Genomic DNA, 127253 nt, shown 5'->3' on the forward strand with positions numbered 1-127253 from the left:
TGAATGTTTACTTTGAATTTGAGGTGGTGTGGGCAGACACCATTAAAAAAGAATAAAGAACAATATAAAGAAAAGGCATCATTGTTTAACGAGTAGTAATAGTGTGCCCAGAATCCCAGAGTCTGCAGGTGGTGAAGCCAGAGATCCAGCCCAGGTCTGTCTGACACCACAGCCCTATTCTCCACCCCCACTGGATATGACTTGGATGGGCCATTCGGGAGAAGGACAAAAACAACCGTGGCATGTGCAGCATTCCTCCAACAAATCAAGAGAGCTTTGCTGGCAGGTGGAGCATGTGGGATCCCTTAAAGCACTTCGTCTTTAGATTTTTAGATTTATCTAGACTATCAGATCCATCACTTTTAGATTTTTGTTTATCTTGGGGTGTCTGGGTGGCTCAGTCAGTTGAGCGACCAATTTCGGCTCGGGTCATGATCTCGTGGTCTGTGAGTTCGAGCCCTGCGTTGGGCTCTGCGCTGACAGCTCAGAGCCTGGAGCCTGCTTCGGATTCTGTGTCTCCCTCTCTCTGCCCCTCCCTGACTCATGCTCTGTCTCTCTCTGTCTCAGAAATAAATAAACATTAAAAGAAAAAAAAAGATTTTTGTTTATCTTTGGACAAGACCCAAATGTCACTCAGACATTCAACGTCTAAGTCGAAGGTAAAAAAGACATTCTAAAACATAGGTGCTTCAAGTAATTGGGCTGAACCTGAATTAAAAAATGTCCCAGTGTTGAAATACACTATTGCTTTCATGGTTAGACTTTCAATGGCCTGAACAATTGACATTATTATTCCATGTGTGGCGATTCCCTTCCCCAGCACACGTAAGAGGTGTCTCTTTTGGGTCCTTTGAGACGTGCCAAGGTGATTATACTTTTGCACAGCTGGAGACTAGACATGAGTAGGTATTGTCCACTGAGACCCAGTGTGTTCCTGTTATCAACATTCAGGAGCTTCTTCCACAGAGAGAAGAGAGAAGGAAGCCAAAGTCTTCATGTTGTTGTCTCTTTTTCATGAAGTTGCCTTGGATTACGACCACTGATTCTTTTATGGCACAAGAGTAATTGTTTGTGGTCATGTCTATAGGTTGAAAAATAACGGACACCTTCTAAAATATGAGCTAGGATAGTTTTAATAATTTCCATAGCCAATGTGAACCACAGTACACGTGATGACAATAGTTTGATACATATTTTTTTAATTAACGAATGGACAGTATGATGGATTAAAGCATGTAAAAACACTGGAAAAGTCGAAATGACCTGGAAGGGCAAATATGGTAACAGACATGACAAGAGTCCCATCGGAATGCCATCTTCTAAGGGACGGAAACAAGATTTTGCTTTAGCGAAGGCATCTAAAACCATGTGTTTTGGATAATCTCCTTAGACACAATCGCTATTTGTATGTTAAGTCCTTGAATGATTCTCAAGGACTTCATTCTGGCAAGAAGAGACGTTGTTTATAATAGATTAGATGCGTGTCTCAGTGCTTTGTGTTCTGTACTTTTATCCTGAAATCCCAAGATTCCTCACCAGAGACCCTTTCCCTGTAGTCTTGAGAAGGTTGTAACAGTGTGGGATTAAAGAACAGACTCTTCCAATGGTGTGTAACCGCTGCTACCAGAGACCCCGCAGATTTTCCTTGTGACTTACACCCACAGGATCACCGCGTGCATGTTACTCCATGTGGGTTGTCAATCCACAGGAATTGAGAAACGATGATTATCAAATAACGTTGGATTTAACTCAGCCCTTTTCTCCTTCCACTTTTATCTCCTCTGAACACATTCAGGGATGCCTTCCATGACTGACAAGACCACGTGTGCAAGGTGGATTCATCTAGGTCAACGGCATGAGAAAAACACCCAAGAGGTACACAATTACAATGTAATCATTGTAGTCATAACGTATTCAAACTGTTATGATCGTTTTACAACAGCTAAATGGAATTTGAACAGCGCAACTAATCTTCCTTTCATGTCATTCCTATTATGCACTACCCCACTGACCATCTGGCAATTGATTTCAGGGAATTATTAAACATTATTTTATAGCCTGCCCTGAGACCAGCATGGGAATTTGACAAAAATGGAAATATAATGACTCATTCGTGGGCCTAACATCCATAGATTTCTGAGATTTTTTTTTTTTTTTTTTTGAGAAAGAGAGAAGACAGAGCACAAGCAAGGGAGCGGGGCAGAGGGAGGGGAAAAAGAGAGAGAGAATCTTAGCATGGAGCCTGATAGCCTGATGTGGGGGCTCGATCCCATGACCCTGGGATCATGACTTGAACTAAAATTAAGAGTCAGACATTCAACCGACTGAGCCACTCAGGTGCCCCAGATTCCTAAGACTTTTAAAAATTATTCTTCCATGCAGCACACATTTACTCAGTTGCTATGTTCCCTGCACGGGGCAATAAATCAGACATCAAAAGATGAATAAGGCATACTCCTCAAGAAACACACTGTGGAACCAAAAGAGAGACAGTGTACAATGACCTATAGCCCAATGCTGACTGTTCATTATGATAGCCCAGCAAACATCACTATGAGCGCTTGCAATATATATCTGGCTCAGGTTATATTTCCATTGGACTACACTGATACAGTGTATGGGCTACAGGTGTGGTATGTATAGAAAAACACTTGCGCACAGAGAAAAAGGCAATAGATTCTGCTGGGCAGAGATTTTGTAATTGAATGTTAGTGTTTAAAGGATTACTTTAAAAGAAGTTTGAAGAGAAAACCAAAATGGAAGCCTTTCGGGCAGAGTCACAGAGGCCTTAATATACTTGGGGGGGTCTATGAAACAGCAACTAGACCCGTGTGGGAGACGAAGGGAAGCTGGTAACCAAGGACAAGGCCAGAAAGCATATGGAGACCCACACAGGTAGGGTCTTCCTTGTCTTAACACAGAGTCCAGCTTGATCCATTGAACCAAGGAGCATCGGCAAAGGTCTTTAGCAGGTGATCGACATAAAGAGGTCTTGCTTATTCTAGAAGCAGACAGAAGAGGGTGAAAAGGGGAGAAACCAGGAGAAGAGAGACCATTAGGAAATCCTACCAGGAATGATGAGATCTTGAGTAAGAGTAACGATAGTAAGAGCAAACGTGAGTGAGACATGATAGATAATTCTCAAAGCACCAAAGGATACAGGCACTTACCGTGAAGTCAGAAGGACAGATTTTACCCTCCAAGCTTCCGTTTATTTTCTGTCTGCTAAAGGCACCTATTCTCATTGTCAACCAATGAGAGAGGACAAAATTTGTTGAGAATCATATTGATTTTCAGACAGATTCTCTTGAATTTGTACCATCTCGAGGTTCTTTAGGGCTTTCTTCTCATTCATCCTGAGTCTACGGAGGACTATAACAGCAACTTCCTGCTCAGCCATTCCACATGGGGCACTTCCTCTTGAGACAGGCCCTCCTTTTTTCTCATGCCGTGCTATTGTTGCAAAAGGCTAGTCTGCGGGGCCAGCCCTGGACTTGAATCGCTGTCCTTCCACTTTCCTTTTGCACAAAGGCCGCTGAAATCTGTTCTTTCATTCCTCTCCTGTTTACATAACAGCTACTTCAGTCTTCTGTCGTGTTTCCATTTTCCCTTGGGGAGAAAAATGTGACTCTCCCCGGGATTCATGAGAAAAAACGAGGAGTACAGTTCAATTAGCACTCATCAGCAGCAAACGTTGGAGTGTTCCAAGTAAGTAGCAAGAGATAAAGCTAGCAGAAAAGTTAGTAGAAGCTGAGAAAGGAAGGTGAAGGGCACATTACAGCAATAGTTGAGCCTGGTAAAGAGAGCTGGAAAGAGAAAGTGAAATATTTAATTTGATTGGGAAAGAAATGTGATTAAAATACACACACATGTGCATACCCCCCCCCCCAGACACACACACACGACAGCCACTGGATATAGCCATAAAAATAAGAACCTTCATGTTTTTAATCAATATGTGTCTCTGTTCTCAAGAGTATGGAATGATTGGTATTATTTTCAAATCTTCACAGCGGCTTTCTGAATGGAACCCCTTAGAGAGTCACGTGTAACAAAACGTGAAACTGACTCATAAAGTGAAACATTGGATTTCCAGACATCCCAGTCTATGACTCAAGTGGCGAGACCACATGATCCGTTCATAAGAAAGTGTAGGGCATTCCATTCTCTAAAGTAAACACTCAAAAGTATTTTTTTTTAAGTATTTATTTATTTATTTATTTATTTATTGAGAGAGAGACAGCAAGCGTGGTACGGGGCAGAGAGGGGAGAGAGCAAATTCCAAGCAGGCTCTGCACGGTCAGTGGAGAGCCCAACGTGGGGCTTCAACTCACAAACCGTGAGATCATGACCTGAACTGAAATCAAGAGTCGGCCGCTTAACCGACTGAGCCACCCAGGCGCCCCTCAAAACTATTCTGTACTCAGTGACTGATCATCCTACTCAGCGACTGAATATCCTGAATATTTAGGATATTTAAGATATCCTGAAACACTGGTGGGGGCTGGCAAGATGGAAGCTGTCTAAATCAGAGTTTGTCGGTTGCAAGCAACAGAAACTGACTCTGGCTACATTAAGTAAAAAAAAAAAAAAAAAAAAAAAAAAGAAGGAAAATACTGAAAGTCTACTGAATAACTCACAGAAATGAAGGAAAAGCAGAGAGATCTAGTTTCAGAAGAGCTGGAAATCTGGGAAGCTCTGGATAACTAGGCAGCGGGAACCAAAGGACCATCTGTTCAGGGTGCTGACATCAAGATCCATCAGTTCAACCCATAATCCTCCACATTCCTTTATGTGATATCCGCATTCTAGGGGAGAAGCTTTGTATCAGCGTAGCTTGAACCGCCCACCCACTTCCTGTCGAGGGAAGACAAGGTTCCTTGATAGGCAGTCATCCAAGCCTGAAAGCAAGACAGAAAGTGTAGTTGAGTCCTGTGGAAGTCAGAAGAAGGGATGCTCTGTTTTGATAGGTGCCCACGCCACCCCTGTTGATAAATATTTCTAATATCACCCTGGTTCTAAGGACAATATAAAGATGGGCAGGCCTTGTCTTTAAAGAACTTGCAGGGAGAGTACTACTGGCAGTAAAAAGGAACAGAGTGAATGAATCTTAAAAACATTATGTTGAGGGGCACCGGGGTGGTTCAGTCGGTTGATCGTCTGGCTCTTGGTTTCGGCTCAGGTCATGATCTCACGGTCTGTGAGTTCGAGCCCCGCGTCGGGCTCTGTGCTGACAGCCCGGAGCCTGGAGCCTGCTTCGGATTCTGTGTCTCCCTCTCTCTCTGCCCTTCCCCTGCTCATGCTCTGTCTCTCTCTGTCTCAAAAGTAAATAAAAACATTAAAAATATTTTTTTAAAAAACAGCTTCAGGTCCACTAAGGAAGATAACACCTCCAAAAATTCGTGTAATATTTGCTAGAAAGCCTAAGTCCCACAAGAGGCAAAGCTAGAACCTACATAGATGAGCATTACAACCATTTTCTCTTGGGTTGCACAATGCTGTCTAGATTTAAATCTTGTTCGGTGTGACCTGCTGGCAGGTTACTTAGGTCCCTCAGTTTTCTCATCTGCAAAATGGGGACAATAATAGCAACTATCTAGCAGCTGTTGTGAGAGTCAGATGAGTTACCCACTGAAAGCATTTAGGATATTCGGCACATGGCCGGTACACAATAAATGTTCATGATTAATAAGGTAATTCTTGGACTCCAGAGGAAGAAATGGTGTGCAGCTGGGAGAGCACTGAGGAAGGAGCACTGTGGCTGAGATGTGAAGAATTGTTAATAAAGCGTGGCCATGGGGAGAAGGGAGGACTGTGTGTGTGTGTGTGTGTGTGTGTGTGCGCGCGCGCTCATCCTGCCCTTCCAATCCAAGCATCCTTTGTAGTGTCACTTTCTGGCTTGAGGATCATCCCTTTAGCCATGTTACTGCCCTCTCTACATGCTCTCTTGTACAGCACTTACTACACTTAACCAAAAAAATTAATCAACTAATATTAGGATTTATTTCATATTTATCAGTCTTTTCTGGTAGACCAGAAGCTGCAGGTAACCAAGAGGCTAGCTTCTATACCCCCAGGCCCTAGCACAGAAACTTGCAGAAATTATCATTAGTAGATGCATAAATAATAAATACATCCTTTATCTTCTCTGAGTCAAGTTATAATTTTACTCCATTCAAGTCAATTCAGAGTATGTGCGTGGGAAGAGCTGGTGGGTCAGGGTTCCTTTGTGGGCTTCAGTGCTAGTTCTACTGCTTTCTCCAGATGAACTTGAGCAAGTTAAGTTCTTTGTACGTCAGTTTCCTCACACATAGACTAGAGTAGTAAAAGTTCATCTATGCGGATTTCCTGTCACAAACAAGGGAATGTTTGTAAAGCATTTTTCACTGTGCCTATCACACAGTAGGTGCTCAGAAAATGGCAGCGTCATTATCATTCCTTTTGCCCAACCTGGAGAGCTATGTGACTCCACCCAAGATGCCTTTGTGCCAAAAATATCAAAATGTATTAAAACCTTCCCAACGATACGCATCCTTCTATCCTTCTTCTCAAACACCTCCCCCAAATGCCAACTGGCAGAGTGTGGAATAAGGCTGATACGCTTTGTCTTCATTGCTTGTGGCTTGCCCAAGAATGTGTTGCAAAGAAATTTACTCCAATACCAACCATTTGGCTCCTTGGACTTGAATGAAGTCCATTCACCGGGAAATAAACATCATTGGAGAAACTCCCACCTTGAAGAAGTGGTGAAACAGCCCGTCGCATTAGTAGAGAAAATAAAAGCCCCAGATGCGACAGACCCAGAGTGGACTAGCGCAGATGATCCGACCATCTGCTGGGCTCTGCTTCCATTGCTTTTTTTCTGCATCAAATTATATTTGGCGTTAATGTGGTAATGTCATTTTCTTTTCTAATCCTTTGTTAATTATCTCCTTGGGTCAAAAAGTATAAGAGCGTGTTTTACATGTATACGTATTCAAGTGTAATGGTAAGGGTTCTTTTTCTTTGGGGCACCTGAGTGGCTCAGTTGGTTAAGCATCTGACACGTTGGCTCCGGTCATGACCTCACAGTTTGTGGGTTCGAGCCCCGCATCGGGCTCTGTACTGACAGCTCAGAGCCTGGAGCCTGCTTTGGGTTCTGTGTCTCCGTCTCCGCCCCTCCGCCTCTCGACTCTATCTCTCTGTCAAAAATAAATAAATATTTTTTTAAAATTTTAGGAGTTCTTTTCACCTTAATAAAGATACTAAGTTCTTAAGTGAGGAAATCAATGTGAAACCTAGCACTCTTCAAGGCACATATGGCCACTCAATAAATGCTTAACTAACCTGGAATCTGCTGAAATGTCTTTCCAGGGGCCTTTGAGGGTCTCACAACATGGCACCATGTCTCCTAACCCTACCTTGGTACTAAATATACCCACGATGCAGAGCTCTTTCAAAGCCCTAGTCCCTTGCCTATGGATTTCTGACACATCAAAATACCATTAAGTCGAGTTTCCAAGTCAAAACAATCAGACTACTTTCCACCACAAACCCTGGAGAAATAAAACTGCAAATAACTCATGAGAAAGGTTGAGGAAAAGCCATCTTGAGGGCTGTCCAAAATACTATATCACTATTTAACCTTTTCTCTAGGATGCTTTCTCTCTAAATATTGCAAGAAAAAAAATAGCGGTCCTACACCTGGATGTGTGTAAGGCCATAGGCTCAAATTTCACACACAGAAGCACTGACAAGGTCCCTCTCGGAAAAAGAAGGCGGACCCGACCGATGCCTCCTCATTTGCATTTTCCCTCTCTGAGCTGCCATGAGTAAATGCCATGATTTTCAAATGAAGCCTGGGCTTTTTTTTCCCCCATATCTAAAATGTCTTCATTTGCACCTTGGAAATGCTGACGTCAACTGCCTTACAAAGCCGGGGGAAAAGAATGCCAGTTAATTGAAGTCGACAGAGAGAGGGTAGCATCTCTAATAATGGTAGGCACAGAGCTTGTCAGCAGGGTGTCCGTTGCCATAGTTACGTGTAAGGTAAGACAACAAATGGAACTCCAGAAATTAATGTGTCACAGAAAGGAGAGTGACTGCATATCACTTAGCTAAATGATCCCACATGGCGCCTTAGCTGATTATCAGAGAAGGATCTATATTCCTTCAGGTGGAGCTAACGTTCGAGTGAAATGACCTCTGTGAGACTGAGTTTTCTCAGGGCTTTTTCTTCTAGGTCCCAACAGACCGGTAAAATGATCCCTTAATAATTCTTGAGAGCAATTTTTCAACCTTCGCTTTTTGAACAGTTTAGAGAAGGAACGTCACGATAATTGACCACGTGAATCACCTTAGACTGTGTAATACCAGCTGCAGACACGGCCAGAGAGGGAAGAGCAGAGTTCATCAACGACTTGTCCTATCTGCACGATGACAAGCAACAGAATTAATCTCCTCCCTTCAATGGTTGAATTCCAAAACGATTGTGGAGGGAATCAAAGTGTATATTTTCTTACCTACGTGTATATTTTACCAACGTAAATCAAACAAATTGATGAATCTGTTTAAGCCATTTATCCATGTAAATGTGTCCACAATTTAAAGATTCTTGGTAGTGTTTACGGAGCCCCAAAGCCACCTTCCATCGAAGGAGAAAATGGGAGTCACAAATAATCTCCAGAAGGTTGGTCCAGCTTGTTTGAGATGGCTCACAGAGCCGTTCTCAGCTCCTTGGGGGCTTTTGTAAGGTACAGAGGCACAAGAATCAAATCTCTTTAGAGAAATAACATTAACTCTATTATATAGCAAGCAGAGAAGGAGTTAAAGTCTCTCTAAACAAAAAATGAGCTACGGGGTAGCTCAGTCTTTTAAGCGTCCAACTCTTGATTTGGGCTCAGGTCATGATCTCGAAGTTCATGAGTTCAAGCCCCACATCAGGCTCTGCGCTGACAGTGTGGAGCCTGCTTGGGATTCTCTCTCTGGCCTTCCCACACTCACTCTCTCTCTCTCAAATAAATAAACCTAAAAACATAAAAATTAAAAATAAAAAGAGTTATTTACTTAAGTAATCTCCATACCCAACATGGGGCTCAAACCCACAACCCCAAGATCAAGAGTCATATGCTCTCCCAACTGAGCCAGCCAGGCACCCCAAAGTCTTAATGATAGAAATAATGTTCTCCCTAGAGAAAACTAGACTGTGTTGTTAAAAAGAAACACACACACTTTCTGTGATGGAATATACTAGAAGGCAATGAAACGCACTAGAAAGTTGGAGTATAGTGCTCCAACCAACATGTGCAGTGCTACCCTAATCCCGCCACAACGTCCGAGAGAAAGGGTCCCTCCAAAAATTGGAATATCAAAGATGGAAGGCCCACATTCCCCACTAAACCCTGCCCCAAAAATGTTTGGCAGAAAAGCCCTTTTTCGGCCAAGAGCTGTGTTTCTGCTTTTTATGTAAAACAAAACAAAAACAAAGATAATGCAAAGGGACTATTATTCTTTCCTATCTGATGCCACCTTTGGGGGAGAAAAATGCCCATTCGCAAGCATACACACAAACCTACCCGTGCGCAATATATTCAGAAGCATTCGTATACCGCTGCGATTCGGGTCCCAGGATTTAGTGAGCCTAATATTTTTGTTTCTGTGAATATTTCTCAGCTGCCTGGGATAACCTGAAAGTTCCTAGCCTCTTTTCCCTAGTGGTTCGGTGTCAGAGAAAATATCGGAAAAGGAAACCAAAAGCCCTAATTGCATCAGCTGCCACTGGAGGGGACAGCCGCGGATCACAGGCCAAGGCTGGCCGCCGGCCCCTTTTCTCGCAGAGGAAAATTACCAGAGCTGTCTGCAGAGGGCTGAGTGTACCTCCTGGTGTTCTCCTCTCCACGTGAGACCGAGCTGACCGGGCTTGATAAACAAGACAGCGGAGAGAAGCCCGGATTCCACCCGGAGGCCAAGCACAACACCTCTGGGCAGGTGGTCTCCCCATGGAGACTGGACAGACGGCGTGAGATACTCCCGGGCAAAAGCCCTGCAGATGTTCCCTAGAACAGCTGTCACACTGGAAGTCAACAGAGAGGCCCTCGTGGCGTGGGTGGGCGCTGACTTGTTCATAACAGAGTTGTGGAAATCGGCGTCCCCAGGAAACCTGGTGGCTTAGCCAGTTGACATGAGACAGTGTCGAGGTGTTACGATCCCTGACACGTCTCCTCTGGAATCATACAGCTGCTGGCACCCACGGGACTCGCCATGACCGAGATAAGAGGAAAAATAAAAGTCCATTGAAATAGTGTCCTCCAGGGACGCCTGGGTGGCTCAGTCGGTAGAGCGTCCGACTTCGGCTCAGGTCATGATCTCACAGTTTATAAGTTCGAGTCCCACAGCCGCTTCTGTGCTGCCAGCTCAGAGCGTGGAGCCTGCTTCGGATTCTGTGTCTCCCTCTCTTTCTGCCCCTCCCTAACTCGTTCTCTCTCTCTTTCTCTGTCTCTCTCAAAAATAAATAAGCTTAAAAAAAGAAATAGCGTACTCCCGAGATCATAGAGATCTCATTCTATTGTCTGATATTACATTAGTTATTAGCCTTATGCTGGTAAAGACCCTCTGACTTATCCCCTACTATATTTTAGCTCCAATTAGAGAATCTGGCTCATAAATGTGTCCAAAATATATTATGTAAATGAATGAATAAACAAATGAATGAATGAGGCATTGCCTACTTTTCCACCATAATGAAACAAACCCAAATCATAAAAAAGCTGAATGTGCATGCATGTGGGGTGTGTGTGTGTGTGTGTTAAAGCCTGGAGGAAAAAGTATGATCTTTGTCTACACATCACTCATTGGACCATGAGCTTAGACTACGATCTGATGAAAACGTTCTACTAATTGGGAATTTTTGAGTCTATCAACTCCATGAATAGGTCATACATTTGAATACTTTACTATTTAATTCTTACCTTCCCTTTGTGGGTAGGACCCGGAGCCACCCCTAGGAAAGGGAAAATATGACAAATGGCACCCAGATCCACACTCTGGGGGGTGGAATCTTAAGGCACAATGGAATGAGGGAAGCAGGCAATGATCAGCTACTTGGTGAAATAGACCCAGTTTTTGTCCATATTCCAATTTCAGGAACTTCAAGCGCTTTGGGTCTATGGCCCTGAAAGGAGGGCAATGAGAGCGGTTATTCCAGGAGAAGAGGAACCACTGTCCGTCTTTAGCCCCTTCCCAAGCAGAACCTACTGGGAGTGGGGTACCTTCTACTTTCAGAGCTAAACCCAGTGGCACAGCTTCCTGGAAAGACCTTTGTCAATCTATGGGCAATCTACCGGCTTCACGCACCCCTGCCTCCACTGCGACCTTCTCTTTTTCATGACGTACAGTGTTCCAAGAATTCCTTTTCCAGACTGTGTTCACACATAAAAGGCAAAGGGACACAGAGCGAAAGATTCTCCACCTAAACCTGCTTCCCCAGTTTCGGCAGATTGGCTGTGCTGACCCCCTTTCACCCACGTGGATGGCCACCCAGTCCTTCCACTCGAGAAGCCAGTATATTTCCATATGGCTATTGAGCTCAGCCAAGGCATAGGACACTTTGTTCTCAGGCAAAATGAGTCGTCAGTGGAAGACAATTAAATCCTAGCTCTTGGATTGGGAGTAATGGAAGGCTGAATGGGCCCCAAAGGCCCTTCGCGTTGCTAAGGTTATGTTTTCCAGCAATCTTCAGCGGAACAGGCCGAAAGGGAAGGTTCCTAAGTGCTGGGAGGGAGTTTGAAAAGGAAAATAAACAGAATGGAGAGACAGCTGGAGTGTGGACGCCCGAGTTCCTTCTGAACTTTGTACAGGGAGACCTCACAAGTTCTCTTCCCTCGGAAGAGGGGACAGATGGACACATGGCCCTGACTGCGGCCAGACTGCGGACCCCAGCTTTCTTCTTGGAAATCCATGGAGATTCTTCTCTCTGGTCCTGAACCTGATACACTAATCAAGACGGATGGCCTTGTTTTCCCTTCCCTTCTGTCTCAATTGTCACTCTCTACACTTGCATTTCGTCTAATTCCCTCCCTCTCTCTAGTTTTCATAGCTCTGCCTAGCCCTCCATCCCATTAGCACCAAAGATGGGAAAAGAATTCTCAGGAGGGAAAAAAGTATAACTTTCTCATCACAAAAATAAACTTTTGGTGTCTATCCTTAGGTCTTATCTTAAATAACATATGTGTTTTTACTCCCTCAAAAAGCATTAAATACCAATGTTGTACCCAGCTCTGTGAGGCAGACATCAAGGTGAACAGAGCACAGCTCCTGCTATCTTTGGAATCCCAGTGTTATAATAATTTGTTTCTGCGCCTTAACGTTTTCATACAGATAGGAGCAAGGCATTGTGGGAATAAGTGAAATAAACGCCTAATTGTCCCCAGAATATCGAGGACATTTTCCTAGAAGAGGTGACATTTGAGCTGGTTCTTTAGGGATGAATAGTAATACTCTATGTAGTCGCAAAAAGAAAGAGCTTATGAGGCTAATGTAAAATCATCCTAAAACAAGAGAAGATGAAAAATAACTTGTGTATTCCAGACACTGCTTTCAATAGCAGTATAAGAGATGAGACCTCTATTCAGAGGTTTGGACACTGTCTCGTGGAAATTAGGGAAACGGAAGTTTTGAGGTTAGAAAGCAGCTTGATCAAACTTGCATTTTAAAAAGATCCCTCTCTAGGGGCGCCTGGGTGGCGCAGTCGGTTAAGCGTCCGACTTCAGCCAGGTCACGATCTCGCGGTCTGTGAGTTCGAGCCCCGCGTCGGGCTCTGGGCTGATGGCTCGGAGCCTGGAGCCTGTTTCCGATTCTGTGTCTCCCTCTCTCTCTGCCCCTCCCCGGTTCATGCTCTGTCTCTCTCTGTCCCAAAAATAAATAAACGTTGAAAAAAAAAAAATCCCTCTCGGGGGCTCAGTCAATCTGACTTTGGCTCAGGTCATGGTCTAGTGGGTTTGTGAGTTCGAGCCCCCATCAGGCTCTCTGCTGTCAGCTAGGAGTCTGCTTCAGACCCTCAGTTCCCATCTCTTTCTGCCCCTCCCCCATCTCAAAAATAAACATTAAAAATAATTTTTTTTATAGAAGATCCCTCTCTTGGGGTGCCTGGGTGGCCCGGTCGGTTAAGCATCTGGCTTCGGCTCAGTCACGATCTCACAGTTCTTGAGTTCGAGCCCCGCGTTGGGCTCTGTGCTGACAGCTCAGAGCCTGGAGCCTGCTTCGAATTCTGTGTCTCCCTGTCTGCCCCTCCCCTGCTCACAGTCTGTCCCTCTCTGTCTCTCAAAAATGAATAAACATTAAAAAATAATAATAAATTTACAAAAAGATCTGTCTCTGGCTATGGTGCTGGGTAGAATGCGGTCAAGACAAGACCAGAGGCGGGGAAACTAGTGAGGTCCAGGCCAGAGATAGTGAGGGTCTGCAAGGCAGTGGCGTGAGTCTGGAGAAAAGGGCTTCATATTTTTTTTGCCGCTCAGTTCCCAAGGTAACTTTTTTCCCTAATATTGTAATGTAGAATGGAGAGTACCTACATCCTAAGTCAAGGACTGTGTGTTTCCTTTGCTTACCTTTATTAAAAATTGTCTTGTCCGCAGCCTGAACGAAGCTCTTCCACACCAAGCGAGTGGTGGTGGTGGTGGTTTGTCATCGCTGCTGCGGATGGTGATGATGGTGATGACGAGGGTGATGGTGACGATGATAGCGACCATCCATGCAGGACAGGAGATCGAACTTCAAAGCATCCTGAATCAAGCTCGCACACCAGTTAGCCTCTCGAAAGGTTTTGTTATGCCCAGAATTCGTGATCCCCAAAGACCACCGGGGAGCCGAGTCCGATGCAAAAGCAAAAGAGCCTTTATTCGAGCTAGCTCGAGCTCAATCCCCTACCTGCACCGACACGCGGTGAGATACCGGAGAGAGAGAGCAAGTTTCAAAAGCACAAAGGTTTTATAGGGATCATGGCCTCAGCCGATTGGCTGGGGAAGGGTCGTGGACTCAGCCGATTGGCTGGGGAAGGATAGAACAATGGCTGCCAAGGTGTGGTCCCAGATCAGCAATTTTCAGCGTCACCTGCAACTTGTTAAAAATTGCAAATGTTGGGCCTGGTGGTCACAGACCTACTGAATCAGAAACTCCGGGGGTGGGGCTCAGCAATCTGAGTTTGAACAAGTCTTCCAGGAGATTCTGATGCACCTGAAGTTTAAGAACCACTGTGTCTGAGGATCTCTAACATGTTTGGCCTCAGTGTATACAGAACGTTTCTCACTGGTCACCTATTAACCATTGGCTGTCAGCCTTGCTGTGCTATATAAATACCTAGCACCAAACACCATCCCCAGAGACTCTGATGAATTGGTTTGGGGAGGGGTAAAATGCTCCCAGGTCATTCTAAGCCCGGACAGGGTTGAGGGCTCCTGCCTCTGGCCCCTACCTGAGAGAAGGCCTCCCTCTTCTACTCACACTTTCCAGGCCTCTCACACTCCCCTTCCTCCCACCTCAGACTTCAGAAGAATGCATCAATCGGTAGCTTGCTTTCTTAGAAAACATAAGTTACTCAAGGGGAGGAGGTGTGGTCTGAGGTTGGAGCGGGAACCTCTTTCTGCAGCCATGTTGGGGACATAGTCACTAGTCAGCCGGCCTAGGTCTGCTCTTTCAGTTTGAGGTTATATCTTCAGAGATAAAGTCACCGTTACTGGTTGAGGCTATTCTCGCTTTCAATTAAGATGTCCTGCAGATGGACACAAGAAGGACAGAGCCACAAGCCCCGATGTGGACCTGATACAGCAAGAAGGAGATTTGGCAGTGATAACACTACGCCTCTCTCAGATGGCCTGGGAGTTTGCAGACTTAACTGGTTTCTGTCAATACAATTGAATCTCCCTCTACGTCTGTTTTGAGTACCAGCTAACACCTTTGACCATTCCCGACATGTCACAAACTACGTTAGGCTCTTCATATGCCCTATCTCATAGGATCTTTTTGATGATCTATGAGTAGTAGATTCTGTGACAACCCCCATTTTGCAGAGGTGGATGCTGAGACACAGAGTCATTCATTAACTTGCTCAAGGCCACACAGCTAGTAATCCGTGTTTCCCTGCAAGCCTGTCGACCCCGGAGCTCTCCCTCTTTTCCTCAATATGAATACCACTTCTCCTCCGGGGGGACAGAAGTAGGAACTGAACCTTTACACACATCCGTAGTCAGACGATGAAGCTGTAGGATGGCCAGCCAAGTAACGATGCGTAACGAGGAAAGTTCAAGGTTGCAGAAAGTCAGAGGCACACGTTAGCTTCACAAGAGAAGGTCAGTGTTACGGGGTGGAGGTTCTCTTGGCCACACAGAAATGGCTCCCAGGCTGGGATGCACGGGGGCTGGAGCCGTGTGAGAAAGTCTGCTATTTAAAGCACTTTGCTGATGGGGTGCCTGGGTGGCTCAGTCGGTTAAGCATCCGACTTCGGCTCAGGTCACGGTCTCACGGTTCATGAGTTCGAGCCCCACATGGGGCTCTGGGCTGACAGCTCAGAGCCTGGAGCCTGCTTTGGATTCTGTGTCTCCCTTCCCTGCTCTCTCTGTCTCTCTCTCTCTCAAAAATAAACATTAAAAAAAAATTCTATAGCGCTTTGCAGAGGGAGGGAAAATCAAAGCTCCTCAAGCGAGGCACTCAGAGCTAATGGACATCCCAAAAGAGTCATGACTGACATGAGTATTTCTTCACCTCTGTTCTTTCCCCTTAAAAGGACACGGGGCAAGGTCAAGTCACTAAGGGAGCAGGTAGAGAAAGAAGCAAGCGGTGGGGACAATGACTAACAAGAAAGCAGTATAAAAGGTCAGCTGGGAAGATGGTAAGGCTCGCTAAGAGCAACAAAAGGCTCTGGGAAAACTGAGGTCGCCGTGGGAAGGTGAGCGACCCAGCACTCATCATATGTGCTTCTTGAGATCAGAAGATGTCTACTGACTGTCACAGTTTTTACACTGGAGCCCTAGTAGATAAACAAGGCTACAAAATCTTAAGATCTTCCCTCTAGTCCAAATACAGCCCGATTCCTTCGAAGGCCGTCGAGTCAGGGCTTCGAGGCTCCTTCGCTCTCCTGGACTTCAAAGCACAGATGTCAGGTCTCCAAACAGGCCAGTCTACTCTCGAAGAGGAGAAGAAAAAGCAAGAGACGGGAAACACAGGCGTTGTGTTGCAGCGGAGGTTGTTCGTGTGAGGCACGGGGCCGCGCTCGGTTCTCCTGGCTCGCGTGTGAAAGTCAAAGTGATCGCTCCCCGTGCAAGAGGCTCACGTGCCCTCCACCGGCCCAACAGGCGGCCTCTGGATTCCCCGGTGCCCTCGGCCTCGCGGCAGGAACAGGACTTCAAAAGACAAGAGTTTTCTGAAGCCGTTCCATCTCAGACCCCGGGGTCGACGTCACAGCCGATGGGAGAAAGCTGGTTGGCAATGTTGCTTTCTTTAATCTGAGTTTTTTATTTTACTTTACGTGGGAAATGCTCTTTAATCTGACAACAAAGAGATTTCTTTTTAATCTTTTGAAAATCCCTTAAATTAATATTTGAGCCATAGGACCCGAAATAGAAACATGCCCCGTTCGAGAAATGATCGTGGATTTGCCTCGTGTTGTCTTGTCTTGTTTTCTTTTGCTTGTTTTGGCTTTGTGTTCCCCTCCCCCCCCTTCCAAATCTCTTTCCAGGCAACTTTGATTTGCAATCTGTTTAGTGAAAGATGAAAGCAGCCCACTTCTATACAGATGAGGCTGAGAGAAGATTCTTTTCCTCCAGGAAGAGTGTGTCCTCGCTCTCTGAACACACGCTGAGCCGACCTGAATACCAAAGGGAGGGGGTAACTGATGTCATAATTTACACCTTTTCATAATTGTCTTTCCGTGAACCAATTTTGAAATCAGAGATGTTCTTAACGCGTTGTCTTCTAACTTTTACACTAAAATTGACATACAACTATTACACTGGTATCATATTTTGCATCTGTCTTTATATTTACCTTTATAAAGTGGGTTTGACACCTCCGAACACATATCTCCAATCACATCGAATTGCATGCCTTGAATCCGTGTAATTTCTTGTTTACCAATAAAGCTATGAGAAAATAATCGTTACTGTGAAAAAGAGAAGGGGGTGTAGGGGGCTCAGGCCACCTCACCACACCCTTAGGCACCCAAGGAGGAAGGGGACAGAAAGGAGAGAGACAAGAGAGAGAGTGGGCACCCTTACTACTCCAGGTGGGACCCAGCATGCTCTTCGGGGCTCAGTTAGGCAGGGTTGAGCTGCCTCTGCACAAATGAACCTCCAAGTGTCTCAAATCACATCACTAAAAAGCAATCACACCATTCTAGTGAAAGCATTGCATTTGCTCCTAAGTTCTAACTTCTACACTATGACAAAATGGTGCCATCTTGTTTTCAGTGTAAAGTCTACAATCTTCAGTGGCTTATTGGAGACTTTGGTGTCCAAAGGAGAAAGCTTCATGACAAAGACCCAGACATATAATGGGGTAGGGGGTGTTCTCCAGGAACTACTCTCCACGCAGAACCTTAGGGGTAAAATCTAGACCTTTCTGGGAGTCCTGAGACCTGGCGTCTTGGGCAGTTTCTCCACCAGGTGCCACCAGACTTTAGTTCAGCCACTGCCTGTCCTGGGGGCAGCACCTCCTCATCTGTCCAACATCCAAAGGCACATCTGGAGCCTTAACCATTTTCCAGGTTCAACAGGACAAGATGGCTTCCAACCTTTTCAGGCATAAAAGATCATCTCGCTTAACACCAGAAAATTTTCAAAACGCTTCGACATGAATGTCACTGTACATTTCCTAGTGCTTCATTTTTAAAGCTAAGTGGTAGAAAGCAATGGGCTCAAAAGTACTCTTAGGATGTATATTTACTGGAGTGCCTGGGTAAGCATCTGACTTCAGCTCAGGTCATGATCTCGCAGTTCACCAGTTCGAGCCCCACGTCGGGCTCTGTGCTGACAGCTCGGAGCCTGGAGCTTGCTTCGGATCCTGTGTCTCCCTCGCTCTGTGCTCCTCCCCCACTCGTTCTCTCTCTGTCTCTGTCTCTGTCTCTCTCTCTCTCAAAAATAAATAAAAACATCTTTTAAAAAAGATGTATATTGGGGCGCTCCAGTGGCTTAGTTGGTTGAGTGTCCGACTTTGGCTCAGGTCATGATCTCATGGTTCGTGAGTTTGAGCCCCACATCCGGCTCTGTGCTGACAGCTCAGAGCCTGGAACCTGCTTCAGATTCTGTGTCTCCCTCTCTCTCTGTTCCTCCCTTGCTCACACTCTGTCTCTCTCTCTCTCTCTCTCTCTCTCAAAGATAAATAAAGATTTAAAAAATATTTTTTAAAAAGATGTATATTTACCAACTAGAAGATCATCTACATAGACCAGGAAAGTAAACACATCTGCAAGATGCAGTATTCATGAGTCTAGTGCCTGGTACACAGACTGACCTGTTTCCTCGCAGGGATTTGAAGTTCCCAGGACCATAAGGTCCAAGCTCTGCTCAAAACATGCTCTGTCGGTCCAGACATCCAACAGCTTAGCCATATCACACCAAAGCACTGGAGAGCCTGACACTGTGACAGGGACACTGTCCCTCCCCCAGGAGGCACTCTCCCCAATGTCGAAACACCACTGGACTCAAAGGGCCATCTGGCTGGAAACAGTCCTGGACTCTATTTTAACCCCCAAAGACTCATCACTACCTGAGATAGTCTTAAAATCTTTAAAATATCTTGGAATTCCCCAGCCGTAAGAGTCAGCAAATTTGGTGTTATTTTTATTTCTAGCTGAGTGCAATTGGCCCGCAACTTCTCTCCTCCCCTCTGTTGCAGACCTCGCGCTCATGAGACACGGCCATGTGTGGGCCATTGTTTCTGCAATTTTCTATCTAGCTTTAATGTTCCCCCCCACCTCTCCCTTTCCCCTCTCCCTGACACCTTGTCTCCTTTCCACCTGCCCTCCAAGTCTCTCCAGCCACACCGCCGTCTCCCTATTCTCACGCCCCCCCCTTTGCCATTCTTCCAGGCCCTGAATCTGCTGATAGCACCACAACCACGGCGCACAGGGTCTCACATTCAGGATCAAAGGCTTCTGACCCCTACAGAAGGCTAGAGATTTTTCTCCCTGTATAGTTTCCAACAGCAATGCAAGCTTCTTGGTAATAGAAATAAATAACCCCAACTGTAGAACCAGACAGAGCTGAGCACAATATATTGCTTTGTTCATGTCATCACCCTTCTATGTTTTCAAAAGTATTTGTTGAGCAATTTTTACACACCACACCTTGTTTTAAGCGGTGAGGGCACAACCGGGGGGCAACACGGACTCCCTCCAAACCCTCCGGAAGTTTCTGGTGGGATTGAGGAGGCAGATCTACCAAAGAATCTTACAAATAATTGTTGAAACTTGCGATAAATAGCATGAAGATTACATACAGGTGGGATAAGAACATTTAACAGAAAGATTTAACATAGTCAGGGGAGGGGGGAGGGGGGAGGGGACGGGGTAAAGTGTAAGTTGAGACCCCGAGGGTGAGGGGTGAGTACAAGCTGGCTGGATAACAAGAGCAGAAAAAAACTGGTTGTTTAGGGAAAGAGCCTAAATAGTAGAATGAACCAGAGAGAACAGAAGAGGCAAAGGCCCTGAGGCAGGGAAGAATATGGAGGAGGGACAGAGGAGACAGAGAGGGTGAGTGGTACAAGGCCAGGCTGAAGTCAGGTCATGGGCAGTGCCTGCGTGCCATCATTTTGGTGATTTGGGATTTTACTTAAAAAGCAACGGGACACTCAGGGGTGCCGGGGTGGCTCAGTTGATTAAGCGTCGGACTTCAGCTCGGGTCATGATCTCACAGTTCGTGAGTTCGAGCCCCGCATCGGGCTCCGTGCTGACAGCTCGGAGCCTGGAGCCTGCTTCAGATTGTGTCTCCCCCTCTCTCTCTGTTCCTCCCCTGCTTGCACTCTGTCTCTCTCTCTCCCCCAAATAAATAAATATTTAAAAGAATAAACTAGAGGCACCTGGGTGGCTCAGTCGGTTAAGCATCCAACTTTGGCTCAGGTCATGATCTCACAGCTCGTGAATTCGAGCCCCGCATCAGGCTCTGTGCCGACAGCTCGGAGCCTGGAGCTGCTTCGGATTCTGTGTCTCCCTCTCTCTCTGCCTCCTACCCCCACTCACGCTCTAGCTCTCTCTCTCTCTCTCTCTCTCAAAAATAAACATTAAAAAAAATTTTTTTTAAAGCAACAAGACACTCATATCCAAAATACATATTAAAAAAATACAACTCCAAAAGAAAATAAGAGGCAACTGGAATTCTCTTACGCACCAGGTAGGTGTGTAAATTTGCACAATCACTTTGGAAAAACACGTGGCAATCCTTCACAGGGCTAAATGTGTACACCCTGTGACCTACTGCTGAACACACACCCAAGGATGCTCGGGTCCCCCAAAGGAATGTTCCGGGCAGAATGGACCCAAACACAGAACCACCTAAATGCCCATCCACCCTAGAGTGGATAAATAAATTTTGAAATATTGTTAGAATAGAATTGTACACCTTAATGGACAGAACAAGCTGATGATACAACGTGGTTAAATCTCACAGGCGCAATGTTGGGTCAAATAAATGTTGAGTCAAACAGAAAAGAGAATGTACTGTGTGATCTCATCCACATGAAGTTCAAACACAAGCAAAGCTAATCGGTGGTGATAGAGGTCAGGACAGAGGCTCCCCTGTGGGGCACGGACGGAAGGAAGGGCTCAGGCGGGAGCTTTGCTGGGGCCTGGGAGCGCGTTCACGCCGGAGTTAACAGTTCATCGCACTGCAGAGCAAAGATGTGCGCAATTCCAGGCCAGTAAAGTACCCCTCAGTCCCTACAAATGAGGAGAATGGATCCGGTGGCTCAAAGGGACAGGTGGGTTCAAAGACAGAAGTAGGGAGGGAGTCTAGGACCGAGTCCTGTGACGCCGGCACTTAGGGATGGGGGTGGGGGGCAGATGGGGTGACCCACGAAGGAGAGTGGGTGCGAAAAACAACAGGGTGGGGGTGGGGGGAGCAAGCAATATGGGGAGAGGGGGCGGGGAGAGACCAGCTGTAGCTCCTAACGACTTTCGCTGAAGAGGGATGACCACAGGACAAGGGGGAAAGAACCCTCCAGCCCCACCAGGGGATGTAACCTTCAAAGTCAGGTCTCCTCCTGGGGGTTAGAAGGTACGCAGGAGATCTAAAACCGGCTGGAGAAGCACCGAGTCTCCACGGAGCGCGCCCAGCAGCCAGGGCGAGCTGGGGACTGCTTCTTCCAGGCCCTTCGGGAACAGCCACCCAAGGCCCCGTTTCCGCCTGGCCGTGTGGTCCCCTGACCCCGACAACGTGGGCGGGGGGCCTTCAGGGGCACCGGGGCAACACGCAGAGAAGAAAGTTGCTGAACGGAGGGAAAGGAATACCGAAAATGAAATTAAGTTAAGGGAAATGGCTGAGTTCTCAACCGTCCATCCCTCCTAGCCAAGAATTGCAGGCGGGTTTTCAGGGCCAGTGGCCTACAGCTTCCTCTTCCTCCATGTTGCACCGTAAGCTCCCTGCGGACAGAAACCAGGCCTGGTAGCCTTGTCCGTGCCCCCGCACCCGCCGGGTGGCTGCGCCCACCCGGACATCCCGAGCCCGGGGATGCAGCAGGTGTCACGGGACCCCCAGCGGCGCCTCTGCGGCAGGACGCCCCCTGGCGGAGACACCGCCTCGCGGACACCCGGGGCCGACTCGCGGTCTGGAGCCTGAGGCATCGCTGCCTCTCCCGGGGAAGCAAAACTAAAGTGTTTGAAATTCAAGGGGACACCTCCGCAAAGCGGAGACTCGGTGCAGACAGCCCTCGTGGCGATGTAAATTGCAGACAGCGAAGGACGGAGACGGAGCGCGAAAGGAGAGAGCGGCAAGGTCGCCTTGCCCTTGGGTCTCATTAGTGGAAATAAAACGTCCCGGAAAAGTAACGTCTTTTAAAGACGTTTGGAAGTTTCCTGGGTGATCCTGAAAGCGCTGATGGCAGTGTGAGGTTTTCAGTGTACCCAGAGGCCTCCCACAGAGCGACTGGAATGGTAGGACGATGTGGGGTCATGGAGCTTTCTTCCCTTCTTTAGCTGCTAATTAACAAATCTGCTACGTGTCAGGGGCGCCAGTTGCCTAATGGGCGGAAGCCGTTGATGGCGATGACTAATAACACTGGTGTATTCTCTGGGCTTAATCTTTAACTTGGTTTCCTGAGGGGATTAAACTAGACACGAGCAGAGAAAACGGGCATGTTATTCTTGGTAGAGCCTTTATATGGGTACACAGAGGACACAGTTGAGCGAGAGGAATAATTCTCCCTCCACGCCGGCCCAACAGTCACCATTTGAGGTCAGCAGTCTCCACATACGGATGGGTATTCTCGGTAAGATGTGCAGGAATCACAGAGCCAGGCTGCCTGTGGACCCAGCGCCTTTACTGTCACGATCATGTCGAAAGTTCATACAGTGCAGTGTAGCAAAGATGTTTTGAGAATGCAAATTTTAGAGTCTGGGAGGATAAGTGCGAATGGAAGTAATGTGCTTTTTATTGTTCTCTGAAAATGTCCTGTAAGTTCACCCTCTTTCCTTACACAGCATAAACCACTTTGAAGTCATTACATCATCCGTGGAGAAAAAAAAGGGATCTCTGCTTATGGAGGAAACTACAAATGAGATGGTCGTATGTACAGATTTCTACCTTCAAGCTTAGACGACAACTCTTTGATGAAGGTTACTTAGGATTTCACAGGGAGTCTTTGAGGCCCTACACAGAATACATTCTCTAGATATTGCACACCATCTGGGAATGCAAGCTGGTGCAGCCACTCTGGAAAACAGGATGGAGGTTCCTCAAAAAACTGAAAATAGAACTACCCTGCAACCCAGCAATTGCGTTGCTAGGCATTTACCCAAGGGATACAGGTGTGCTGTTTCGAAGGGACACATGCACCCCCATGTTTGTAGCAGCACTAGCAACAATAGCCAGAGTATGGAAAGAGCCCAAATGTCCATCAACAGATGAATGGATAAAGAAGATGTGGTCTATATATACAATGGAGTATTACTCGGCAATCAAAAAGAATGAAATCTTGCCATTTGCAACTACGTGGATGGAACTGGAGGGTATTATGCTAAGGGAAATTAGTCAGAGAAAGACAAAAATCATATGACTTCACACCTATGAGGACTTTAAGAGACAAAACAGATGAACATAAGGGAAGGGAAACAAAAAGAATATAAAAACAGGGAGGGGGACAAAACAGAAGAGACTCATAAATATGGAGCACAAACCGAGGGTTACGGGAGGGGCTGTGGGAGAGGGGATGGGCTAAATGGGTCAGGGGCACTAAGGAATCCACTCCTGAAATCACTGTTGCCCTAGATGCTAACTAATTTGGATGTAAATTTTAAAAAATCAGAAATTGGGGCGCCTGGGTGGCGCAGTCGGTTAAGCGTCCGACTTCAGCCAGGTCACGATCTCACGGTCCGCGAGTTCGAGCCCCGCGTCGGGCTCTGGGCTGATGGCTCAGAGCCTGGAGCCTGTTTCCGATTCTGTATCTCCCTCTCTCTCTGCCCCTCCCCCGTTCATGCTCTGTCTCTCTCTGTCCCAAAAATAAATAAACGTTGAAAAAAAAAATTTTTTTTAAAAATCAGAAATAAAATTAAAAAATAAATACTGCACACCATCGTATGTTTATAGCTCCAAAGTAAACCAAGATCTTTGAAGAGTGGTCTTCCATAAGTCTTGTTCCTTCTACTGCTAATGGAGAAGAATCTCTCAGACTGGTGCTGGCATGTTGCCATAAAAGTAGATAACAGCAGACACAAGGCGATCAAGGAACACCCTCCAAGCTAAGTGGGATTTACAAAGCTCACATAACCGTTAATGAAAATGCTATGGAGCGGCAGTGGCCATCCATGGGGAAACTCTTGGTTCTTCCCATCCCTGATGAATGGAGTTATCTAGCCCTGCTTACCAGGGACACTCTGAAAGGTACGATATGAGAGATGGACATTTCTTTGAAGCAGATAGACCTCAAAAGACAGAAGGCATGAAGTCACATCACTTCAGGTGAATGACAGATGCACAATATATATAAACACTTCGGTAAGCCAAGTCCCAGTGACTGGTTCTGACCTAGACGCCAGCGTCATCTGACAGAGAATCACGGACCAAAGCACAAATACTGCTAGACGCCTAGTGTTCACGGCCAAGATAAAGTGTAAAAATAAAAAAAAAGAGGAAGGCAAAAGTTCGCCACACGCTCAACAGAAGTCATGTCAGCTTAAAACAAAAAGTCCGGGGGTGCCGGGGTGGCTCAGTCGGTTGAGTGCCCAACTTCACCTCAGGACATGATCTCGAGGCTCACAAGTTCAAGCGCCGCGTTGGGCTCAGTGCTGACAGCTCAGAGCCTGGAGCCTGCTTTGGATTCTGTGTCTCCGTCTCTCTCTGCCTCTCCCCTGCTCGCACTCTGTCTCTGTCTCTCTCAAAAATAAATAAACATTAAAAAAATTAAAAACAAAAATCCCCCAAATCATTTTTCTCAGCGGTGTATCTGCTCCCATGTTATCATCTTCATTTAGAAACCAATTCGTTGATGTAAATAAAAATAAATAATAATAATAATAATAATAATTAAAAAAGGAGAAGTCCTGATCACCAAGTCATAGAACCTCTTCCTTGTCTGAGGCCTAGAATTCCTTCAGTTCTATTAAAATTGGACACATAATTCCCAGATGCCCAGTGGAATCCGAGGCTGGTCAGAATCACCTGGGGAACATTTACAAATTACAGATGCTAGGAGATTATCCCATGTAGACTGATCTAGAAGCCTAGGGGTTGGCCCATTGATTTCAGCACGTGGTGACTGTGATGGGTGACCAACCTTGCGAATCCCTGGAAAAGGCCATTTCCATGCCGAGCTTTACAGAGTCTACACCTGAACACCATCTCCTCGTGAATGGTCGTCCTTATAATCCGCCATGGGAAGCTTGCCCAGCGTGTTCCAGAAGATAATGTAACACCAATAGCCAGTCACTTCTACTTATCCAGAGGTTCTCCCGCTCCCCTGCTGCAAAAAGTCCCTTCCAACAGTCAACAAAACTAGAAGGCAGCCTACAGAATGGGAAAAGGTATTTCCAAATGACATATCTGCTAAAGAGTTAGTATCCAAAGTATATAAAGAACTTAAAAACGCAACACCCCAAAACAAATAATCCAACTAAAAAACAGGTAGGAGGCATGAATAGACATTTTTCCGAAGAAGACATCCAGCTGGCCAACAGACACATGAAAAGATGCGGAAAATCACTCATCACCAGGGAAATGCAAATCAAACCTACAGTGAGATACCACCTTATACCTGTCACAATGGCTAAAATCAACACCACAAGAAACAACAGGTGTTGGTGAGGATGTAGAGATAAAGGAACCCTCTTGCCCTGTTGGTGGGAATGCAAACTGGTGCGGTCATTCTGGAAAGCAGTAGGGAGGTTCCTCAGAAAGTTAAAAATAGAACCACCCTACCACCCAGCAATTGCAGTACTGGGTACTTACCCCCAAAATACAAAAATACTAAATCAAAGGGACACATGCACCCTGATGTTTATAGCATCGTTATCTGCCACAGCCAAAGTATGGAAACAGTCCAAGTGTCCATGAATGGATAAAGAAGATGTGGTGTACACACACACACACACACACACACACACACACACACTGGAATATTACTGAGCCATCAAAAAGAATGAAATCTTGCCATTTGCAATGATGTGGATAGAACTTACACCAAGTGAAAGAAGTCAATCGGAGAAAGACAAATACCAAATGATTTGACTCACATGTGGAACTTGAGAAACAAAACAAAGGAGCAAAGAGAGAAAAGAGAGAGAGAGAGAAGCCAAGAAATAGACTCTTAAGTATAGAGAACAAACTGATGGTTCCCAGCAGGGAGATGGGGTGGTGGGATGGGTTTAAATAGGTGGTGGGGCAGGGCACCTGGGTGGCTCAGTTGGTTAGGCTGTCGACTCTTGATTTTGGGTCAGGTAATGATCACACGGTTTGGGAGATTGAGCCGCACGTTAGGCTCTGCGCTGACAGCACAGAGCCTGCTTGGGATTCTCTCTCTCCCTCTCACTCTGCCCCTCCCCCCCAAAAGTAAATAAATAAACATTTTTTTAAAAAAATAAATAAACAAGTGACGGGGACTAAGGAGTGCATTTCTTGTGATGAGCACCGGGTAAAGTGTGGAAGTGTTGAGTCACTATATTGCACACAAGAACATAATATTACACTGTATGTGAACTAAGTAGAATTTAAATAAAAACTTTTTTTAAAAAAAGCCCTTCCCAAAGTCCTAACACCTCCCACTCAAACTGTCTTTTACCTTGAACTGTATCTGGACTCCCCCCCCCCTCAAAGTGGAATCCAATTATCCCTTCTCATGATGAACATTTTTCCCGTTGAGATTCCTGTAAGTGCAACATTGCATTTGTCTTCTGAACATAGTGGCTAAATGTCCAGAAAAAGAATCACTCCCATCAGTGCTCAGCAAAATTCCTAATGAGCCCGTGAAGTATTGCTTTAAAAAAAAAAACAAAAACAAATAGCGAGTGCTATATTTCAACTCTGTGAGTGTGTGTGTGTGTGTGTGTGTGTATCTGTGTGTTGTAGGGGAGGAGAGATTTTGAGTCCGATTTACGCAAAGCAATAAATTAATCTTTTATTCCAACAGGGGAAAAACATTCTGACCTTGTATCTGGAAGCCGGGGGGAAAGACGAGCTTCTCTTTTATCATTTTGGAAAGATGCCAGAGGTGGGGAGGCAGGAGAGGTGAGGAGGGCAGAGGGGTACTTTTTCTTTTTTAATCACGGTTTTTAAAATGGTGTACTATGTATTGTCATACCTAAACCTCTAGAAATCATTTTTCAGGGGAAAAAAAAATCCTGTAATCTCCAGTCTTCCTTTGTGGGGAAGAAAGATGTCATGGAAACTGTGACCATGTGCCTAAAACAAGACGTGGTGAAAATGATATATAACTGTTTCCATGACTCCAAAAGGAGATGTTGGTCTCTACACAGAGGCATTTTATCAAGCATCAGGAACTTTCCCCTGGCTCACATGCCCATGCCCATTCTGCCCCGGTCCCTCTGTGTTATTCTACCCGAGCTTCCAAGTCAAATTCTCCAGAAGCTTTCTCTCCCCTCTGCTAGAAGACCTCTTTCTTCTCCCGAACGTTAGCTCTTCAGACCTTGAACCACAGTTCTCCACAGAGCGGTGGCACTTTCGGCACAAATGAGAGGGAGGTACTTCTGGCATTTGGTAGGTAGGGGCCACGGGTGCTGCTACACATCCTGCAGTGTACCGGGTGACCCCCACAAAAACGAGATTACCCAGTCCCACACATCTGCAGCACTGAGGTTGAGAAACCACGTTTGGCAGTGATGTGCATGCTGGCCCAGCAGCAGCAGTCGATGCCCCAGCCGCAGACACCGTCGATGTCCCTCCTCCTTGGCCGTTTTCCTCCTTGGCTTCCAGGACGCCATACTCTCCAAGTTTCCTCCAAACTCAGGTCCGTTCTCTCGTTACTTCTCATCCCCCCAACTTCTGAATGGTAGCGTGTGCCTGGGCTTGGTCCTTGGACTCCATTCTCGCTCCAATCCCCGCCCTTAAATACCTGTAGATCCACAGGCCCCCTCCCCTGAATTTATATCTCTGCCCGGACCCCTTTCCTGAATTCCACTTGGACATCACCAGGGCATCTCAAAGTCAGCAAATCCAGAACTGAGTTCCTCATCTTCCCCCAAGACACCTGCTCTCCCAACTCATCGCTGTTAATGCCTAGTTGCGCAGGGAAATAACCTTGTCGTCATCCTTGACACCTCTCTCTCTCTCTCTCTGTCTCAAACACTCATCCAATCTACCATCAGATCCTGTTGACTCAAAACACGTCCAAATGTGACCACTTCTCGGCACTCCCACCGCTGTCACCACTGGTGGCCCAAGCTGCCATCGTCTCTCGCCTGGAACCTCACACCAGTCCCCTCCCTGGTCTCCCTGCTTCCACCTCTATCTAGTACCTTCCACCTTCTCAGTACAGGAGCCGGCGTGATCCTTTCAAAATGCGAGTCAGACCATGTCACTTCTGTACTTAGAATTCCCCAACGGCTCCTACCAATCCCAGGGTGAAGGCCAAAGTTCTTACAACGCCTTTCAAGGGTCTATAAAATCCGTCTGCTTCCAAATCCCCAACGGTGTCTCTGCAGTTCACATCCTACCACTCTCCCCCTTCCCTCGGCATCTACACTGGCTTCTTGCTCTCCCTTGAGTTTTCCAGACACAGTCCCACCTCTGGACCTGCTCCTTCGCTGTGCCCTCTGCCTAAAATGATCTTCCCCCCAAGATCCCCGTAACTTGCCCCGTCAACCCTTCAGGTCTTACTGAGATGTCACCTTCTCAGAGGGGCCTCGCGTGGCCACGCCATTGAACCTCGCAGCCCACCCCCCGTCTCCACGTATTGATTTTAATATTTTTTCCACAGTGTGTGACACCGTCTGGCACGCGATTTCTTTTTCTTAGCTAACTCGTTATCTGATTCTCCCAACACGATGCAAGGTGGCTGGCCGAGGGCTGGGATTATTTTCACTGCTGTCTCCACAGCACGCAGGGTAGTGCCGTCCGTAGCAAATGCCCAAAGGGGTGAACGAGCGAGTCCCTGGCTCCTCATAAAGATTCTCTGGCAACGGGGGCGCCTTGCATCTCCCTGCACAATGTCGTGGTCACGCCTCCTTTTTCTTCTCCGACACCCCCGTGCATAGGCCAGGCCCTGGACGAGGAGCTTTTGTACAAATGGAATGAAATTGCTAATTGCCTGCAATGTATCAGGAACTCACTCTATCTTGAATCAGATTTTCAGTCTGAATGCTGCAAATGTCAAAAGGCATCTTCACCACGGTGAAGGCTTCCTCGTGCCTTCCTCGCCAGTTTACCAATCCACCCAGAGCCTGGCAGAGGCTGCAAATCGCCCAGGACGGGCAGTGAGCAGACTTTGTGCACCATCTTGTGGACAGTCTGGGAACTGCACCTACCGAAAGCGCCCTGTGTCCATGTGCGCGAACCGCCTCTGTTTACCCGTCTCCTCCCAGCCCCAAAGCAAGACCGTGTTGTCTCCACTCCTCCCCCGTCCTGGACTTTCCAAACTCTCTTTGGTTTGGGAGTGCCTTGGGTTGGTGATTCCCACTCTTTTTCAGGAAAAAAAAAAAGAAAAGTGAATTTCCTTGTGGCCCAAAAAGCAGAGAACTGGAGGCTGCTCGGGGTTTTGACGCCTCCCAAATTGTTTTTAATCAGCAGCTTTATCCGATTCAAGTCCCTCTGTCCGGAAACACTGTGGGTGACATCAGTCGCTACTCTCCAAAGTGACTGAACGACGAGGCGGGATCTCAGGGGCATGATGGGAGGTCGTCCCACCTTTGGCTCCCAAAATTCGGCTGTTGGCAGTTCTAACGGGTGCTTTTTATTCTGGTTTTAGGTATAAAGAGCCCCGGGAGAAGTAACAGCTTGGTTTCCAACCTAAATTAGTGGTAGCCAACCTACAGACAGGTGTTGAAAGGTTGGGGGGGGAAGAAAAAGGCCATTTGCCACCCTCCCCCCCCCACCAAGTAAGGGCTAAATATGGACACCAAGCAGCAAGGCCTGTGACAAAGAAAGCCAACGAAGCCTCTAAATTCCACTCCACACACTTTCCTCCCATACGTGCCTACACCTTCCATGATGTCACTGCTTCCATTCTGGGTATTTGGGATTAGAGAGGGGAAAGGGGGCAGATCTATCATCACTGGGGAAAACTCTACGTTAAATAATCTATAGAGCAATTCAATTACGCTCAAGAACCCCAAACAGTATCTTTTTAAGTTTATTTATTTTGAGAGAGAGAGAGCACGAGAGTGTGAGCAGGGGAGGGACAAAGGGAATCCCAAGCAGGTTCCACGCAGTCAGAGCAGAGTATGATGTGGGGCCCGATCTCACAAACCAAAAGGGTGAGATCATGACCTCAGCTGAGATCAAAGGCAGGGCACAAACCGTGAGATCCTGACCTGGGCTGAGATCAAAGGCAGGATGCTTAACGGACTGAGCCACCCAGGTGCCCCAGAACCCCAAACACTATTATTTTTTTTAATTTTTTTTTCAATATATGAAATTTATTGTCAGATTGGTTTCCATACAACACCCAGTGCTCATCCCAACAGGTGCCCTCCTCAATGCCCATCACCCACCCTCCCCTCCCTCCCACCCCCCATCAACCCTCAGTTTGTTCTCAGTTTTGAAGAGTCTCTTATGCTTTGGCTGTCTCCCATTCTAACCTCTTTTTCTTTTTTTTTCCTTCCCCTCCCCCATGGGTTTCTGTTAAGTTTCTCAGGATCCACTAACGACAGCCATCAGAGTCTGCCAGGGAAAAGACTGTCGACAAAGAACAATGATTTGAATGAAATCAGCACGTGCGTTGTTTGAAAGGGGCTTTGCACTTCTGAGGTCTGAAAAGGCTCTTGAATCCCTTTGGCCAAGATTAGGGGGATTGTTTGTTTTCCTGATATCAATAAAGAAACGAAAGAAAGAGTGGGGGGGGGGGTTCAAATACAGTTAGACCTGAATTACCATCAGAAGGAGAAAGGAAGAGATCAAACATCATTAAGAGCCTATTTATGGAAAGCACTATCCGGGCACATTACAGACACGTTCAGCTAAATTCGGCCGCCAGCTCTGTGAGCTTGGGCTAGTCACTTAACCTCTCTGAGCCTAAGTCTTCTCATCTGTAAAATGGCGCTGATGCCGTGAAAAACAGTTTGACTTTGACGGTTCCTCAAAAAGTTAAATACAAAATTATCACAGATCCAGCAATTCCACCTCTGGGAATGCACGCAAAAGAAGTGAAAGCAGGAACTCACAGAGACATTTGTCCACCGATGTGCAAAGCAGCATTATTCACCATAACAAAACAGGGGAAACAACCCAAATTCTCATCAAGAGCTGACTGAAGAAACAAAACGTGGTATAAACGTAAAATGGATTCTTATTCAGCCTTAAAGGGGAATGGAATTCTGATACAAAGCTACAGAATGGTGAACCTTGAAAGCGTGATGCTGAGTGAAATAAGGCAGACGCAGAAGGGCAAATATATATGATCCGGTTTAAATGAGGTACTGAGAGCAGGCAAATTCGAGGCATTGAGACCAAAGATAGAAGAGAGGTTGCTAGGAGCTGGGGGAGGGAAGATGGGGAGTTAGTGTTCAACAGGGACAGAGTTTAGTTTGGGAAGATGCAAGCCTTCTGGAAACGGGTGGCGGTGAAGGTGGACCATTGGGAACACGCTTCGTGCCACCGAACCGCACACGTAAAAGTGGTTAACATGCTAAATTTGATGTGTATTTTACCACAGTAAGAGATGGACAGAAAATGGTGCTGAGCTACTATTCAAAGCCGAGACCTTCTCAGCCCCCCCCCCAAATCGACGTCTTTTCCACTGTGCTGTCTCATTCCAAATGCGTTGAATGGTGGGTTAAGTGACGGTCTCTGCAAAAGGTGGGAATTGCTGTTGTAAATTAACGGGGTCGTTTTACTGGTCACGGAAGCACAAAGGGGCAAAATATTGCAGTGAATTTTCCCAAGTATGAAACATCACTTCCAGCTTTCCTCCTGAGCTGATTCCATCCTGGACCAGCTGTCTCCCCCTGGGGGCGGGAGGTGGGAGGGCAGGGCAGGCCATTTCTCTTCCTCTACAGCCTTGATGAGAAAAAGTCTCCATGATGTACTTTAAAACTCTTTGCGATGTAGAAGAAAGACTGTTTTGCCTCCAATGTTAATTAAGCTGGAACATTCCAAGACCGAGAGAATGGCATGCATTAGATGATGCGTAAGCTGGACATCATGGGAATGATGGTTGCAGGACACGGCTCTTTGCCAGAAACATGACCTGTGGGATTTAAGGACCATATCACGCTACTCCGCTTGATGGTCTTTGTTTGGATGAGATTAAACCACCAATTTAGTTTTCTTTTGAGCGGAAAAATGTCCAGAGCAAGCCAGGGCGCGTGGAGGGGACACACTCGTTCACAGCCATGCGGAAGGAGGGAAGGGTGCCCCCCCCAACTCAGAAAACTCTGGAACTTGTGGAGGAAATAACCTACTGTCCCCAGTAACAAAACAAGAGCGAGAGATTAAGGGATAACTAGATGCTTTTCCCTGGAAGGAAAGTAAGCTAAGAGGACGATAACTTTGAAGACATGTTACAGAATATGAATCTTATCACTTTCAAAGCTAGCAGAAGAGCAGAGTCAAGACTAAAAATATAAAAGGCCATAAAAGGGAGATCCAAATGGCTCCCCAGATCTGTGAGTCCATTCTATGCGAAATTACACTAGTAAGGACAGATAAAAATGTGAAACAGGCAGAAAATTGGCAGGTTTCCATGTTAAAGCTGACGCGATCGATAAATACATGTTGAGCACATATCACATAAAACATACTGGGCTAGGCTCCACGAAATAAAGAATCAAACATGATCCCTCCCCAATTCTGTTTTTTTTTTTAAGTTTATTCGAGAGAGGGAGGGAGAGAGAGAGAGAGAGACAATTCCAAGCAGGCTCTGCACTGTCAGCCCAGAGTCCCATGTGGGGCTTGAACTCATGGACCATGAGATCGTGACCTGAGCCGGAACCAAGAGCCAGATGCTTAAGCCACTGAGCCACCCAGGCGCCCCTCCCCATTCTAGATTATAATCCAGTTTTACATTTTTAGAAATTGAGTCCCACAAAGAGAAAACTATCCTGATTTGAATAGTTAATTAAATAGCGAGGAGAGAAAGTAGGAATTCCCATCTCGATGGAGGATTGAATATGTGTGTTTAATGCCTCCCTCTCCTGAGTTCCCATTCAATGGTAGCAAGAGAATTTTAAAGAACATAAGCCCACGACAGTAAAGAAAATACAAGAAGGGCTATTGTTGAGATGAATTCAACAAATGTCTGGAAAACAGAGGCTGGATGGGGGTGCTGTTAAAATGAATATCAAAGGAAATCACAACCTAGAGTCTATGTGGAATACATTCCAGAAAAACAGCCAAACCCTCTGATGTGGTTCAGGACTCAGACACAGCAAGGATGATGAGGTAGTGAAATGAAGGTGCGTACAAGGAACAGCTGGTCTGCCCACTGTGCTCACTCCGAACCTCCGAACATAGCCCCCACCCTCCCCATGCCCCAACTTAATCATTAGAGGGGACTCCTCAAAACAAACCAAATGGCACCACTAGAAACATATCTGCATTCCAGCATTTAAGATGCCTTCAACCTTGCAGAGGCAAGCCCCTCCAGTTGACGGGTCCTGCCCACATACAGGACCTTTTTATTGCCTCACACTCCAATCTGAATGGGCACAAGGATGACATTTCAGGATAAAGACAACTTTATTTTAAGACCTTTTTTTAATTATTATTATTTTTCAGTTCTCTCTACCCCTAACGTGGGGCTTGAACCCATACCCTGAGATCAAGAGTCACATGCTCCACCAACTAAGCCGGCCAGGTGCCCCCGGAGACCATTTTTTAAATGACTCCCACCGCTGTAAAGAAAAATTGGGTTAGAGACAAGAACTCAAAAAACGAAAACTCTAATTAGCAACCGTACCCAGAAAACAAAAATAGGATGCTATGTGAAGAAAGAAGAAAATCATAGACCAAAATAAGAGCTATCGACAACTTGTAAACGATTGCAAACAGAAAGTTCATTACGACGGTTCGGAAAAGAAAATCCACAGGACTTCCCAAAAGTCAGGTCCCAAACTCAAGAGATTAAAAGCAAAACGAAACAAAAAAGACAGAAAAGAGACGAGAACAGGTCTCATCCACGGATCCAGGAGCAGGTAATAGGACTTTTGGCAAAAGAGAAATGGGAAGAGAAAAAAGGGTCAAAGAAGGAGGACAAGCCGGTGAGAAGGCAGAGGTGGGAACGAAGGTTCGGGGAGTGAGTAGAGTTTTCAATTCCGCCTTGGAAGATGTGTAGGATTCTGACCAATGGGGAGAGAAGCAAGGCTCTAGGACAGAATCCAGTCCGGAAGAGGGCCGTGCGAACTGCATAGATTCAGGTCCAACTACCGTGTCTCTAGCACGGATGTCTTCCAGACGCTGCTAGAAGTCCCTCTATGTGGTACCTGATGGAGTCCTCACAAGCAGTGGTCTGCTCTTAGTATGTCCAGGAAAGTCAGCCTGGGAGAGAGAAGCCATGTATCACACGGCTGGTTGGTGCTGGGGCCCAGTTCGTTCACAGCGCCCTTGGTCCCCGAATCCATCACTCCCTCATCCCCCTGGGGCTGAGGGTCCTCACGAAGAGAGGGAGGAACCTGGCAAGCCGTCGCTAGACTGTCCCCCGAGACGAGGTGGCCGGTGCCCTGATACCTCACCAGCACCCCCACTCAGCAGCGGAGTGGCAAAGCACTCCAGGGACACTGCGACCTGAAGAGGGACAACGGGAAGATGACAATACCACCTCTTGAGTCAGGAGAAGCCATGGAAGCAACCCCACCTACCACCGTTACCCCCGGCGGAGATGGGCAGGGTGGGGAGGTCTGGGCTAACTGTGGGTCCGGGGAAGGCTGCCAGGAGTAGCTGAGGACATGCCGGCTCTCTTCTCCTCCCCCAGGATCTCCCCATCGAGGTGGAAAGGCCTCACAGAGAGGCCAGGGAGAGAGGGTGGTATTCCCGCTGGGGCTATGGCGGGGGTCCTTGTTCCCATAGGAGCCCCCGTATTGGAGGCTGTGGACGAGGCTGTCAGGGGAGTGGCTGCAGGTGTCTGAGGGTCCCCTGGGGGAGCCGACATCAATCAGAAGCCACCTGCTTAGGAGAACCAACATCTGGGCCCCAAGCAGATATGTCACACACCCCGGCTAGAGCTAACAGAGAAAGAAGTCCCCGGGGGTCCACAGGGAAAATTCTCCTCCCTCCCTGGGAAATCGTTTAAAAGTACAGAGCAGAGGGCAGGAGGGGGCAAGAGGAACCCCCAGAGTGATTTTTCAATGGACCTGAGGCACCCTTGGGGGGGTAAAGGAAATGTTCGAGAACTGGACTGTGGCTGGCGATGGTTGCCCAACTCTATGAAGTCACTAAAAATCACTAAATCACACACTTAACATAAGTGAATTCTCTGGTGTATAAATGATACTTCAATAAAGCTATTTTTTAAAAGGAAAAAGGAGGGGCGCCTGGGTGGCTCAGTCGGTTGAGCGGCCGACTCCGGCTCAGGTCACGATCTCGCAGTCCGTGAGTTCGAGCCCCGCGTCGGGCTCTGTGCTGACGGCCCAGAGCCTGGAGCCCGTTTCGGATTCTGTGTCTCCCTCTCTCTCTGCCCCTCCCCCGTTCATGCTCTGTCTCTCTCTGTCTCAAAAATAAACAAACATTAAAAAAAAATTTTTTTTTTTAAAAGAAAGAGAAAAAGCAAACTGTTGGATGGAAAATAGGGTCGTAATTTTCACACGCAAAGGGAAAGAGAAATTAATGGCACGACTTCCATGTCAGGAACAGGATACCTAGGTTGCCTACTCTCAGCCAGAGTTAACAAAACTCTGTCCGAGGCATATGGCAATGTCCCTGCTGTTACACATCCAGCGTGGTCATTTCCACCCGGGCACGTATAAAGCACCCGGTACAGAGCCAGGCGCGCAGTAAGCCATCCGCTGAGTTGTCCTCACTTCACTGACTGTCCAGAGCAGACGGTCAGTGCTATGCTCGGACTCCAGCCCAGACTCAGACAGGCGAGGGTGGGAGCCCAGGTGAGCCGCAGGAGCCACTAAGGTAGTGGGGCAGGGAGGGATGAGAGGTTGGGGTAAGGATAGCCGGTCGACAAGGCAGGACCAGCAGGACAGCTCGGAACGACCCTGCAGGCACACACCAAGCGAGTCTGGCGTCCAGGAGATGGGAATCGACACACCAGTTTGCGCTGTGCCTCAGACCGCCTGGGTTCCTGACGCACGTCTGTCGCTCATTTAACCGGTGGAAGCCTCAGCTTCGTCATCTGTCGAGCGGGACGGCTAGGGACACCCGTCTTTGTGGCACTGTCATGGGGAGTCGTGGAGGTAACGTGCACCCCACACGTGGCAAGTTCTCAGTGTTAACTAATAGGAGAATTATTTTTCCAGGACTCACAAGCGTGAGAATCGTTAGCGTCTTCCAGAGCATGGTTTCTCAAGAGGTGTTTCTAATAAAAAGGGACATCGTGTTCCTGTATCTTTAAAGCAGAAGAAATAAAGAGGAAGGACTTGGCGGGGGGGGGGGGGGGGGGGTAAGAGGAGACCCATCAGGAAATTCAAAAAAGCAATTCTCGTTCCCACTATTGACCTCCAAAAGCCATCTTCTTCTTCCCACATCCATAGTCAATTTTGACATCAAGGGCGCACCAGTGACCGTTGTCCGTGGGTATCTTGTTGCGGTGAGTCTGGGTCCGTCACTTCCTCCACCTGTGAACATAGCATGTCCTGATCGACCAGGTTCCCAGGGTTCTTTAGGAGAAAGGCTCCATCGTCACTTTGGGAAGACAGGAAGCCGCGGGGCTGGGGCGCGTCAGCATACACGGTGGACAGCATCACAGGGCTGGTGATTCACAGGAGGGGAATGGGTGGCAGACCATTGTCGCAGAAACGGCATCAGTTACCCCCCCCACAGCCCCTGCTGCTTCCTGTCAACGCCGCGGAGGAGGCAGGCAAGATCCACAAAGGCAAGGCTGCCGTGAGGCCCCCAGCAAACGCCTGCACGTCTGTTTGATAAATGGGACTGTTTTCATTTTTATTTCGTTCATTATTAATGTATCCCTGGGAAAGGACAGAGCAAAAGAATTTCACAAGTGACTCAAGAGGCATATGAAATTATTATTTATAAACAAGGAGAAAAGGGAGGGAGGGAGGGAGGGAACGTGTGACCCAAATCCCAACAGATTGCATTGCACGCCATCTTTCTCCTTGTTCCCTGCATTTTAACCTGGACTCAAGGCTAATTCGTGAAAATGATACTATAGCCAACACTTAGAACCTCCTAGAAGAAAGAATAGTATGCTAGACCTGTGGAATATAAGAATTGCCAAAGCCCCCTGTGTCCTCGGGAACTGAAATTTACCCCAGGAGTCCAGATAGATACGTTCAAAACAAAGTAACAGTTGGATAGCTTGCAAAACTTCCAAGGTTTGCTCTAGCGGGTTCCACGTATGCCCAAAATTGTGACTAAGGGCTCTTTGTGGTCACACTGAATCTAGTGGCAAACACTGGAGTAACGTAGATGCCTTGTAATGAAAGCATGATGAAGTACATTGACACGATTAATACAACCATACTACGGAAAACTGTGTAGCCATTAAAAAGATCAGTTTTTTTAGGTCAATTTCTGCATTCTGACACAGGAAGATACCCAATGTATCAATGAAAAAAAAGGCGAGTTACACAATAGACACCATGGTCCAACTTTGTTGTGTATTGTCTGCTAGGACTGTTATAACACATACCACACACTGGGACCCTTACACAATAAAAATCCATTTTGTCTCAATTCTGGAGGCTGGAAGGCTGAGATTTTTTTTTTTAATGTTTATTTATTTTTGAGAGAGAGAGAGAGACAGAGCATGAGCAGGGGAGGGGCAGAGAGAGAGGACACAGAATCCGAAGCAGGCTCCAGGCTCTGAGCTGTCAGCACAGAGCCCAACGCGGGGCTCGAACTCACAGACGGTGAGATCATGACCTGAGCGGAAGTCGGACGCTTAACTGACTGAGCCGCCCAGGTGCCCCTGGAAGGCTGAGATGAATGTGTTGGCCGCGTTAGTTTCTCCTTCTGCTTGTCTTGTCACGGTGTGCTTTGTGCATCTCGGTCCCAACCCCTTTCTTACAAGGGCAACTAATCCATTTTGGGTTAGTGCTCCCTCTAAGGGCCTTGTTTTCATTGAATTACATTTTTATTTATTTATTTTTTTAATTTTTTTAAATGTTTATTTTAGACAGAGTGTGAGTGGGGGAAGGGCAGAGAGAGAGGGGGACACAGAATCCGAAGCAGGCTCCAGGCTCCGAGCTGTCGGCACAGAGCCCGACGCGGGGCTTGAACTCACGAGCCACAAGATCCATGACCTGAGCCAAAGTCGGATGCTCAACCGACTGACCCACCAGGTGCCCCTCACTGAATTACAGCTTTAAAAGCCCTGTCTCCAAATACCTGTCTCTGAGGTCCTGAGGTCAGTTCAGGGCTTCTGTGCATGGATTGTGGGCAGTTGTAACTCAGCCCATAAGCTCCCTAAAAACTCTGTATAAGAAGGATTTTCATTTTTAGTGTATTTTTCTGAATTGCTAGAAATTTTATTTTATTTTTTTAATTTTTTTTTTCAACGTTTATTTATTTTTTTTGGAACAGAGAGAGACAGAGCATGAACGGGGGAGGGGCAGAGAGAGAGGGAGACACAGAATCGGAAACAGGCTCCAGGCTCCGAGCCATCAGCCCAGAGCCCGACGCGGGGCTCGAACTCACGGACCGCGAGATCGTGACCTGGCTGAAGTCGGACGCTTAACCGACTGCGCCACCCAGGCGCCCCAGGATTGCTAGAAATTTTATAACGAGCACCCATTCCCTATGTTAACTAAGCAATCCTTTAACACCTAGGATATCAATCTTTATGACTGAAGTTGCTTCCAAATACAAGTTTTGTTTTGGTTTTTAAAGCGTGTGCCAACAGGGACAGAGCCACAGGCCACGTCTCTAAAGGACATTGGTGCAATCCTCCCATAGGGATGACACTGCCTTGAAGCAGAGAGGAGGGGTGACAGGCATGGCACCCCGTGGCAAGAACCAGAATCAGGAAATCGTCCAAAAACAACACAAAAAGGCAAAGATAAACTGAGCAGCTTTCAGGAAGAAGATCAGAGGAAAAGGGGTGCCTGGGTGGCTCAGCGGGTCATGATCTCATGGTTCGTGAGTTCGAGCCCCACCTCAGGCTCTGTGCTGACAGCACGGAGCCTGCTTTAGATTCTCTCTCCCTCCCTCTCACTGCCTCTCCCCTGCTTGCTCTCTCTCTCTCTCTCAAAATAAATAAAAATAACTTAAAAAAAAAAAAGATCAGAGGCAAGCGCCTCTCTGAATTTTCCATTTTTCAAGAAAGCTGTTTCAAAAGATTGGTCAATTATTTACATTTTTGTAAATGAGTGGTCTGAAAAAATGTATACCATCTGACCGGATACTGATAAAGTGCTACATTAAAAAGGGGACACATCTATTAAATATACGTAAAAATGTTTGAAAAGAGCTGTATGGAAACAAAAGTTCCACATAAATAGGCAAATTCAAATTGAATATTAAAGCAGTCACCGAGAGGATGGATAATGTGGAAATAAAGCTACAAAACAGGGAAGGAAAGACTTTTGATGCAAGAAGATAAAGCGATACTCAAATAGGGTATTATAAAGATAGAACAAAGAGAACAAATTTGATAAGCAAGAGTATAATTTGAAGAACGCTTTCAAAAAAATGGGTTATGAGTTGAATTGGGTCCTCCCCCCGCAAAAATAAATAAATACATAAATAAATAATAAATAAATAAATATAAATAAATAAATAAATAAATAAATAAATAAATAAAACCTATCTTGAAGTCCTAACTCCTCGCAGCTCAGAATGGGACCTTATTTGGAGGGAGGGTTTTTGCAGATGATCAGGTTAAGATAAGGTCACTCGGGTGGGCCCGAATCTGACCGTGTCCTTACAGACAGGAGACGTTTGGACGTACAGATGCACACAGAAGGAGGACGGTGTGAAGACAGACAAAATGACATGTGCACGTTTGGAGAGATGAATCTACACGCCAGAGAAGGCCAAACGTCATGGCCAGCCACCAGCGGCTGGAAAGAGGCAAGGAAGAGTTCTCTGACAGGTTCCAGAAGGAACATGGCCAGGCTAGCATAACTTGGCTTCAGAGTTCTGGCCTCCAGAACCGGGAAGGAACAGATTCTCTTGTCGTAAGTCACCCACTTTGTGGTCTTCTGTGACGGCGGCCCCAGGAAACCGGTACGCTGATATAGATACAATGAGATTACAAAATAAAGAAGTTTCTGGTTTTTGCCAAAACATGAGACAATTTCAAGACATTTTTTTCTGAAAAATCATTGATTTGGGGGGTTCCTTAGGTGGCTCAATGGGTTGAGCGTCTGACTCTTTGATTTTGGCTCAGGTCATGTGATCCCAGGGTCATGGGATGGAACCCTGAGTCCATGCAGAGCATGGAGTCTACTTGGGTTCTCTCTCTCTCTCTCTCTCTCTCTGCCCCTCTCCCAAACGCTCTAAATTAAAAAAAATTATATATAGGGGCACCTGGGTGGCTCAGTTGGTTCAGTATCTGACTCTTGATTTCAGCTCAGGTCACGATCTCACAATCATGGGATCGAGCCCCACATCAGGCTCAGCACTGACAGTGCGGAGCCTACTTGGGATTTTCTCTCTTTCTCAAAATAAACTTAAAAGTAATTACAATAAAAAGCTTTAAAAATTATTGATTTTGCTGGGATAAGAAAAAATAAAGAAGGTTTAAACTCTTCGCACAAATTTGGAATTTTTTATGATAGTAGTAATGCCATTGTAAAAAAAAATTAGTGAAGAAACACATAAGGAAAAAAACAAGTTAGCTGCAATTTCACAACCACCGAGTTGGCGCATTTCTTGCACACACACACACACACACACACACACACACACAATTTTGACCTGAAGTGCCTCTTAATTTTGATTCCAACTTTCTTCCCCCAAATAATTCATAATAGGAAATAATCCTCATGATATAAGAAGTTGCCTGTATGATCAATCAAATGCGTGTTCCATGGTATTTAGCTGCTTAGAATTAGGGCAGTCAGGGTGCTTCCAATTGATGGTTACTATAAACAACTTCAGTCTTTGTCCAACCCAGCCTGAGTGCCCATCCCCTGATCCCCACCAGACCTCCTGTTAAAGCCATCCACTCATCTCCTCTGACCTTCAGTCTTCGTTTCAGACACTGGGTCCTTCTGAGGGCTGACAACATCCAGAATACGGCCATGAGAGTAAACAAAGCGTTAAGGGCATTGGAACTATAGGCTTTTATAAATAAAATTTGGAAATCCGGGGCATCAAATGATTTGGGCCACATAGTGGTAGGTTTTTTCATTCCTGCGTTGATGAAGGCCAGGGAACTGTGTGGTATCCCAGAGCAAATATTTCACAGCTACGATGTTTCTCCCCAGTGGGAAGTCAGGTCAGGGATGGGAGGAGGTACATATACACCCCTCCCCATGACCCCCTGACTCCTGCCTCGCACTTAAAAATTCTTAACAGGACTATGGTCATTCGGGAAAACTAAAGTGAATAATTTTTTTTAAATTTTTTAATAATAATGTTAATGTTTATTTTTGAGAGAGACACAGCGTGAGTGGGGGAGGGGCAGAGAGAGAGAGAGAGAGAGAGAGAGAGAGAGAGAGAGAGAATTCAAAGCAGGCTCCAGGCTGTCGGCACAGAGCCCAACACGGGGCCTGAACCCGGGAACCGCGAGGTCACGACCTGAGCCGAAGTCAGATGCTTAACCGACTGAGCCACCCAGGCGCCCCTAAAGTGAAGGATTTTAAAACTCTCCAGGCTTCTGTTTCCAATTCTGTGTCTCCCTCTCTCTCTGCCCCTCCCCCGTTCACGCTCTGTCTCTCTCTGTCCCCAAAATAAATAAAAAACGTTGAAAAAAAAAATTAAAAAAAAAAACCAACCAAACAAACAAAAAAAACTCTCCAGGCTTCATAGTAAAGCACAGACACTTTTGAAAGAAAAAGTCTGTGATTTTAAAATACTGAGATGTAAGCCACATAAGTCAGTTTTCCAGGGTCCTCGATAATTTTGTAATTTCTTTCAGATTGTAAAGAGGTCCTGAGATCAAAAAGTTAGAGTACTCCTGGCTTACCATGTGGAAAATTAAACAGGTAGGAAATCCTCGGGTTGTAAAATACGATAGTCTTTAGGGACTGCCCCTTCCTCGCCCAACATGTGAGCATTCATGCAAGTTAAAAAAATGTGAAAAACTGGGGAAATCTTTAGCTATAAGGCGTCTTTTAGTCAACATCAAAGCATTTACACTGGAGAGACTCCACAAATGTAGGAAATCGTAGGAAAATCTTCACTTGTGTCTTGCCTTTGATTAAACAGAAAAGCTCACACGGAGATTTCTATGAAGAAACCCTGTGAGGGCAGGCAGTGGGGTAAACTTGCAACTCAACCCTCTCTTTCCAGAGGACACGTTCTAAAGAGAGAATCTTAAAAAGCACTCACTGCAGAAGAACTTTCAGCATCGAAAAACTATTGGAAATGATACCTTATTTCTGTACAGTAATCCGTTCAGGAAAAGCTTCAATTGGACACATCTTATTGCATAACCTAGAACTCACGCAGGAGAGTCATTTTTCTCCACAAAGAAACGAGGATTAACAAGGCATCGCCAGATGGAAAAGTTGCGTCCTTATGAATCCCACCAAGTCAACAGTATTATTCAAAGGTAACCGTAAACAAGGATGTTAATGGGAGTTTGCTGGAAAGTGTTTTGAAAAGTCAGAACTAGCAAAATGCATGTAACATTAGACGCAGACACAGACATGCATTGTGGTTATAATTTTGTTAACATTTGATTCCCTCAAGAAAAGTTACAGAATGCCCACTCAGAGAACCATGGACCATTATTGAGAGCCTGCAGTTAGAGGGGATTTCCAAACAGAAGTGCCCTTGGAGCATACATGCTTGTAAGTAGACAGATTAGAACCAGAGACAAGTTTTGGTTTTGTTTGGGGGGCGGGAGGCGGTCAGACGGATAACGTATTACTTAAGTCAGACTGTACATGTGTACCTAGATGGTAATCAGAAGAATCTTTCCATGACAATATCAACCTACCGTATTATCCTAAAGTTATAGGTGTTAGTGTGGTATTAAGCGACTAATGTTTAAAATAACAATATGAGCCAAGTTGATGCCAGAGAAATGAGGCACCATTATATCTAAGTTGATGCAAAACACAATGAAGCTGCTAGATCCTTTTTGTTACAGTTGCAGGATTCCATACAACCACCTGCTTTTATAGAAGTGCTAACGTTAGCCTAAAGGTCCACATACCTGGGGTTTCATCAGAAACAAACATCAAGTGGCCGCTGAAGACAGGGAGGGGTTGGTCTCTGAGACATCATGGCAGGATGGAATTCTTCCATTACAGGATTAAATGTTGGCATAAAACCTTGATTTATGCCACATTGCTTTTAATCCCCACCCCCCACACACAGATTTTATCATCTCTAATTCAACACGTCATGCTATGTGAATATTCTAAGTGTAGAAAACATTTTATCAGTACCACCTTCTGCGGAGTCAAAACCATAATGGAAAGGAGGCATCAGGAAGGGTGAGAGAAGGGGAGAACAGAAGAATGCTATAGGAAACAAAGTCAATTAAGAGCAGAATTTCTAAGATTAAAAAATTCCCAGGGCGCCTGGGTGGCTCAGTGGGTTCAGGGTCCGACTTCGGCTCAGGTCATGATCTTGCCGGTCTGTGGGTTCAAGCCCTGCGTTGGTCTCTGTGCTGACAGCTCGGAGCCTGGAGCTGCTTCGGATTCTGTGTCCCTCTCACTCTCTGACCCTCCCCCGCTCACACTCTCTCTTTCTCAAAAATAAACACTTAAAAAAAAATGTTTCTTAGTTCCCTTCAAATGGATTGGCTAGGCCAAGAAAGAAAATTCTCCAAACTCCTTTTTCAACAAGTATTTCAGGACTGTCAATTAACGTTTGACTTTATTATAGTTTTTTTGAATAAAACAAAATGTTGAGTTTTAATATCAGAAAGTTTTACTTATCTTTATTCTTCAAACTTCGTATCAAGTTACAAATGAATAGTCTGTACCATGAAGCTATGTTGCTTATGATGTACACTTCCCCGGGTGGAAAACAGCAATAACCAAGAATACACAGAAAATGAACTCGCAGTGAAGAACCAACTGTTAAGTATAGAGAAAGGACACATTACATTTCAGTGTGGCCCAATATGTATACTGTTAAAAGTGAATCCCCTTTAAAACATCACTGATGTACCTAATACTCTTACAAAAGAAAGAACTCACACTCAGAGATTTTTTTTGTCGTTTTAAAGTTGTATCACAGGGAGTAACTGCTTAAAAACTGTAAAATGTTGTGATTTTACCAGCAAAAAGTTACTCCAGGATAATCTTTTTTTTAAACATGGCTGAAAAAATTGCAAGCTTTAGAGAACACCATGGATATCAGATCCATTATTTAAAAACAAGCAGTACTCATAAAGTAGAGGCCACTTTCAGTTTTGTTCTGTTGTAAAAACCTGTTTAATTGCAGCTGAAAAATCCCAGCAGGAGAGGTTGCGGAAGCCGGGCGAGAGGAGGAGTGGAGTTAGCCACAAATCTGCCCTCTAGAAACCCCTCCACTTACTGTAACAGGAAAGGCTGAAGAATTCTGTTGTAACTTCCTTCCAGAAAACAAGTTCTTTGGAATCATTCTTTCAGGGTCTATGGTCTATTTTCAGATGTATTGGATTTAGCAACTTATTTTGAAATTCTTCAAAGTTTTTCTCCCCAGGCATCTTTTGGCTAAGCCGGTATTTTCTATAACAAAATTTTCGTTGTTGGGTTTTTGTTTTGGTTTTTACACCAACTGGTTCTTTTTGAAAGGGTGATATTAAAATATATCACAGAGTCATTTGTTTGAAAGTGGATTCTCCTCACTTAATTTCACATTCTGCTGTGGCATGACACCCGGCATCTGGGATTTTAGGATTCAAAGGAATCATAAAAAATGGAAGAAAAATGGAAGTAGATGCAGATTAAACCAGCCTTCATCGATGCTTCCGAAAAGAAACTTTTATTCTGAATCAGGGGTAAGCTGCACAGTCACCTGAAGCTGTTTCAAGTCACAATTATATTGTTCTCTCTCCTTTGAAGCACTGAACCTTTTTTTCTAAATACAACTTCAAGTAATTTGAAAGCAAATAATAATACTAAAGATCAAGCATCAGAAACAAATTCTCCACCCACCCTGACTTTCATTTTTAGATTCCCAACATCCTGATATGTTCCATTTCATTTCTTTCATGGTTTAACTTCTTGGCAATGTTCCCAAACTTTATGAAAATTTAAACTATGACAAGGAGAAATGCACTCCAAACATAACACAAATAGACACAAATACAAGAAAAAAGTTCAAAACACAACACCGTATTGCAGTATCTCCAAACATGACGTGTATGTGACATGACCAAAAGCTACATGGCCCTGGGTCTCAACACTCCCACTATGCTACACAGATCTACATTCAGAACTTTTTCTTCTTTTTTCTTTGTCTTTTGATGCCTAAAGTAACCGAGAAACAAGAAAATAACCAATATAACATTAAAAAAAAAAAAAAACCATGGTACCTATGTTTTTTTTGTCTTGAACACCTCTTCCTTCGTTGGTGCAATATTACTCTTGATAAATGCTCAAATAACAAACACTAGGCAAGCAACACACACGAAAAGACTATGTTATCATACAAACACTGTTTTTGGAATCATAAATAACTCCTACAGTAACATAAACACCTACAAATTAAATCTTAAGTCACCTCGGTATAAAGTGAATTAAATTCTCCTGTATCTTAGTCAGAATGCCAGTATCAGAAGCATTCTACATGTTCTCAGTTTCTGTTTCACAGGAAGGGTAAGGTGCTTTTTTAATAAGCTGCCAACACACACACACACACACACACACACACACAACCAGTGCAAACTATCAAGAGGAAAAACATCCTAATTTTGCAATGAGACAGGATTACACATCTCGACTCAAAGTCCAGAAGTGGACAGAATAATCTCCCAGGATTGATGTGCTGTAAATACAGACAACTCAGCATACATATGGTCGATAGGTTTCTATGCTTTGTGTTTTAAATTCCACCCCAATTTCTAGGATTGCTTCCAACTCTTAAAAAAAAAAACAAAAACAAAAAAACCCAGCTAAGGTATCTTCCTATTTTCGAAGCTACCTAGAAGACCCCGAACATTCTGAGCATCAGCTACTAGACGCTAATTATCCACTGGTGCTACATCTGCCGTGTTTTCTTCTTTGCTACTGAACCTAACGCCCTAGTGCTATTTCGTTTCATGCAGCACCAACCAAACTGCGTTGTTTCCCTAATAAAAAATAAATACATAAAGAAGACGCTGCCAGGCATATATTCACAAGGTCTCAATTTCTCAAAACATAAGCGTGGGTATATTTATTTCTCTCAAATGCATACAAGACAATAATTACACAGCAACAAATCTTTTGTTCAACAATGATTTGATTCATAAGCGTCTGAATTTACATAATTTCACATCCATACCCTTGCATTTTTAAATACTGTAAGTAAAAAAGCCCCCCAAATAACCAATTCTTATATTTCCTATTTATCCCTCTATACATCCAAACTTTAAAAAGTTACAAACTCAACATTATACAGAACATATAAATCATGTTTAAAAACTTGAGGTTTTAAAATCACCGTTCCCCAAAATGATTCGGAAAGTCCTCATGCTGACAAGTGCAGTCCTAGGTGGTAAGTTGGAAAGGGGCAAGAAAGAAGGGGCAGACACCAGTTTGCTGTCTTAATGTTTTACTAATCCTGTCAGTAAAAATGGCGACGTCATGAGAAGTAACAGTTTAGGCTTTAATACGAAGAATGGGGTTTGCCTCACAGCTGGAGACACGCGCTTCAAGTATTTTCCTATTTGATCTGAGCTCCCTGTAGCAAACCGTGCTGAGAGAGAAGAACTACTTTCTTCCGTACATCCGCTCAATGTCCGCCTGGTAATGTGTTTTAAGCTCTTTGCGTTTCAGCTTGAAGGCGTCTGTCACCAGGCCAGTTTCGGGGGTCCACGGTTCAGGGCTCAAACGAATTTTTACTGGAATTTCAAATTTTTCTAGACTTGCTGGGATGGTGGAAAAGAAAAAATAAAACATAAATGCAAAGGCATGAAAAATGTGCAATTATGATTCTTAGCGAACGGTGTAACTTCCCCAATCTTGGGTGAACACCCAACATCCCACGAACCTCGCTCGTGATAATCCACGCCTCAGAAAAGGCTAGTAGAAGTACAAATAAATAAACAAAAAATAGATACGTATGAGAACTGTAATAGCAAAAAGCCATTTAAAAAATCTACCTGACCGCCAACAGAATGAGTTGGATTAAGTTAAGATACAGGCACATAGGGCGCCCGGGTGGCTCAGTCAGTTAACCGTCGGATTTCAGCTCAGGTCAGGATCTCACAACTCACAATCATGAGATCGAGCCCCACGCCAAAAACAAAAACAAAAAATGGAATATAATAGGCATAAAATGGAATATAATTCAGTCATTAAAAATGAGTTAGATCTATATGGCATGGGTATGTAAAGATATGAGCAATATATCGTTAGGCTAAAAATAGGTAGTTTTTTTTAATACTAGACAAATGTTACACAGGTAGATATTCAGGACGAGAAGGATACACACCAAACCATAAAACGGACACCTCTGGGGCCTAACATGGAGGATTAAGGAAAAAAGCAAATGTCACACACCTATTTGTTTCGAGTTTACTGTAAACAGCATAATCACTTTAACTAACAAAGTTTAAAGAGGACCCTGTCATTGAACCTTGTCAGCATATTCAGCAGAAGCTATGAGGACACAATGCTTGCTCGCTATCGTGTTCCTAACACACTGTTGGATACCCAGGAGATTCTCAATAGCAGAGGGCTGGAGAGGCAGAGAGGGATGGGAAAGGAAAGCGAGGGATGGGGACAGGGAGGGAAAACAGGGAGATGTTGTTTTGAAGGAATATGTTTCTTTAATAAGAAGGGTTTATTTTTCAGCATTCGTTCAACAAATAAATATCCATTGAAAAAATACCGCGTAAAGCGCTTTACTAAGCACTCTTTAAAAAATACAAAAAACGGGGTGCGTGGGTGGCTCAGTCAGTTAAGCATCCGACTTCTGTTCAGTTCATGATCTTGCAGTTTGTGGGTCGGGCTCTGTGCTGACAGCTCAGGTCATGATCTCACAGTTCATGGGTTGGAGCCCCGTGTAGGGTTCTGTGCCGACAGCTCGGAGCCTGGAGCCTGCTTCAGATTCTGTGTCTCCCCCTCTCTCTGCCCCTGCCCTGCTCATGCTCTGTCTCTGTCTCTCAATAATAAATAAACGTTGAAAAAAAAAAAAACAAAGATAGTTTCTGTTCTCAAGTGGTATTACAATCTAACAAGGATAAAGAGGTAAACAGGTAAATACACGCTTACTCGCTCACTAAATTGAAGACGGGTAAGTGCCTTGGGAGCAAAAGAGATATTCATTTTACCTTGTAAACATAAACACTGACATACCAAGGTTTTCTTCTTGGAAGATTACAACTATTTCAGGAGTGGTACAACAGGAGAAGCTGGGTAGGATTCAGTAGGCAGAGAAGGAAAGATTAGGACCTGAGGTCCCCCGGTAGGGAAGAAAACACATCTTCTGGAACAATGTTGGGAGTGTCTGACCACAGCAAACCCCCTCAGGCGTTAAGGTTCCGCTTAAGAATGTAACAGACCCCACCGGCTCCCCCTCAGGTTCCCCTCAGGAATCTGACTCAAGACCTGACTAAAAAGTAAGTCGCAGACTTACTTTTAGGTGTGACCCGTAAGGAAAAGATGTGCCCACAGACCACCCCTCACACAGTGGAATCGGGCCAATCAGAACTGGACAACGCAGCACCTTGACTTATCCAGCCAGCAAGGGTAGGACCTGAGAGGGGGGCGGTGACCAGAACCTCATAAAACGAGGACCCTCGCCTACAGTCGCGGCCATTCACTTTCCAATGTCCTCTCTGTAAAGGCGGCTTTCCTACCATTCTCCCTTTCTGATCTTACCCCCAGTCAACTTGCTCCTGCTGCTCATTCAGTGCCCACTTCTTCATTCTTCAAAGCAGCGGGCATTGAGGTAAAAGTCCTACAACAGTGGGGCACTTGGGTGGCTCAGTCAGTTAAGTGTCCGACTCTTAATTTCAGCTTAGGTCATGATCTCGCAGTTTGAGTTCAAGCCCCACATCAGGCTCTGCGCTAACAGGGCAGAACCTGCCCGGGGTTCTCTCTCCCTCTCTCTGTCCCTCCTCTGTTTGCTCTCTCTCTCTCTCTCTGTCAAAATGAATAAATAAACTTAAAAAAAAAAAAAACTTTAAAGTAAAAAAAAAAAAAAAAAAAACAACTATTTCAAGAGTGCTTTGCTAGAGGGAAAACCACTGTTAGCAAAAGCAGCCGGGCCCGGACCTCAGGACTCAAGGGGCAGAGGAGTCTGGCACTCCGGAGATGTGGGAGAGACTAAAAAGCACACACTGGAGACCACGTTTAAGGTTTTCAATCTCGAAATGCTCGGTACTGGACTCTGTGCCTTGACTCGAGATTATGTCATGTGTAGTGATAGCCTCCACTCAGGAAAATAAATGCAGCTACAGCTACGTGACCCGTCGGAGGAACGAGCGCTGTAATGGGAATAGTCCTTTTTTATTTTGTGTCTGTACATATGTTAAAGCAACTATTTATATTTTCTTCCTTCTTATTCTCTGTCATAACAGACATTAAAAAACTTTGTATCACTGTATGTAAGTTACAGGAGGGGCCCCTGGGTGACTCAGTCGGTTGAGCGTCCCACTTCGGCTCAAGTCACAATCTTGTGGTTTGTGGGTTCAGACCCCGTGTCGGGCTCTGTGCTGACAGCTTAGAGCCTGAAGCCTGCTTGGGATTCTGTCTCCCTCTCTCTCTGCCCCTCCCCCACTCGTGCTCTGTCTCTCTCTCTCTCTCTCTCTCTCTCTCTCTCAAAAATAAGTAAAAACATTAAAAAAATTTAAGTGACAGGATATCACAGAAGACAAGAAGAGTACAAATCACTCACACAGTGTGTACCCTCTTCTGCAGAAAAGGCTGATGTGTTTTCAGTTGTGTGCAGGGCGGACGTAGCACATCAGGGGGGACTCTTTGTTACTGTCCTTGCTTAGAAATCAACTAAGCTCTAAGGAGATGTACACGGGGGCCAGGCTGACAAGTCGCGGACTGGGAAGGCCCATTTTATGTATCGACCGGGCTACATCCGAGTTCCCAGTTATTCAGCTGAACGCTAGTCTACGGGTTGAAGATATTTTGTACATACGATTAAGTCCATAATCAGTCTGCTTTATGGGAGGAAAACTGTCCCAGATAAACAGTGGGTCCGATTCGGTCCACTGAAAGGCCGTAGGAGCAGAGCTGAGGCAGTCTGCCCTTATGGATTCCCAGCTTTGCCTAGTCGGCCCCCAAAGAGCTCAGAAACCAAGTCTCCACAGTAAGTCTCCGTCTCTATAACCTACTAATTCAGAAGACAGAGCATTTTACTTAAGAATGAGGTTGGATCCCTTCTTCACATCACATAAAAATGAACTCAGGTGGATCCAGTAAGAGCTAAAAGTAAGAGCTGAAACTAAAGCTCTTAGAATGAAACACGGGACTGTCATTTGAGTTAGGCAGTGGTTTCTCACATGTGGCACCAGAAGCACAAGCAGCAGAAGGGGGGAAAATGTATCCTTCAACATTAAAGCTCTTCTACTTCAAAGGATACCATGGAAGAAAGTAAAAACACAGGGACGGATGCCTGGGTAGCTCAGTCCCTTAAGCGTCCTACTCTTGATTTCGGCTCAGGTCATGATCTCACAATTTGTGGGTTGAAGCCCCACGTCGGGCTCTGTGCTGACAGCTCAGAGCCTGGAGCCTGCTTTGGATTCTCTGTCTCCCTCTCTCTGCCCCTCCTCCACTTGTTTTCTCTGTCTCTGTCTCTGTCTCAAAATAAATTAACATTAAAAAAAGTAAAAATACAGCCCACAGAATGGGAAAAAATATTTACAAACTTCTTATCAGGTTACAGCGTTGTGTCTGGAATATATAAAGAACTTGTACAACTCAATAATAAAAAGGCAATCCTATTTAAAAAATGGGCAAAGTCCAGCTTCGGCTCAGGTCATGATCTCGCAGTTTGTGAGTTCAAGCCCCGAGTCGGGCTCTGTGTTGACAGGGCGGAGCCTGGAGCCTGCTTTGGATTCTGTGTCTCCTCCTCTCTCTCTGCCCCTCCCCCACTCATGCTCTGTCTCTCTCTCTCTCTCAAGAATAAATAAACTTAAAAAAAATTGTTTTTAAATGGGCAAAGGATCTGAATAGATATTTCTCTAGAAGATATACAATGGCTACTGAATACAAGAAAAGATGCTCAACATCATTAGCCACCAGGAAAATATAAATCAAAACCACAAGACCCCATACTTCATACCCAGTAGGATGGCTAGAAGCCAAAGGATGAACAGTAACTAACAAGTGTTGCGAGGCTGTGGGGAAACCGGAAGCCGACACTGATGGGAATGGTGAGAGGATGTCACCATTTTAGAAAACAGTTTGGGGAATACTTGGAAAAAAGTATTCTGGTAAATAGTCTGGTACTTCCTCAAAAGGTTCAACATAAAGTTAACACAGGCCTAGCAACTCCACCCCGATGTATCTTCCCAGAAGGGAGCACGGCCACACAAAACCTGCACCTGAATGTTCAGAGCAGCATTATTCATTACCAACCCAAAGCAGAACAACCCAGATGTCCCAGTCTCGTCGCAGCCCCCCAACACACACACACACACACACACACACACACACACACACACACACACACACGGTACGGGACCTATCCGTATCAGCAGCTCCCAGTACACTAACAGTGTAGAAAATGCAAGAAGAGAGCCTTGGACAGTTCAGGGTGGGCCAGGGTGGCCAGGAAACAGCTGAGGTAAGAGAGCAAGGGCCAACCCAGAAGACAGAAGCTGCAGAGGCCAGGACATTCCGACTCATGCACATGAGCCACGGGAGCACGTGACGCGAGCCCTGTGGACGCGCCTGGATGCGGGCCTGACCAGCATGTGCCTCCACCCAACGGCAGGGAAACACCAGGAATCGGCGTCACCGGGCCTGTGATACAAGAGCCTACGTAATAAATTCAAGCGCTCTCTCCTCTCAGGCCTCAGGGTCCGGCTGCCACTCACTCACCTGAAACAGCAGCTTCGGAAAGCACTTTGAGCACCTCGTTCTCCATTTCACAGCTGTTGCACAGCTCCTCCCACGTCCCCTGAAGTCCCTTCTTCCGGGCGAGTTCCGTTAGTTCCTTTTGATTTGGCACGACAAATCCAATGACGTAGGAATGGTAACTGCGATACACGAAGGACAACGTGGCTGAGGCACCGTGCTTACCAACGACACAGACGTGGCTGCAATCAGCCCGGGACTACTCGAAAGGACACACACGAGGCGTGTTTGGTACTAGCCCACTCGTTTCAAGCGACGGCCACCGCGACTGCCTGATTCGCCATGGGCTCCAGGCTCTGACAGAGCTCAGTGCTAAGCACACCTTAATCTGACACTTGATGACAAATTTCAAATATGTGTAACTGTTACCAATAGTTCCATGGATACATCTCTTAAAAGAAAATTACAAGTATTAGAAAAATCTGCTTTTAAAAAAGTTTGTCATTCACATCAACTGGCTAAACAAAAGTAAAAGCTAATGTAAATTTGAAGTTAGATCTAAAGATGGGGCGTCTGGGTGGCTCAGTGGGTTCATCGTCCGACTTCGGCTCAGGTCATGACCTTGCAGTTCGTGAGTTCAAGCCCCGCATCGGGCTCTGTGCTGCCAGCTCGGAGCCTGGAGCCTGTTTCAGATTCTGTGTTTCCCTCTCTCTCTGCCCCTCCCCAACTTGTGCTGGCTCTCAAAAATAAACATTAAAAAAAAAAAAGTTGTGTCTAAAGAAATTTGGGAGCAAATCAAAGTAATGTGGTTGTATTTTTTTCTTTTGTTATCATGAGCATTTGGTGACAGAGCCTTAGGTGGCCTGCCCATGGCACTACGGAATGGCAAGCAGTGTGCCAGGGAGAGAAGGGCGGTCTGATTACTATCACACACATAAAATCCAGAACTGTAGCATGGCTAAAGAAGTTACCTCATAGCTAATTAAAGGGCAGAATAATTTATAATTCAATGAAGTAAATCTTTAAAATGTCTAAAGTTTCTAAGTTGGTTCTTCTGACAGCAGATTTTATTTTTTCATAATCACCACTTTATCAACTGCTGTGGTGTGGTTCCTAGGCTGCCCACAAAGTAGCTGATCGCGAACAGTGGAGAATAATTTTCCCCCAGAACACCGCAGTGCCAGTCTGAGATTCCGGCACATTTCCCAAGAATACACTTCTGGGATTTTTAACTTTAAGCTCTCCTTCCCAGCTGCCTCTATTATCATCATGGACTAGAGATGCTATGTGTTCAGCCACAGCTTAACATAGCTTAAGGCAGAAGCCCTCGGCCCGGCCCGGGTCCCAAGCAGGCCCAGGTTTAGAGCAGGATTGTAAGTGCTGAGCGAGTGTGGCTTGATGACTCTGTTCCTCCAACTTCCTTCTTCACCCCCCTTTGCTCTGACTGGTTCTGGGAAGCTTCCCTATGCCGGGGACAGGTAGCTGGGGGTACCAAGGTGGCAGGAAGGAGGACGTGATTTTCCTCACCTCCCTACCAGCCAGGACACCGCAGTGAGGTACAGAGCAGGAAACAGGGACACAGAGAAAGACGAGGAGGAGACGCACCGCAAGGGAGGAATCAGTTAGTGTCTACACTGCGCTGAGAAGACGCCTTTCCCAGGGACAACAGATAAGAAGGGAGAGTTCTTAGTATAATCTGGCAAAGAAGATTCATCGAGGAAGGAAATGCCAAAGGCACACAAACGTTTTGAGCAAAAGTAGCAGGAGTTCTACTTTCTTACCTGTTTGCGTATGCACAAATGTTATCTATGAGTGAGAGATTCTTCAAAGCGGCTTCTACCTTCCCAAGAGAAACATATTCTCCTGCCTGGAGTTTCACAAGGTCCTTTTTACGATCTGGGGAGGGGAGCACATGAGAGATAGTAACAGTCATACCTATGAATACTGGCCATTCCCGAAGTCATGTGCTATCAATTAAGGTCATTACAATAGTTACGCTAAAATTAAAGGTACATAGTAAAATTAGACCCTAATGTTTGTAGTTTTAAATAAACTCTTCCAAAAAAGAAAATCAGCTTCTGACAAGGGACCCTGTCATCAGGGCCTCAGGTACGTTCTGCCGAACAGGCATGTGTCTGGGACCAGTTAACACCAGGAAGGTAAAGACTTCTCAGCGCCATCTGAAGGCTCACACACCGTCTGGAGAGCAGCGTGAGCAGAGACACATCACGTCAGGACAGTATGGCAGTGGTGAAGTGTCAAGCCCCCCAACCTGCTGCTTTGGAAAGAATGCCTACAAGTGAGGCCTGAGCGGAGTCCTGAGGGAAGACCGGATGGTCACCAAGTAGAAGAGCACTGGTAAAGAACACAGACGGGGCGGACACAGCCAGTGCTGGAGGTGAAGGCGAACTGGGGCTCCGTTAACAGAGGTACACCGTACTGAGCCCCTAGCAGCAATGTGGCCCAGTGAGATCAGTGCTGAGGAATCACACGGTATGTGTGTGTGTATGTGAGAGGGTATGTTTCAAGAGGGATGTCAATGTCAACAGAGAGGAATTTCTTACAACGAGGTGACAGAAGGTGTAAGCCTGATCATGGGAAGAGGGCACAGAGAACGAAGAGAATGGTCTTGAGGCATGTTTCACATGACACATCAGTAGGGTGTGGGCAAGATACGAGGAGTTGACTGAAGAGTCTCATCTCCTCCCGGGTTTCTAGGTAGCATGACTGGAACAGAAATGCTATTAAGAGAAAAAGAATGTAAGAGGGAAGACGGGGAGCTATTTTTTGCCCCTGGGGGGGTCAATACTCGAACTGCCAGGCCTTCCTCACAGGCAAGGCCACGACACCATTCCAACAGGAGAGAGCCTTGTCCAATAACCTCTAAACAGCAAAGAATGCACAAAAAATAAATATTTCCTACTAAGAATTTGATTCTTTGAGGGTTATCTAATAATTCAAAATACCACTGCTATTGAACAGACTGAGACCTTCTAAAATGTCAAGCCTTGGGGCGCCTGGGTGGCGCAGTCGGTTAAGCGTCCGACTTCAGCCAGGTCACGATCTCGCGGTCCGGGAGTTCGAGCCCCGCGTCGGGCTCTGGGCTGATGGCTCAGAGCCTGGAGCCTGTTTCCGATTCTGTGTCTCCCTCTCTCTCTGCCCCTCCCCCGTTCATGCTCTGTCTCTCTCTGTCCCAAAAATAAATAAAAAACGTTGAAAAAAAAAAATTTTAAATGTCAACCCTTAAAACTCCCACACAGTCCCTAGTATAAAATTTTATATTCCAGGGATGATACAACAGACCGTATCAACACTGCAGAAAGATACATTCTTATATTATTGAACAGCTTCCCTAAATAAACAGTTATCTCTTTTGTAAAACTATTTCCAAAACGTCCACTATCAGGGGGGGGAAAAAAAAAATGAGATAGCTCACCAATAATCTTTAAACAACCATCAGGGTCAAACTCCCCGACATCTCCAGTACAGAGCCACCTCTGTCCATTTTCATCTTCAAAGAAATCAGCTTTTGTTTTTGCTTCATTTTTGTAGTATCCCATTGTCACATTTTGACCGCCAATAAGAATTTCACCCCTGGGGTGTGGTTTATCGGTATTAAAGTATCCACCTAGAAAACACAAATAATTTAGAGTTAATTCAACATTTTTATCCCTATGCCCATCATGTGAAAATTTGAAACTATGAGTGTCTAAATGGGGAACATCTGATTTCAGTCCAAAGAGTTTCCCAAAAGAAGTAAGGCAGACAGCATGAATGAGCAAAACCCATTAATATAGAACTAGGTACAAATCTTCAGTTGCTTAACCATAAGCACTTCTGCACTTAAAACCACTAGTCCAAGAAAAAAAATTACACCGAAAAAATCCAACACTTGCGGTATTAAATACCTAGACTACACAGGTAAATCCTTTAAGGATTCTGTAGAGATTCTTATACATCTGATGAAAGTATTAAATCACATATTTAATAAATACCTCTCTGTATAAAATCAAAATTACACTGTGTTTAAAAGATTTATGCCTTACAGATAATTTCAGAATGATTCCAAGTTTACATTTATTGAACATTTTCACTAATTCTGCTAAAAGATAATCGGACAATGGCATCTAACCCTCAAGAATCTTTACTTTGAATAAAAGAAAAGTGCATCTAATCCAATCAGTGAAAATGTATACACATTAACTGAAACAAATAATTTTTTTAAAAAGTGACTAGTATTGGGGTGCCTGGGTGGCTCCGTCGGTTAAGCATTCAACTTTGGCTCAGGTCACGATCTCACAGTTCGTGACTTCAAGACCCACATAGGGCTCTGTGCTGACAGCCTGGAGCCTGCTTCGGATTCTGAGTCTCCCTGTCTCTCTGTCCCTCCCCTGCTCATGCTCTGTCTCTCTCTGTCAAAAATAAACATTGGAAAAAAAATTTTTTTAATAAATAAAAAATAAAAAGTGATTAGTATTTAAATGGTATAAGCAACAGATTTTTATGAAATTACAGTAAAACGTTCCTTCTGATGACTCTAGATTGAAGTCCTCAGGGGAAAAGAAAGAAAAAAAAATGTACCAATCTTCCGTTTCATAGACTACACTTCATGATTTTGCTTCCATACAATACACTTACGATCATTCCTAATTTATGGACGTCATTCATTAAGCAGATTTCTCAAGTTTTTGCTATAATTCTTATTTGCATTTATGCAGTAAGACAATAAGCAAAATGAAAACAATTCTATTTCTTCAGAATCATCCTTGAAACAAGAAAAAGAAACGCATTTGCATGGATCCCGATAGAGCAGTTCTATCACAAAAGACACGAGCACTCGTGGATAATTTTGTATTCTAGAATAAGGACGAAAATGAAGCACAATTCCCATTTTAAAGTCAAAAATGACACCAGCGAACGCTCTGTGGGGACAACAGACTATTTACCTTCCTCCCAGTTCTTCAGTTTGATTTCACAGCAAACTAATGGTGCTCCCACTCGGCCAGTATTGTAGTCCCATACTAAAGACACAAATGAAAAAAAAAAAGTATTTGACTAGAGTGGTAAATAAACAGTTTCATTTTTCTGAATTACCAAAAGTGATGACTTATCCCAAAGCTTTCACATCCCCAGGGACTCTTTAAAAGCAGGAGTCACGAACTGGTAAACCACAAGCCGTGTGGCCTTGTTCTGTGTTTTGATTCTGAACTGGTTACGGACATTTGAAAATCCAGGACATTTTACACAGAAGTGTGGGATCTCCAGGAGAAACAGGGTCCACATCCCCAGCAGCAAGTGTGGCCCCTTGAGACGGCCACGCCTGATCCAGGTCCCCCAGACTCCTTCCTTACACCCATCGTGTATTCTCTTACCTCGGGGCTCACTCCACTCCCCACAGTGGCTGTCTGCTTCCTGAGTCTAGAGCCCCGCTCTGTAAAGGATGATGGCTCACGATGGTTTACACCTATTCTGCTTTCTTATTAGACCTGATGGCTTTGTAGTACAAATAACCTCTCCTACCTTCTCCCTCCCACCCATCACTATTTCAGAGAGAGCCTCCCCGAATCAGCATACGCTATCATCTGTTTAAATTCATGCAGTGAGAGTTCAGAGACCAGGCTGGAGATCGAGGTTGGCTTGCAAGGATCTGGGAAAAGCACACACCATTACTGTGAATTGCTACTGTGTTATGTGCCCTTCTCAGGGGCAAATATCAGAAATAAAAGGCTTATCTTTAATACTTTACAGGTTGTTTTCTTTACACCATAAACTGTAACCGATTAATCACATTCAACGTGAATCTTAAAAACAGAAGACGTAAGGATCCTCAGAAGAAAGGAAGCATATATGCACGTATTTAAGGTTGCTTGTTTATTTCCTGCAAAATGAGACTTAGAAGTAGCTTCCAAAATACAGAAAATATCACTGAAAACAGGAAAACACAGAAGTAATGCCAGATAAACCTGCCATAAGAATGGGCCACTGAAACAACTCAGCTAAGTAGGGGAAAATGATCAGTTAAAAGCTTGAGTATCTGTGAGTACCTAGAAAATGCAAAGCAGCTTTTGCTAGTAGTGAGAAGCAAAGTAACTTCCCTCCATAAAAGGGACAGACACATAAAGCACTTTGGGATTCATCACCTACTTGGATAGTGGATCACCTCTTCAACCACGTCACCAGGACACAGAAATTACCCTGGAATTTATATTCTCATACCCTGGAAATTATATTTTCTAGAACTGAATCTAGTTTCCCTCTCACACAGACCACGCCCAGAAACCACTTCTGAGTTTAAGCCTTAATATACACACCTAAACAACTCTACAATTTTTCTACACAAAAAGAAACTTCTTACCTGATATAAGAAAATAAATGTATATGATAAAGACAATGCTTGTTACTACAACTTCTTTTCCAGAACGCTAAGTAGCTTTTAAAGGACACATTGTAGTCTAACAGGAAAAATTCCTTCAACTACTGACTACGAGGTGTAGCTGATACAGTCTGAATACCATATCAATAATCACCATCATCCCATCATCCTGCACACAAATACCTTAACCGCTCTCATCGGATACACTGCCCAAAACAACCACCACCACACGGTGCCTGGAGCTGCACCCCAGCCTCTGCCGGCCACACCAGGCATTGATAACACCAACCTTCTGTAATCGTTCCTGCACCAGAAGATTCGGTGAGTCCGTACCCCTGCCCCACGGGACAGCAGAAACAGATGTTCATGAACCGCTGTGTGGTTGCAGAAAGTGGAGCGCCTCCACACAACAGAAGCCGAATGTTTCCACCTAGCAAGCCTCGAACTTTTCGAAAAATAAACCTTGCAACAAATAAAAATAAAAATAAAAATAAATAAGCAGAGTATCACAGGATTTTAAAGCTGAGTGGGATTTTCCAAAGTGATCTCCTGACTCTGAGAGTCAGGCTCACCCAAGGCCACACCACCCATTCGGGAGATTCTCTGACCCACTACTTAAATCCTAACTCTTGTAAGTTCAACCACCAAGTAAAGAACATAATGACTTTTCTCTTAACTTTTCAAGTAATGTTTGAATTCAAAATTGTCAGGTTTAACTTTGTATAGTGACGGCAAAGGCAATTTGCTTGCTTATGGCCAGAGCAATTAGTTTTATATTCTATAATATATGTATTAATACTGAATAATCCTGTTGGATCTTAACACAATGCTTTTAATTTAGCATTAACATTTAGTTTATTTTTGAGAGACAGAGTGTGAGCAGGGGAGGGGCGGAAAGAGAGGGGGACACAGAATCGGAAGCAGGCTCCAGGCTCTGAGCTGTCAGCACAGAGCCCGATGCGGGGCTCGAACCCACGAACGGGGAGATCAAGACCTGAGCCGAAGTCAGATGCTTAACCAACGGAGCCACCCAGGTGCAGTCGGTTAAGCGTCCGACTTCGGCTCAGGTCTTGATCTCGAGGTTCGTGGGTTCGAGCCCCGCATCGGGCTCTGTGCTGACAGCTCAGAGCCTGGAGCCTGCTTCCGATTCTGTGTCCCCCTCTCTTTCTGCCCCTCCCCTGCCCGTGCTCTCTCTCTCTTAAAAATAAACATTAAAAAATTTTTTTTAAAAAGCAAATTATTTTTTGCTTTTCATTAGAAATGTGTACATATTTGAATGACCTCTTTTTAAAAATTTCACTGGATTCTGAAGTGTCTATTGTTTTTAAGGTGTCTGCTAAATTAATGGGGCACGCCTGGGAGGCTCAGTTGGTTGAGTGTCTCTTGATTTCGGCTCAGGTCACAATCCCACGGTCATGGGGTGCAGCCACGTGTCAGGCTCCAGGCTCCATGCTGAGCATGGAGTCTGCCTAAGATTCTTTCTTGCTCACTGTCTCTGACCTTCTCCCCCAACTGCGTGCTGTCTAAAAGGAAGGAATGAATGAAAAAAAATGTCTGCTAAATTAAAAAAAATAAAATTCAAATATCTAAAATATTTCTGGAAAGATACTAACAAAAAGATTACTTGCTAATCTTTATCAGAAAAAGAGAAGGGTTTTTTTTTGTTTTTTTGTTTTTTTTAATATAACTCTGGAAAAAGTGAAGACTAAGCAGCAATCATTTAAAAAGTAGTAACAGGCTTTGGGGTACCTGGGGGATTCAGTCACTTGAGTGTCCACCTTCGGCTCAGGTCATGATCTCACAGTTCGTGAGTTCGAGCCCCACCATCGGGCTCTGTGCTGACAGCCCAGAGCCTAGAGCCTGCTTTGAATTCTGTATCTCCCTCTCTCTCTGCCCCTCCCCAGCTCATGTTCTCTCTTCTTCAATAATAAACATTAAAAATAATAATAAATAAAATTTCTAGTTATGTTATATATGTATACATGTATATATACATATATATATATATACATACATATATATACATACACATATGTATGTTAACAGGCTTTACAAAGTAGGTTATATATCCCACTAAGAAAAAAGCTAAAATAAGGCAGGAAAAAAAAACCAAAGTTTTAAATAATGTGGAGTATATGAAAACTATATTAATATTCTCATAAAAACAAATTAAATGTTGGGGCGCATGGGTGGCTCAGTCGGTTAAACATCTGACTCTTGATTTCAGCTCAGTTCATGATCCCAGGGTCACAGGATCAAGTCCCATAACAGGCTCCACTCTGAGTGTTGGGCCTGCATAAGATTGTCTCTCTCTCTCTCTCTCTCTCTTTCTCTCTCTCTCTCTCTCTCCCTCTCTCTCTCCTCCACTGCTTGCTCTCTCTCTCTCTCTCTCTCTCAAATAAAAATAAAAAATAAATAGATTTTAAAAACTTAAATGTCATCCTTTGTGTTCTAATTTCTAAATTATTTACAACTAAATCTACTTAAATCTATTAGCACTACAAAAACAAAATAACAAATAATAAGGCTGGTGGTAAAACCTGTCATTTAACACTTTAAACACAAAAGATTTACTCATATTTGGTTGCCATTTTATATTCATATTGAAATAAATTTAAAAGCAAAGAGAAACTATTTCTCAACTAAAATCACATACCACATAATGTGTCAACAAAAAATAAAAGCACACATTTTTTTTAAGTTTATTTACTTTGAGAGAGAGAATGGGGGAGAGGCGGGGGGGGGGTGTGGAGGGAGGAAGGGAGGGAGAGGGACAGACAATGGGAGAGAGGCAAAGAGAAAAGGACAGAGGGAGGGAGGGTGGGAGGGAGAATGGGGGAGAGGCAGAGAGAGAGGGACAGAGACAGAGAGAGGACAGAGGCAGAGAGAGAGGGACAGAGACAGAGAGAGGACAGAGGCAGAGAGAGAGGGACAGAGACAGAGAGAGGACAGAGGCAGAGAGAGAGGGACAGAGACAGAGAGAGGACAGAGGCAGAGAGAGAGGGACAGAGACAGAGAGAGGACAGAGGCAGAGAGACAGGGACAGAGACAGAGAGAGGACAGAGGCAGAGAGAGAGGGACAGAGACAGAGAGAGGACAGAGGCAGAGAGAGAGGGACAGAGACAGAGAGAGGACAGAGGCAGAGAGAGAGGGACAGAGACAGAGAGAGGACAGAGGCAGAGAGACAGGGACAGAGACAGAGAGAGGACAGAGGCAGAAAGACAGGGACAGAGACAGAGAGAGGACAGAGGCAGAGAGACAGGGACAGAGACAGAGAGAGGAGAGAGGCAGAGAGAGAATCCCAAGCAAGCTCCACAGCCAGAGCAGAGCTGGACACGGGGCTCGATCTCCTGAACCAAGAGATCATGACCTGAGCCAAACTCAAGAGTCAGATGCTAAAGTGACTGAGCCTCCCAGGCGCTGCAGAAGCACGCTATTAAACACAGGAAAACTGTAAATGAAACATTTTTTCAAATAATATTGCAATATTTTTAATTGCTCATATTCTTATGCAAGATGGTGTTTTATAGTCCCTTTGACTTTTTAAAACAAATTTCTTACAACTATCTCAATTAACTGGGCTAGTAATAAGAAAAAATGATAAGTTACCAAAGAGAGGGGGAGTCTACTGACCTGTCACACAGAGGGGTGCCATGCCCTTTTGAAATCTGCTCCATTTTGTAATTATAGGCCAGAATAAACAGATTGCGCTGGAAACTACTCATTTCATTCACTTTATTCATGACATTTTTGTAGATCCGATCCATGATTTCCTAGATATATAAAAATGAGTTAATATAATCAATAATGCTATCAGGTGTCTTATATATTACATCTTCACAACAGATAAATATTTCTATCAGTACTGAGGCATTTTAAAAACTATATTCTAAGAGGAACAAACTTTTAAAATAGAGCCACAACTAGTTTAAAACTGAGGTTTCTATAAAAATAATTTTTCATAGCACAAATATACCTAGATGCTCATAGGAGTAGTTAAAAGAAAAAAGAAAAGCCTTAGGGCAGTAATGTTATCATTACTGATTTTTATATTGCCTTGCTTATAAAATAAGCAACTGTCAGGGCACCTGGGTGGCCCAGTCGGTTGAGTGTCCGACTTCGGCTCAGGTCACGATCTCACAGCTTAGGAGTTCGAGCCCCGCATCAGGCTCTGTGTTGACAGCTCGGAGCCTGGAGCTTGCTTTGGATTCTGCATCTCCCTCTCTCTGTGCCCCTAGCCCACTCGCATTCTGCCTCTGTCTCTCTCAAAAATAAATAAACATTAAAAAAATTTTTTTAATAAATAAATAAAATAAGCAACTGTCTTATTTTAGAAAATAAACGAACTAAATAAATGAACAACTATATGAAATGGTTTCTTAAATTCTCATACCTTAACTTATAAAAATACAGCCTCACTTTGCTGATAAAAGGATCATAGGGTTGGGGTGCCTGGCTGGCTCAAGTCAGTTAAGTGTCCAACTTCAGCTCAGGTCATGATCCTACGATTCGTGGGTTCGAATCCTGTGTCAGGCTCTGTGCTGATGGCTCAGAGCCTGGAGCCTGCTTCAGATTCTGTGTCTCCCCCTCGCTCTGCCCCTCCCTCACTTGTACGCTCTCTCAAAAATAAATAAAAGTTAAAAAATTTTTAAAAAAAGGGGGACCATAGGGTTATTTTGGTTGGTTGATGGTCCCTTTTTTTTTTTTTTTTAAGTTTATTTATTAGAAAGAGAGAGGGGAGGGGAGGGGCAGAGAAAGATAGGGAGAGAATCCCAAGCAGGCTCTGTGCTGTGAATGCAGAGCCCGACACAGGGCTCTCCCTGTGAACCGTGAGATCATGACCTGAGCCGAAACCAAGAGTCAGACGCTTACCCAACTGAGCCACCCAGGCGTCCCAGTTGATTGTCTTTTAATGCTACACGCAGGAAATTTTCCTTCTCTGCACTGCATTTTGCTCGCTAGGCCTATCACTATGCAGTATACTGTAATGACTTGAAACGGCTTTTCCTCTACAGTTTTAAATTATATTTAATTTTATATGAACTAATACATGAACTAAAAAGTAAAATACTACACCAAGGAAACTCCTCACCTCTAGAGACTATCAAACTACTGGTCATTTATACCGTGGTAACTACGTTAACTTTGCTGGCTGGGAGCACTCAAGTGTTTGGAACAATCCCAACACTTTGAGACAAAATCAGAAGCCACATAAATCTTACATTAAGGAGACAGAAAATTCCTTGCTACCCATTTCTACTCCTCTCATTCCCAGACCCCTCCCCGTGCCTGGTATACTGGGATGCAAAGCACTTCTCAGGTAATTAATTCAAAGTTGCACCAACTTCTTTGTCCCTTTTTCCAGTGACTAGGCCAAGACCTCCTGTCTCAGGAAGGCAATGACACAATTGGCTTTGAGGAGAAGGATATCACACCTTCCCCCCTATCTCCCACTGGGCTTCAGGTTTCTACTCATAGCAAACATATCATGAAATGATCTGAGTAAGAAGCTTATTTAGGAAAAGGAGCTGATAATATCATAGGGAAGCTGAAACTAAGTTGAGTGTTTAGTAAATTTAAATAAATGAATAAAGCTAAAAAAAAAAAAAAAAGACTGAATAAATCCTGTAGCGCATAAGGCGACGTAAATAATCAAGAAGTAATGAGTCGCACAGAAACTGCCTCGTCAACAGTGTCTTTCCCACTAGCATTTACATTCTGTAGCAGAGGACGCTTGTTCAGTGCTCAACGTTGATTAATGGTCAATTCTTACCGGAACAGCTGCCATCAGTGTTGGTTTCAACATGGTTGTGTCCCCTTTGCTTCCTTTCTTTATTTTTGAAGACTACAGAAAGAAAAAGCGATCTCTATAAAGTGATCCTTACAGTGGAATTCTCAGACCAAAAAGTCAATTAGTATAAGTTCACCATTTTAACTCATTCATTGTAAAAAGAACTTAAAAGGCAAGTGATTAACTGATTAACTGTCACCTTTGCAACATACTGTCAAAAGGATGGGGGGAAATGTGTTCAAGAAATTTGTTAGTATCTAAAGGCACCGACATTTAATTTACCTGATCTGCTAACGTCTGTGGTGAAGAGTAGCCGATGCGGCATCCGTGAGAAAGACACACAAGCTCGGCACTTAATTCTAACACGTGGGCCAGAGGCAGATATCCAATGTAAACATCTTCCTCTCTGAAAGACAAGGGGACATAAAAGCAACCGTCAGAGGCCGGCTCTGCAGGAAGCGACTGCAAAAGGGAGCCAGTGTGGGGAGAAAGGGAGAGTGAGAGAGAGTGTGTGCGTGTGTACATGTGGGGGAGGGGGGCGGCAGACACACACTGAGGGTGTGCAGGGAAGGCGGGGGCGCACAGGGGGAGAACCACAGCTCAGCCTAAACCCCAGGAGGCAGACACTAAGGAGGAGGCTCGTCTCGGTCCTGCTTGAAGGCACTCACTAATTAGGAGTGCTGCAGGAGCCACATGCTAGGAGAGAAGAAATGAAGGCTGGGGCCAAAAGAAGGGTTCTCTCGAAGGGCAGGGGAAATCATCCGAAAAGGAAATGGTCTTTTAAGCTGGTGGGCTCCCAAACGGAAGAGTTCAAACAGAATCCACAACTGTTGGCCAGGAGTTTTACAGAAGAGACTCCTGTTTTGAGAGTTATTTACAAATAATAAATTCTACCATGCACAAGAAAACATGTACGTATGTGTATCTATTTCAAGAAGTGCCCCCACCTCCAAAAATACGAAGGGCAAACTAAGACTAACCCAGAGAACTGCTGCTCTGAATTCTTTCTAAAAGGGATCCATTCATAAGAGAAACTTCTCTCTCCATCCCTAAATTCAATTCCACAGTAACTGGCATGAGGGTAATTTCTGTGCACAAGGGCATCAGAAACATCCAGCCATGACCACACACCAGATCAGTCGTTCGCCCACTGCCAGACAAGCCCTCACGGTCCCATCTGGGCTCCTCCGCCAGTCTCTTCCCACGGCACGCCCACCCTGCCCGTTAGTGCTGGAATTGCTCTTAAGAAGAAAAATCGGAGGCTGAATGAAGCTCAATAAACATTTCCTGGAATCTATGAAGTTATTTGTCCACCTGAATCACACCTGTTTAGGTATAAAAATGACTCTAGTGGCAATACTATCAACGGATTAAGATAATTCACATGAAGGGATTTGAGTCAGTTAAAATTTACACTTTTAAAGTGAAAAGTAAATATTCACAATGTATTGTATGCAAAACTGTATTTTAAACCTCACAATTGTAACTGTTTTGTAATTAATTTAAGTGTCCTGCCTTTTTTTTTTTTTTTGAAGGAAATGCCAACTGTGAACAGACTCTGAGAGACTAAGTTGGCCATGTACTACTAAACGACACAAATGTTAATTTAACAACAGGTACAACCACATTTACTGTGACTTACCCCAGCCTTGGAATCCTTTCCGCCATCCCAGTTATACCAGCAATAATGTTGCTGTGGGAGATCATGACTCCCTTTGGAAGTCCTGTGGATCCACTCGTATACATGATTACTGCAATATCTAAGGGCCCTGGTTTGCCATGAGGTTTGTTTTCTGCATTGGAGGAAAAACAACACACACTTCTGAGGAATTTAGCCATATTAACCAATTTTTTCCATAATCACGTTTGTTAACTCGATTCAACAACTAGGTCAGCAAAACAGATCAAGTCCCCTCACATAAAGGAAATATAGAATATAAACAAATCATAAATCTATAATGTCATAAGAGCTATGAAGAAAAACACAGCAAGACTAGGTGAGATGACAGGAGAAGCAATTTAGATGGAAAAGTCAAGAAAAACTTTCCTGTCAAGTTGGCATTTTAGTAAAGACTTGAATACAGTGAGGAAGGGAGCCATGGAAACCCTGGAATTGGGAGAAGAATGTTTCAAGCAGAAAATAGGCAAGAGCGAAGGCCCTGAGGTAGCAATGTGATTGGCATATGTAAAGACCAGTGAGTAAGAGGAAAAACAGCAGGAAAGGAAGCTGAAGTCACAGCCAGGACCATATCATGCAAAGCCTTCAAGGCCTCACTCAAGACTTTGGATTTCACTCCGGGGTAGAAAACAATGCTGTTTCAAATGGCAGTTCGTCATCACCTGTGGCTGCTACGCGGCTACCCAACTTGAGAAAGGGACGAAGGGCAGTAGGGACACAAAAGGCTATTCCAGCAATTCAACTAAGAAATAAGGGTGGTTGCTAAACAATGTTCTCGGCCTCACATGGTGAAGCCAAGCTGACTTGGCTACCGTCCGAGTCCTGGATTAAGAGACCGTGTCCTCCTTGGGCACACGCTAAGGACAGCAGCCAACGTCCAGCAGACAGCAGAAAGACAACGAGAAGCGGGTCACGGATGGCACTGCCTGGGTTAACCCTGGAAGCCCCCGACAGGTGGACCTCTTCAGTAAGTGGGGGGGAAGCGATTTTAAACGTGTTCACCAGTGAACCCTTCCTCTCCAACATGCGCAGACAGATCTCATGACAACGGTCTTTGTTCCAGTCCCACCTTCCTAGCCTGCCACTCAGCCCTTCATCCCAGGCACCGTCCTCCACCACCACCGCGTCCTACGAACTGCTCTGAGGCGGTCCTCCTGCAGTCCCAGTGTCACCTGACTCCCGCTGACGACTCCTGCCTCACTGATGGGCTCCTTTCGCTTGGATTCCAGGAACCACACAGCATGGTTTCTGCCCTCTTCTCTGACCAACGCTCCGCTGCTTTCAGAGGCACCATTCTCTGTGGGTGACCTCACCTACTTCCACAGCTACAATTAAAACCTAAGTGCTTCTGGCCTCTGAATCTCTTAACTCCAAACTTAGCTCCAGAGTATATGCCATACCCCCACTAAAGATCGACACTGAGGGGCGCCCGGGTGGCTCAGTAGGTTAAGCATCCGACTTCGGCTCAGGTCATGATCTCGTGGTCTGTGAGTTCAAGCCTCGCGATGGGCTCTGTGCTGACAGCTCAGAGCCTGGAGCCTGCTTCGGATTCTGTGTCTCTCCCCTCTCTGCCCCCTCCCTGCTCCCACTCTGTCTCTCTCTCTCAAAAATAAAGATTTAAATAAAAAAAGTGCTACACTGAATGTCCCACTAGCACTGAAAATTCCATATGCCCAACACTAATGTCAGCACAGCCCTATTCCCATTCCACAGCTGAGTGCTTACATCTGAATAAGCACTATGTTTCCAGCTACAAAGGAAATCCAGTCCCGGCATCGTAGCAGCTTCTGTGATATTCCCAAATCCCAATACACTAACACTTTCTGACACTGAGAGTGGGAACCTCCAGCATCACCATGCCCACGTGTTCCAGCTAGAGGATGAGAAGACATTCCCTCTGCAAGGAAGAGGGAGAGTCTGAACCGGGAATGAAAGCGGGGAATCCAGGATTAGCCACTCCAGCCATCTGCTCATACTTACACATAATTCACATAGCACTGGTTTGACGCCACTATTTACGAAACTAACTTCAAACCACTCAAAACTATCAGAGAAAAGAAACGGGAAACCTGTAGAACATAAAAGTCTTTCCAACTAATCTCAAATACATACTACTTTTTAGAATACGAATAAATTAATGTGTGGGTTCTTCCTGAAACCTTTCTTCAAAGGGCAGAAAACAGTAGATGTAGGGTGGCTGTACTTCCCAAAGTGACGGTTTAGGAAGTGGGTTTGTCCCTGACCTGACTTCAGGGTCTGGAATGACTCCGGAGAGCACAGCCGCTGCAGAACCCCGGGAGGGACCTGGCGGGGTGTGCCGTACCTGCGGTCGCCTTGGCTCCGAGGGCCTGCACCGCGGCCATGGTGTGCACGATGACGCCCTTGGGGAATTCGGACCAGGTCGGTGGCTTCCCGTCCACAGTGATGATGTGCCGCAGGCGTGGGACTAAAGAAACTATATCCTGGAAAAACACAAGCGTGCCTCACGTTCTTCACTGTTCGTCAGCGAACAGCTTAGAGCCAGTCCAGGACACGAGAAAAGTAGTTTACCGCAGTCACAGAATTATCCATTTCTTGCCTCCCAAAAAGGGTGAGGGGGTGCACTGGTATGAATACCACTTCCTTCAGATGGAGAAATACCGGTCGGAAATTTACATTGCTATTTTATGGCATTAGACTTACTGTGTACCCTGTTCTTTGGTACAATCCTAATCAACAAAGTCACTTCCTTACAAAATAGGCGTGTAAACACAGGCCGCCGGAACAATGGAGCAGCCACCGCCCTGCATGTTTTCAAGAGGCTAACAAAGATGGGGGGATTCACTTACAAACGTGCATATAAAAAGGGCGCCTGGGTGGCTCAGGTGGTTAAGCATCTGACTTCAGGGCACAGGTCATGATCTCACGGTTCGGTTCGTGAGGTTGAGCCCCACATCGGGCCCAGAGCCCGGCTTCAGATCCTCTGTCCCCTTCTCACTCTGCCCCTCCCCCACTGGTTTTCTCTTTCTCTTTCAAAATAAGTAAACAAAGTTTAAAAAAAAAATCGCCAGGGGCGTCGGTTAACCGTCTGACTCTTGACAAGGGTTCAGGTCATGATCTCGGGGTCAGAAGACTGAGCCCCACATCGGGCTCTGTGCTGACAGCATGGAGCCTGCTTGGGATCTTCTCTCTCTCTCTCTCTCTCTCTCTCTCTCATCTTCTCTCTCTCTCTCTCAAAATAAATAAATAAACTTAAAAAAAAAGGCAGATATTACTGTTTTCACAGGAAGTCATCTAGAGACTTAAACCCCTTTTCTCCTATAGTTTCATAAAGTCTTTTTCCTTAAAAAAATTCTAAAACCTCATAATGACCCAATGCTTCCGATATAAAACGAGTTACTAGTTTAGAAACAACCCTTCAAAATTAGAAATTTACTGAAAATAGACTAGAACACAAGTGGACACAATGAAAGTTATGACCCCTTCCCCTTAGACACGGGCATATATATTATACTTACCAATCACTCTGAAACTCTATGCACTACTTATACATAAATACAGGCAAAATCTACTTTTTCTTTTCTAAAGGAAAGGAATAAAGTATGATGTTCCTAAAAGTTTACAAAGATATTCAGGATTTGAAAAGTCATAATAGCATCAGCATTAGAGCCCAAGACACTGAAAATTCTCAGGTTTCGGACAGTTACAAAATAACTGCAGTCCTCACCTTCAACTTTGTTTGCAAGAGTTCTTTACTGGTAATGATGTTGGTCACCTCTGTTTCATTCAATCCATGAACAATAGCCGGACCTCCTAGAGTAGCATACAATGTAACAACTACAGGGAAAAGAAGGGCAAGTCAAGTGTTTGAACATTTCATGGAAGTACCAAATATAAACAAAGTCTCTGAAAGTGGTCATGAATCATAGTGGTATACTGAGCCCTAAATTTAACAATCCATGGCTTATTATATAACTGTGCTACGATTTTCTAAATTATTTCAATATACTAATAAACATGCCCACTCACTCACCCTTTCCTACCTAATTGCTCCCCCAAGATTTCCAATATTTTAAAACAAAAAAATTTGAGGGGTGCCTGGGTGGCTCAGTCAGTTGAGCATCTGACTTTGGCTCAGATCATGATCTCATGGTTCACGAGTTCAAACCCTACATCGGGTTTTATGCTGACAGCTCAGAGCCTGGAGCCTGCTTCGGATTCTGTGTCTCCCTCTCTTCCTGCCCCTCCCCTGCTTGGTATCTCTCTCCCTCCCTCTCTGTCTCTCTCTCAAATATAATTAAAAAAAACTTTTTTTTAAGTTTTGTTTCACCTACAGATGTTGCTCTGGGATGTCACAATGGAAGGGATTATATTTGACTCCTAAAACGTCAAAGCCTTAGTTAACTACTTGGTACGAAAATAAGAAAAAAGAAAATATACCAGTAAGACGCACTGAGTACCGGGTTGATGGTGTGATATGCTAACATGAACAAATGGCAGTACTGCTTACTCTAAAGTAGAAAACTAAAGAAAAACATTCTAGAAACGCTGACATTTAATGATGATCCTGTGGGCTTTTGCTTTCTGCCTAACTGACAGAAGCTAGACTTAAAGTGACTTTGAAAGCTAATTATTTTAAAGCTTCTCAAAAGAAGCATAACGTAAACCCGAACCTATGAAAGCCAAAGGGTATGTCAGTTTTTTAAAAAAAATATTTACAGCAGGAAACCTGATAAAAGCGTCATCTTTTCTGTTTCATCTGAAGGTAAGTCAACGTCCAGACGTCACGTCACGTTTTGGCACCAAGGCCTCTGAGCTAAGCTCCCGGGACGACCTCACGGGCTGGGGCCTCAGGGTTGCCACTTGAATTACTACAATATAAAAACTCCCTATCATTGAACTTGCAGTTGGGTTCGAGTACTGACGTCACCTGTCACTGCTAACAGAAATGGCACAACAAAGTGACACTAACTTCACAAGAGAGCTCCTGAGAGGACGGCCGAGCCTTCCCTGACCCACAGGCATAGGCCTCACTCGCTAGGCCCCGAGCCCCGCAGTCATACGTTCCAGTCCCCTTACCACACCGGCCCCCCAACTGTTCCACACTTGATTCCTTTTCCAAAGTAGACCCACAACTCGAAGTTGTAACAGAATTCTCCCCTGATTAGATGCAAGGTGAAATTAACTTCCGGATTTTAATTTCTTAAGAATGAAATATTTATAAACAAACAATATCCTGTCCCCCAGTAACTCAAGTCTGCTCTTCCAGAAGATCAGAAAGCCTACGTACGCTGAAAATTATACATAAAGCACGCCTGTGCAGCAATCATCCATTCGGCCCTGGTTTCACAGAAGATGGCGATGTTGGTCTTTGGTTTCTGACCCAACATCTGTAAGCCATTTCCAAAATTAAGAGCTCTAACGAAGACATCTTCATAGGAGAGCCAATTATAGTGTCCGAGAATAACCTGATAAACAAAAAACATATAAATACCTTTTAATGTAACCAAAATATTGTTTTCTAGAAAGAAGCCAAGAGTTGCTCCAAGTTCTAGGACAAACCAGAGTTACGTCTGCATGTAATTTAACTATTTCTTTCTAACAAAAGTTAGGCAGTGAGTTTCAAGCGAAAAAAACCTGTTTTGAAAATTAGCTATTTTGTGACATTTTCCATGACAAATCGCATGCTAAATCTTTCACTGTAATGGCGGGGGGGGGGGGTTATTTTCAAAAATCTTCAGAGTTTGACAGGATTTTAAAGATCAATTTTTTGACCAAAGGATCCTACATTATTAATTCACTTATAGATCATTAACTTAAACAATATAGATGTTAGCTTAAAATTTAGCCTAATATCAAGTACTAGGGTACCAATATTTTACTTTCCTTCTATTTATGAATTCCCAGATTTTAATATCAAATGATACAATATGATTCACAAACAGAAACTGGACAGACCCAAGATAATAGACATATTTATGGCTGTTCAATTTGAATTGCTGTATCCAACCAGGACTAGCTACATTATTCATCTAAGCCTTAAGTACCAACTGGCACCACTGGGCTTTCAACGTTTTATCTGTGTTTACCATAAGTACAGGTAACATTAAGTCTACGTTAGTAATAATCCTCTTTTAGAACTGGCTAACATTTTTCTTTAGGAATTTTCTCCAATTTGTATCATACCATAAATCCCCAATTACCTATAGATTGGATAAAAACCTCCTCACACTACAAATATATACATATAGTTCCCAAACATGGCTGTTTCACTAATACATCTCTCACACACCTTAAAACCATCTAACCACATTCATTTTCAAAAATGCATACATTTAAGACAGTTCTAGAAATAAGAGGCTGGGCGAAGATACAAAAAGGAAAAAAGGGGGGGTAAATACTGCCCTCTAGTGTCCTATTCCATAATGTACTTAAGAAATAAATTCTTATTTTGATGGTTAAGGCAACTGGATTTAAAATATTTATTTAACTTTAGTGGTTCCAAACTCTCACCTTGCTCTGCACCCCCATGAAATGCTCAGCACGGGGAGCTCCAATGACTTCAAAAGGAGCTCTGTGGGGGTGAGAAGACAGATGAGAATTTGGCCAAAATGTGCACAAACTGGATTACAATTATTAAGAATTTTATACTCCAAAGATAAGCATGAGCTACCTCTTAGATTCCAGAATCTAAATGATGAGCTTTGTAAGTTTCAGAGAATGTGTGTGTTCTGAAAGGTATTATCTGTATAATCCAAGTATTTAAATCCATATAATGGGGCCACCATATGGCAAAGAAATCAAATCACAAATTTAACTGAAGTGTAACCATACTGAATTTCACTAAATTCTTGAAACCACTGAATCTTCTATCTTTCCCATCAAGATTCCATTTAAAGGCCCCTACCCACCCTGCAATTTTGTCTTTTACTGGAAAAAATTTCCAATTCTAATTTTGTCCCTATGGTTAGCTCAAACCTGAGATTAAATTCATTTATTTACTCCCTGCCCACACTGCTAAAAAGAACACCCAACCTCATTCTATCCAGGATCATAGACCCAGCAATCCTATTATGCTTCCCTGCTGTATTCATTTTCACTCCCTCTGAAATGGCTACTTGAAACCTTCTCTCCACTCAAATATCCTCTGCCCCACCCTCTCTCCCTTGCTTCTCCACTTCCAGCTGATGGTACGATCTCATAGATCACTGAGAAATTAGAAATGCAACAGGAATGACCTTATCTTCCTACCACCAAGTTTAACAGCCTACATACATCTGTTTCCTTGGTCTCTGCAGAATCTCATGGTATCACAATGGTTGAAGCACCCCTAGCAAAAGCCAAACTTACAAAGACTTTACTTCAAGGCGCTTCCCAAACTTCTATCTCCAACCTTAACCACCTCTACTTGCACAGCCAAGTTCAAAAACCTTACCCTGGCCTACAAAGCCCTAGGACCTAGCCATTGCCAGCGTCTCTGTGCTCATATCAAACCCTCTTCCTCTAACTCATTACTTCCTGTAAATGCTTTGTCCTTTCCGTCCTTCAAACAGGCAGGGCCAGGAAAGGAGCTAAGATGAGGCAAGATGGGTGCCATGGGCACAAAATTTAGAGAGGTGCTCGTTCTCAGGGTCAGAATACCTTCCTTCCATTTTGCACCCCAACTGCCTCACCCAACAGGCTGCATTCCAGTTTTAGAGTCAGTGAGTGCACTACCCCGTCCCAATACACGGAAGGTTCATTACCCAGATCTTCGCAGAGGTGGCTCTTCTGTTGTTCAGACCTCCACTAAGAGAGGCTAACCCTGATCTCCAATTAGCATTATGTCTTCACAGTAGATATTAAATCTCTAACTTACTACTTATTGTCGCTCTTCCTCCAATACAAATGTAAGAGCCCTGAGAAGGGTAACCTGTGTGTCCTGTTCATTATTGTCTCCCTAATGGCGTATAGTTGGCACTCAGTCATTATTTCCTATACGCATAGAATGAGCAGTGTTAATTAAACACAATTTCAATTCGCTCTGGGCCTTCAGAGAGTCTTCTGACCCCTGTCTCCTCTAGAAGCCTCATTTTTGAAAAAACTGCTTTTAAAAACATCCACATCAACCTGATCATTTAACCCCTTGAGCTACTTTTGTTCTGGCCACCCTTCCATTGTGCACATCCTTTGCCTGCCACCTCTCAACTATTCTTATCCATGGGGCACCTGGTTGGCTCAGTCAGTTAAGCATCCGACTCCTGATTTCAGCCCAGGTCACGATCTCAGGGTTCATGAGATCGAGCCCCACGTCGGGCTCTGTGCTGACAGCTTGGAGCCTGCTTGGGATTCTCTCTCTCCTTCTCTGCCCCTCCCCCACTCATCTACACACACCATATATTCTTATCCATGACCCCTGAGACACTAATCTGTTCAATTTTCCCGACTCTGAGTCAGGAAAAGGAATGACTAGTCTGGATAGATAAACGTCTACCATGGAGTCTTTGAGCAGTTTCCTAATTTGTAAAGTTAGGGGGAAAGTTAAGATAGGCCCTACGGCTGCTTTCCTCGGGTGGTTTCCTCTCTCACATTTAATTGGCTTATCTTTATTCTGTGACAGGTGTGACATACACATGTGTAAATATCAGTGTTATCACTCAGACTACCACTGCCCAGAACAGAGAAACTTAATAATTGACTTTGTTCAGGAACATATTGATGATGCTAAGATGAGGGCCTCTTATCTCAAAAGATAAACTATAAAAATAAAGTGGAGATAACATACAGAAAAGTCTGTAAAATAAAAGCACACAATGCTTAACTATTCAGGACCCTGACAAATGACACAATCGAATAAAGATCAAGTTTTCCGGTAGCTAAGGGTTTGACCAGTTGAAGTACCAACTTTTCTTTCACTTTAGCCATTTAGAAGAGAAGTACTTCAAAATGAACACTTTCCTGCCTTCCTCCACCAAGTACACCTGGTTTCATTTAGCCCTACTCTGTGCGAATGAAGATTATGACAATTTATTGTGAAGGAGCCAGAGGGTGAAAATATTCAGCAGGTCTGGATGATGGGTGACGATCACAAGGAGAACGACGATGAGGAGGAGGGCGGCCAACCTTTGCCAGTGTTCACGCCGTGCAAAGCACACTGCAGCAGCAGCTTGTAAGACTCTCACACTAACTCTTGAGACACAGTATTATTAGCCCTATTTTACCAATGAGAACACCGAGGCGTAGAGAGAGTAAGCATAACTTGCTCAAAAATCACACAGCCTACGTAGGACCGGAATGCAAACCCGGACAGGCTCATTCCGGAATCTAAGGACTAAATTACAGCGCTCCGAGGATGCTACAGAAGGCGGCGGCTGTCACTGTGCAGGTGAGAACAGTGGCCTGATTGACATTTGTAAAAGATCCTTTCAACTGCTGAGTGTGCGTGGGTTAGAGTAGGGGCAAGCGTGGAAGCAGAAGACCCGTAAAAAGGGGGATGGGGGAACTATTAAGGGGGGGGGGGAATCAGACTCCTGGTTCTTTGGCTCGAGCCATTTGTTACCCGGCGGTGCCTCTCACAAACGGGCTGACCAGGAGAGAAACAAGCATGGAAAGGAAAGCCAAGGTTCTGGCTGGGGAGAGCACTCTAACAACCGAAACACGAACCCTGGCCAAGAGACTGCCCATTGTTTTTTCTATAAATTAGGATGTAAATGTCCTAACGGGTCAGAAAATAAACACCATACACATATGCAAATAGATTTATATATATATATATATATATATATATATATATATATATATATGAATGACTCTGGAATAAGCAATAACACAAAAGTAGGCACTGCGGAAGAGGCAAGCTAAGTCAATTTCCAAGAGCAGAAACAAGTATTTCTATGATCTTTTTGGATCAATTTACAAAGAATAGCACAGCATAGTGAAATCTTCTCTTTCTAAGCACTATGATTACATGATCTCTTTTACTTTCTTCTCTCTAATGTGTGTAAAATACAGTGTTTCTGGTGGGTAGATTACTAAATGTCTGAGCTGGCCTCATGCTCCTTTTAATTTCACTGTAAAATTATTTTTTTTCTTTGCAACTTTGTTCTATTTCAGGTCCATGTATTTTAAAGACGCTCTGGAAATCAATCCTTCACTGTTCTTAATTTCCAAAGACCTTAGTACGATGCATTCGATGCATTCGCGGCCAGGAAGGCTGGTGTTGGGAGTGGCTGACACAGGTCCCAGGTGCTCAGAGCCCCGCCGTAGTTTCATACAGCCAGAGGAGACTTCTGGAAAAGCTTGCCAAGCCTCAAGAACATAGCAGCCTCTGCTTCTCTGCCTTTTGTTTTTCTCTTTGTGCCCCCCCAGAGAGACCGGTCTTAGTGAAGCAGAAGGCCACACTACCATGGGCATAATCAGAGTAGAATCATCACCACTGACTTCTCTGCTTATCTTCCCTTGGGAGCTCAAAACTGACTTAGGATATGATGGAAACAAAGCTTCAGAGTTCATTTATTTGAAATAAAGGTCTGGGTATCTTTGTTTCAACTATATCAGATACATTCTAGGGTTAATCCCCAAAGCTCAGCCCCCAAAACAACAAGGAAGGAAACGTAGAGATACTGCTACATCATTGGCTGGCTTTCCCAATTCAAGATTACTGTCAAATAGGGAAACTACTGAATGACGGTACATTTCATTACAAACACGTCTGCGCTCTAGTTGGGAAGCATTCCGAGCAGAAGCCACATTACCCTAAGCAACTCCACTCTTACATCTACCTAAACACCTGTTGTGAAATGTCCCCCTTTTACTCTGTCAGAGCAGAGGCTGCTTCTGCTGCAATACAGTGGGTGTAAACAAGAAACCAAAACGTCAAAAAAACCCCAGCATGTTTATAACACCCAGTTGAGATACCCACAGTCCAATGTTAGAGTTACAACACAGACCGAGAAAACCAGAGTCTTAGCTAATCAGTGGTGTGGCACTTTCTTCTTGAGTAAGGCTAACAGAAAACATGTGATTTGTTTACTACACACAAAACCTAAAAATTAATTTTTTCCCAATTAGCCTCATTTCAAATACGACATTTTCTATATCAGAGTTTATTTACATAGAGCCCTCCCGAAAAAGTCCAATGAATCACAACTGCCCATCGCATGGCAGACAGACCTGACAGTAACATGATACAGACAGAGAAGGCAGCTGACTACAAGTGTTTTCCTTTTCAACTCTCCTATCTGAGTTCAAATATTTCTTTGTTGAGTAAATGAGGACAACAAAGACACCGCAGGCAGGAAAGGGAGGAAAAGGCTACACACACACACACACACACATACACACACACACACACACACACACACACACACGACAGGGAAAAACTTTCCTTGCATCCGTTGTGTTATCTGGCCACGTTGAAGGAGAAACTTTGATAGCTCTAGGATTTTATTTTGTCCTAATTACACTGATACCTGAAGTAAGAAGGAATCTCACGTCTACCATACTGATTTCCTGTTCACATACTTGGAAGCTAGTTTGCTACTGTGAGGACTGAAAAATAGTGCCAGTCTTATAAAATGCCTATAACACATGTGCAATTCTGGAGAAAAAAATTAACCCTCCTGCTAAAGGAGGACTTCTGCTACATATGCTGAGATTAAAAACAAGAGAACCAATCTTTGAATTCAAATAGCATTAGATCAACAAACAAACAAAATGAAGGTTTTTAAGAGAAGGCAGAGGAGTGGAAAACTTTAGCACCTAAAAAAGTGTAAGTGTTTTTGGTACCCTGTATAACTGCCAGATCTCTCAAAGACAAAATCAAGGATGGTATTTCATAAAAACTAAATATGGCAACTAAATATCAGATACCATTATGATAAAATATGTTTTAGAAGTTAAAATCTATAGGCTAGAAGAATAAACAAACATAGGTAACTTTATGATTTCCGTGTCAAGAAATGTGCTATTAACTCCAGATAGACCTTAAGTGAACTTGATAGAAAACAATTCATCTGAGTCAGCAGAAGAGAGAATATGCCTTAAAAGTAGAGTGACCCTATCATTTCCCCAAGCCACGACACCCTTAACGTGACAGGCAAAGCAAGATAAAACAAGGACGGCTCCAGGCAAAACAAGATAAAAGATCACTCTGCTTAGAGGGGATGAACACTTACAGGTTCTGTTGTCTAGACTTAAAATCATGTTTCAATTTCTAGGAGTTACTGATGTTAACTTGCTTGCCACCTCCTTCATGTTTAGAAGGAAAGGACTACAGAATTTGTATGGGTAAGTGCCGAAATTAACAGGCTGGTAAGTTAAGGAACATCCCAGGAGAAGCTCTGAGTATTTCATTCCATGGTGTGATTATTTGAACTCTCCCCCAAACCTGAGAGGTTCCTTCGTGACTAACAGAAAAAAAAAGCAGCTGGAGACAGGATGTGGATGGAAAAAAGAGTAAGAGGAAAGAACAACTTCGCCTACATACGTACTAAACATATAACCTGACCAAATTATCAAACAGCTACAGATCATCTTACTGCTTCTAAAAAAATTGTGTATCTTGGGGCGCCTGGGTGACTCAGTTGGTTAAACAACCGACTCTTAGTTTCAGCTCTCATGGGTTTGTGAGATGGAGCCCTGTTGTTGGGCTCTGCACTGATGGTGGTGATAAGCCTGCTTGGGATATTCTCTCTCATGCTCTTTCTCTCTCTCCCTGCCCCTCTCCTGCTTTCGTGTGCTCTCTCTCTCTCAAAATAAACTTTAAAACAATAAAAAAAATTATCTTCAGTTTTTACCTACTGGAACTTTAAGAACTGCTTATAAGAAAGTCATGTGTCGGGGCACCTGGGTGGCTCAGTGGGTTAAGCGTCTGACTTCAGCTCAGATCATGATCTCACAGTTCCATTTGTGAGTTCAAGCCCAGCGTTGGGCTTCACATTCTCTCTCTCTCTCTCTCTCTCTCTCTCTCTCTCTCTCTCTCTCTCAAAAATAAACATTAGGGGCGCCTGGGTGGCTCAGTCGGTTGGGCGTCCGACTTCGGCTCAGGTCACGATCTCGCGGTCCGTGAGTTCGAGCCCCGCGTCGGGCTCTGTGCTGACAGCTCAGAGCCTGGAGCCTGTTTCAGATTCTGTGTCTCCCTCTCTCTGACCCTCCCCCATTCATGCTCTGTCTCTCTCTGTCTCAAAAATAAATAAACGTTAAAAAAATAAAAAGAAAAAATTAAAAAATAAAATAAACATTAAAAAAAAAAAATCCGGTATCCAAGTTCAAAACCAGCATTTTCGTGCCCTTTCTGTACTCCCTACCCTTCAGAGTGTTGCACTGCTTGGTGATATGTACTGTATTCATTCATATAATTTTGTCCACCAAATTCTCAAGACAATAGTACTAATGCAATCTAGGGCATTTACCCCAGATGCCACAAGCTATCTACACACATGTGTTTATATGTGCACACACATTCAATTTATCCTCTCGACAAGTCTGAGAGCTGGCATTTACGAAGTATGGATGGAGCAGGTTCTAATCTTCACTTCACTACTTGCTAACTGAAATGTCCCCGTGTACATTCTCCATCTATGCCTCTGTGCTGTCATCTGTAAAATAACAAGGATAACACTAACTCATATGGCTATTTTAAGTCTTAAATAACTTGATACATGTAAAACACTTAAGACAGCCTGACTCCTATGAAATGCTAATAAATATCAGCAATAATCATTATCTTCACGTTACAGATAAAGAAACTGAGGCCGATTTGTTAAATAACTTTTACAAAGTCACACAGCTAGTTAAGTGGCAAAGCTGAGATCCAAACCCATAGTGTGGATGTGGAATCCAGGTTCTTAACCACTATCTTTATATTTTCTCTAAGGATATCTTATCCTGTTTCAAATCAACAATGGCAGGCTTGTCTATATTTGTGAAAATTTTTTCTTTTTCTAATTTTTTTTTAATGTTTATTTTTGAAAGAGTCAGCACAGAGCCTGATGCAGGGCTTGAACTCACAGGCCATGAAATCATGACCTGAGCCGAAGTCAGACGCTCAACCAACTGAGACACCCAGGCGTCCCAAAGAAAATTCTTTACAAAACATGCATTGCCACTGTCAAAGTACCAAGACATAAAGCCCCCAACAGAACCTACATTAAAATCAGAAACAGCGGGCCCCACATCCCAAAACCCAGAACCATCTCAAGCACACACAAGTGCTTGTGTAACTACCCAGGAATAAGGTTTCAGACCCAAAACTGCTCTAGCCATTCTATTCCAAGCCACGTTAGACATTCAGGCTCAGTGGGCAGTCTCAATGGTTTGTGAAAACTCAGACCAATCTGTGCAAGAGAGTACAGAAGGAGATCAGGGCACAGTCAGGTCCCCTTCCTACCCTGCTCCTCCCGCCACATCAGCAACGTCCAAGAGAAGCAGGCTGTACCTGTCCCTTGCTGCCATTTCTACAAGCACACTTTACTGAGAGGAAAAACAAAAGGCAATGAAAGATCACCTTACCTTTTTAAAAATTTTTCCATTTGGTTGTACTTCATCTTCCTCATTTAAAATTTCACGTGTCCCCAAGAGTCTTTTGTCCTTAAATTTGTTTTTTGCATACATAAAGACTTTATCTAGTGTATCACATCCGGGGTATAATACGGAGGCCAAACCATCCAAACTGTTAACAGATCTGTATGCAGACTCAGGTTTTGAATTCACAGGCTTTGCTTTAATTCGGTTTGATTTTTCTTGTCTTGTCTCAAACAAAAAATAATATGGAATGTATGTTATAACAGTATAAAGTGATATTATAAAATGTATGAAATACAAAAGAATGGGGTTGATGGTCTGTTTTAGCTTCATGGTAGATGGTTTTGAAGATACGTGGTTATTCATAAGTGCTCAAAAAGTAGAATTAACAGATTTCCGTAAGAATCTAGAAGGAAGAGAAAGAAAGGTATTAGTTCAAAATCATTTTTAAGTAACTTTAAAGAAAAATCCTTCATATTAGGTGGGCAAATGAAGATATTTTTTTCCAATCAAGCAGCAGCAAGTACTGGCCTCCAGCAATGTCCTGTCCACCCCTGATACGGTACATGTGAGTGTCTTCCAAGTGTCTTGTATCTCTTTCCACATCATTCTATAAACAGGTGGCTTTTCCAACCTAACGCCAAGTGGTGAAGAAGGAGCAAGCCAGAAGACCTACATCAGAATCCACACCAAAAACGTACTGATTTCCTCTTCCTGGCAATCTCCTTACTTCCCTAGGGAACGCAACGGTATACACCATTTCCTCCCTCGTGGCTCGGCAGCCACCATTAAATAATCACTGCATTCTTTCCCAGTGGGCCCCATTCCCTCTCTCTAGGCAGCAACAAGCAACTGGAGTTGGCAAACAACACAGAATCCACTTCTTGTGTGATATTTTCCAATTTAGGCCGGTTGGATGGTGAAGCAAGGAGGCTGTAAACCTTGGTCTTTATACTTATATCATCAGATTTGTTGACAATCTACTATGTGTCGGATACTGTCCTAAGTACAGGAAATACAACAGTGAACGTCCTCTCATGGAGTCCACGCAGTCGCTGGGAGCAGCGGACGAACAAATATACGTACGTATGCCAAGTGTCGGCAAATCCCTGAAGGAAAAATGAACCAGGGAAGGGAAACACGAGGTGAATGGGCAAGGCTGGAGAGACGCTCTATGAGGGGCCCACAAGAGCCGCCCGGGCTGTGGCAGAGTCCCCCTCTAAGGAACGCGGTAAGGCCTTCTCAGAACAAAGGAAGGCAACGTGCAACGTGGCCCAATCAACTTCTCTACACATATGCATAGCTCTGACACGACTCTGTAACTTGGACTATGTCCAATCGGACTATATGCGTCACCATATATGGGACACAAAGAAGTAGAAATTGCATAAAAGGCTACAACCCGTTGTACTTGGGGCTCAGTTTTTCAGGTACGAACCCACTGAGCCCGTGCCGGCACGACGAACAAAGTTGCTTCCTGGACAAAGAAAGCCTCGGTGTCCCGTTTCTCTGTGGGAGAACCCTGTTCTAGGGCCAGTGATATCCGAGCAGAGGCTTACAAGGAAGAGAGAGAGTGGGCCACATGCCTATCGGAGGGAAACTGAGCACTCAAGAGGAAACACTCCTTTGTGTGGTAGGTAGGTAACAGCATCATTTTTGAAGAAACGAAACTGAAGCAAACTACTAATGACTCCATCCAGCTTCAAACCCGGGGGTTATGATTTCTAGCATGCTCAGCTCCTCTCCCCAACTCCATGCTGTAGAAATTCTATTCCAGGCAAATGTGGCCAAGAAATGTGAGGAAGCTCTACTGCGGGCACAGCAGGCCAAGAACGCTGGGCACCAGTCACCCTTGCCTCAGCCTGTCGATAACGTCCAGACAGAGAGCAAAGCTCCAGAGAAGACCAGTGGCCACAGCCGCAGCCCAGCACCTCACTCCCAGAACACAGGCCAGGCTGCTGTCCCTGCCCCTGGCTCTGGAGCAATGGCACACGGGTTCTGCTCAGGCCAAAGCAGGCTGTAAGGACAGAGAGCCCCTTAGCAACCCCCAAGTAGGCTGACTTTCGTCAGAACAGAGAACAGGGAGCTCAGGCCTAGTGGCGCTGAGGAAAACAATGGAGACCTTGGTGAGGAGCGATTCGGCCGAGGCTGGTAGTTCCAGGAGAGCAAGGAAGGAGTAGAGTAAATAGAAGTTTCATGGAATCAGGGAAAAGAGAACCTAAGAAGAACCCTTCTGGAGTCAGGACAGCTCAAAGAGTGGCCTCAAACACAGCCCCTTTACAAAGGCCATATAATTTGACTGGATCACACGGTGAGGCAATTTACGGCCCAGGGCTCCATCCAATACAATAAGGCAATCAGCTAGCTATCAGCAGAGAATAACTGCTGGACGTGAACTTGGAAGAAGTTTAACAAGGAGATCAGAGAAAGAAAATAGTTAAAGAGCGTCCTACTAAAACCATGCTGTCATCCCCTAAAGAGGGCACTTCAAGGGCACTCTGTGTGCTGGGGGGGGGGGGGGGGGGTGGAAACTGCAGTGAAACTTGGCTGGAAAGCCAGCCAAGTCACTAAACAAATAGGCAAGCAAGCAGCACAACAGCAAGAAGCCAGGGGAAAGGGGGAGGGGAGTCAGCATTCAGAAATGCTGAAATGTGCAGCTTACAGCAAAAAATTATGGGGCATACAAACAGACAGCAAAGGAAGACCCAAACACAGTGGGAGAAAGCAGGCAACAGAAACTGTCCACAAGAGGGCCCAAATGTCAGACTCAGACAAGACATCAAAGCAGCTATCGTAAACACGTTCAAAGAACTAAGGGAAAAATTAAAAGTCCAGAGATGCCTGGCTGGCTTGGTCAATAGAGCAAACAACTCTTGATCTCAGGGTTGTGGGTTCAAGTCCCACGCTGGGTACAGAGATTACTTAAAAAATAAAACCCTAAAGGGGTGCCTGGGTGGCTCAGTCAGTTAAGCGTCCGACTTTGGCTCAGGGCATGATCTCACAGTCCGTGGGTTCAAGCCCCGTGTCGGGCTCTGTACTGACAGCTCAGAGCCTGGAGCCTGCTTCAGATTCTGTGTCTCCCTCTCTCTGCCCCTCCCCGGCTCACACTCTGTCTCTCTGTCTGTCTCTCTCTCTCTCTCTCTCTCTCAAAAATAAAAACATTAAAAAAATTTTTTTTAAATAAATAAAACCTTCAAAAATAAAGTAGATGTCCAACTCTGCAATTTTACAAGATAAAGAACACCTCCAAATTTGCCCACACAAAGCTGGTGAGAAGCCACGACCCTCAAATAGTCCCCAGGCTCTGTTCACCGTTCCACACTGTTTTCTTTGACAAGTCATCTGGAGGAAGAGTCCAGAGAATCTAGATTTATTCCATTAATGGGGACCCATTGAAAGTCTCTATTTAGGAAAATGGCACAATAAAAAATAAACGGTCCTGGGGTACCTGGGAGACTCAGTTAAGCTTCTGACTCCTGATTTTGGCTCAGGTCTTGACCTTACAGTTCATGAGATCGAGCCCCGTGTCATGTTGGGCTCTGTGCTGACAATGTGGAGCCTGCTTTGGAGTCTCTCTCTGTCTCTCTCTCTCTCTCTCTCTCACTCTCTCTCTCTCTCACTCTCAAAATAAATAAACATTTAAAAACAAAACAAAAAGACAAATGGTCCTACTACTTCCAGGACATCAGAGCTGCAAAGAATAAAATGTATCTCAATAATCCAGGGGAAGGATGTTACCTAAGTATTCTCCCTGAAATTTTATTTCACATGTCTGTGTTTTGAATTAAAAAATAACACTGTAATAAAAAAAATCTTATCTGCAGATAATGACTGTATGATGACTGTACAGAAAATCCTAACTAATCCATTAAAAAACTAATAGAACTAATAAGCAGCTCAGCAAAAGTCGCAGCGTGGACGATGAATATATACAGATCAATTGTATTTCTTTCTTTTTTTTTTTTTAATTTTTTTTCAACGTTTTTTTATTTATTTTTGGGACAGAGAGAGACAGAGCATGAACGGGGGAGGGGCAGAGAGAGAGGGAGACACAGAATCGGAAACAGGCTCCAGGCTCTGAGCCATCAGCCCAGAGCCCGACGCGGGGCTCGAACTCACGGACCGCGAGATCGTGACCTGGCTGAAGTTGGACGCTTAACCGACTGCGCCACCCAGGCGCCCCTGATCAATTGTATTTCTATACAGTAGCAATGAACAATCAGAAAATTAGGCTAAAGCAATTATATTTATCAGAAATAATACTTAGGATAAGATATAACAAGAAGTTTACTATGAAAACCAGAAAACACTGTTTAAAGATATTGAAAGCCTAAATAAATGGAAAAACATCTGCTACATATGGACTGTAAGACTTACTACTGTTAAAATGACAACATTCTCCAAACCGGCGCGGATTCAACACAATCCTTATCAAAATCTCTACTGGCTTTGATACAGAATCTTTCAAGCTAAAATTTGCATGGAAATTCAAGGTAGCCAGAAGCGCCAAAACAACCTTGAAAAAGAACATGGCTGGAGGGGTCACACATCTCAATTCCAAAACTCAGCACAAAGCAACAGTGATCAAGACAGGGTAGTACTACTAGCAAAGGGATTGAGGGGTGGGGGGACAGAGATTTTTAAACAAAGGACACCACATAATTTGAATAAGCACCAGAAGCAGCAGGAGTTCCAGTGGAGCAGGGTGGGGGTGAGGAGACAGGGGCAGGGCCTTAAAGTCAAATCCTTAGGTCCTTTAATGCTGAGAAGAAACTTCATGGGCTTTCCATTGTACACTGCATTCCAGTGTTTTAGAAAATTAGTTAACCATGGGGCGCCTACGTGGCTCAGTCGGTTCAGCATCTGACTTCGGCTTAGGTCATGATCTCACAGTTTGTGGGTTCAAGCCCCACGTCGGGCTCTGTGCTGACAGCTACAGCTCAGAGCCTGGAGCCTGCCTCGGATTCTGTCTCCCTCTCTCTCTACCCCTCCCCCATTTATGCTTTATCTTTCTCTCTCTCTCCCTCTCTCTCCCTCCATCTCTCTCTCTCTCTCTCTCTCAAAAATGAATAAACATTAAAAAAATTATTAAAAAAAAAGAAAATCGGCTGTCAGCTAAAGGCAGCAGAACCATGAGGCAACGCGATCAGATGAACCAGAGTTGAAAATAACCCTCTGCTCCTGGGAGTAGGGTGACTAACGTGTGTGACGGGAAGCCAGCAGCTAGGATTCCCAGCTCCCAATTGCCCAACTGCCCAGAGGGTGGCAGCAGCCACTGTTCCTCCAGGCCTTCCCAACAACTGAAATCTTTCTTAACACAGTGCAGGTGGATCAGAATCCTAGAGAGGAAAGTCCCGAATGAGAGGAGCTGCAGTGAAAGAAGGGAAATGGCTTGGGTGCCTTCAAGTGAGACAGAGACACGAGAAGTAGCTGGTCAGCAGCTGGATGGCTGGTGGGAAGGAGACGAATGCAAGTCTTGACACTAAGGAGTTTAAGATGCCTGTGAGTCATCCAAACATAGAAACTATGGGAGTTAAGAGGGATCAGAGCTGGAAGCACACCTTTTAGGGCCATAATCAGATGGAGGAGGACAAGGTAGGAAATCTCCGAGATCAAGTTCAAGGACAGAAAACTCTGGAGGGAAACCAAAGCCAAGACTGAAGAGCAAAATCCCACTGGCGAGACCAATAAAAGCAGAACCTGGAGAGGGCAGGACCGTGAAAGCCAAGCGTTGGGAGAGCCGAGGAGGAAGCGTTCAGTAGCATCACACGCAGCCTACATGTACCAGCCACATGCAATTAAGACATTTAATTTTTCTAACATATTTTAGACAAACAAGGTAAAGTAACAAACCTTTGGCCAACTGCATCCTATTTGCTGAAGGGGCTGTGGAAAATCTAGAACTAGGAAAGCAGTCACAGGTACCCTCTTATGTTGCCTCGTCTTAGAATGAGTATCACCTTTCAGAAAACAAACCTGAACAATTAAATCTGTTCATTTCCTTCACAACTTTTAGATTTCCAATCCACTTTAAGAAGGCCTCGTCCATCCCAGGGTTAAACTACTGTCCTCCTGTATTTTTTCCAGGATTTACATAATTTTTACATTTAGACCTTTAATCATTATGGAGTTTGTTTTTCCACATTGTACAAGGGAGAAGGCCAACTTCTTCTTTCAGATGAATTACCTGAACTGCTTATTAAATCAACCCCACTTTTCTCAATGACCAAAACGTCATCTTCAACAGTGAGTTCTTGTTCACAACCGGATCTGTGTCTAGACATTATTCTGCTCCTTGGACCTGTCTACTGCTTTGTCATGCCTCCAAAAACAGTAGATTTACAACAGTGATTCTCAACTGTGATACATGGACCAATCATACCAGAATTCCTTAGAGTGTATTTAAACAGAAGGCTCCTCAGACAGGTCTTCCCATTCTTTCCTCCCTATAAGCTGAAAACTCTACTGGCAGACTCACTTTTAAACAACCACCATGTAAGTTTTATGTGCACTGTTTGAGAACTACTATTTTAAATATCTAGTAAGACTCACACTCTGCATGTGCTTCAAAACTTTCTTATCAATTCTTACAGATTTACTCTTCTACATAAATTTTAAAGATTTAACATTTGTCTGGTGAAACTATTTGAAAATCAAAAGGAAAAAACACATGACAAAATATACAGAGCTGTTATAAATTAAAGAGAAAAAAGAGTCAAGCGTCGCAGAGGAAAACAAAAGAAAAAATGCATACAGGTGTGAAGGTCACTGTTGACCTTGAAAACAGCTGTGTTAAGGATCAAAGCCCAAATGGAGACAGTTTAGGAAAGAAGAGGAGGAGCACTTTAAAGAGGAACAGAGAAGTGGATACTAGGACAGGACAAAGCAGGCTCTTTTGTTTTAAAGATAAGAGATAGTTATAGCTTGTCTTCATACTGAGGGCTATGACCCAGTAGAGGAAGAAGAAGATTAAGCAGAACAGAGAGTGAGACACAGCACACAAGTGGAAGAGGTTGGCCTTACAGAGGAACAGGGGCACAGAGGCATGTGGGCGGTACCAGGGGCTAGTAGAAGATTCTCTTCTGAGTGCTTCTATCCTCTCAGAGTAATAGGAAGCAAAATCACTGGCTGAAAGGGAGGAAGAAAGAAAGGTATTAGAAAATTAAGGAGAAAGGGGCACCCAAGTGGCTCAGTCAGTTAAGCATCCGTCTCTTGATTTTGGCTGGGGTAATGATCTCGCGGTCCATGGGTTCGAGCCCCGTGTTGGGCTCTGCACTGACAGCACGGAGCCTGCTTGGGTCTCTCTCTCTCTCTCTCTCTCTCTCTCTCTCTCTCTCCGTCCTTCTCCCTCCTCTCAAAATAAAGAAACTTAAAATTAAGGAGAAGTAAAGTATCAAATAATCATCTAGGAGAACAGGAAAATAGATGGAGCAGGAGCCAGTAGGCTCCCTCGGCAGCGCCTAAAGCCCGCCTGAGGTCTGAGTCCTGATGTAAAGAGAGACCCACCCAGCTGTTGTGTGCTTCCCCGCCAAGTTCGGCTGGTGGAGCACAAATGTGAATCAGACAGAGAGCTGCATTAACCCAGGAGAGGGTCTTACCAGCAAGTACCAGAACAAAACGTGGGGAAGGGGAGGAAGACAAGGGAATGAAGGCTATTTCCAAGGCAGTGGCTACAATGACTAATCAGGGAGTTTTAAGCCGAGGGAAGGATAGCTCCTAAGGAGGTAAAGCGTTTGTGAAAAAGAGACAAGATCAAGGCAATCAGGTCCTGCGCTGGGTTACAGAACTGTTGGCGTTGAGGTACTAAAAGAGAGCAAGATGGAACTGTCTTACTAAAAGGAGGTGATGGGGCGCCTGGGTGGCGCAGTCGGTTAAGCGTCCGACTTCAGCCAGGTCACGATCTCGCGGTCCGTGAGTTCGAGCCCCGCGCCAGGCTCTGGGCTGATGGCTCGGAGCCTGGAGCCTGTTTCCGATTCTGTGTCTCCCTCTCTCTCTGCCCCTCCCCCGTTCATGCTCTGTCTCTCTCTGTCCCAAAAAATAAATAAACGTTGAAAAAAAAAAATTAAAAATAAAAGGAGGTGATGGTCTGAATCGAATGCTTGAGACCGACAGTGTAGAAGGCATACAGTTATTGTTCATGAAGAGGACTAGGTTGTGATAACAAAGGGACAGCAAAGGCAGAGTATGAGATCAGTTAAGGACAGGAGGTCAAGAAATTAAACTGGGAAGATACTGAAACCACTAAGAATCATGACAGGATAGAAGCAGAGTCATAGCTTGATGTTCAAGTATTTCAGGAATAAGGGGATAGATGACTGCAACAAGAAGGAACAGTAAGCAGTACAATTTAAAGGCAAAGCTTGGAGGACATGCCACTATCACTTCAGAGGCAAAAAACTGTGTTAAAGTAACCAGATTAGGCCCAAGATGGAGTCACTCAGGCTAAAATAAACCCAAGTCAGCAACCCAAAACTTAAGCTTCCACCATTAGCTCACAGAGAAATAGAAGACTTGGGTCAACCAGTCGGCGCTTGCCCTCTCAGCAAGTTACCTGAACTGGCTCCAAGACGTTCCTTTGCTCCACATGAGAAAAGTAACCCTGCCTTAAACAATCAGCAAATGCCCAGTATACCTTCCGTATTTCTGCTCCCTTTGATCTATAGAAACCTCACCTTTCAGAGCTCTTTGGAGCTCCTTTCTATCTACTCATTGGATGCTGCCTGATGAATGAATTACTGTATCGGTAAATTGTTCGTGGGAAATTTTCTCTAAACAACTGAAAACAAAATGATCTAAATCAATCAAAGGAAAAGCTGAAGAACATATACATCCTCAGTATGAACGATGAGGCAGCCATTAAAACTAGTTATATGTACTTGCAGTTGACCTGAAGGGACTTCCATGCACCTTGCTAGTTCTTAAAAAAAGGTATATATGGGCCTGCATGGTTTATGTCTGACAACAGTATGGACAGGTCAAGGTTTTTAAGCAATTATTTATAAATTTTAAAGGAAGCTATTTTGGGTCAAAGTACATTAATTTCCCACCATAAAGAATATAAAAACTTCCATCTTTACTATACTCCCAGAACTGCTAATTAAAATAACAAGCTGACTCAAGTTTAACAATATTAAAAGAAAATGACCCATCAAATACAACCTTTTTTTTTTTTTTTAGCAAATACAATCGTAAAATGAGATTGTTACATCAAAAGAAGTTATTCACTCACATCTTGCATCACCTTAGCAGTTAGTTGCTTTAAATCATCCTAACTATCGAGTTTAAGAAAATTCCTTCTCTGTGTGGCTTCTACCACTTGAGAGGAAGAACACAGGAGACCTGGGGACTGTGGAGGTGGAGGAGGTGGAGGAGGAGGAGGAGGAGGAGGAGGAAGGGCATATAGGATTTTGTGTAACTGTCAGAAAGCTGAGGACAGAGCAGCTGGGGTTCTGAAAATAACTGTGCATCAGGTAATGGAGATTAACACCCACCTACAAAATCACCCTCAAATAATACACTCAGGAGACATATGAAATTCTGATGTTAAGATAAAATTTTGGGGCACCTGGGTGGCTCAGTCGGTTAAGTGTCCGACTCTTGATTTTGGTTCGGGTCACGATCTCACCATTTGTGGGATCAAGGCCCACGCCGGGCTCCAGGCACACAGCACAGAGCCTGCTTGGGATTCTCTCTCTTCCTCTCTCTTTCTCAAAATAAATAATAAAATAAACTTTAAAAAAAAGGTAAAATTTTATGTTTTAAATTGTTAAGGAATATTATCATAGTCCTACAACCTGTATTAACTCCCCAATTTTCTTTAAAAGCCAAAAAAAAAAAAAAAAAAAAAGCTACAAGTCATGAAAAGCTTCCACAGACACCATGTGCTTTAGTAATAGGAAAAAAACCTGTAAATGCCCGTATTGTGGGGGAAGGGAAAACCAGTAAGTAGGTTGCCACAGGGATCACGTTCATACGCACATATTAAATGGCTTTGCCTGCTTAGATCTGGTTGCATCTGCCTACAGAGACTTCAAGAACCTCTGAGGCACAGGAGAGAGAGGGCACAGTAGTATCTCAAGCCATTCATCTCCGTGCGCCGCAGGACTGACCAACGGAAATGGGAGTCTGGCTCAGAATCCACGACTTCTACAGCGTTCACGGGAGGGAAGCGGCCAGTAACACCATTGCGTTACTCCGCTAATACAGCGCGTCTGTCTGCTCACTACCACCTCCCTCCAAAACACCACCTGCAAGCTCCAACTCCCAGAGCAGGGGCAGAAGCCCAACACTTAGAAATTCTCCTACAAATCCACTGGGAGCAGAGAGAACACCCCAGGAAAGAGGGGAGGCGACGAGACAATGCTCCGGAGGGGTATCTTGATTCTCCACAATCTCTCGGTTAATCCTGCCCATTACCCAATCTTATTTCCACCTGGATTTTCCTTATAGCCAACAAAACCCAAACATGCATCGACACTCCAGAAATATTTATATCTGGAAAAAAAAATACAGCTTAGCATGTTATCTCTAAGATAGTATATAAATAAGGGGATTGTACACCAATGGATATCAAGGTATCTGTATTTGCTGGCGTGAAATATGCCTTGAATTTTTCACCAAACTTAAAATAAATGAGCAATTCTGAGTACCAATAACGCAAGCACCATGTGGGGAGCTTTATATCATCTCACTGAATTGTTACAAAAACCCAATTTCAAACAGATCATGCCCAAAGGCCCTTACAACTAACATATGAAGTAGAATTTTAACCTGTATGTTTGACTCCCACCCAAGCTTTTTAATTCCTCCACACTCCCTGAACTCTAGGCTTAATACTTTATTGTTAAAAACAAAACAGGGACGGGGCGCCTCGGTCACTCAGTCGGTTAAGCATCTCTAGATTTCCACTCAGGTCCTGATCTCGAGGTTCCTGAGATCAAGCCCCAAGTGGGGCTCTGTATGCTGTCTGCTTGGGATTCTCTCTCCCCCATCTCTCTGCCCCTCCTCCACTCATGCTCGCGCGCGTTCTCTCACTCTCTCTCTCAAAATAAATACACTTAAAAACTAATAATAACAAAAGGAAAAAAAGTGGAGTCCTTCACTACTTTAGAGACACTCCTTTGCACAAAAGTCACATTTTACATAAACCAAAAAAGTCCCCAAAAACTTATCTAAATTATTTGTTTTGAAATAAGAAACTGGGTCAAGAAGGGCAGAAAGAAAGATTTCCTTCCCAGAACGAGGCTCTAAGGAGTTGTAATGAGAAATGCAACCAGCAATGACTTGCTCTCAGGAAAGTTTCTCTAGAGGCAGGACCCTGGCTCTGATGAGGACGCTTGCTTCTCTGCTTCCCCAGGCTAAAACCGTAACAGAAATAATATGACAAAATGCATCTCTGGCTCAGGAGAATGTGTTGTTGTTGTTGTTGTTTTTAACATTTTTTTCCTCAAAGCTTCTGCCATTTAATTTTATTTTTTTTAATGTTTTATTTATTTTTGAGAGAGACAGAGCACGAGCAGGGGAGTGGCAGAGAGAGAGGAAGACACAGAATCAGAAGCAGGCTCCAGGGTCTGAGTTGTCAGTGCAGGGCCTGACACGGGGCTCGAACCCACAGACTGCGAGATCATGACCTGAGCCGAAATCAGACAGACATCCAACCTACTGAGCCACCCAGGTGCCCCTCACCCTTCCTTTTAATGAAAGAAACACAAAGGATTTCTCCTAAAACTTCCAATATTAATACAGTGATTAATAACTTGGAAAATTTCAACTCTGACTCCACAGTTCTTACTGGTCTACGGATTATTACATTGTATGACTGAAAAATCGAGGCCATTAATCCATTTAAGTACTCCCTTAATACAACAAATAAAAAAGTGAAGAAATTCTGTACCAGGAAGTCTACTAAAAGCATTATTAGAGGTTTGAGTCATATTTTCATCTGAATTAGATTAACTTCCAAATTCACAACTAGAAAGTTTTATGAGGAAATAAGAATTGTGTCCTTTTCTTTTTAAGACAACTCCTAAGCTTGTGTTTATTCTAACCACAGGAAATGAAATTCTGGCCCTGAAGACACTGGAAGGGAGGGGGGTAAGGAGGAAGAAATGGGAGGGAAGGGGAAAAGGGAAGAAAGAGGGAGAGAGGGAGGAAAATTCAGCAAGTCTTTGCCATAAACATATTTACATTAAAAATTAAAAAGCAGCTGACCAGAGTCAACTAACTTTACATAATCTTCAGTTATTCACTGTAATTTTTAAGCTTTTTCAATCCTTTTATCATAATAGTTGAAATAACAGTAGGCCTCAAATATTCTCTTTGAACCACAAATATAGTCCCCTGACTCCCCTAACTGGCTAAGACACATTTTTTTTTCAATCTACTTTTATCCTATCTTCCTTTTCTAACGTCTGAGCCAGATGTTTTTTAAAAAAAGAAAAGTGTTGAACCTTAAATGAATCAAATAGGAAATAGAAATTAGGCAAAGGAACTTATTATACCTTTCTCAGCTTGATACAGAACGGGGGTTTCAAACACACACACACACACACACACACACACACCACAACACACACATACACAAGTATACTAGTCCCGGCTCTGCCACCACTTACCATGACACCCTGTCCAAGTCAACAAATTGTAATTTTCTCACCATAAATGTTGATGGGATTCAAATAAATCTACTGTAAGACTAAACTAAACTAAACTAAAACTAAAACGCTAAGGGCTCCCAAATCAATTTCAGAGCAGTGACAACCATCAAACATTGAAGATGTAGGAGGAGCCCAATTCCATTTCTGTCTTCTACATAAGGTACTCTTCCCCCTTGGTCGGGGGGGGGGGGGGGGGGTGGGGGGGGGGGTGGGTAGAGCAAGAGTTCCCTTGCTTTAAAAAAATTTTTTTTCGGGGCGCCTGGGTGGCGCAGTCGGTTAAGCGTCCGACTTCAGCCAGGTCACGATCTCGCGGTCCGTGAGTTCGAGCCCCGCGTCAGGCTCTGGGCTGATGGCTCAGAGCCTGGAGCCTGTTTCCGATTCTGTGTCTCCCTCTCTCTCTGCCCCTCCCCCGTTCATGCTCTGTCTCTCTCTGTCCCAAAAATAAATAAACGTTAAAAAAAAAAAAATTTAAAAAAAAAAATTTTTTTCAGCGAGATCGTGACCTGGCTGAAGTCGGACGCTTAACCGACTGCGCCACCCAGGCGCCCCGAGTTCCCTTGCTTTTAAAAAAAAAAAAGCAAGACCACTCAACAAGATTTCTAAGGTCTATTTCCAAAATTCTAATTTTTTCCAATCAGATCAGACTATCTCCATGGTGGGCAAATGAAGAGGTCCAAGAAGCGAGTAAGTAAAGCCTTTACTTCCTTCTCATTTTGAATCACGTGAATGCACTATCTTAACAACAGCGATTTTTAACATAGTCTAGAGGCAATATGGGCAGTCTGTGAGAATGTGCCCGTGTTTGACAGGCTGATCCAGCAAAGATGGGATAAGGCTCGATCCGTCTTGGCTAAATTTCCTCCCAAGTGAAGAACCACTTCAAACCAACCAACACACACACACACACACACACACACACACACACACACACACACGTTTCGACGCATTGAGCACAATACGGTTCCATATATTCATCCTGAACTCTGGCATCTCTAGCCACAAAGTTAAAAGAACAAGAGTCAAATACTACCAGATGCTGCATTTATTTAAGCAAATAAATGTATAAAACCTAAGGTCTCCACAAAAAAGCAGCTAAGTGATCTTTTTACACATCAGAACATCCCTTTACTCTTACTTAAGGCTGTCAGATTTAACAAATAAAAACAGAAGACAGCCGGTTAAATTTGAATTTCAGAAAAACAATGAACAAATTTTAGTGTACATATGTCTCATGCAGGATCTGGATCACGTAGTAAAAATTCAGTCGAGGGCGCCTGGGTGGCTCAGTTGGTTGAACATCCGACTCTTGATTTTGGCTCAAGGCATAATTTCACAGTTCATGGGTTCAAGCCCCATGTCGGGCTCTGCACTAACAGTGCAAGAGCCTGCTTGGAATTCGCTCTCCCTCCCTCATTTATGCTCGCTCTCTCTCTCTCTCTCTCTCTCAATAAACTTTAAAAAATTTTTTAATTGTTTTTTATCTGAAATTCAGATTTAACTGAGTGCCTTCTTCTGTTTTATTTGACAACTGTACTCCCATCCCCAGGTGACCACAAAGTGTGACAATTAATTAGGATGACCAACCACTCTGAGTTGCCCAGACTTTGGGGTTTCCCAGGACACAGGACTGTCAGTGCTAAAACTGGGAAAGTTTGGGGGTCCCTGGGTGGCTCAGTAAGTTAAGCATCCAACTCTTGATTTTGGCTCAGGTCATGATCTCTGATCTTGAGGTTCGTGAGATGAAGCCCCAAGTCAGGCTCTGTGCTGGCAGTTTGGATTCTCTCTCTCTCCCTCTCACTCTGTCCCTCCCTGACTTGCACATACCCATGCACACTCACTCTCTCTTTCAAAAATAAATAAACTTTAGAATATAAATAAAAAATATGGGGTGCCTGGGTGGCTCAGTCAATTAAGTGTCCAACTGTGGCTCAGGTCATGATCTCAAAGTTTGTGGTTTTGAGCCCCACATCGGGCTAAATGCTGCCATCTCACAGCCTGGACCCTGCTTCGGATTCTGTGTCTTCCTCTCTCTGTCCTTCCCACATTCATACTCTTGTCTCTCTCTTTCTCTCTCTTTCCCTCCCTACCTCTCAAAAATAAACATAAAAAAATTGTTTTAATAAAAAATGAATAAAACCAGGAAAGTTTTAAGCAAACCTGGACAAGCTGGTCACTCTACAATTAACCATCTCAAGGAATAAGCAAACAAATTATAGCCTCGATTCCACCACTAGTTAAGTTTGATCTTTTGTTTATGAAACAACTTTTCTATACTTCATTTTCCTATATGTGTCATCATTTGGATAAAATGGAATGCAGCAAATAATAAAGGACTTTGGAAAATGCAAAGGCATTATAAATGCCACTTATTAGTATAGTTGGTTTGGGTTCTCTTTATGCAGAGTTTCAAAGCAGACCATTACTTGGTTTTACTGTGCTGACAGCTCAGAGCCTGGAGCCTGCTTCAGATTCTGGGTCTCCCAACTCTCTCTGCCCCTCCCAGCTCATACTCTGTCTATCTCTCTCAAAAATAAACATTAATAAAATTTTAATAAAAAAAAGAAAACAAAAATGAACATTTTTTCTCATGTCTAGTACTCCATGTGAAGTGCAAATATCCTTGGACACAGAACTATTGGATCCCACTCTGTGGATCCCACTCCAGTTCCAAAGGTAAAGAATACACACAGAATATAATTCAGGGCCAACTCTGTTTAACCAACTCAACTTATGTGGCCTCCATACATCTATAAAAGATGATCCTCAACAAACTTCCCTGTCAGGATTTTTAGAGTCTCCCATCTACCCTTAACAACCTCACGCCAGAACTCAGCAATACACAGGAGAGTACTCAGAAGTGGTTCTGTTGTTCCTTCATCAATCTTGTCATGTGACAATCCCCAACCACCCTCCAGCCAGACAGCTTACACACACACACACACACACACACACACACCAGCTCAGGGTTCTGAATCATTTTGCCTCAACTTCCTCATCTAAGGGAAAACCTATTCCTACTGTGCTTTCTATTCGTCTTCCAAGCCATGTAACTCCCCTCTAATGATTGTACCCAGAAGAGGTAATCTGAGATTCTCTATATAGAAGTACACCTTGTTGTATCAGATAATTTTGTTCACGGTTGATGCAGTGAAGGGAAATGGGGAGAATGGCATGTTCAGTCATCCTTATATTATCCACATGTTAGGGCAGAGAACTTAAACCCTGGAGCCCTACTTCACAGCACTGTTTTGACAAATTCATCAGTGTGTCCTAAACAGCCAAGAATTAAATGCCCGGACCATATTAGAACAATATTAAATAGGACCATGTACTCCTTTCAGTGCTAATTCCTTACTTATTCCAATTATCTCCAAAATGGTTAATGAGAGCCACCTATATAAATATTTCAGGAGACCCTAAACTATTAGATTATATAATAACATCAGCTCGGCTGGTCGGTACTTGAGGATCTTAGCAATTTCAACCCAATCCAGCTAAGCACTTCACTGAGTATTACATTAACCTAAATCTGAGCGAGTGGATTGGTTGCTGGTTCAATTAACAACTTCACTTTTGAACTTAACTATTTTCTTCCCTACAGTAAGAAGAGAACACAAAATTAAAGAAAATTCAAAAGCCAGAGGCTAAATAGTCGCAAGCATGTGAAATATGTCAGCAAAAGCAAATGTGCATAAAATCAGCAAAATAAAGTATGCGTGTTTGAGAAGAGGCAGCTCAGGAAAGTTTAGCCTTTGAGAATGTCAAGACATTAAAGTGTCAAAATTAAGATTTTCAAGGTAATTTTAATCTACACTAGGTCTACCCAATCTATACATTTTAATTTCAAAGATTTATAAATGATTCAGTAAGATTCTTTACCTATTTGCTTATCTTTTCCTTCATTCCCCTCAACCCAAAAGCCCTTATCTTGCCATATCAGTTAAAAACAAACTTAAGAAAAAGCAAATAATACTAAGAAGAACCTATAAGTAAGTCGTGGAAATATGGAACTACAGGATAAATAACCTGCATTACACCAACCAACATTAGATCAACTTCATTATTTGTACTATCTAAACATTAAAGAGCTAAGAATAAGGTTTAAATATGCAATACTTCCTATAGTCAATACTTAGTTTTCACTATATTTCATTTTATTCATATGATCTCATTCTATGTTTCCTTTTTTCGCTCTTTACATAAATGTTCTTCTTCCTATAAACCGCCTATTTTACCCCTAAGGAAGCTTTTCTCAAACAAGAAGTTTCAAAATTAAAGCTATGAAGATAAAGAGTAGTCTTCCCTCTCCTCCATTCGCCAGTGTGCCCAGCTTTCTGGCCTCTGCAGCTTTTTCACACGTGGTCAAGACCTAAACTGTTGTTTTAAAAATAGAAGGCACGTGGGAATGCAAGCTGGTGCAGCCACTCTGGAAAACAGTATGGAGGTTCCTCAAAAAACTAAAAATAGAACTACCCTGCGACCCAGCAATTGCACTACTGGGCATTTATCCACGGGATACAGCTGTGCTGTTTCGAAGGGACACATGCACCCCCCCCTCATGTTTATAGCAGCACTATTAACAGTAGCCAGAGTATGCAAAGAGCCCAAATGTCCACCAATGGTTGAATGGATAAAGAAGACGTGGTATATATATACAATGGAGTATTATTCGGCAATCCAAAAGAATGCAATCTTGCCATTGGCAACTACGTGGATGGAACTGGAAGTATTATGCTAATTGAAATTAGTCAGAGAAAGACAAAAATCATATGACTTCACTCCTATCAGGACTTTAAGAGACAAAACAGATGAACATAAGGGAAGGGAAACAAGAATAATATACAAACAGGGAGGGGGACAAACCAGAAGAGACTCTTAAATACGGAGAACACACTGAGGGTTGCTGGAGGGGTTGTGGGAGGGGGGATGGGCTAAATGGGGAAGGGGCACTAAGGAATCTACTCCTGAAATCATTGGCGTACTAGATGCTAACTAATTTAGATGCAAATTTAAAAAAAATAAAAAATAAAACAACAACAAAAATAGAAGGCACAAGAAAAAGGTATCTACCTTCAACCGTTAAGAGAAATATTTGGCCTAACTCAAAGAAGCCTTTTCCTGCTAAGCCACAACAAGCCGCACACCTGCTGCTGTCCGCACCTCCTTCCAACCTTCAAATCTAGATCACCTTCACGTACAAGTGACACTATTCTGAATGATTCCTCCCTACTGCATGGCTACACGCAGATAACTCTCTCTGCTACCATCTGAACGGGTAACACTGGATCATTAGGATGAGAGATGAAGTCCTGAAGTCCATCAGAACTTGTCTAGTCTAGGAAATACTTAAAGAGGGGCACCGGGGTGGCTCAGCTGGTTGAGCGTCCGACTCCTGCTCAGGTCATGATACCACGGTTCATGAGTTTGAGCCCCGCATCAGGGTCACTGCCATCAGCACGGGGCCCACTTCACATCCTCTGACCCCGCTCACTCTGCCCCTCCCCCGTTCAGGCTCTCACTCTCAAAAATGAACACTAAAAAAAAGAAAATTTTTAAATATAAATTACTAGAAAGTATTTAAATGTAAATTACTAGAACCACTGACAGAATATACTTTTTAAAATCAATATATATACTATTTGGCAAGGAGAAAGAATGAGATAGGCTTTTTGTAGCAACGTGGATGGAGCTGGAGAGTGTTATGTTAAGTGAAATAAGCCATACAGAGAAAGACAGATAACATATGTTTTCACTCTTATGTGGATCCTGAGAAACTTAACAGAAGACCATGGGAAGGAAAAAAAAAAGTTAGAGAGGGAGGGAGCCAAACCATAAGAGACTCCTAAAAACTGAGAATAAATTGACGGTTGGTGAGGGTGGGAGGGAGGGGAAAGTGGGTGATGGGCATTGAGGAGGGCACCTGTTGGGATGAGCCCTGGGTGTTTTACGGAAACCAATTTGATAATAAATTTCACATTAAAAAAATAAATAAATAAGAATAATGAACTTGCTGAGCATCTATAATAGATTTAAAACACTAGATAACAGCCTCAGTAATGGCTCTAAATTTATTTTTGCCCAATTCTATGTTAATGTTCTCTTTCAAATTCTACATGTCCTTTTTATCTTTTAATTAAAAAAAATGTTTTAATGTTTATTTTTGAGAGAGACAGACAGACACTGAGCACAAGTGGGGGAGGGGCGCGACACAGACTCCGAAGCAGGCTCCAGGCTCCACGCTGTCGGCACAGAGCCTGATGAGGGGCTCGAACTAACAAGCCTCGAGATCATGACATCATGACCGGAGCCAAAGTCTGATGCTAAACCGAGTGAGCCACCCAGGTGTCCCTAACCAATAAATAGCATTAAGATAAAACTCTGTAATCAAACTCTGCTCTCCCAGATTTTTTTAAGGAGTATAAATAAAACACTGCAATCTAACAACTACACTATGGACATCTCTGCATGTGAATCAGTTCAATTTTTACACCATTTCTGAAGTCACAGGGCTTCTGAATATGTGCAGTTGCCAATGTGACATGGAGGAGTTCTAAGTTTTAGAATTCAAGACACTGGGTTCCCCAAAACCGTCTGGGACGTTCCTTTTACTTCACAATATACTTAACTTGTATACAATGGCAAATGTCCTTTGCCTTTTTGGGTACCTGATCAAGTCTAGGCAACATTATGAGAGACAAAATTACTTTTGTCCCTTTGCCACAGCACTTTTTTCCTATCCCCCAAATAGATACTTAAACTCTAAAACCACTTCCCCATTGACCCCATCCAGCTGAGCCTCTATAAAGGCAATACTAACTGTAGTCATTTATATAAATGCCTTATTATTTAATACCCATTGCTTAATACACAGTGAATTATATGTGCAATTCCAATTTCATTGTAAATCTGAATTCTGTTGACCCATTCCTAGCTAGAAATTCAAAGTTTGGAGTTTCCAAAACCCACTAATCACTAAAAGGAATCTGCAGAGATTCCTACCGTGTTCTGACATTTACTTGGTTCAAAGCACTCCTCATGCGGCCAAGTACACCACTCAAGAAACTGTAGGCAAAGAAAGGTCTAAAATAAAGTGAAGGCACATCAATGGGCATGGAATATTCCTTTTTCCATCACACCTGCTTCATTAAAAGATGCTAATCTTGGATATGCACACGAAAGGTCTAGAAGGACACACTCCAAATTGGTAAGGGATAATACCCTTGCAAAAGAACCACGGGAACAGCAAAGTTATCTGCTACTTACACACTCCTATACTGTTTAGCTTTTAATAACAGACATAATATTTGTTTGAATTCTTTTTTAAAATTATTGTTAGCGTTTATTTATTTTTCAGACAGAGTGCGAGCAGGGGAAGATCAGAGAGACAGAGAGACACAGAATGCAAAGCAGGCTCAGGCTCTGAGCTGTCAGCACAGAGCCCGACATGGGGCTCGAACTCACGAGCTGTGGTATCATGACCTGAGCTGAAGTAGGACACTTTACCGACTGAGCCGCCCAGGTGCCCTGTTTGGATTCTTTTTAAAATCAGTAGATAACATAAAAATCAGTAAATTTGGCCGATATGGACAAAGATTTTGGGGGGAAGGAGCAAAGACTCTGAAATGATCTTCTGAAACAAGATAAATAAATATCAACCAGCATGATTCTAATTGATAAAAATGCTTATTGCTTTTATATTCTCAAAGCATTTTATCAACACAGACTATTGCTTTTAATAGTTCTATCCAATTTTACTTTTACGATGAAAATTTTCAGTTCACTGGATCCCCAAATTCTTGCCCCAAAATTTCAAAACACTAATTCACTTCAGAAGCCACAGTAAGGAAAAAAATAAAACATTCTACATTCTATCCCATCACAACTATAAGTGACGTGCAGAACTTAACTGCAGGTTAACAAAAAGCCCACAGCCGTTTTCCTGGCCTAGGACCTACAACTTCTGTTAAAATATCCATTTAGAAATTTAAAATAACACTAACACAAATTTAAAATGACCGTCATGGGGCACCTGGCTGGTGGCTCAGTTGGTTAAGTGTCCAACTTCGGCTCAGGTCATGATCTCATGGTTTGTGATTTTGCTTCAGATTCTCTGTCCCCCTCTGCCCCTACCCCGCTTGCACGCTCTATGTCCCTCAAAAGCAAATATTAAAAAATTTAAAAATAATAAAAAAAATGACTACCACATGTTGAAATAATACCACTCTAATCAGTGCTAAACTTCACAAAATAAAGAGGCTACTGAGTTCAAATTCACACAGATACTTAAATGAAATTAAACTGAGAAAAGGAAAATCAGTAATATCGGTGAATAACATGGCTTACTATTCCAATGGGTTTGTACTGACTTAAAATTAGTAGGAAAGCTACCTTCTAACTTTCATTATTCTACAATCACAAAATGGGAAGAATTAATAAACATTTTTCTCTTAGACCGTTTATACACACTTGATTTTAACTTAATACATTTTATGCCTAAGAGAAATATTTTATAATTAAAAAATTAACATTTTACCAGTTGACAACGGTAGGACGTGTTAGTGCCTTCAAGGTATGCGCCTTTCCTTCAAGATCTGTCAACACAGAGACAAACATTACTACTTGTGGTCTAGTTAATCGGAGCCAAATACCAGCCTTTTCCTAGAAATATTTTTACTTCCAAAAACCCACAGAAAAATTTGTGGGTTTTTTCTGAAAACACCATCTATCACACTAGCAAATGACATTTTATCACTGAAGAAAGCATATGGTTTATTACTATACACCTATCACAATGGCCAAAATCCAAAATACTAACATCACCAAATGTTGGCAATACGGTGCAAGAGGAACTCGTTCACTGCTGGTGGGAATGCAGAATGAACGGCCACTCTGGAAGACAAGTTTGGCAATTTCTTACAAAACTAAACATATTCTTTACAATATGATCCAGCAACTGAGCCTCCTTGATATTTACCCACATGAGTTGAAAGCTTATGTGTCAAAGAAAAACAGAAGCCAAAAATAAATACAAACATTTATAGCAGCCTTATTCATAATTGCCAAACCTGGAAGTAAGCAAGATGTCCTTCAGTAGGTGAATGGATAAACTGTGGTCCACCATCCAGACAATGGAATATTACTCAGCACTAAAAAGAAATAAGCTATCAAGCCGTGAAAAGCCACAAAGGAAATTTAAATGCATATTACTAAGTGAACAACGTCAATCTCAAAAAGCTACATACTGTAGGATTCCAAATTTATGACATTCTGGGAAAGGAAAAGCTACTGGGACACTAAAAGGTTGCCGAAAGGAAGGCGGCATGAAGAGGCAGAGCACTGAGGATTTTTACGGTGGTGGAACCACTCTGTATGCTATAACAGCAGATAGACACGTATCATTACATATTTGTCAAAACATCATGCAATGTACAACACCGAGGGAGAGCCCCAGTGTAAAATAAGGTCTTTGACAATGATTTATCAGTCTAGGTTCACTGACTACAATAAATGTACTATGCTGGTGTGGGATTACTCATAATGGGGAAGGCTGTGCATACGTGAGGGCTGGGGGTTTACAGGAAAATCTCTGAACCCTCTGCTCAATTTTGCAGTAAATCTGAAACTGCTCAAAAAAAATAAAGTCTCGGGGCGCCTGGGTGGCTCCGTCGTTTTAGCATCCAACTTCAGCTCAGGTCATGATCTCAAGGCTCGTGGGTTCGAGCCCCAAGTTGGGCTCTGTGCTGACAGCTCGGAGCCTGGAGCCTGCTTCAGATTCTGTGTCTCCCTCTCTCTCTGCCCCTCCCCTGCTCACACTCTGTCTCTCCATCTCTCTGCAAAAATAAACTTATAAACAGTATTTCACTGTGTATACAACACTTTTATCCATTATTTCAATGATTTGCTCAATTGCTTGTGAAGCAAATAGATTTGCAGTCATCATAGTCATTAAAGAAATATTTTAACATCAGCCCAAACTCACAGAGCCTGTAAGAGCTAACTAACAGTTTATTAATTTCCGCATTCCCTGTAAGGCAGCCAGATATACTAAAAAAAGGAATAGGTCTTAAAACCAGATATCCCTGGGTCCAAAATCCCCACTCTGTTCCTCATTAGCTATGCCTTTAGATAAATCATTCATTTATTCACCCATCTATCCTTCGGGGGTTGGGGGGGAATCTTATAAATCTACCTGCTATTTCTTGTGCCAGTTTATCCATATGTAAATAAGGACAACAACATATAAACAATTCATATCCACAATATTTGGATTTCTATAAATACAGGACAACTCAGCAGAAAAAAACAGGCTATTAATATCCATGAAAAAAAACCCTCAATGCCCATCAAATACGAAATAGTCAGCCCCACTAGTTATCAAAGAAACACAAATAAAAACATTATCATTTCCCCCTATTGAATTTTTTTAATTAAAAAAACACATCACAAGCCTTGGCAAGGATATAGGAAACAAGCTTCTCTTGGCTTTGTTGGGGGAAGTGCAGCCACTTTGGAGAGCAACTTGGCAGCACCCAGACAAAGCTGAAGATGTAAGTTCCTATGACCTAGCAAATCCCTTCTAAAAAAATTTGCCCTGGAGAAATCCTGGCACATGTGCACACTTACTTTACCCTATTTTGTTTTGTTAATTAAATGGTCCAACGTGACAGGTCACAGTATTTAATTGGCCCTTAATAAATGTTGAATCTCCTCGACAAATATTTAGTGAAGCCTACTCGGCTCCATACCTAATGCTTCCCATTCTGGAAATGTGCCCACGGTACTCAGAAAGTTCCCACTCCTGTGGCAGAGACAGAAACGACAAACGGGCCTGACGTGGCAAAAACTGCTGGGTAAGTCCACAGGCTGTATTAAGAGAACAGACAAATGTAATCCTCTGTCCAGGAGGGGGAAAAGGTCAAGGAAGGCTGGCTAAGAACATAGTTGATCCACATTATCTTTGGCAAAGGAGACGAGAGAGGACACGACAGGCTGTAGTAACAGCATCTACAGAAGCGCAGAGGTATTCAGGAACTCCTAAGTACCTATAAAAGCAGGCTGATAAATGACCCCACAGGCATCAGCCCCTAATCCCTGGAACCTGTAAATGTTACCTTATTTAGGAAAAGCATCTTTGTAGGTGTGATTAAATTAAGGGTTTGGAGAAGAGGGAGCAACCTGGGATTATGAGACAGGCCTTAAATGCTGTCAAGGATGCCTTCAAAGTTTTGAGGGAAATGAATTTTAAATCTAGAATTGTACTCCTCGCTAAATTCCTCATTAGCTGCATTTAGAATAAAGAAATTTTCAGACAGGCAAAGACTTAAGAAACTTATTCTGCAAACAAACTCTGCTAAGAAATTACTTTAAAAAGTCCTCCACCATGTGCATATACTATTTTGATAGTTTTTTTTTTCTTTAATGTGTTATTCATTTTTGAGAGAGAGACAGAGACAAAAGTGCAAGCTGGAGAGAGGCAGAGAGAGAAGGAGACACAGAAACCGAAGCAAGCTCCAGGCTCTAGCTGTCAGCAGAGCCTGACGCGGGGCTCGAACCCACAAACCATGAGATCATGACCTGAGCTGCAGTTGGATGCTTAACCAACTGAGCCCCCCAGGTGCCCCTTGATAGTAGTTTTAAAGACAATTTTATTAAAGCTAGAATTGACCGACGGTTTTGTACTATTTTACAAGAGCTACATCCCACAGGTTAAGGGCTTAGTCTCACAAGAGTATTCCCCACTTGCTAGTCATGAGTCACCAGCTGGTTATAAATCAGGGATTCCCACAATGCCCTCTTCAGGTTCAATAATTTGCTAGAATGGCTCACAGAACTCAGGAACACCCATTACTTATGTTTAGTGGTTTATTATAAAGAATAACAGCTCAGGAGCAGCTAAATGGGAGAGGTACATATAGTAAGGTATAGGGGGAGGGAGAGACACAGGAAACTTCCAAACCCTCTCCAGGTGCGCCACCTTCCCAGCACCGGCTCTTCACCAACCCGGTGAACCCGGAAGCGGAACCAATTTCATTGTTCAAGAGTTTTTATCTCCGGCCCCTCACTCCTCCTCAGAGGTCAACGTGTGGGTCTATAGGTTTAAACCCTCTAATCACTGGGTCTCTGGGGTGACCAGCCCCATCCTGAGGCTATCTAGAGACCCCCCCCACGCCCTAAGTCATTTCATTAGCATAAACTCAGGTGTGATCAAAGGGAGTGTCTATGAATAACAAAAGATTCCTATCATTCAGGGAAACTTTAAGGGGTCTTAGGAGCCGGGTACCAGCAGTGGGGACAAAGACCAAACATACTTTTGTATTACACAAGCAGACTTCTGTTATCATTCTCTAGACTAGCAGCTTATTTTTATTTTTACTTAAGTTTATGTATTTATTTTTCCAGACAGAGAGAGATGAGGGGCAGAGAGACTAGTGACAGAGAATCCCAAGCAGGCTCTGCACTGTTAGCATGGAGCCCCAACATAGGGCTCGATCTCACAAACAGTGAGATCATGACCTGAGAGCCACCCAGTGCCCCTACATTAGCAGTTTAAGTATGAGGTAAAAGTGCGATCATGTCAGTCACGTTAAAAACAAATCTTCCATTAGGTACAACTCCCTGGCGCTCCCCGCTCCTTGCTAGGGGGGATGCTGCCTGATTTGTGAATCATTTAATAAAACGAATTAGGTCTTCAACTCGAATGGTTGAACCGTCTTCAACAACAACGAATAAAATAGAACAATTACAACAACATGCTGTAATGAAAGTTACGTTGACCATATTGGAATTAAGATTTAAAAACTTAATTTTCAAAAGCTATGTGAATGTAATCTTTCTCAAAACATCTCACTATACTGCACTCCCCCTTCTTGTGATGATGCGAGACAATCAAATGCCTAAGGGATCAGATGAAGAGAGGTGTGAAGAGAGGCAGCCTCCAGCTCCCACTGCCCTCCGAGGACAGGTCAGGGGCAGGAGCATCCCATGGTTGACTACGAGTAACTACAACCATGGACAGCGAAACTCAGCTCAGGGGGCACGACTATACACTGATTAGATAAAACATATTAAAATTACTTGCTTCTTTTTACTCTATTTACTATGTCTACCAGAAATTTAAAGTCATGTATGTGGCTCATATTTGTGGCTCTCACTGCCTTTCTCTGAGCCCAGCACTGCAGCTTAGCCAGTGCAATGGTGAAAAAAAGAAATGAGGAGCAGGAGTACTGGAAAAGGAGAACAGAACCTTCACTGTTTGTAGATCATTGCCGGTCTGACAAGAAAATCCAGAAGAATCATTCGAAAACTATCCAGACAGAATTCACTCAGATATCTGGACACTAGGTAAATAATAAAAGTCTGTGGCTTTTCTATATACCTCTAGTAACCAGTTAGAAAATGGAAAGAGGGAAGCACCTGCTGGCTCAGTCGGTACGGCATGCAACACTTGATCTTGGAGTCATGAGTTCAAGCCCCAGGTTGGGGGTAGAGTTTACTTAAAAAAAGAAGATCATGAAAAGAGAAAAGATCTTAGCCACAACAATAAAGCAACTTTAAAATACCTCATGCACACAACACCTTACTTAAACATATGAGTGTATGCATGCACACATGTATAAAATGCTACTGATGGACACTAAATTCAAAAACAGACCAGTTAGTTCCTGGGTAGCAAAGATCATTATAATTCTGCCAAAACTAACCTATAAACCAAATGCAATCCCAATCAAAATCCTGGTAGGACTCTGTTACTTGTTTGTTTTGTATGATTACTTGATACCAGTTCCAAAGTGTATCTAGAAGAAAACCTTTTAAGATTTGCTAATAAAACGTGAGAACAAGAATACTTGGTACATACTTGCCCTGTTAGACGTCAAAAGGAACGCTAACTATTCTGGCACAGAATTTTAAGACCAGAAACAGTCACTGGATTTTGATATTTGACAATGGCAGTATTTCAGAGCAGTGGTTAAAAGATTATTCAATAAATTAAGCAGCATTAAAGAAAACTCAGAACTGAGCCAATGGCTGGATTTAAGTCCTAGAAAGCTGAGGGGCAGATCCGAGAAGCAAACAATCAGCCAGGCAATCCCTCTCCTCCACAGTTCCCACGTCCCAAAAAGGATTTGTTTCTAAGTCTTTTTTCTGATTACAGAATCCTCTCCCGTGCTAGCAAGGCAGCCTGCACAGCCCAGTGCCTGGCCTGCAACTTTTGCGAAGAGAAACACTGCTTCTGTCCGAAGTGTGTGACACCGCTCCGCTCCCGTCTCTACCCCAGAGAACCACAGCAAACGTGACATTCACAGGGACCCAGCAGCCTATGAGCTAGGAGGCCCGTATCAAACACATGGACGTGTTGATCCGAGAATATTCTCTCCAGAACTTAAAACTGGAGTGGAATTAAGAGAATTTGCGAGAATTAAGAGATGCTAAAAAGCCTGCCAAAGTAAACTTGTCCTTCAAGATTGAGTTGAAGCCTCTCTGTGAGGTCCTCCTCGGTCCCACAGACAGAGCTACCCTGACCCCGCTGTGCTGACTCATCCCCCCTCCCTTCCTGTCTAACACACAGAGGCATGAACAAATACAGAATGAGTAATCCCAAGTGGCTTGACAGATGCAACACAGAAAATGAGGGAAGTTAGAAGTGAAAATGAAATATAGAAACAGGTAGCAGATAGAATGAGGTGGGTTTTTTAAGCAAAGCAGTTGGTTGATCCAATTTGTTTTATCATGATTCCTTGGGCTATCACAGAAAAGAAACCATAAAGGATTCCAGGTACGTAGTTACTGGAATAGCCCAAGTGAAGGACAAAGAGGTCCAAAGTTTAGGGCAATAGTTACAGAAGAAGGATTAACTGTAGAGATTTTTCTCAAGTAAAGCCAATAGGATATGGGGGATGTGAAGATTAATCGTGGAAGATTAGCATCAACACTTCTAGAACGTTGGGTGACTTGTACTAGACATGAGGAAATGAGAGGAAAAGCAGCCACATGGGAGACTGCACGAGGACAGGGCTGGATACTAAGTATGTGGGAATGACCAGGAGAGATATTCAAAATTTTTGTCAGAAATATAGGACTGGGGCTCCCAACAGAGCTGTAGGTGTAGATGTGGATTTTAGAGTCATCACTGACCCTACCCACATTAGAGTCCAAACCATGAAATCCCTCAAAAATAGTATATTCACCTGTAAGGACAGACGCCACAAAAGCCAGTTAGAAAGGTTAAAAAAAAAAAAAAAGCAATCCCTACCAAAATAACACCAGCATTCTTCACAGAGCTAGAACAAACAATCCTAAAATTTGTATGGAACCAGAAAAGACCCCGAATAGCCAAAGCAATCGTGAAAAAGAAAACCGCAGCTGGAGGCATCACAATCTCAGACTTCAAGACCTATTACAAAGCTGTAATCATCAAGACAGTATGGTACTGGCACAAGAACAGACACTCAGATCAATGGAACACAACAGAGAACCCAGAAATGTACCCACAAACATATGGCCAGCCAATCTTTGACGAAGCAGGAAAGAATATCCAATAGAATAAGACAGACTCTTCAGCAAGTGGTGCTGGGAAAACTGGACAGCGACATGCAGAAAAATGAACCCGGACCACTTTCTTACACCATACACAAAAATAAACTCAAAATGGATGAAAGACCTAAACATAAGACAAGAAGCCATCAAAATCCTCGAGGAGAAAGCAGGCAACAACCTCTGTGACCTCGGCCACAGCAACTTCTTACTCAACACGTCTCCGGAAGCAAGGGAAACAAAAGCAAAAATGAACTACCGGGACCTCATCAAAATAAAAAGCTTCTGCACAGCGAAGGAAACAATCAGCAAAACTAAAAGGCAACCAACAGAATGGGAGAAGATATTTGCAAATGACATATCAGATAAAGGGTTCGTATCCAAAATCTATAAAGAACTTATCAATTTCAACACCCAGACACTTAATAACCCAGTGAAGAAATGGGCAAAATACATGAATAGACACTTCTCCAAAGAAGACATTCAGATGGCAAACAGACACATGAAAAAATGCTCTATATCATGCATCATCAGGGAAATACAAATCAAAACCACAATGAGATACCACCTCACACCTATCAGAATGGCTAAAAATTAACAACTCAGGCAACAACAGATGTTGAGGAGGATGTGGAGGAAGGGGAACAGTTTTGCACTACTGGTGGGAATGCAAACTGGTACAGCCACTCTGGAAAACAGTATGGAGGTTCCTCAAAAAACTAAAAATAGAACTACCCCACAACCCAGAAATTGCACTACTAGGGGGATACAGGTGTGCTGTTTCGAAGGGGCACATGCATCCCAATGCTTATAGCAACACTATTGACAATAGCCAAAGTATGGAAAGAGCCCACATGTCCAGATGAATGGATAAAGAAGATGTGATGTACACACACACACACACACACACACACACACACAATGGAGTATTACTCGGCAATCAAAAATAATGAAATCTTGCCATTTGCAACTACATGGATAGAACTGGAGAGCATTATGCTAAAGGAAATTAGTCAAGTCAGAGAAAGACAAATATCATATGACTTCACTCATATGAGGAATTTAAGATACTAAACAGATGAACATAAGGGAAGGGAAGCAAAAAGAATATAAAAAACAGGAAGGGGGACAAAACAGAAGAGACTCTTAAATATAAAGAACAAACAGGATTGCTGGAAGGGCTGTGGGAAGGGGGATGGGCTAAATGGGTAAGGGGCATTAAGAAATCTCCTGAAATCATTTGTTGCACTGTATGCTAACTAACTGGATGTAAATTAAACAATAAATTAATTAAAAAAAAATAAGAACACTGTTCTACAAACCAAGGGCAGACAATGAAGGTCAATAAGGACACTGTCAGGAGTGTCAAAGGCTACAGAGAAGGCAACAAGTAGATATAATATTAATGCTCAAGTACTTGGCCTGGCCTGAGACAATCTATCACACTTTCTCATCTTCCTTATCAGGAAATTTCTAATTTATAATCTGTACATATTACCCAACCAGCTAGCTATTCAAATGCATATTTTATCAACAGTTAAGTCCGCTCTTTCAGAATTCCTGAGCTCCCACTAATAAGCATATACTGGTCATTCTGGGTCAGGTTGTTGGCCTTCCCAAATTTTTCTGGTGTCATGTTCAAGTCTCTCAACTCAATTTAATAGACCCTATCTCACATCCTTTACTGTGCCGGGATGCAAACACTAATTCATGCAACAAAATATGAGTTACTTCTATATGCTGGGCACTGGGTGTGCATCAGTAGATAAAACACAAAAATATACCTGTCCTCACAGAGCTTTCTTTCTAGCGCAGGGATACATTAAACACAGCTACTGTCCCCTAAGGAGCCCCAAAGAAACACATCATGTTCCAGACTTGTTACCTAGCAAGATAACAAACACATTTATTATTTCATGAAGCCAATGTGAAATCAATCAGTAACAAGAAATACAAAGCTATAATTAATCACCTACAGTGAACCTGCCTGTCCACTGAAATCATACAATACAAACAAACACTATTAACTTAAACACACATGCAGTCAGCTCTCAGTTACCTGGGTAAACTATCAATGCATCAAGAGCAATTCCTTAATACTGACTCATGTTTCTGGGTTATATCCCATCCAAACGTCTACCATGTAGTCTTCTAACACGATATAGTGTGAAAATATACAGTTTTAAGACTTCATAAACTAACTCAAATCATTACACATGCCAGTTTTACCATGTGCACCACTTTTCAAATGAACTTGCAGAGACACGCTCCCTAAATCCAATACCCTTCAATTCATTTCCCAGAGCCCATTAACCGAAGCTCCTGAAACTCTTCCCAAACTCGATTCATCTCTGAAGCCGCCTCAAACTAATAAGCCTCCAAGCACCGACCTAGCTTCAGTCTAAGAGTTCAGTCTCTAAACTTGAAGGATCACAACAAGCCCCTTTTGGTAAAAACTACTGGTATTCCAAACACGTGTACCTTCAATACTGTGTATATGTACTACTGTCCTAGCATACTGTAAATACTACAAATCATGCATAAAACATAGAAATTCTTAAAAAGAAGTAAAGTTTCTAACCTTTTCTTCCTGCACCCTAGCGATGGGTTGCATACACACCTGGAACACAAGGACCCAACAAGAAAGGCTCATCCTTATCCGAAAGAAACTGAAGCTCAGAGGTTAAGGAGTTTGCTGTACTCATAAAAATGAGACAAAACTAGATTTGGGGATTCAAGTAACAGTGTGGCCCCAAAGCTCAAGCCTTTCATCACCCTTTTCTCCCAGGCCAATCTCCTTCCTTACACCTGGGGTCCCATGAGCTCCCTCCCTGACCTCACAGGGTGCTCCTAGCCAGCTGCCACCTCTCACAATGCTCCCACCTCAAGATGCTACTAGATAAAACAGGAATTCCTTTTATGCCTCAGTAAATGACACACAAACCAAACACTATGAATTTCTTTTTTTTTAATTTTTTTTTTCAACGTTTTATTTTATTTTTGGGACAGAGAGAGACAGAGCATGAACGGGGGAGGGGCAGAGAGAGAGGGAGACACAGAATCGGAAACAGGCTCCAGGCTCTGAGCCATCAGCCCAGAGCCTGACGCGGGGCTCGAACTCACGGACCGCGAGATCGTGACCTGGCTGAAGTCGGACGCTTAACCGACTGCGCCACCCAGGCGCCCCACACTATGAATTTCTAAAGAGAGTGCTATGCTGTCTAAAAAAGCATACAGTCTACAAAGAGAGGCTTAGTTTCAGGGTAAATGATGAATACAAATTCTTAAACTCTAGCATGTCAGCAACACCAGGAGTTACAATTCAAAAGGAAAATGACTTAAGAAAATATTCACTATGGATATGTAAAAAAATAATGACACACGTATTATGGTCCATGTGGTATAATTTCAATTAATGTTAATTCTGTTTACATTAAAATTATGTCAAATACAGTTCTAAGATTAATTGTGGTTTATTCTGGTCGTCTATGAACTAAAATAAACTCCATGCTTCATCTTAGAAATAACTCAGGGGTGCCTGGGTGGCTTAGTCAGTTAGGTTAAGTGTCTGACTTCGGCTCGGGTCATGATCTTGTGGTTCATGGGTTCAAGCCCCACATAGGGCTCTGCTGATAGCTCAGACCCCGGAGCCTGCTTTGGATTTTGTGTCTCCCTCTCTCTGCCCTTCCCCTGCTCACTCTCTCTCTCTCTCTCTCTCAAAAATAAACATTAAAAAAAATTTTTTTTTTTTTTTAAACTCAACAGGAGGTTTCAAGTCCAGAGATCAACGGTCCCGAATGGGAAGAGAGGAATTTCTGGTTGTTTCACTGTTACAGTAAAAAAAAAAAAAAAAAAAAAAGTCAAAGTCCAGAATGAGGATTACTACAAGGTCCAGAATAAGAAACCTATATGGTTGAAGATCCTGGCCAAAATGATACTGAATATTTTACAGAAACATCAGAAGAAACATCAATGAAGAAAAATGAACTCTATTACATTTCCACAAAATCAATTTAGAACTGAAATAATATTCAAAGGTTAAGAGCTATCTATTGCAGCAATCAGCATAGTTACTATCTAATAAAACCCATGCAAATACCCCAGCGAATTCCGAGTAGTAAACACATAAAATGAACACACAGAGAATGCACAATGCAAACTAATAAAATTTCAAAGAAACCAAAGAAAGAAACAGGGCACAGATAACAAAAATCCTGAGACAAGAGGAAGAGGAAAGGAAGGTGAAGAAAAAGAACGCTGATGGAGAAGATCATAACACTACTGAGCATGAAAGGATTACAAACAAGGAACCTGAACTCCAGAAAGGCTAACTGGTGTGGAAAACACCACACCGCCAGGCACGATATGGCCAGTGCACATCAGCAGCCATGGTGACAGGGTTAGAAACATCTTGGGCCAGACCCCCAATGCTCTTCCTGCAACAACCCAGAGCCCACATGAGCCTCCTCATTTGCTGGTTGCGCAGTCTCCCTCCTACTCCTAGAACCTTCCATTCATTCAGCAATTATTGTCTCAATTGAAAGAATCAATGAATAAAGTTTCACAAGCTCTTAATTGTTTTGTTTTTCCACCCTCTGTTTTGTGCTTCCCCCTGGGCTGTGATTTATCCACACAGCTCTCCTAGTTCCCTTTCTATCTGCCAGCCCTGCTCTTCCCCAACTGCCTTGGACAGATGGGATAAGTGCACCAAACTCAAACTCACCTCTTTCTTCAAATCCAACTTATGTCTCCTTTTGCTCAGCTGACCTTTCCCTGGATGCCCTGGCCAAACACAACCATTCTGACCTCTGCATGGCTCACTCAACATTAACCACATCTCGTGCGTATCTTCCTACAGCTTGAACATTCTTGTCTTTAAGAAAAAGTTCCTACTCCTCTTTAAATGACGTACACTTTTGGGGCGCCTGGGTGGCGCAGTCGGTTAAGCGTCCGACTTCAGCCAGGTCACGATCTCGCGGTCCGTGAGTTCGAGCCCCGCGTCAGGCTCTGGGCTGATGGCTCAGAGCCTGGAGCCTGTTTCTGATTCTGTGTCTCCCTCTCTCTCTGCCCCTCCCCCGTTCATGCTCTGTCTCTCTCTGTCCCAAAAATAAATAAACGTTGAAAAAAAAAAAATTTAAAAAAAAAAAAAAATAAATAAATAAATGACGTACACTTTTATTATATGACGGATTCTCTCACATACTGGATTCATAATACCTCGTTATTGCTTACCAAAAAACTACTCCTGAAGGACACAGAAAAACAAAACAAACAAAAGACAAAGAGGTACAAGGAAACTTTTGGAAGTGATAAATATATTAATTACCTTGACTGTGGCGACGGTTACATAGGTGTATGTATGTACAAACTCCAACTGTATACATTAAATATATGCAGATTTCTGTATATCAATTAAAAAGCAGAGAAAGGAAGGTGGAAGAAGAAGAAAAAACTGAAGAAAAAGAGAAGACAGAGAAAAAGGCAAGCAACTAACACAGGAGGTCAACTGTGTGCCCTGAACTACCATCTGTTGTCTCCCTTAATGCTCACAATAACTCCCGTGAGGGAGAATTAAAATATTTATGTTAATTAAAATATTTATGTTAAAGAAACTGAAATGAAAGGCTTAGAAAGCTTAAGGAACCAGCTCAAATTTACATAGCAAGTTTTATACACATGGTTGGCAATGATTCCTTCTCCACTCCACAGCAGAGGTGATGATATAGGATAATTAATGTATTTAGGAATGCCACCTGAATCATTATCAAGGTCATATCACAAAAGGTATTTAAAACAAGAGGGGACTCTTGTTAACAAGTTACTTGAAGGAGAAGTACACTATGTCAACCTATTTCAACGTGCTTTATATACATTTCTGGAAAATGAAAGCACAAGATAAATCCTAAATTACTAGTGTTAAAATACAATAAACTAGGTAATGTCCCTCTCAATTTTCTCCTACTTACAATATCTCTTCTCAGTCTCCCCTAACTAAAGGTTACAATACATTAGACGTTTCTTTGAAGTATTATTTGTATATGCAAAGATAATAATGCTGCTTCAGAAGAGAAGGCAATAATAAAAAGTGGATAGGGGCGCCTGGGTGGCTCAGTCGGTTGGGCGGCCCACTTCAGCTCAGGTCATGATCTCACAGACACAGTCCATGAGTTCGAGCCCCGCATCGGGCTCTGTGCTGACAGCTCAGAACCTGGAGCCTGCTTCGGATTCTGTGTCTCCCTCTCTCTCTCTCTCTCTCTCTCTCTCTGCCCCTCCCCTGCTCGTGCTCTGTCTCTCTCGGTCTCAAAAGTAATTAAAAACATTTTTTAAAAAGTGGATAACTTAGAATATATTGCATACTCTAAATACAGTTAAAATAGTTAACATTTATTAAGTGCTGACTGTGTGCAGACACTTACCTCATATAAATCCTTATAATAACCTACAGGTAGATTCTATTATGATCCCTATTTTACAGAAGAAGCAATGGAGTCACAGAGAGGTTAAACAAGCTTCCCAAGGTCATACAGCTAATAAGAAGTAGAGCCGGGACTCAAATCCAAGCAATCTTAACTCCGAGTCCATATTCCGACGCACCAAATTACAATGGAAACGAGCACATTTTAGAGAAAAATTATTTAAACAAGCACTAAAATGCAGAACTGGCCAAATCAAAAGTAGATGCACAAAAATTTCCCAAGGGGAAGGGCACATATGAATTATCCCTACAGTCATTTATGAAACTTAAAATGAAATATTAGGTATAATATGTGCAAAACTGCCTAGGAACAAAAAAAAGAAAAGCGAAGAAAGTCAAACAAGGTTGATTAAAAGTTACTAAAAAGAACTTTAAAGGAAAAGCATCCACTGTGGTTTTGCACTACAACTAAGACAGAAGAACCTTAAGTCAAACAATGACAAGACTGGAGGAAAGCGGAGCTAGGAAAAATATACAGAACAAAGAAAAAGGAGAGCAAGGATGACTACAGTGTCAACAATGGAAGGACACAAGGGATGATGGTCAGGAACACTTATGCTAATATTTGGAAGGACAAACGAAGGAAAAAAGGAAACAACCTAAAGGTCTAGCAACAGAGCAAAGGGGAAATAAAATGTGGTCTAGCCCTGAAATGTCAGAGCACGTCACCGTGAAAAGAAATGAACTACACAGATATGTACATACCTACTCTGATGAAATGCAACGGAGGAAACCACAATGATTAAGTGATAAGGAGTGAAAAAAGGTATGTTGCAAAATACATACAATACTATCTGCAGTTTAAAAACACATAATACTATACACTGTTGGGGGATAGTAAAACTGTACAGAAATGCAGACAAATAATAAAATTCAGATCACCAAGTTCATGTCAGTGGTTTGACATGGAGGATTTGACAGTGGAGGATTTGAGGGAGGGAAACAGGTCTCTTTCTTTGGATTAAACATTATAAAATACTTTTCAGACATACAGAGAGCACTTCTTTTTTTTAACAGAAAGAAAATAAAAAAGGAACATGATATTAGATTATGGCATTCCAAACTGCATTATATTCCTGATCCAAAAAATTCCAAAAGGGCAATGATAATGATTCCTGAACAGGAGGATATATCCTTAAGTATTCACATTCGAGTACAAGAAGAAAATTCTAGTTAAATTCTCTCAATTCAGTTCATTTCTCTTTATTTATGCTCTCCCTGTAAAAACAGGGCTGTGGGGGCTGGGGGGGGGGCAGTAAAACTATGTGTAATCAAAATAAATATTGTCCTGAATGTCATCACGGCTCCTTTCCTGATATAATGGTGTCTTCAGAGGGAAGAGCCCCAGAGAGGAGGCCCAGTGCCTGGGCTAATAACACAGACTCTGGAACCAAACTGCTTGGCAGGAGATCCAGCACACCTTAAGCAAGTCACTTTAGATCCCCTGGGCCTCAATTTCCTCATCTGTGAAATAAAAAGGATTTTAAAAGAAAAACAAAAAAAACTATTAAAATTGAGAAGAAAACAGAACGAGCATCTGACCAGAGGGAGTATTAATTATTGTAAAGGTGTCGGCTATTAGCCTTCTTCCAAAGACCGTTAGTTTAGAAGAAAAACCAGGATTTGTACCAGAAAAATATAATTGTGGTTACTTTCTAAATCAAGTAGGGGATAACAAAGCTGACCATGACAGGACAGGAAAATGGACAGCTTTTTCACCTCCCGCGCAGTCAATGTTAGGGTAGCAGGGTAAGCGTTTTATTTTTCTAATAGTCTTTGGTATCATTATAACGTCTCCAGTGTGTACATATTTGCAAACATACACACTGGACTAAATTCAAGGTAAAACGCTATTCCCTGGCTCCCTTGTTCACCTGTCAGCCCAATTCATCTTAGAAAACCAGGCTATCACCTCCACTGTGAAGATTCCCCCTTCCCCTCCTCTGCTCCATCTGTACAGTACCATACTGCAATACATCTGCGCTTACACCTTCTTCGCCTACACCACAGAATGTCCATACGCCTCATTCGTTTCGTGAACCATGAGGACCTCCTTGAGAACAGAGACCAGCAATCATTTGCAAATTCCCAGTGTGCCGCAAGATAGGCACTAAATACGCACGTGAATGAATAAATCAATTCCACTATATTCTCTTATAACAAATACCTTCAGAAACCAGTAGAAACCTGTATTTGGAGGTGGTTTATCCAAAAGATTATTTAGGTATCTTCAGTTCTATTTAAGAATTAGCAGATCAGTTGAAACCACTGAATCATCTACCAGTTCTTTTTTTTTTTAATTTTTTTAATGTTTATTTATTATTTTTGAGAGACAGACAGACAGAGTGTGAGCAGGGGAGGAGCAGAGAGAGAGGGAGACACAAAATCCCAAGCAGGCTCCAAGCTCTAAGCTGTCAGCAGAGAGCCAGATGCGGAGCTCGAACACATGAAACCATGCGATCATGACCTGAGCCAAAGTCGGACACTTAACTGACTGAGCCACTGGGGTGCCCCATTATCTACCAATTCTTTATGCCTTAAAGTGGGAAACATTAGAAGTATGGAAGTATACTCCAGTAAAAACAGAAGCTAAACTTTGAAATTATAAGAACTAAGGCATTTAAAATGTCAAGGAAACAAAAGTAGTCTAAAAACTTTCTTATGAAACTAAAAATAGCATGTACGAGAAGATATCACAAGATTTAATGTTTATATCTTCTCCTTTTCTCCTTTTTCAGAAGAGAACTAATCACAAGTCAGATGAAAGGATTTTCCCTATTAAAGTGGATAAAATCAAAACTAAACCATGTATTAAATCAATTTCACATGATGCTTCTATAGTGAGGTTTTGTAAAGACCCTATCAGTCAGCTAAAGATGGGCTGATTTTTAACTTAACAATTCTTGGCAATTTTTTGGAAATTGCCAGGGCTCCACTAGAAGGTACTGATTCGCAAAAAATCAATTCCAGGCCTTCCTTGGGCTACTACAGAAGGGGTGTCCCTCCTCCCAGCTAAGGGGCTGGCCTCACTTGGATCCCACCCCCTCCCAAGTTCTCAGGAACTTTGCACAAAGAAGCTAGCTAGCACTTTTCTCATCTGTATTCAACCTCTCCCTTCCAAGGAACACCTTCCCATCGGCTTTTAAATTTAAACAATACTCAATTCCCCTCTCATTGGAGCCCCCACCCCTGCAGGCACACTGCTTCTGACTAGGCCCGCACTTCCCTGGCCACTCCTCCCATCTGCGGTGCCTCCTCTACCCAGCTCTATCCCAGGCCTCCCCCAGGACGTATTCTAGTCTCTTCACAGGCAATCTCACCCAGGCCAGAGGGTTCACCCACCACCTCCACACTGATGGCTCCAAAACAGTAAAACTAGTAATCGCTGGACATCTCCTTCTCTCAACCTGTAAACTATTAATCACCATGTCTGGCAATTCTACCTCCAAATTTCCTTTTTCTCAGTATTTCTGCTCATGATATGAGGCTCTTAAGAGGATCAAACGGGCTAACGTGATAGTACTTTGAAGGGAGACAGGGGGACTTAAATCTGAGTATTAGTATTCATTAAATTTAAATCTCCTTGAAAACAGGGCCTTTATCAAATTCATCTTTTTATTTATTCCACACGGCACACCAACGGTGCTGTGCAGGCAGATGGCATTGAGTAAGCGTACTGTAATGCATTATTTGCATTGGCTTAATACACATTCAACTGAAATATTCATATACTTAACAGCTTGTATTTCCCAAACCACATTATTATTTTGTCTCCTAAGAGGTGAGAATTTTAAGCGTAAACTACTCTGGTTACCTTCGATCATTATGATGCTGGCTTATCTAAAGTGAGAAAACCCTGTCACCTTTTTTGGCCTGGCGTTCCTGACAACATCCAAATCCCATCAAGTCCAAAGCTCACCTAAAGATCCTTGGTTCCCAAACGTTCTTGTTTGGAGGGGAAATTTTAAGTGTTACAGGAACATTTAGGCCGGGAGGCAGAATGCTTCAAAAAGTTCCCCATCTCATTTTTCTATCTTGCGATGTGAGCTAGAGTACTCTGGGTAGGAACCAACACCGTGAAATGAAAAGAATGTTATCGTTCAAAAGTTCTCAAACTCTCGCATTATGTACATTTGATTACAGACTCAGAACGCAAGACTGTAAAATCTCACCACATCAGTTCAAAAAACTCCCTCATTTCCATCTCAATCACAATCCTCATTATACCCTTCATTCACACAGCACTTTTCCTTCATTGCACTTCTCATAACCTGTAATTATATATTTATCTGTAGCATGATTTGCTTCATACATTTCCTCCATGAGGGCAAGGATCACCTCAATTCTGTTCATTGCTATATTTCCAGCACTTACATGGTGCCTAAAATATAACAGGAGTTAAAAGGCTGTAGCTGAGCAATTAATTGAATGAGGAATAGAAGTAGGCATTTAAGCAGGAAAGCAGATAAGCAATGAGAAAGATCCTGAGGCTCTAAAATCTGACCCCCCAAACCAGTGGGCATGATTTTCCGCTCATAATTTATCCATCCTTCGTTTCTCCATCCCCTTTTCCTTCTTTCCTTCCTTCCTTCCTTCCTTCCTTCCTTCCTCCCTCCCTCCCTCCCTCCCTCCCTCCAAGGACATTTTAGACTGAAAAAATATTTCAGCTTTGAATCCCGACCATACATCTTAATAAATCCAGTAACTGAGACCCAAAGACACCAGGTGACCTGTCACCTGGACCCTGCTCATAAAAGAAGAGACAGCACGAAAAGCCTAAAGAACAAGCCACAGTGACTACAGAAGTCTTAGTCATCCCTAAGGGTCAGAACTGTGCAAGAAGATGCCAGAAAACAAAAGGATGAAGTCTGTGCAACTGACTACCACGTCACCACACCTCTTCCCTGTAATAACCTTCTAATTCGCTTCAGGAGCCAACTCAGCGACAACCTTCACCTCCCAGGACTAATCTGGGGAAACAAACAAGATTGCAGTGGTCATGAAAGGTCTTCAAACTACAGCTCTCCAGGGCCCACCCCCCCCCCCAAAAATCCACCGTGGCAACAATTCAGCCAGCCACCAAAGAGAGGCAGCATAATATAGTGGTTAGATTCAAGAGCTCTGGAGTTTTAGACAGCCTAGTCTGAATCCCAGCTTCTCTTACTTGCTGTGATCTGGGGCAAGTTATGTGTCCAAACTGCGGTTTCTCTAGCTGTAAAACGGGAATGAGCACCACAACAGAGGGCTGTTAACTGTGTGAAGATATCACGTATAAATGCACTTTGTACAGAGCCCGGCATGTAATAAACTCTCAATAAATGTCAACTATTTGTCACTGTATTCAGCCGTAATCGCTTTCGCAAGGCCTATTCCCTCTCTAGCTGCCATATAATTTTAAAGACGTTGTTCTACCCTTTCCATGTTGGAGGGGCCATACATACAATAGCTTAGAGCACATTTTCTAAATCCAGACCGGGGGAACCAGTTAAATGTTGCTGCGTCTCAGGTGGCTCACCTATGGAGCGGGCCCGATAACTACTCCCCCGCAGGACTGCTGATAGCGAGCACCACCTCAGCGTTACACATTCTATTACTGCATGTGTAATTAAAACGCACTTACGGAAAAGTAAACCTGCAACTCTCAACCCCAACCATCGGCCAACCGTGGCCCCCACCAGCCAGTGGGCCAGAACAAATACCAAGGTCGACCCCGCTCACCCACCCAATTTCTGCCCCCAGCCGGCAGCAACACACACCCCCGCGCGTCCCTCCAGCAGGGTTTCCCGCAATCGCAGGGCTATATCCTCGCAGGGACCGCGTCAAGGCCCACCCAAAGGAAGATGCCAGCACCCCCCCCACCCCCCACTGCCCGCCAAGCCGCCCGCCCCTACAGAGCCGGGAAGGACCCAGGGCATCCTTCCTCCCCCGGACTGCGCGGACGCCCGCGCTGCGGTTCCCCCAGCTCACGTGAGCCCTTCGGCCCAGGCCCCACGTCACCCGCTTCCCGGACCCCACGGCGGCGCCTCCCACCCTGCCCGGCTGCCTCCCCCACTACGCCGCGGGCCGCCACGCGACCCCGCGGCCGCCTGCGCGCCCACCCCCGGGGCCCGGCTCCGCGGCCTCGTCGGGCACCCGGGGCCCCCCGGGCCGCCCGCGTCCCACCTCCAAGCCCGGGAGGCTCTCGGGCCCAGCCCGGCCGCACGCCGAGGCCGCGCCGCCGACCGGCCCCCGCCGCTCCCACAACGGGCGCCGCACTCACCGCGACGCAGGAGCCCCCGTTCTTCCAGCCTCGGGCCCGCGCAGGCCTGGCTGCGCCCCAGAGAATTCACGCCCCGTGCCGCCTCCTGGGGACCCCGGCGCAGCCGCCGCGCCCGCACTGCGAGAGGACGACCTTCTGCTACCCCGGCCGCAGCCGCCGCCGCCGCCGCCGCCGCCACCGCCTCGTCCCAGCCCCGGCCGCGGCGACACACGCAGCGTCGCTCGCAGGCGCCGGCAGACCAGCGTCTGTTGAGCCGAACCGCCCGGGACGCGCACCCCCGGCCGGCGCTCGTTGCATATGCAGAGAGGCCGCCGCCCATTGGCCCGCGGGCGGTGGCGCGTGCGGGGCTGGGCCTATCGAATTCCGGCCGGGGAGCGCGGCGCGGTCGGCCCGGGGCGGGACGGGGTTACTACGGGTCATTCGGCGGAGCCGCCGCGGACGGGACCCAGCCGCCACCGGCGCGGGGCGGGGACCCGGTCGGCGGGAGGGATCGGACCGCAGCGGCGGGGGGGAGGGGAGGCGGGCTCTGCGGCCGAGACGTGGGCGGAGGACAGGCGGGTCCAGCGGGGTCTGCAGTAGGGCCGCCCCCTCAGGGGGAAAAGACCGCCCCTCCCCAAAAAAAGAACTGGAAATGCACTGTTGCTGCTGTGGTGTTTAAATCTTAACATCGACCATGCGGTAATACGCGTATTCTTTTCACGCTTAAGCGCATCACTATCCTTTTCTTCTTGCACACGTTTTTGGCAAATTTTGTAAAATAAAATGATTTTCGGAAATAATCGGAAGCGAGAGGGGCTCCTTTATTATTTCTCTTGTTTTGGCCCCACTTAACCCGGTAAATAGCCCATCAAGATTTGATTGTTTTCAAGGGATAAAGTTTATTCCACATTATTGTTTTTAGACATTCTTCTTCTGCATCCAGAAGTGTTTCTGTATTTTAAAGAGTTTGTCGTTATATCTCATTTTAAACACTGCAAAGCAAAAAGGACAGGAGTGCAGGTACACTGCCTCCCCACAAGCAAACAAATGCAAACCAAAACACAAATGACTAACACAAAAACTACAGTGCTCTGAAAAAAAAGATGCCTTTCGTTACCCACTAGTAGGAGGGTTGGGCTTTTTTTTTTTTTTAACCCAACAAAATATTTAATTGGTCTGGGAACAAAGTTATAACAATAAGTCAGATGTGATACCACAGGAAATAAAACTGATTTGGAGGGTTTTATTTTTTTTTATTTTTTTATTTTTAGTGAAGGAGCTAGAAATAGCTACTTGAATAGTAAATCTCCCCGCTATGCAAAACTTTTCTTTAAGTAGGTGAAAGGTGACGTTTCTGAGCCAGCCGGAGGCTAAAAGCAAGGGCGCACTTCCCAAGAGAATCTCTAAAATCAGCGAAGCAGTCTGAACTTGAACTCGGTGGAGCGTTGATGCACACGGCAAAGAAAGCTCTCTCACCTTGGGCCCCAGGCCAATTTAGCTACCTAAAGGAATGGCTACCTGACTCAGGCAACCTGTTCTTCCACTAGGAAATATGTTCAGTTGCTGCTAGTCTATAGAAATGCTATCAAAGGATGGACTCTGGGGACGCCTGGGTGGCTCAGTCGGTTAAGCGTCCGACTTTGGCTCAGGTCATGATCTCACAGTTTCATGAGTTCGAGCCCCACCTCAGGCTCTCTCTCTGTCTCTCCCTCCCTCCCCTGCTCTTACACTCTCTGTCTCTCTCAAAATAAACTTAAAAATAGTTATTTTAAAAAAAGTTTTCAGTATATTTTTATTTTTATCTAGAGCTTTTGAGAGTTATAGGATTTGCCTTCGCTCTCCTTCCTTTCAGAAAAATTCAATTCAGAAACTATAACGGCCAACTAAATGAAAGCATCCAACAGTACCTTTTATAGCTTTGTTATTTTTCCAAATTACAGGGGAATCCAGGGAGATATCTTTGTAATTCTCAAGAACACTTAATGATCTGTTTTATTTGAAGGGTCGCAGAAATAGTCTGTGACCGCCTGGCTAACTACTGCTAACATTTTCCATAATCATTATAATGTAAAACCAGGGCCAGCTGATGTTCAAAAGTGTAACGGAAGCCTTTTTTGTTCTTTCATTTCTGGGGATTGAGAAGGGGTGGGAGGAGCTGAGGTAGCACGGGATACTATAGGTTTGAGTTACGATGGTTCTGGCTCCAAGGATCAGAACAATCAACAAAAAACGATGACCTTTATTTGCGTCACATAAAGATTACTCCAGAGGCAGGGCAAGTCCGAGATGAGTCCAGAGACTCTGCCCTGTCGCTGAGGATCAGAGCTTTTACCACCTTTCACTGTCAGTCTCAGCATATCGGCTTCATCACAGATGGCAGCCACAGTGTCAGGTGTCACATGAAAACACAACAGCAACTGGCCCAAACCTAGAGGCATGTTCCCTAAGGCCATTTCTTATTAAGGTGGAAACCCTTTGTCAGAAGGCTCGCGACAGACCGCTCCTCAAGTCCCATTGGCTGGAATTAGGTCACATGTTCATAGCCTAGCCGCAAGGGAGGCTGGGAACGGTTGGCCTTCCCGGCCTCCCTAATGGGAGGCAGGCACTGTCAACGTGGAAGCAGACAGGGAACGAATAAATGTGGGAAGGCCTCCAGTATCTGCCACAGATATCACCTGAAAGTACTTCTCTCTGACACAAAGTGCTTAAACAATAAAACCATCTATTATCTCGCTTAAAATGGCCGGAGGAAAGCACTTCCGGGGTTGCTTCAAAGGCTCAACTGGTGTTATCGAGAGCCTAGATTCTTCTTTCTCTGCGTTCTGCCAAGCTCAGTGTTTATGTTCTTTCCCTTCATGATTTTGCTAGCAAGTGAAATGCTCTGATAAACTGAGCCCCCTCACAGATCACCTACCAGGGCTGGGAAAGGACAGTCTAGCAGCTGGACACAGCATCATTTGACCTCCAGTTCAAACTGTAAGAAGGGCACTGTGAAGGACAGGGCCCACCCCAAAAGAGGATCATCCTCAAGCTGGCTCTTTAGCACTGTCCTTTAAGGGACCTTTAAGGGTTTTATCAGGCAGGGCATGCCCAGTTGGCTCCTTTGGTAGACCAAGCAGCACTTGATCTCAGGGCCATGAGGTTAAGCGCCCCCCCCCCCCCATTCTGCTTACCTTTTTTTTTTCTTTCTTTCTTTTAAGGAGGTTTTTTTTTTAATTTTTTAAATTTTATTTATTTTTAAAAATTTTTGTTAACGTTTATTTATTTTTTGAGAGACAGAGCACGAGCGGGAGAGGGGCAGAGAGAAAGGGAGACACAGATTCCGAAGCAGGCCCCAGACTCTGAGCAGTCAGCACAGAGCCAGACACAGAGCTCGAACTCAGTAACTGCGAGATCGTGACCTGAGCCGAAGTCAGATGCTTAACCGACTGAGCCGCCCAGGCGTCCCTCTGCTTACTTTTTTAAAAAAGAGTTTTATCGGGCAGTACTTACCGGGGAGGAAGTAGTATGATAGGACCCGTGGATCCCGTAGTCACATGCCCATCATTGCTACTCTGCCATAAAATGGGTCCCTTAATAGCAGACAAATGTTATGCAAGATTCCATGATGGCAAATCAGGCACTCTGTGAGCCAAGACTCAGTGGGCAGGATTGGCAAATCCATACAAAGATTTTGTAGCAGCCCCAGTAAAGACAAATAATTGCCCTACACACTGGTAGGGAGAAAGCCCTGAGGTGGAGATTCACAGGTGCCATCAGCATATACTGGACATATGAGTGATAAGATATGTGCAGGGCACCAACACATCTGCTACAAGTGGGCAATCAATTGTGTCTACCATTTATCTTTTTGTTGGGGGGGGGAATGGAATGTATTTCAAGGAATTTTCCAGTTACTGAATTTCAAGGAAAGAATCAGGAGAATTCTAAGAGGTCCTGTGTGTCCAAATCCTGTGGTCCTGTCTTTCTAGAAAGCCCTTTGTAACATAGGCATCAGATTCAGGAGGAAAGTGCATGGTGATCATGATGTAAGATATCACAGTGGGACACCCTCCTACATACTCTATATAAAGACCCCTAGGGATTGAGATTCTTAATGTCAGTGTCCTCAATGACACTAGATTGCATAAACACTCTTACCAGTATGAATCTATTCCCAGCCCTACCCATCAGAATTCCATAAAAATAAGCTAATGTTAATTATCTTTATATATATATATATATATATATATATATATATATGTTTATTTATTTTGAGAGAGAGAGAAAGAGAGCATGAGCAGGGGAGGGACAGGGAAAAAGGGAGAGAGAGAATCCCAAGCAGGCACTGCTCTGTCAGCACAGAGCCCGATGAAGGGCTCAGTCTCATGAACCATGAGATCATGACCTGAGCCAAAATCAAGAGTCAGACGCTTAACTAACTGAGCCACCCAGACACCCCTAATTAGCTCTTGAAAGTAACAACACATACTTTCTCATACCAAGTTCATTTTGATTAAGGATAATTTCCAACTAAGGAAGTGAACATTTTTTTTAAACATGTATTCATTTTTGAGAGCACACAAGTGGGGGAGGGGCAGAGAGAGGGGGACAGAAGATCCGAAGTGGGCTCTGTGCTGACAGGCTGACAGCAGCAAGCCCAATGTGGGGCTCGAACTCACTAACTGCAAGATCATAACCTGAGTTGAAGTGACACTTAACCTGACTGAGCCACCCAGGTGCCCCTAAGGCAGTGAAATTTATTAGCTACACATTTGTCTGTGTCTTAAAGTCTCTTTAAATCCACTGTCGGGCTTGTTTGCTGCTCTATGTGGGAGTCTCAACATATATAGAGTCTTATAATATCTTCATTAAACTTTATAATTTTTCAATTCATTTGAATATAGACGTAAAGAACTCTGAATTCAGGAAGTTATAGTAAACTCTCCAAAATAGTTGGTTTTCTAGTATTTTTTAAAGGTATTCTGGAATAGAGACTTGATATGTTTGATTAAAAAGAGATAACTGAGACATAGCAGTTAGAATTAGGTTTGACTGCATGTAACTGAGAATGCAAAATAATAGTGGCTGAAGCATACAAGGACTTTAATTCTACCTAAAAGGAGTATGGAAACTCCATGTAATCATCAGGGACCCAAGATGATTCTCTCTTTCTGCTATTATTCCTCATGTGTGGCTTTTTCATGTGTGACTTCCCTACTCAAGGTCATAAAATAGCTGCCAGAGCTCCAGCCATCACATCTATCTTCCAGGCATCAGGAACAAAGAAAAGAAGATTGTAAAAGTCATGCAACTCCCAGTAAGTCTCTTTAGGCAATTAAAAGAATTATGAAATTGTTTTTCCCACACATCTCACCCTACATGCCATTGACCAGAATAGACTGGGACGTGAAATCTCCCAGAAGCACACATTACCATCCTAAATGAAATCATGCTTCTGTTACTAACCATGAAGGGAAGTTATTGGGTAAGTTATTGGGTAAGGGAAGTTATTGGGTAAGCAACCTACAGTCTGCCCCCCCCCCTTGATAAAGATGGGGCAGTTGATGGAAACCATAATATGTTGAGCACTGAAATACATGCCTTTATTTTATTTTATTTTATTTTATTTTATCTTATTTTATTGGTTTATTTATTTATTTTGAGAGAGAGAGAGAGAAAGCAGGTGAAGGGCAGATAGAAGGAAAGACAGAATCTCAAAAAGGCTCCATGCCATCAGCACAGAGCCCAATGTGGGGCTTGAACTCACTGTGAGATCATGACCTGATCTGAGATCAAGAGTTGGACACTTAACTGACTGAGCCACTCAGGTTCCCCTGAAATACATGCCTT

At 43.8% G+C, this 127253-nt stretch overlaps 1 protein-coding gene across 3 annotated transcripts; it reads right to left on the reverse strand.

Annotated features, from left to right (window-relative positions):
* Positions 1–46360: 46360 nt before the first annotated feature.
* Positions 46361–121641, reverse strand: ACSL3 (acyl-CoA synthetase long chain family member 3). Of its 3 annotated transcripts, XM_047082893.1 has the most exons (16): positions 121443–121641; positions 101711–101768; positions 80510–80927; positions 71310–71487; positions 69747–69856; positions 68364–68502; positions 66005–66155; positions 64645–64768; positions 64345–64416; positions 62205–62344; positions 58861–59033; positions 57145–57219; positions 55635–55826; positions 53980–54094; positions 52223–52380; positions 46361–47085 (listed from the first exon to the last, which is right to left on the reverse strand). In XM_047082893.1, the coding sequence occupies exons 3-16, from the start codon at positions 80885–80887 to the stop codon at positions 46928–46930; spliced, it is 2163 nt and encodes a 720-aa protein (XP_046938849.1). In that variant the 5' UTR covers positions 80888–80927; positions 101711–101768; positions 121443–121641; the 3' UTR covers positions 46361–46927. The 3 variants fall into 3 exon arrangements, with proteins under 3 accessions (XP_046938849.1, XP_046938848.1, XP_046938850.1); XM_047082892.1 differs by lacking the exon at positions 101711–101768; XM_047082894.1 differs by lacking the exons at positions 101711–101768; positions 121443–121641 and adding an exon at positions 72533–72593 and having other exon boundaries at positions 80510–80587.
* Positions 121642–127253: the final 5612 nt, after the last annotated feature.

This window comes from Lynx rufus, unplaced genomic scaffold, assembly GCF_022079265.1.
Source record: "Lynx rufus isolate CCGP_SWC_20201006 ecotype Redwood Valley unplaced genomic scaffold, mLynRuf1.p SCAF_2, whole genome shotgun sequence".
In the NCBI taxonomy this organism is placed as follows: Eukaryota; Metazoa; Chordata; class Mammalia; order Carnivora; family Felidae; genus Lynx; species Lynx rufus.

Coding starts and splice junctions, on each gene's coding strand:
- ACSL3 (XM_047082892.1), bottom strand. CDS start 80,887: ATGAATAACCACGTATCTTCAAAACCATCTACCATGAAGCTAAAACAG. Junction 68,503..69,746: donor TCTTGCAAACAAAGTTGAAG/GTGAGGACTGCA, acceptor GTGTTTTTCCAG/GATATAGTTTCTTTAGTCCC. Junction 59,034..62,204: donor GGCACCCCTCTGTGTGACAG/GTCAGTAGACTC, acceptor ATTTGTTGCAAG/GTTTATTTTTCGAAAAGTTC.